At 42.1% G+C, this 132,027-nt stretch overlaps 2 protein-coding genes and 1 long non-coding RNA gene across 4 annotated transcripts; all 3 read right to left on the bottom strand.

The window, feature by feature from the left end:
• Positions 1-9,565: 9,565 nt before the first annotated feature.
• Positions 9,566-25,058, bottom strand: LOC117508233 (SID1 transmembrane family member 2-like). The gene is made up of 6 exons (XM_034167903.1): positions 24,958-25,058; positions 24,390-24,436; positions 24,162-24,267; positions 21,052-21,162; positions 20,838-20,950; positions 9,566-9,922 (listed from the first exon to the last, which is right to left on the bottom strand). Exons 1-6 carry the CDS (start codon positions 24,964-24,966, stop codon positions 9,913-9,915), a joined length of 396 nt encoding a protein of 131 aa, XP_034023794.1. The 5' UTR covers positions 24,967-25,058; the 3' UTR covers positions 9,566-9,912.
• Positions 25,059-37,800: 12,742 nt separating this feature from the next.
• On the bottom strand, positions 37,801-42,097 carry LOC117508234. Its single transcript, XR_004560021.1, has 3 exons — positions 41,790-42,097; positions 41,497-41,597; positions 37,801-38,047 (listed from the first exon to the last, which is right to left on the bottom strand). It is a non-coding gene; the product is annotated as an uncharacterized LOC117508234 (long non-coding RNA).
• A 4,835-nt stretch (positions 42,098-46,932) lies between these two features.
• On the bottom strand, positions 46,933-121,560 carry sidt2 (SID1 transmembrane family, member 2). 2 transcript variants are annotated; one of them, XM_034167901.1, is made up of 26 exons: positions 120,813-121,560; positions 120,539-120,660; positions 116,721-116,885; positions 111,328-111,373; positions 110,125-110,226; positions 109,899-109,982; positions 104,634-104,799; positions 104,113-104,206; positions 103,645-103,703; positions 100,153-100,179; positions 97,157-97,195; positions 87,206-87,283; positions 86,014-86,129; positions 85,022-85,095; positions 81,174-81,240; positions 79,172-79,245; positions 77,861-77,984; positions 72,869-72,986; positions 72,550-72,686; positions 72,365-72,473; positions 62,525-62,601; positions 61,954-62,000; positions 61,727-61,832; positions 58,618-58,728; positions 58,403-58,516; positions 46,933-47,485 (listed from the first exon to the last, which is right to left on the bottom strand). In XM_034167901.1, the coding sequence occupies exons 1-26, from the start codon at positions 121,044-121,046 to the stop codon at positions 47,423-47,425; spliced, it is 2,553 nt and encodes an 850-aa protein (XP_034023792.1). In that variant the 5' UTR covers positions 121,047-121,560; the 3' UTR covers positions 46,933-47,422. The 2 variants fall into 2 exon arrangements, with proteins under 2 accessions (XP_034023792.1, XP_034023793.1); XM_034167902.1 differs by lacking the exon at positions 100,153-100,179.
• Between the last annotated feature and the right edge of the window lie 10,467 nt (positions 121,561-132,027).

The following is a 132,027-nucleotide window of genomic DNA, read 5'->3' on the forward strand; positions in this document are numbered from 1 at the left end:
GTATTAGACCGAAGGGGCTGATAACTTATGCAACCCATCATCCTGGCTTTTATATTTTTAATTAATTTGTCAAGTTGTAGAGCTTTACTTTCAGTTTGAGTTTAAGGAAGATAATTTAGAAATTTTATATTGACAAGCCTAATTTACATTTTGTATTTGAAATGCCATAAACAAATTAAAATGTGTGAAATACCAAAGGGTGTGAATACTTTTGCAAGCCACTGTATGCGTTGTTTATCCTACTTGAATCTTCCAATCTTGCTCTTTATTCCCTCTGTACAAACTGCGGTCCATATGAGGTATTGCTCATTTTCAAAGGCTGAGAACATGAGACATGAATGTCCTGTAATGTCTCTACAAGGTCAACACAAAGTGTCACAGACAGAATTGGTTACTGTCCACCTCAAGTGAGGCTGAAGCCTGAAGTCTTCATTGAGGGGTTGCCTGTCGGGCCTATTACCCCCCCCCCCACCTCGATCCCGAGCACCTATGAGCCACTTAGACACGGCCTTCTCAACATCTTTACAGGTGATGTGGCTTGTCAAGGAGTTTTTCTTCAAGCCTCCTGCAAGGACAAATATAATGGTCACTTCATATGTGCTAACACCTTTCAACAAGGACTGTAAGGCAACTATGTTAAGAAAAGCACTATGGGCAATTCCATATCAATCAACCAAAACCTTGATTTTGACAATGGTCAATATTTTTGTCCAAACATTCCTCCATGTCTGGAATTTTCAGCATTTCATTCATATGCACATTTTTTCATATCCCTCTCCTCTCTTAATGCAACCACATTCTTTCCTAAAATTTGAACACTGGGGCAGTACCAGGGCTGTGAAATGAAAATTGCGAAATCAGAGGAAAATATGCAGGGGTCTGGCGGGCATAGGCCCCCAGGAGCCGGGGTCTCGGGCTCTGTGGGATCCCAGAAACCAAATTATTTGTTTTTTTTTTTATTTAATGATACATTTTCCGCATCTACTGGAACAAAAAGCCTCAAAATTGGTGCATATTTAAATGACCCTGTATTCAACCTTTCATTTGAACCGTCAATGATTATGTTGAAATAACAGATGACATGGAAGTTGGACCTGGAATGATTCATTTTAAACCAAATTATGCATTAACTCAGAACAATTAAACTACATGAAAATCATGAAGACGGAAAAGACTGTTAAAGCATTTCAAAAACCACAGCTAAAGATGGAGAATAGTCAAAAAATAACTTTATTGATCCCACAGAGGACAAATTCACGTTACGCCAGCTCTTAAGAAAACACACAAGGTAGGTTCAAGTAGAGGAAAATGTTCATCAAACAGTGTGTGCAAGATAAGCAATAATAATACAAGACATAAGAAATGAGGTAGAAATAGAATATGTATACACACACACACACAGAGTAGTGTTCAGAATAATATTAGTGCTATGTGACTAAAAAGATTAATCCAGGTTTTGAGTATATTTCTTATTGTTATATGGGAAACAAGGTACCAGTAGATTCTCACAAGCTACAATCCCTCAAATGTGGCTATTTGTTTTTTGTAAAAATGCCAATTTTATTGCCTTTTTCAATGACTAGAGGAAATGCAAACCCAACTTTTCTATTTCCTTGCAATAGTATGCCACTTTAATGTCCCCTCAGAACATGTCTGAAGTTAATGTCCCCTCAGAACATGTCTGAAGTAGGAAAAAATGGAAAACTGGTAGGTATTATTACCTTTGAATCATCTAAATAAATTAAAAGAAAAAAGGAACTGAGGACCATGGTGTCTGGTCCGTTTCAACTGATATGAAATTGCCCCTATACCACACACACACACACACCTTTGAACACACCAGTTAAGCATGCAAAAGACATGTGCAAACACACTACCTAGCCAGAACAACAAACGCTCCATACACAATATTTAAAATCAACATATTTGTAACAGGGTATTGTGACACCTTCTAGTATCACTAGAACTTAAAACATTGTTAACATATACACCTACCATATATGAGGGCTGTCAATAAAGTAACGGTCCTTTTTATTTTTTTTCAAAAAACTATATGGATTTCATTCATATGTTTTTACGTCAGACATGCTTGAACCCTCGTGCGCATGCGTGAGTTTTTCCACGCCTGTTGGTGACGTCATTCGCCTGTGAGCACTCCTTGTGGGAGGAGTCATCCAGCCCCTCGTCGGAATTCCTTTGTCTGAGAAGTTGCTGAGAGACTGGCGCGTTGTTTGATCAATTTTTTCTAAACCTGTGAGACACATCGAAGTGGACACGGTTCGAAAAATTAAGCTGGTTTTCAGTGAAAGGTTTAACAGCTGATGAGAGATTTTGAGGTGATACTGTCGCTTTAAGGACTTTTCACGGTGCGAGACGTCGCTCAGCGCTCTCAGGCGGCGTCATCAGCTTGTTCAAGCTGAAAATCTCCAAATTTCAGGCTCTATTGATCCAGGACGTCGTGAGAGAACAGAGAAGTTTCAGAAGAAGTCGGTTTCAGCATTTTATCCGGATATTCCACTGTTAAAGGAGATTTTTTTTAATGAAAGACGTGTGGACGGGTCTGCGCGTCGGGATGCAGCCGCCGCGACGCTCCGCCACAGGAAAAACACCTCTGTTGAAAGCCTTAAGGACAAGTTGGAACATGTCCTGCCTGTTAAACAATTTCTCATATACTCACTCCACTGAAAGCCATCAAAAGCCGCCTGGATTTTACAAATGGTTATCAACACGGAGGTGTTTTTCCTGTGCCGCCGCACCGCGTCGGCTGCGTCCCGACGCGCGGACCCGTCCGCACGTCTTTCATTAAAAAAATCTCCTTTAACAGTGGAATATCCGGATAAAATGCTGAAACCGACTTCTTCTGAAACTTCTCTGTTCTCTCACGACGTCCTGGATCAATAGAGCCTGAAATGTGGAGGTTTTCAGTGAAAATTTTAACGGCTGATGAGAGATTTTGAGGTGATTCTGTCGCTTTAAGGACTTTTCACGGTGCGAGACGTCGCTCAGCGCTCTCAGGCGGCGTCATCAGCCTGTTTCAAGCTGAAAACCTCCACATTTCAGGCTCTATTGATCCAGGACGTCGTGAGGAACAGAGAAGTTTCAGAAGAAGTCGGTTTCAGCATTTTATCCGGATATTCCACTGTTAAGGAGATTTTTTTTAATGAAAGACGTGCGGACGGGTCCGCGCGTCGGGACGCAGCCGACGCGGAGCGGCTGGCACAGGAAAAAACACCTCCGTGTTGATAACCATTTGTAAAATCCAGGCGGCTTTTGATGGCTTTCAGTGGAGTGGTATATGAGAAATTGTTTAACAGCTGGACAGTTCCAACTTTTCCTTAAGGCTTCCAACAGAGGTGTTTTTCCTGTGGCGGAGCGTCGCGGCGGCTGCGAGCCGACGCGCGGACCCGTCCGCACGTCTTTCATTAAAAAAATCTCCTTTAACAGTGGAATATCCGGATAAAATGCTGAAACCGACGACTTCTGAAACTTCTCTGTTCTCTCACGACGTCCTGGATCAATAGAGCCTGAAATGTGGAGGTTTTTCAGCTTGAACAGGCTGATGACGCCGCCTGAGAGCGCTGTGCGACGTCTCGCACTGTGTGAAGTCCTTAAAGCGACAGTGTCACCCTCAAAATCTCTCATCAGCCGTTAAAATTTTCACTGAAACCAGCTAATTTTTCGAACCATGTCCACTTCGATGTGTCTCACAGGTTTAGAAAAATTTTTGATCAAACAAAGCGCCAGTCTCTCAGCAACTTCTCAGACAAAGGAATTCCGAGACGGGCGGACGACTCCTCCACAAGGATGTGCTCACAGGCGAATGACATCACCGACAGGTGTGGAAAAAACTCACGCATGCACACGAGGGTTCAAGATGTCTGACGTAAAAACATATGAATGAAATCCATATAGTTTTTGAAAAAAATAAACGACCGTACTTTATGACAGCCTCGTATAACTTCAAACCGTTTCAAGGCATTGAACTCCGTCTTCCCATTCGACTCACAAAAGTTCTACTGCCTGGCTAGGCCATGGTCTAGGAGGAAGGTCATCATTCTTCTTGTGGCCTCGTCAACAGTTGCCCCCCCATGTCAGCCACAGCTGCAACCTGAGGGAAAACAAAGGCAATACAAAGCAAATTCAAAATTTATCTTTATTACTTACTGGAGTAAACTACTCAACATGAAGAATTGCCAGAAACATGCATGTGATCACACTTGGGAAGTTTCAGATCAAATTAACTGCGAGCCCCCAATAAAACTGAATTGAGTTACACTGCCCGAACTTAACATACATACCACTTCGGACATGAAATCTGGGTTTGCCAGCTTTTCTTCCATGATTTCAACATCACGAACTGCCTTTAGGGGGAACCCTTCTGGAATAGAAGAAACTGTAGTCCCAACGTTGCCATGCTGTTGTAGTAGTGTTTGTAGGATCCTCCCTTGGATTTTCTGAGTCTCTTTCACCTCCTCAATCAGCGTTTATGAGGCAAGCAAACATGCTGTCCTAATTTGTGTTTGATGGGTATGTGGTGAAATGGTGACATCATGACAGGCCGAAACAGTGGGCCATCTATAGTTATCCTGAGGCGGCGGAGGTGAAGACCCGAGGGTGGATGGAGGCGGCGGAGGTGAAGACCCGAGGGTGGATGGAGGCGGCGGAGGTGTCTGCATAACCCTGAGCGTGGATGGAGGTGGTGGTGGAGGTGACGATCCGAGGGTGGATGGAGGCGGCGGAGGTGTCTGCATAACCCTGAGCGTGGATGGAGGTGAAGACCCGAGGGTGGATGGAGGCGGCGGAGGTGTCTGCATAACCCTGAGCGTGGATGGAGGTGGTGGAGGTGAAGATCCGAGGGTGGATGGAGGTGTAGACCTGCTGCCGGACCAATCATCATCCTCATCCTCACTGGACAAAATCACTCGCGTAGAAATGTATAATATACAAGCACAATCAATGAGTTAAAGCATTTTTTAAAACATTTGGTAAGAAATACAGTGGTCCCTCGCTATAACGCGATTCACCTTTCGCAGCCTCGCAGTTTCACAGATTTTTTTTTTTAGTGCAATTTTGCATGCTTTTTTTTTTGTTCACAATGCATTGTGTTGTAAACGCGGCTTAACACTTCCGGTGGTTACACAAGGTTCGACTGAGGACAAGCGCCATCTTGTTTCTCCCACTTGGAATCCAACTCAGAGTACCATAGTAACAAAATGCATAACACAAAAGTAGCTTCCAGTACCAATAAAGGTACATTTTTCATCTTAATTAGCGCTTATGTGGAGCACTCCCACAACGAAAAAAAGAAGAAAAAAAAAACAAAAAAACGGACAACGAACAGGCCGGTGCTTCAATTAAACACGGAATTCAGTTTCAAAATTACCATAAAACATCTGCCACCACATTTCTACGAAATGACCAATATGTCAAAATATTTTTGGCATAAAACACAATGTTTACTCACCAAGTCCCGTTCAGCAATGTAGAAAATCTCACCAAACGCAGGACAATCCGAAAAAAAAAGACTCCTCAAAGAACAAAACCACTTTAAATATATGCCTTTTCCACTCGTTTTTCTCTTTAAAGCAGCAGCTCCAAAATGCTAAATAGACGCCTTTTCCGCTCGTTTTTCTTTTTAAAGCAGCAATTCTCTCGAACAGCAGCTCCAAAATGCCGCGGTTTCTCTCTGGTACTTGCAGGAGGGAAAAAAAAACAAACAAAAAACGATAGGCTGTGGCTAGTCACATGGGCTGCAATGTGACCTTTCAAAATAAGAGTCTATACTTTTTTTTTAGCCATTTTAAAAAATACAATAAAAGCAAGATTAATTTACAAATTTTTAACCATGTAATGTATTAACCCAAATTAAGTACTAATAATGTCTTTGTAATGTATATCTTACGGTTATTTTTATTGACATGGGCTTTGTATACATATTGCCCGTTTGACTGCCTTATTAAGGTGCACAACCACTCCAAATAAGCTCAAATTGATATTGACTTGCTAAATTAGACTCTGGTTAAGATTATGGACTAAAAAAAATAATAAAAAAATCAACACGTTTATAGTCCATATATCTCTGTGCATATCCCCCCCCCCCCCCCCCAAAAAAAAACTGCAGCAGTTAAACATGCAAAAAGAACAAAAGGTTTACACTGAGTGGACAGTGAAATTTACATCTTTTACCTTATCAATGAAATTTCTTATAGAACAGTCATTTTGTTGCAGATCAGAACATGCTGAAACTTTCTGTAAGGTAACCCCAAAATATTTCTGTTTGTCTTTTTGTTGTTACTAACTTGCCTCTTTAAAAAGTTGTTGAAGTTTGTTTGTGTTTGTAAAGCTTTCCTCTTTTCAAACTTCCTTTCTGGGTTCAGTTGTTTGTAAAGAAGTTAAATATTGTTATCTTAGCTTAATAGCCTTGCATTTGTGTAAAAAGTGTACGTGGCCTAGTGGCTATTAAAGTATAACAGAATTTCTCACATAATTTTTAGGAGCGGAGCCCAGCTATAGCCCACATATTGCCCAGTGGGCAATATGTGGGCTATAGCTGTAGTTGAGCCCATCTACTGCCCATGTGGGGCAGTTTTGTTGTGCCCAACAAAAAAAAAGCCCACTCTGAGCCCATGCCCAGCCGAAGCCCAACCTGCCCAAGTGAGACCCATGTGGGCCCCAACAGGATGTTTGCAGGGCTTGTACTTTCTCCATCCCTGGTGAGAATTTGCATTTTTGTCCACCTGTTATGAGCCACGCCGCCACCATGCCTGACAAATACTGGCGGAAATGGATTCATTGACCATAAAAACCTGTGGACAGACACCAGAAGTGTGGCCGTAGTCCTTCTAGAATAGGAGATATAACACTTTGAAGTTTAGGGGACCGTGCCCAACAGCCATCTTGGATTTGCACAATGGAAACGCCTGACTATGATTTTTAAGCCACTAATTGTTATTTCCTTCCTCAAAACTCACCAAATGATGCCAAAAAACCCCAGATCTTTAGACAAGTCCCTACCACTTAGGACCAACTTTATGTATCTTGGCAGCCATCTTGGATTCTGGACAAATTTCAAGATGGCACAAAATCTTATTTTGATTAGTATGGTCCGAAGGAGCGGAATCTGTTGAGAAAACCTTGACAGGAAAAAATGGCAGTTTTTACCTGGCTCGGCTCAGCTGTCTAATAACACGCCCTGACCACCGGACATACACTACCAGGGGCGACGTTTAGCTAAACATGACGCAGCTTGTTTTGTTGGCAAATGATGATTTGAAGGAGCTAATTGATGGCGCTAACTCTTCTCACACCCAAAAAAATGTTGACTGAGAAAAATTGACTCCTATTTAAAGTTTGTGTTGGACTGTTGACATCAAAGCATCAGAGATGAACACCAAAATCATGCAAGTCCCTTTTCTGTTGTTTATAACTTCATAAAATATCAAATGAAAAGGCTGTATTTGGGCTGTTTATATAACAAAAAAGCGTTTTTTTCTTTCAATGGAATGACTATTTCATGAGGTGAAAGATGGTATGTTCCATCTTTCACCTCATGAAATATTTGTACCATTGAACTCATAAAACATTATTTGTATAATGTCCATTAGGGGGCAATAGTCTTATATTAGTAGAAAAACCCTCTGTTGCAGCAGCAGCCTTTATACAAAGAAAAACAAACATCTGAAAATGACCTTTATTCTGTGATTGCAGATCTTCCAATCCTTCACATTAAAATAATTTTCCTGTACAATACAGTGAAAAAATATGTTCACTCAGACTGCAGGGCAGTTCAGAAAGAGTACAATCGTCAATAGTTTCACATAAGGAGTGCGTACAGTAAGTGACGTGTTTCGAACACTGAAGGCCACCGACAAACTTGACAGAATTCATGTCACATTTCTGTTTGAAAACACGCACGTACAATCACATAAGCATATAAAATATGGCAAGTCATTTTAATATTACGGGGACATTAACATCATAGACACCTAAAATTCATTGGACTAGTCAAAATTCTAATTTTGAGGCATCTGCAAGTTCATTTTAACTAAAGTTTAATAGTGTACAGTATAATTATATAATGCCCTATTATATGAATAGACATTCCATTTTTAAATGTAAATCAAGGACATCTCCATGTGAAATGTCGTCAAAATTCTAATTCAAGCTCTTTTTACTACCAATTTCTGCAAATCATACTGGGTGTCAAAATTGTGTTTAAGATACCAGAAAAAAGGGGGTCTGGATTTTTTTTTTTTTAAAGGTGAGCAATCACAAAAATCAGTAACTAGGAATTTTATGAAGGCATAACTTTTGAGTTATCTTCCACTTATTCTGACAAGACAAACTAAGATTTCTGACATACACGCAAGGTCACAATGCTAACTAAGCAATTATCATACTAGCTGCCATTAACTGTGTTGCTAAATTCATGGCTGACAGCTAATATGGCAGCGCAGTCTCATTTGAACCCTGCGTGATATCGCGGGTTTTGACCATTGATGGGGACAGCTGCTCCCATTGTGAAATATATACACAGCATAACTTCACATGGGAAAAAGGTGTACTGGTTTGTTTTCAGCTGCAATCACCTAAGCATTCGCGAAAAGTGCAGTTTTTCAGTTCCCAATGGAGAAGGGAAGACGTTTGTGTTAGCCTACACAGCTAACCAGAGCAGCTATGTTCTCTCGCCTGCACAATCACCCAGACACTTTTGAGCTCCAGGTCATAAACAAACCACATGTCCACTTTCTGCCACATCGCCGCTTTTTTTTTCTTCCATATTCTCACTTTGTTTGCGTGTAATTTGCCCAAAATTTCAGAGAAAGTGTCATGTTTCTCTCCCTGGAAGTACAGAAATGACGTCATGTGCATCATATTTGATCCCTTTGGTGCCCACCTTCAAATGAGACTGCGCTGCCCAATAAATATGAAAACTTAATAGTTATTTGTAGCGATGAGCTCACTTCACCTCCAATTCACTCATTACAAGACTTTTTGGTTGTGTTTTCACAATACTGTAATTTGATTAGTTGTAATTCTAATCCTGATAACTGGAACATTTTTAGTTGTTTAAATGTTTTATTTGAGTCAGACTTTAGTTAGAGCCTTCTGAAATGATCTTTCAGGATATGTGGCAAGTCAAATAGTTGTGACGTGATGACAGATGAATCAAAATATTTATTGGCCTTACACTATTTAATAATCAAATTGTGAATACGTTTACAACTGTTACAGTGATAGCCATGGCCTTATGAAACATTTAGTGGATTTTTTTGAACCAGAGATGTATTATAAAAAAAAAAAAAAAAAAAAAAAAAAAAAAAAACACACACACATTGAAGCTTTTTTAAAGACACTGCCATCTAGTGGGCACAGAAAAAAGAGCAAACACTTAATGAGGCCTCATTTGGCCATCACGAGTGATAGTGCAATTTTTTTAGATATCTAAGATGCAATTACAATCAATTATACATCAAAATGGCTTGCCATACAAATTCAAAAATGCCTTGTTGAATTGCAGGCAAAATGCAAAGCAGACTGTATAAAACAAGTTAATTCTGCAGAGGTATAACATCATCAATGATAAGTAAACATCAATTACAACAGTTATATCAACAGCAGCGAGAAGACAAGTTTCAGCATCAACAGAGCTTGACCCAACTTCTGCTTGGCACATTAGTGTCCATACTGGTAGAGGGAGGGACATCCAACTGCTGCCCTTTCTTTACTGCCTGCAAGTGGATGAAACTCACTCACTATCCAGCCTGGTAAACAGGCTGCTGGCTGTGCTTATTCAGGACGGAAAAAAAAAATAAGGCAGAGGAGACGAGCTGCTTTGATGACAGAAGATCTGGCACCTCTAGAAGACATAGATTTTGTCTCTCTGGACAGTGTCAAGGTCATCGTCCATGGTCAGGAGGACCTAAAGCAAAGATGACAGGTTGGTGCACACAGAAAGGTGTAAAATCTTATGTTTGCTTGACTAGTGAGAGCTTACAACCGAATTAAAAAAAATGCACAGGAATTCCTGCAGATGTAGCCCAAGCCTTTTTGACCCCATGACCTCTGTCCCCAAAACCATGTACTACTGTCAATATATACTGTGAAGCTGATACACCCATGATTAATTTGGTCAGTTGTAGCTGTGTGGGCAGACATATGAGGTCTGTTAGAAAAGTATCCGACCTATTTATTTTTTTCAAAAACCTGATGTTGTGTGGGCCGCCAGAAGAGGAGGTACTGCTGGCCCACCACCAGAGGGCGCCCTGCCTGAAGTGCGGGCTTCAGGCACGAGAGGGCGCTGCCGCCTACAGGAACAGCCGAGGTGACAGCTGTCACCCATCAACCATGGCGGCTGTCACTGATCATCTGCATCACACCAGGAATAAAAGCAGGAAGACACCTCCACCACATCGCAGAGATATCGACTTCAGTGAGAGGTAATATCCTCAGCCATTTGTGGTAATCTAATAATCTGTCTATTGTGAGTGTTTGCAGGAGTACCGGTCCTTAGTTTTGTGGAAGCTGAGTGAATGCAGGACGGCACTCTTTTCCTCTGAGGGATCACTGCATATACATATTGAGTGAGAGGTGGAGGTGGAATTCCCACCATTATTATTACAGGGTGTACACACACCCACACTTGACTGTCTTTGTTTTCCGCCAGCAGTACCAGATCCGACACGCTGAGACGGTGGCTACCTGGGGACTTCGGGACTTGGCGACTCCAGTATCCCTCGGGTTCGGTGGCGGTGGAAATCGTGTGGTTCCGGTTCGTCTCCAGACGGGCGTCTCCTATCGTCGAGCCTGCCCACACGACACCTTTATTGATTGACTTGTACCCATTCTGTAATCTGCTGTGTTTGGTTGTGGCATTCACAACAGTAAAGTGTTCTAATTTAACTCCTTCTATTGTCCGTTCATTTACGCCCCCTGTTGTGGGTCCGTGTCACTACACTTTCCCAACAGGATATCTCGGCCAGCGTCATGGACTCCGAGGGGCGTCACCCGGCTGTTGAACGACCAATGGGAGAGCAGGGAGCGCAGGCGTCTGCAGGAGGCGTGATTGGTGAGCTGCAGCACATTCTCACCGCCTTTACGGCTCGGTTGGATCAAATGACCGAGCAAAACATCCTCCTGAACCGCAGGGTGGAGGCTCTCTCCGCGCAGGTGGCGGCGAGCGCTCAGGGCGCTGCTGCAGCTCCTCTTCCTGACGACCCTGTGCAGGATATGAATGTTCCAGTGGTGGTTCAACAACCCCTCCCACCATCCCCTGAAGCATACATAAGCCCTCCTGAGTCGTACGGAGGTTGTGTGGAGACGTGCGCGGACTTTCTCATGCAGTGTTCGCTCCGTCATGTACGCGTCAGACGCTAGTAAAATAGCTTATGTGATTACTCTGATTCGGGGAGAGGCACGCGCTTGGGCTACGGCGCTTTGGGAGCAAAATTCACGGCTCCTTCACACGTACACTGGGTTTGTGAGGGAGTTCAGAACAGTGTTTGATCACCCTAACAGGGGAGAGACCGCTTCAGAGACAGGGACGCCGGAGCGCAGCCGCTTATGCAGTCGACTTCCGCGAGGTCCGGCTGGAATAACGCTGCGCTCCGCGCCGCCTTCGTAAACGGACTGTCATCGGTCCTGAAGGAGCACCTGGTGGCCAAGGATGAACCGCGGGAATTAGATGGGCTTATCGATCTTGTTATACGGTTAGACAATCGCTTGGAAGAACGCCGTCGGGAACGAGACGAAGGGCGTGGCCGGGCGCACGCCGTCCCTGTTCCTTCCGGGTCCGAAAAAGGACCGCCCTTCCCACGCTCCCTGGCCTCTACGTCCCGTGGGGCGACAGCTCCCCCTGCTGACGAAGCTATGGACACGAGCAGGGCCACATTCAGACCACCGAATAGACAGAGGAGGCTTCCCCGCGGGGCGTGTTTTGTTTGCGGCTCAATTGAGCACCAATTGAGTAATTGCCCCGAACGGTTAAACACCAACGCCGCCCTAGAAACTGGGCTTAGGGTGGGCCAAGAAATTCACGTGGGACACACACACACATTTCCACACGGCTCCCAGTTACAATCCTTAGCGGGGATTTAACCCTTCAGGCCCCAGCACTGGTAGACACAGGGTCAGAAGGGAATCTGCTAGACAGCAGATGGGCCAGGGAGGTAGGGCTCCCTCTGGTGGCGCTTCCTTCACCATTGCAGGTGCGAGCACTAGATGGCACCCTACTCCCTTTAATCACACACAGGACACTACCAGTAACTCTGGTAGTGTCAGGGAATCATAGGGAGGAGATTGAGTTTTTTGTGACTCCTTCTACCTCCCGTGTGATTCTGGGGTTCCCCTGGATGCTAAAACACAATCCCCGGATTGATTGGCCGTCCGGGGTGGTGGTACAGAGGAGCGAGACCTGCCATCGGGTGTTTGGGATCCTCGGTTCCTCCCGGTTCCCAGGCTAAGGAGCAGGTCAAAGTTCCCCCCAATCTGTCGGCGGTGCCGGTTAAGTACCACAATCTTGCTGACGTTTTTAGCAAGGATCAGGCAATCACCCTTCCCCTGCACCGTCCGTACGATTGTGCCATCGATTTGTTGCCAGGCGTGGAGTTCCCGTCCAGCAAGCTGTACAACCTCTCCCGACCTGAGCGCGAATCGATGGAGACCTACATCCGGGACTCCTTAGCTGCCAGGCTGATCCGTAACTCCACCTCTCCGATGGGAGCAGGTTTCTTTTTTGTGGGCAAAAAAGATGGCGGTCTTCGTCCATGCATTGATTACCGGGGGCTGAACGAGATCACGGTTCGCAACCGATACCCGTTGCCTTTGTTGGATTCGGTGTTCACCCCCCTGCATGGAGCCAAAATATTCACAAAGTTGGATCTTAGGAACGCATACCACCTAGTTCGGGTCCAGAAGGGAGACGAATGGAAGACGGCATTCAACACCCCGTTAGGTCATTTTGAGTACCTGGTCATGCCGTTCGGCCTCACAAACGCCCCCGCGACGTTCCAAGCTTTGGTTAATGACGTCTTGCGGGACTTCCTGCACTGATTCGTCTTCGTATATCTGGACGATATACTCATCTTTTCTCCGGATCCTGAGACCCATGTACGGCATGTACGTCAGGCCCTGCAGCGGTTGTTGGAGAACCGGCTGTTTGTGAAGGTTCACCGCACGTCTTTGTCCTTCCTGGGGTTTATCATCTCCTCTAACTCCGTCGCCCCTGATCCGGCCAAGGTTGCGGCGGTGAGAGATTGGCCCCAACCAACAAGCCGTAGGAAGCTGCAACAGTTCCTCGGCTTCGCTAATTTCTATAGGAGGTTCATTAAGGGCTACAGTCAGGTAGTTAGCCCCCTGACAGCCCTGACCTCTCCAAAAGTCCCCTTCACCTGGTCGGATCGGTGCAAAGCCGCGTTCAAGGAGTTGAAACGACGGTTCTCTACTGCGCCAGTTTTGGTGCAGCCCGACCCTAGCCGCCAGTTCGTGGTTGAAGTGGACGCCTCTGACTCAGGGATAGGAGCCGTGCTATCCCAGAGGGAGAGACTGATAAGGTTCTTCACCCGTGTGCCTACTTTTCACGCAGGATGACCCGGCTGAACGGAACTATGACGTCGGCAATCGAGAACTCCTTGCGGTGAAAGAGGCTCTTGAGGAGTGGAGACACCTGTTGGAGGGAGCGTCTGTGCCGTTCACGGTTTTCACTGACCATCGGAACCTGGAGTATATCAGGACCGCCAAGCGACTGAACCCCAGGCAAGCCCGTTGGTCACTGTTTTTCGGCCGTTTTGACTTCCGGATCACCTACCACCCCGGGACCAAAAACCAGAGGTCGGATGCCCTGTCCCGGGTGCACGAACAAGAAGTCAAGACCGAGCTGTCGGATCCACCAGAACCCATCTTACCGGAGTCCACTATCGTGGCTACCCTAACCTGGGACGTGGAGAAGACCGTCCGGGAGGCCCTGGCACGGAGCCCGGATCCCGGAACAGGACCGAAAAACAGAGTGTACGTCCCACCAGAGGCCAGAGCTGCCGTCCTGGACTTCTGTCACGGGTCCAAACTCTCCTGCCACCCAGGGGTGCGTAGGACCGTGGCAGTGGTCCGGCAGCACTTCTGGTGGGCGTCCCTGGAGGCTGACGTCCGGGCTTACATCCAGGCCTGCACCACCTGTGCCAGGGGCAAGGCGGACCACCAGAAGGCACAGGGACTCCTGCAGCCACTTCCTGTGCCTCATCGCCCCTGGTCCCACATCGGTCTGGATTTCATCACGGGCCTCCCGCCGTCCCGGGGGCACACCACCATCCTCACGATAGTGGACCGGTTCTCCAAGGCGGCCCACTTCGTGGCCCTCCCGAAGCTCTGGTCCACCATGTCGTCCGGCTGCATGGGATACCTACAGACATCGTTTCGGATCGCGGTCCCCAGTTCTCCTCGCAGGTGTGGAGAAGTTTCTGCCGGGAACTGGAGGCCACCGTGAGCCTCTTGTCTGGGTATCACCCTCAGACTAACGGACAGGCCGAACGGGCCAATCAAGAGTTGGAGCAGGCCCTACGTTGTACTACCTCCGCACACCCGACTGCTTGGAGTGAACACCTGGCTTGGATCGAGTACGCGCATAACAGCCAAGTGTCCTCTGCCACCGGCCTCTCCCCGTTTGAGGTGTGTCTGGGGTACCAACCCCCTTTGTTTCCTGTGGTGGAGGGAGAGGTCGGTGTGCCCTTGGTCCAGGCCCACCTGCGGAGATGCCGTCGGGTGTGGCGCACCGCCCGTTCGGCCTTGTTGAGGGCCCGGACGAGGGCAAAAGCCCATGCAGACCGTCGACGGTCCCCGGCCCCCGCATACCAGCCTGGGCAGGAGGTATGGCTTTCAACCAAGGACATACCGCTCCAGGTTGAGTCACCGAAACTGAAAGACCGCTACATCGGACCGTTCACCATCCTCAAGGTCCTCAGTCCCACCGCAGTGAGGCTCCAACTCCCGGCCTCACTGCGGATCCATCCGGTCTTTCACGTCTCCAGGGTAAAACCACATCACACCTCACCACTCTGTGCACCCGGTCCGGTGCCGCCTCCTGCACGTATCATCGACGGGGAGCCAGCTTGGACAGTACGCCGGCTCTTGGACGTCCGTCGAATGGGCCGGGGCTTTCAGTATTTGGTGGACTGGGAAGGGTATGGACCCGAAGAACGCTCCTGGGTGAAGAGGCGCTTCATCCTGGACCCGGCCCTCCTGGCCGATTTCCACCGTCGCCACCCGAACAAGCCTGGTTGGGCGCCAGGAGGCGCCCGTTGAGGGGGGGGTCCTGTTGTGTGGGCCGCCAGAAGAGGAGGTACTGCTGGCCCACCACCAGAGGGCGCCCTGCCTGAAGTGCGGGCTTCAGGCACGAGAGGGCGCTGCCGCCTACAGGAACAGCCGAGGTGACAGCTGTCACCCATCAACCATGACAGCTGTCACCGATCATCTGCATCACACCAGGAATAAAAGCAGGAAGACACCTCCACCACATCGCCGAGATATCGACTTCAGTGAGAGGTAATATCCTCAGCCATTTGTGGTAATCTAATAATCTGTCTATTGTGAGTGTTTGCAGGAGTACCGGTCCTTAGTTTTGTGGAAGCTGAGTGAGTGCAGGACGGCACTCTTTTCCTCTGAGGGATCACTGCATACACATATTGAGTGAGAGGTGGAGGTGGAATTCCCACCATTATTGTTACAGGGTGTACACACACCCACACTTGACTGTCTTTGTTTTCCGCCAGCAGTACCAGATCCAACACGCTGAGACGGTGGCCACCTGGGGACTCGGACATGGCGGCTCCAGTATCCCTCGGGTTCGGTGGCGGTGGAATCGTGTGGTTTCCGGTTCGTCTCCAGACGGGCGTCCCTATCGTCGAGCCTGCCCACACGACACCTTTATTGATTGACTTGTATCCATTCTGTAATCTGCTGTGTTTGGTTGTGGCATTCACAACAGTAAAGTGTTCTAATTTAACTCCTTCTATTGTCCATTCATTTACGCCCCCTGTTGTGGGTCCGTGTCACTACACTTTCCCAACACCTGATGGATTTGAATCACGTGTGCTTGCATGAGCCAACCTTGAACCTTCGTGCGCATGCGTGAATTTTTTTCACGCCTGTCGAGTGCGTCATTTGCTTGTAAGCAGCCTTTGTGTGAGGATGGGTGTAGTCTCTCGTCTGATTTTCTTTGCAAGGGAAATGGCGGAACGACTGGAGCAGCGCGACTGCATCAAATTTTGCCAGAAACTGGGCAACAGCCAGGTGGAAACCATTCGGATTATTCAGACGGCTTTCGGTGACAATCCTCTGGGCATCACACAGATTAAGGAGCAGTACAACCGGTTTAAAGACGGCCGCACAATGGTGGAGAGCGAGCCACGCTCCGGTCGGCCATCAACACGCTGAAATGACCAGATCATTTCCAAAGTGAACGCTGTGGTGATGTGGGACCGTCGTGTGACTATCTGAGAAACTGCGTAAGAGGTGGACATCAGCACTTTTTCGGCATATTCCACATGCTGTGACATGCCCAGCTCTTCCACAATTTCTCGGATAATCACACGACTGAAAAGCCACCGAAAGCCGTCTGAATCTCCGAATGGTGGAAGAGGTGGCATCATTTTTCGGAGTCCAGCATGTCCTGTGAGACTTCAACACGGTGGCACTTTTGCTCCGTCAGCAGCTTCGTGCCGAAGCCATCGGCATGAATTTCGCTGCAACTCTTTTCATGGCCAAATCTTCTGTCACAGTGGAATGTGCCGAAAAAGTGCTTCCGCAATTTCTCGGATAGTCACACGACGGTCCCGCATCACCACAGCGTTCACTTTGGAAATGATCTGGTCATTTCAGCGTGTTGATGGCCGACCAGAGCGTGGCTCGCTCTCCACCGTTGTGCGGCCGTCTTTAAACCGGTTGTACCGCTCCTTAATCTGTGTGATGCCCAGAGGATCGTCACCGAAAGCTGTCTGAATAATCCGAATGGTTTCCACCTGGCTGTCGCCCAGTTTCTGGCAAAATCTGATGCAGTCGTGCTGCTCCAGTTGTTCCGCCATTTTCCTTGCAAAGACAATCCGACGAGAGACTCCACCCATCCTCACACAAAGGCTGCTTACAAGCAAATGATGCAATCGACAGGCGTGAAAAAATTCACGCATGCGCATGAAGGTTCAAGGTTGGCTCATGCAAGCACACGTGATTCAAATCCATCAGGTTTTTGAAAAAAATAAAAAGGTCGGATACTTTTCTAACAGACATAGTGCATCTGGAAAAGATTCACAACGCTTCACTTTGTCCATATTTTGTTATGGTACAGCCTTTTTAAAAAATGTATAAAATTCTTTAAAAACTCAAAATTTGCAGATGTCTGACACAGGATTGTCTTGAGGCACAAATCTGGGGAAGGGTACAGAAACATTTCTGCTGCTTTGAAGATCCCAATAAGCACAGTGGCCTCCAACATCCATAAATAGGATATGTTCATATCCACCAGGACTCTTCCTAGAGCTGGCCACCTGCCTAAAATGAGCAATCAGGGTAGAAGAACCTTAGTCAGGGAGGTGACAAAGAACCCGATGGTGTGTCTGTCAGAGCTCCAGCATTCCTCTATGAAGAGAGGGGAACCTTCCAGAAGGACAACCATCTCTGTGGCAATATATCAACCAGGCCCGTATGGTAGAATGGGCAGACAGAAACCACTCTTTAGTAAAAGGCACATGGCAGCCCCACCTGGAGTTTGCCAGAAGTAACCTGAAGGACTCTCAGACATGAGAAACAAAATTCTCTGGTCTGATGAGCCAAAGACTGAACATTGTGGAGTGAATGCCAGGTGTCATTTTTGGAGGAAACCAGCCACCATCCCTGCAGTGAAGCATGGTGGTGACAGCATCATGCTGTGGGGATGTTTTTCAGCAGCAAGAACTGGGAGACTACTCAGGATTGAGGGAACGATGAATGGAGCAATGCACACAGACATTCCAAAATTAATTTCATTCATTTTGGAATAAGGCTGGAACATAAAATGTGGGAAAAGTGAAGCACTTACGGATGCACTGTTCGGTACGGGACCTGTGGTTCGGTACATAGCTGTGCACGGGTCAGTTCGCATTGCGTGTGTTTACCATGATTTCTGGACTATAGAGCGCACCTGAATATTAGCCGCACCCACCAACTTTAAAAAGAAAAAAACAACTGTACATAAATAAGCCACACTTGTCTATATGCCGCGGGTCTCCACGTTGTAACATGAAACATTTACACAGAAAGATGTTAGAAAGATTTTTCAACTTTTAATTAAGTGAAATTTCCCATCGATGGGATATAAGGCTGAGAAGGGGTTTTAACTTATTACCAGGCAGTACTTTGCAATTATTTTATTTCATGTTTGTATAATGTTACAATAAACTGTTGGTTTAAACAACAAGCAAATTTAGGGTTTGCATTTTGTTCCCATACTGTACCAAAAATTAACCGAACCATGGTACATATCAAACCGTGATTTTTGTGTATCATTACACCCCTAATACACACACTTTATATATATATATATATATATATATATATATATATATATATATATATACACACACACGAGATGTGGCCAGGAGGAGTTGCATAGTGTTTTGAGGCTTCCTGAGCAAGGATGCCAAAATCTGTTCCTGCAGGGCACCGCTTTGCCTGTTTTCAGGACCTGATCTATTCACACCAGAATATTTAATTCTGCTGTTTCCCCGTTCATTCCTCTTTGTCTGAGCATGAGTTACTTAACTGTGGGTGAAAAAAACAAATATGTAGTTCAGTTACAGTATTTCCTTGATTAAACACCTGACCTTAAGTAAGGGCCTGCCTCCTCATTTAACCTCCGTGTCAAAAGTCTGCCAGGAAAAAATAAGCACCAGTCTTGTTTAAAGGTCGGATCACTTATGTTAGCAGCCAGACATCTCTGCCTGGCTGATTGTCTGTGTGAGCAGTTGCAGAGGTATCTTCTTTAAATTAGGCTTTGTGGACATTATTAGGTTCCAGTTGTGAAGAAAAAATTTTGTGCTGTATGAGCATTAAAAAGGATCATATTTTTTCCTAAGTCCACTGCAAAGTGGTTCCTTAAAATCCTAAGATGAAACAGTTGCCACGGTGTCAGCTGCAGAGGAACGATGGTTAGTGGTGCACTTGTATGGTTTTGATTTAGCACTGCATTGATTTCTCACCATCCCATTATAAGATATTGAGAACATCTAGCTAGACGCTACCTGACAGGTGTAAAGCAGTTGTCTTTGGTTCACCACACCCAGGGACATGTGTGAAACTTGAAAATTAAAGTTCAGGCAGCAAGCAGGATTTTGTTAATACTCGCCCACCTTGAATAAGAGCCTGCTTTGTTTTGGCACCAGTGTCACCGACCGAACGGTCCCCCCTAAAAATCGGTCCACCCTGTCTTTACTGCGTGCTTCATTAGCCGCGGTTCACCGATTATCGCCTCGTTTCTGCTTAAAACTGCACTCCGGTCATCATCCATCTCAGCGACAGATATCTGAAGCTTTTGTACAACAATCATTTCCACATAAATTCAGCATCATTTCATAATAAAAGACGGGGGAAGTGATCAGAGCGCCGTAGCTACACAAGCTGCTAGCTGATGCGTTCACTGCGTGTCAGCCATTTCAAAGAGTCACAGAGTATTGCCTTGTTTCTGCTTAAAATGGCCTTGTTTCTGCTTAAAACTAACTTTGGAATGATTTAAGAGGTTTTATCTTGTCATCTGATGGTTAATAATCCCATTAATCCATTTGATCACTTTGGGTGAATAGACTCCGTCTCAGACAAGCTGCTGAGCTCCGAAATGCCGCATGCGCAGTGAAGGCAGGGCAGACTGTTCGGTCTGCGACACCGGGTCTGCGCACGGTTCTGACAAAAATAAATGTCCTGGCTATTAATCTATTCTGTAGTATTCTACAGATGTAGATTCGGGCATCTCTCCTTTAGGGCTAGTTCAAAAGTAATGAAGCCAAAGTGTGACATAACCATCAAAATTTAAAAGTGGTCTTTTTTGTGAAATGTTATTTTATCTATGGTTATATATCAGAGTTTCAATATTTCTATTGGTCTCGGTTCAGTCATTGCTGGAAATTATCAGTGCAGATATACTATAATGAGCGAGAGCGTAACGCTTGCGACAACAGATGGAGGTATCTTCTTTAGTCTGCAGAAGCCTGAAACAAAGACATTCTGTCCATTAGTTCCTGGTATTATTGAACAAGCAATATAATTATTCTATTGAAGCACAGTAGCAGATACAGCTAAGGTTTTGACACAAATAAATAAAGGACTTATTCTCAGCGTTACGCTTGTGACAGTTTTAACTTGCTTTAGAAAGATGATGTTTTTTCTAGGAAATGACATTTCTACCTTTACAAAAATGTATTACTGTGTGTTAGTATGAAGCACAAACAAACTGACAAAATACAAGGTTATTTCTTTAACATTCAACTTGAAATAGTAATGCTAAATATCAATGTCACACAAAATTTATGAAAAAAAGTGCTATTTTTGGAGAAACTTTCGTGCATATCTCTGGAACCGTGTGGAATTTTTCCATGAAATTTTCAGTACCTGTCAAAGAGACTATAGGCAACTCAGATAAATCTGGATGGTGCTAAATAAAATAATGGCTTGTTCATGACAAATGCAATGCAAATCAGCAGTCAGGCTTCATTATTTTTGAACTAGGCCTTTAGAAAACACTGACAGGGTTCCCAGTGAGGAACTGTGGGATTATATAACTTTAATTATGCTCCGGTGTACTCGCTGCCTGCACAGAAACATCATACCAGGAAGGATCCAAACATGGCAATGGAGGAGAGGAATGCCAAATGTCATGGTCGTCAAAGAATGACAGCAGAATACAGTCCCTGTTGTGCTCACGAGACTCAGCTGGAGTTTTCTGTGTTAGGAAAGACACGTGCATCCTGTGAGAATGAATTTAAGATGAAAAGTGGAAAATAAAAACTAATCATTTTCTAAGCATTACTGGATGATACTGACCTGCCAGGTGCTGAGACCCTGGAAGAAAAAATAAAGTGCAAATCCCCACACCACAGCTGTGAAGATGATACACACCAGTGCCAGACACTGGATCCGTTCACCACTCCGCAGCTAAACACACACAAACGAAAAATCACATGGTACACACATTTCTCAAATATAGTTGCTCAGTTTTTTTTTTCCTGACTTTATTCAAATTAATCACTTAAAATCATGCACATTAGGGTCCGCTCCTTTCTCTACCCCTGACTAAGGCAGCATCTCTACATCTGGAGTTGGTCAATTGGTGCCAGACTGTGGTTGCCCACTGCTCCTAGTGGTTAGACTGTGACAAACTAATGAGGACAGACTAAATGCAGAAGGAAAATTTCACTGTGTGCATCCATGTATATACAATGACAATAACAGCCCTTGTTCTTAAGCTGGACCGCTCGGTAACAGTAAGCAAATTCTTTGTCTCTTCATTTTCTTTCAGTCAGGTACTTAAGTATTTGGACAGTGACCCTTAAAAAAAAACAAAAAAAACAACACACTTTAATTTCTGTACACCACAACAGACTTAAAATGAAACAATCCAGGGCCCGGTTTCATAAAGCAGTCTAATCTTTCAGTCTACTAAACTTACTAAGTTGACTACGGTTAGTCGGCCAACATTATCCATCTAATCACCGTTTCACATCGATGGCTCAACTTGTAGATTAGCCATTTTACGTTAGTCAATAGTTTTCACTGGCATAACAGTCTCGCGAGTGCCACTGCCATTCTACGGCTCCAATGCAGGACAGTTTGTTTACTTCCGGCTTGGGTGTTGTCATGAACTATCCAGCCTTTGTTTCGTTAACTGGCTTTATTAACATTTACAGACGCATACAAATGCAGAATTACATACTTAGCACTTAACCTCGCAGTTTTGCTCTACAGTTTCTTCTTCTACACTTCTGTCAAGTCTTTTTGTGCACACAACGCTGCTCAGTGTAACAGCTAATGTGGCTAATGTGAGAACTGCCACAAAGACATCTCACATAACGGTTGTCTGCTACAACCATAGTTAAAAGCGGAGGAAGCTCTCCTTTTGGAGGAATACGAGTGATGTAGGGGTGCTCATGAGTGTTCCATCAAGTGGTGGTACATGATAGCTGCCATTTTTTTTTTGAGGTAAGACACTGAAGTTTTATCCACTATAATAAGATTAAACTCCTCTGGACCAGGCTAAAAACATTAGTCGGGTAGTGCAAACTTTAGCTAACTATGCGCTTTGTGCAACGACGAACGTCAAAAAATTAGTCAACTAAGTGAGTTTAAGGTTAGGTTAAACTTTATTGTCCCCACAGGGGAAATTTGTCTTGGGCTCACAGTGTTGTTTAACACATAAACAACATTCACAACATTTAACATCCGAACACACAGACAACATTACAACAGTCAGCTGGTCTGCACAATTTCAACAAAAGGAATATGACCATGTCATGATATTGCACAATCCCAAGTAAAGTGCATTTGCAAATAAAGTGACTTCAGTATATTGCACATGCCCAATAAATAACATAATTACAATTCAACAATTAAAAAAAACCACATTCCTACTGTCTTGTCTTATTTAACAAAACCACTGACATGGGAACAAAAGAGAGTTTAAACCTATTATTGCGGTGCTTGATCGCTCGATAGCGCCTCCCAGAAGGTGGCAGAGTGTATTCACTGTGCAGTGGAAGGGAGGGTTCTCTGGTTATGGCTTTGGCTTGTGCCAGGACACAGGTTTCAAAAATTGTCTGGAGAGAAGGAAACTCCTCCTGTCCTATGATTTTCATTGCATTTTTTACAAGCTGTCCTATTTTGGTTTTACCCTGCACTATGAGTGAGCCAAACCAGGCCACTATTCCATACCTAATGAGGCTCTCCAGCACCACCTTATAAAACAAACCATGATTCGGGTGCTCACACCAAACAGTCTCAGTCTTCTGAGAAGTGGAGTCTTTGGGAAAATTTCTTACATAAGAAATCCACATGCACATTCCACCTCAGAAGATTATCCACATAGACGCCCAGATATTTCACTGACTCCACCTGAACTATCTCCCTGTCTCCGATGATTACTGGATCATGGGACAGGAGTCTTTTTGGAATCAAATACCATTTCTTTGGTTTTTAACCCCATTTAGAGTCAAGTGGTGCTCCTCACACCAAGACTGAAAGGAGTCGATTTCATCAAAATAAACTGATGGACTTTCACCAACTGAAAGTAAGCTCACAATAATTGTGTCGTCTGAGAATTTCAAGATTTTATTACTTGGATTTATGCTCCTACAGCCATTGGTGTATAGGGTGAAAAGAATAGGCGAGCTTACAGTTAGTTTAATCGACTAAACAAGATTAGACTGCTTCATGAAACTGGGCCCAGATATGCTTGTAGTGTGAACTTTCATCTTTAAATCAAGGGGTTTCATAAAAATATCACAACAAACATTTAGTAACAGCTATGATTATACACAAGCTGTGTACAGACCCAGACTTGACTATCACCATACAATCACTTCATTTTATTATGTTTAACACCAAAGTGGGCAAATGAAGTGAAAAAGTTGGTGATGTAATGAAGCCCCATTTAGTCTTCCTTTTAATTCAGACTCAGAGCAATGCTCCAAAACATGGGTGTTTCTGGAACAGTGTTTGGAGTTTGCCGTCACTAATATGCAGTAGAGACAACAAGTTTTGTTATCATTCCAAACCACACCTTCTATTTTTTTAAGAATTCTGGTTTTACATTTGCATTCAGTTGTATATTTTGTCCCATATTTGCCCATGTAGAGGACAACATGTTCATTCCTGTGGTTAATTTATGTTGTTAGCTGATACTAACATGACGGCGGGTGCTGTGGGTGGAGTGCATCAACAAGCACATGACATGCCCAAAGTTCAGCAGGCAGGGCAGAATAACTGTATGTACAACCTCAGCTGTTTGTAAATTTCCGTAATCCATATATATAGGAGCCCTACACTGTTACAGGCACAGGGAGTAGTCCCTTGGGCTCATTCCCACAGGCTTAGAAAATAAAACACACAGGCTCCCAAGGAACAAGAGTTGAAATTGGCTTTGTATACAAAACACACACCTTCATAATGATATAGAAGGCAAAGTAAAGCAGCAAGTTGCAGATGGCAATGGCCAGCAGGTAGGAGGCAAAGTCGTTGGGTCTCTCTATGAGACCGTAAGCAGCCCTACAAAAAAAACATGGTGACAGACAACTTTATTTTGCCACCTGTACTTGGTGACAGACAACTTTATTTTGCCACCTGTACTTAGTAACACTTTAAAAAGAAACCATACTATGTTTACTTACAGAGACCAGTTGACAATGTTACCCATTACAAGCAGCACCATCCGGTCCTAAGAGATGGACGGGGAAAAAAGACTTATAAATGTGCAAGTTTAATATGTCACTCATTATGGTGTGGACCAGGTGACTATGTACAAATTCATACTACACGCCTCAGTACTCAACATAGTTAGAAAATGTGTTTACAGTATCATATGCTCTTGAAAATCAGATTTGACATTTAACAATGACTAATTGGATAAATTTATATTTTGACTTTTACTTTGAGAATTTTTACATAAATGTGGAGGAACTGATGTCACATCCTACTTCATTCTCTTAAAAGTGCTTTAAAAGGCTCCAAGAGGAAACTGTTTAATCAGTAATGTTTTTTTTTCCCCAATGGAAGTTGGCACCACTAATAACATAGTAACATTCAGGTGTTACAAATAAAACTGTATTTTGAAAAGAGCACACACGATTGTGAAAGTGGTTGGATAAACCAACTCAAAGACCACTCATTGCAAACAAGGTATAAATACATTTGCAGTACTTCAGTGTACTCATGTATTCTTTTCTGCTTATTACTCACAATGTACATTGGTCCACTGCATTGTCTAATGCAGTCTGTGTAGATGACATATATTATCCTGCGTAGAATCCCGGAGTCTGAGACAAAGCATACAGATATGAAAATCATAATGTGCGAATATAAGTCAATGGAAAAAAAAAAAAGGAACCAACATCTTCAAATCCATTACAAAAAATCTAACTTCTCTGGACTTGTGTTATAACATGTTAAACTATCGCTTTACTTTCACAAATAACATTAGTGTAATGTACCATTTTATTCCATAAATTAGACAAAATTCCCTAATACTGATTTTACATTTTCAATGTTCTGGAACAGTGATTCCCAAAGTGTGGGCCAAGATACTGCAGGAGAGGGTTCATTTTGTGTGTGTATAAATTATTTGGGTGTAACAATTAACTGGCATGAATCAAAAAGCAATTTTAAAATAATAGATACGACTCCTTAATCCATGGACCGTAAATGTGCTATGAACCTTTCGATGGCTTGATTTTAACGTTATGCATTAGTTCAGTTATTCTGGTTTTGCTACATCTGCATATTCTGTCAAGGTTCAACGCGTGATGCAAGGCTCTCATGAGACTGATCACTGGAAGATTAACTTCGTGAGGTAAACCAAAATTAACATGTCTGATAGTGGTGGATAAAAGCATGGATGATTAGGAGAAAAAAAAGATAGCAATGTGATTCATCTATAATATTCAAGACAGCAAAAGTTACTCCTCAGAGCTTGGCTCTCCACGTTTCGGTGGCGCATTGTGCGCAATCCAGGAATGAACTGAAGCCAATGTAAAAAGCAAGTAAATCTACAGGTCTAAAGCATGTAAACCACCTCAAAAACAAAACAATTCTAAAATGGAATAACCATATCAACACCTCTTACCACCACCACCACCTGTTAATATATATTACTAAACATATTACCTGAAAAAAAAAAAAGAAAAAAAAAAAAGCTGTAACCCAAAATTACCCCCCAACACCACCTGCACAAAACTTTTGAATTCTAGAAGCTCTGAAATGCAATCTGGGACTATTCCAGACAATAAACTGCAGTGAGTGCAGCATCCATTTTGGTCGAGAAAAAAAAAAAAAACAACTTTCCTTATTCAAATTCATTCCAGTAGTAATTCTGCTCTTACTAGGATGCAGCAGTTTTCTAGCTTGGCAGATAGTTCTGGAGGAAATCACTGAAATTAAAATTGAAAATATGGTTTGACAAATTGTCATTTAAACTTAAATAAAACAGGGATGAAGTGGAGGTGTAAGAGTCACTAGGTGTTCACAGAAAACATTTATTTCTATATTTATTTATTTTCATTGTTAGTTGGTTTTACATTTTCTGTTGTGTTATTTTTCTCAGGTTCTTTGTCTCTTTCTCTAAAACTGTATTGTAGCATTATTAATCTCTAAAAACTGTATTGTAGCATTATTAGTATTATTACTACTATTATTGTTGTTGCTACAGTCACTTGCCCAGTTACGGATCATTGCCAGTTCTGGATCACTGCTGTAGTATTTGCGCCACCATTTCTAGTAATCAGCGCGAATAAGCTAGTACTTGGTGCCAATGGAAAGACTGATGTTTTGTCTACAAATGACCACCAAGCTCGACCAGAATCCAGCCATCCTTGTGATCAGCAGAGGAATCAAAACCATCTGGTGTCTGCGGTGTGCACGCTTTTTTCTCACTCACTCATTCCTGCAAGTTTGAAAGTAACCAATCTCTAAGACGTAGCAAAGGTGAGTTAGCCATTTGGTTGTTTTTGGTTAAGTGGGAAAATACTTATTTACTTGGGTAGAAAATGTCAGTGTGTTATGTCTTGCTGTTTAATTGCTGCACACATTTATCTCTGACGCGGAAAATTTGCCTGTTGTGGATCACTGAAGCAGCAGCCTCGTATCAGTACTTGTGAGCCATGTGTACTTTGGGGGTCATCTCAACATCACGAATGGGCATGAATGTGGGGGGCTTTACTTTCTAATTCAGGAGAAATCTCACCTCCACACTTCATTTTTTTGCTCGTAAAACGTATAACAGTGCCTTTCGAAACTAAGTAAATTCTCATTTAATAAGTATAATTTATATCATTTGTGTTCAAAACACATTCTCGGGCAGAGTGTGTATCATTCTGCATTAGAAGGGCTCCAGCCAGATGCCAGGAATGTCCCCAAAGTGACACAGAGTGTCGTGATCCAGAACCAGGCAAAGTGATCCATTTCCGGCAAATATTTGCACCACAATAATGTAGCTTCACACTTTAAGTAGAAGGGCTACACCATCCAGACTTTTTTCAGCTAGATAACATCCAAATACCCAATACAACAATATGCAATTAAAGGACATTCAGTTGCATTATGGCTCCGTATAGCGGGACTTTAAAAAAGGTGATCTGGAACTGGGCAACTGTCTGTATTATTATTATTAATATCTAAACAAAAATTATTTTAAAAAAATATTACAATTTGTAATATATTTGACTCTTTTACGACAACAAATGCTTAGCCATTAACTATTATACAGAAAACAAATGGACACAAACGTACTGAGATGTGAACACATTAATGCTAACTTTAACATTGAAAATGCCATAGACATGCTAACGCATTAGCATCAGTGCCATTTTTAAGTTACAAAATACATCAACTGTTTCAGAAACCATAACAGGTCAGTCTAACATAAAAAAGGTAAATATTACTCACAGACATGTGCTCTTTGGGGTTTTAGCGGGGACAAATTGAGATAAAGCGAAATTAAACCAACGAAGCAACGGGTTCGGATCAATGCTTCATTGCTTCAAGCTTCAAAGAAGAGTCGCGCTGCAGAAAACGGTTGATTACAGACCCTGCATGGGTTCTGTAATCAATGTAGAGACATGATCATTTTCCCGACAAACATCCCCAAAAACAACGACCCACTCTGAAGGACCGATAAGGGGACCGTTAAGCAAAAAGGCTATTAACTATCGGTGGAATCGAATAATTTCTTAATGATACCGAAGAGAACCAGGTTTCGATACCCAACCTTACTAAGCATTACATTTATCATACAACAATACGAAAAAAATATCACAGAATTTACTTGTTTAAATGATATCAGCATTAAATTATTGCCATACCTATATTTATCTTGTGTAATACTGGAAGTAAACGATGAGAAACTGACGAGGTAGAAATTTTGTTGACCGATTGCTGAGATTTGGCACAGGAAGCAGGTAGGAAATTGTCTAGAACATCGAGACGTTGCGCATTTACTGCCTTCACAATCGCGTTCTTTCAGACACCAAGAATTTACAAAAAGACGGAAAACCGTCCAAAGACGGCAAATAAGCGCCCTTGTAAAAGCACCCGTCTGAAGTTAATGCTCAGTTTACTATTTGTTCATATTGTCATACTGGTTAAGAACGGGAAAGTTATGTTTTGTTTTGTTTTAAGGACTTGTGCCTTTGTTTAAAGCTGAGAGCAGTCAAACAAAATGTTATGTGTATGAATAATGACAATAAAGAATTCTGATTCTTATGCTATTTATGCCACCAATAGTTGCTTCTTCTTCTGGACTCCTTCTATGCTGCACTTTCTGCTGTTGTATGTGATGCTGCCCTCAAGGAGACTGTGCGGGAAGACACTGAAGATGGGAGAATTTAAAATAAAAATAAAAGCACATTTCTAAGAAAAGTAAGGTGTGGGATTTGGAGAGGATGTTCATGAAGATGGCAGCAGTGCTGATTATGTTCTGAGCACTAACTGTGATGGGATGTTGCAGGTGGGCATCAGTTTTTTTTTTTAGTGTTGAATTGAAGCATGAGGCAAGTTTGGGCCGCTCGTAAATGGACCCACGTGCATTGGTGGACCCAAACACCAACTTTTTTTAACTAGAAGTTTGCTCAAAGCAATGGGACTTGTTGTCAAGACATTTCATCACTCATCCAATATTTGCGAGGTCAGAAAAAAACAAAACGTTTTCTGGCTAGTAGGCAGCACCAGAAGGGATGGTTGTGAAGCAGCTGTATGGGAGGGCAAAAGGTTTGAACCCACCAAAGAAGCATCGGAGGTACCTACTTACTTCACAAAATTCCACATGCTGAGATGCACTCTGCCAGAGTTTCTGATCAACATAAAGTTAGAAATTACACCAAAAGCGATATGAAACATTATTACTACTTCTTCGACCCTCATCATGTTTGGTGTTGCCAGAAACTTTCAAGATGGCCAGCAGTGGCATCTGGTGGATATTCCGTAGTCGTGTCCATAAAAATCATAGAGGGATATGCTTTCCAAACTTAATACCCATTACTACGAGGTCTGTCCGTAAACTATAGGTCCTTTTATTTTTTGCAAAAACCATATGGATTTGAATCCCGTGTGATTGCATCAGCCAAGGTTGAACCCTCGTGCGCATGCGTGAGTTTCCCCACGCCTGTCGGTGACGTCATTCGCCTGTGGGCACAGCTTGGGAGGAGCGCTCCACCCCCCTCGTCGGATTTTTTTGTTGTGAGAAAATGGCCGAAGGCGTGGAGCAGCGTTACTGCATTAAATTCTGCCAGAAACTTGGCGACAGCAGGCAGGCAGAAACTATTCGAAAAATCCAAACAGCTTTCGGAGATGAAGCCATGAGCAGCACACGGATTAAGGAGTGGTACAACCGGTTTAAAGACGGGCGCGTAACGGTGGAGAGCGAGCCGCGCTCCGGTCGGCCATCAACGAGCCGAAATGACGAGATCGTTTCCAAAGTGCACGCTGTGGTTATGCGGGATCGTCGCTTGACTGTCCGAGAAATTGCTGAGGAAGTGGACATTGGCAAGACTTCGGCACATTCCATCATAATGGACGATTTGGGCATGAAACGAGTGGCGGCGAAGTTCGTGCCGAGGTTGCTGACGGCGGAGCAAAAGCACCTCCATGTGGAAGTCTCACAGGACATGCTGGACTCCATTGACATTGATCCCAGCTTTATGGACACCATAATCACCGGAGATGAGTCCTGGGTGTACGGGTATGACCCGGAAACCAAATTTCAGTCGTCACAGTGGAAGCATTCCACATCGCCAAGACCGAAGAAGGCGCGCCAAGTGCGCAGCAACATCAAGGTAATGCTGACTGTTTTTTTTTACTCCCGTGGTGTGGTACACCATGAGTACGCACCACAGGGTCAAACAGTAACAAAGGAGTATTACAGGGATGTCCTCCGTCGTCTACGTGATAGTGTGCGGCGCAAGAGACCGGAGTTGTGGGCCGGAGGAAATTGGCGCCTCCACCACGACAACGCGCCAGCTCATTCCTCTCATTTAATTCAGACTTATTTGACCAAAAACCAGACTCCGGTGGTTCAACAGGCGCCTTACTCCCCTGACATGGCCCCTTGTGACTTTTGGCTCTTCCCAAAACTTAAAATACCATTAAAAGGAACCCGATTTGAGCCAAGAGAGGACATTATGGCTGCGACGACGGCGGAGCTGCGCGCCATCCCGAAAAAGGCATTTTTGGAATGCTTCCAACAGTGGCGACAACGCTGGGAGAAGTGTGTGGAGTCCCAAGGACTTCGAGGGTGATTAGGTTTCCAACCCTCCAGGTAAGCCAATTTTTTTTTCCCAGCCAATGGTCCGATACTTTTCGGACAGACCTCGTATATTGGATGATGTTGAAATTGAGGATGGCCCAGTGGTTGTTCCAGCAATAGCAAAGATTTCGTGTCTGCTACCTACAACGCGTGTGGAATGTCTTAAACCTAAACCTACTTCTAGGCATCTTATATATGCTACTCTGGAACCACCCCTAAACCCAAACAGTTCAACTGTCAACCCCACTGAGGTCCTTAGACTGGGTCTTAAACATAAGATCACTGTCCCCAAAATCATTGTTGATCAATGATCTAATTATTGATCATCACTTAGATATAATTGGGCTATGTGAAACCTGGCTTAAACCTACAGCTGTCCTCCCCTTAAATGACGCCTGCCCACCAGCATATACATTTAGTCACGTCCCTCGTGATGCGAAGCAGGGCGGGGGTGTTGCTCTTATTTATAAAGCTAGGTTTAGTTTATTAGCTGTTGGGGGTTACAACTATCACTCGTTTGAGCATCTGATTCTCCGCTCTGCTCAGGATATTACACATTGCCAAAGTCAGAAGAATAAAAATCAATCGTATTACTTTGTCACTGTATATAGGCCTCCTGGCCCATATTCTGAACTCTTAGATGAATTTGGTGCGTTCATCTCTAACTTGTCAACTAGTGTAGATAACATTCTGATCATTGGTGACTTTAACATTCATATAAATAAGCCTTCTGATCCCCTCTGCAAATCATTTATGGAAATTGTGGATGCATTAGGATTTCGGCAATGCATTCGGGATTCGATGCACATTAGTGGAAATACCCTGTATCTGGTTCTCGCACGTGGTATTGCTGTCATGAATACTGACATCATGCCACTTACATCAGTGGTGTCTCATCACTCACTTATTAGGTTTACAGTTTCGCTGCCGTGTTAGTGGTACAACAACCTTATATATTATTACGGCGATGCATCAACTCCTCAACTAAGACTGAACTTGAAGCTAGACTGCCTGATGTCTTTGCTTCACATTTGACAAATGCACAGTTAGTAGACAGACTTGTGGATAGGTTAAACTCAGTGCTCAAAACTACACTCGACATGACTGCACCACCTGTGTTAAAACCACGCTCCCCCAAATCACAGTCACTTTGGTTCAATGATTATCTGTATGACCTCAAGCATAAAGCAAGAGGTCTAGAATGGAAATGGCGTCGTTCAAAATGAGAAGTATTTCACCTTGCGTGGAGTGATGCTATCTTAGACTATAAGCATGCATTATTGACTACAAAGTGGACTTACTACTCTGATTTGATCAACAAAAACAAACATAACTCAAAGTTCTTGTTCTTGGCAACACGTTTTCATGGACAACCACCTGTAGTTCACTCTCCTTTTACAGCACAAGATTTCCTGGATTACTTTGGGAAGAAAATAGAAGACGTCAGGTTAAACATATCCCGGCATGCCTTAATCCAGCCACTACACCCTGCTACTGATGTGGGCGCCACTACTGAGGTATTACCTAGATTTACAGAATTTGACAGTATCTCACTAGGCATGCTGACAAAACTTGTAATGTCAACAAAAAGAACAACCTGTTTATTTGATCCTATACCAACAAAACTGTTTAAGGACCTGTGGTCCACTCTTGAGCCGACTGTGCTGGAAATGATTAATCTTTCTTTAACTTCTGGATCTGTTCCTAAATGTTTCAAATCTGCAGTGATTAAACCATTACTTAAGAAACCTAATCTTGACCCTAGTGTACGGACAAACTTTCGGCCGATATCAAATCTATCATTTTTCTCTAAAATTCTGGAAAAAGTGGTGTCACGGCAGCTCGTAGACCAGGGGTGGGCATCGAGGGCTGAGACACTGCAGGTTTCCCATGCAACCATTCACCTCAGCAGGTGGGTTGCTGATGAGCTTCTCCTCTGAACATAAACACCTGGTTGTCAATGAAATCACCTGCTGAGACACCTGATCATTAATGAAATCACCTGCTGAGGTGACTGGTTGCACAGAAAACCTGCAGTGTCTCGGCCCTTTATGGCACATGATTGCCCACCCCTGTCGTAGACTATCTTACTGAGAATAATCTCTTTGAGCCACTGCAGTCTGCTTTTAGAAAATATCATTCCACAGAGATGGCTCTCACTAAAGTGGTGAATGATCTTCTGCTTACACTGGATTCGGACACCACTACGGTTCTGTTGCTGTTAGATCTCAGTGCTGCATTTGATACAGTGGATCATCATATTCTACTTGATAGGCTGGAAAATCATTTTGGGATTACTGGGAGTGCCCTTGCATGACTGATGTAATACCTGATCAGTTGTTCTGTGTTTTGTACAGTAACACTACCTCTAACCTTAGTGACATGAAATTTGGGGTTCCACAGGGGTCTGTCTTAGCCCCCCTGCTTTTCTCCCTTTATATAGCACCCCTTGGGCACATATTGCGGCGTTTTGGGATTACTTTTCACTGCTATGCAGATGATACTCAGTTATACATGCCGATAACTGCTGGTAATCTCGTTCACATAAAATCCTTAGAAGATTGCCTTGCAGCAGTGAGAAGTCTATAAACTTCCTACTTTTAAACTCTGATAAGACTGAAATGATGGTTCTTGATCCAGTGAGACATCGGTATCAATTTGACCAGTTAACTCTCAGCCTCGGCTCGTGTGTCATACATCACACTGACAAAGTGAGGAACCAGGGGTAATTTTTGATCCTTCGTTGTCCTTTGGCCTCCACATTACAAATATTACTAGGACTGCTTCTTCCACCTGCGAATATAGCAAAGATTCGTCCCATCCTGTCTATGGCTGATGCTGAGACCCTGATCCATGCATTTATCTCTTCTAGATTGGACTACTGCAATGTTCTATTTTCTGGTTTACCGCAGTCTAGCATTAGGGGCCTCCAACTGGTTCAAAATGCTGCAGCCAGACTTTTGACACACAGCAGAAAGTTTGACCACATTACACCCATTTTGGCATCCCTTCACTGGCTTCCTGTCCCAGTGAGATCAGATTTAAGGTTCTGCTACTAACCTAAAATTATTCATGAACTGGCACCTCCCTACCTAGCTGACCTAATTAAACCTTACGTACCGGCCCGGGCTTTACGTTCTCAGGGTACAGGACTACTTTGTGTCCCTAAGGTAAATAAGAAGTCTGCGGGTCACAAAGATATCCTAGCTTTACGGAGGGCTTTTTTATAGAGCAATAGACTCTTTTTCCAGGCTAAGTAAAGATCTTCTAAATTAGTGAGACGCCATTTCCTCTCCAACTTACGGGTTATCTGCTTTAAGCTGCGAGTTTGTGAGTTATACCACGGACTCAGGCACTTCTGATTTAAAGCTCTCTTTTTCAGAGGAGCTACAGCATCCAAAGTTGTCTTCAATGAGGATAAACTATTGACGAGATACTCTATCTCACTTACAGAGTTTAGGTAGCTACTCTGCACTGTGTTGGTATATGGCATTAGAGAACATAAAGAAGGAATCATATCCTTAAACCTAGTTACAGCGCTTTCTGAAAGACTTCTAGTGTAATGAAACTTATTCCCCACTGCTGGGTAGTCCATCAGAGTAAATGTAAATGTTATTAAGAAATGATCAGACAGTTAAGTCTTCAATTTCCATACCATAAGTCAGAACAAGATCTAAGATATGATTAAAGTGGTAGGTGGACTCATTTACATTTTGAGCAAAGCCAATTGAGTCTAATAACAGATTAAATGCAGTGTTGAGGCTGTCATTCTCAGCATCTGTGTGGATGTTAAAATCGCCCACTATAATTATCTTATCTGAGCTAAGCACTAAGTCAGACAAAAGTTCTGAAAATTCACAGAGAAACTCACAGTAACGACCAGGAGGATGATAGATAACAACAAATAAACTGGTTTTTGGGACTTCCAATTTGGATGGACAAGACTAAGAGTCAAGCTTTCAAATGAATTAAAGCTCTGTCTGGGTTTTTGATTAATATAAGCTGGAATGGAAGATTGCTGCTAATCCTCCGCCTCGGCCCGTGCTACGAGCATTCTGGCAGTTAGTGTGACTCTGGGTGTTGACTCATTTAAACTAACATATTCATCCTGCTGTAACCAGGTTTCTGTAAGGCAGAATAAATCAGTATGTTGATCAATTATTATCATTTACTAACAGGGACTTAGAAGAGAGAGACCTAATGTTTAATAGACCACATTTAACTGTTTTAGTCTGTGGTGCAGTTGAAGGTGCTATTTTTTTTCTTTTTGAATTTTTATGCTTAAATAGATTTTTACTGGTTGGTGGTCTGGGAGCAGGCACCGTCTCTATGGGGATGGGGTAATGAGGGGATGGCAGGGGGAGAGAGCTGCAGAGAGGTGTCTAAGACTACAACTGCTTCCTGGTCCCAACCCTGGATAGTCACGGTTTGGAGGATTTATGAAAATTGGCCAGATTTCTAGAAATGAGAGCTGCTCCATCCAAAGTGGGATGGATGCCGTCTCTCCTAACAAGACCAGGTTTTCCCCAGAAGCTTTGCCAATTATCTATGAAGCCCACCTCATTTTTGGACACCACTCAGACAGCCAGCAATTCAAGGAGAACATGCGGCTAAACATGTCACTCCCGGTCCGATTGTGGAGGGGCCCAGAGAAAACTACAGAGTCCGACATTGTTTTTGCAAAGTTACACACCGATTCAATGTTAATTTTAGTGACCTCCGATTGGCGTAACCGGGTGTCATTACTGCCGACGTGAATTACAATCTTACCAAATTTACGCTTAGCCTTAGCCAGCAGTTTCAAATTTCCTTCAATGGCGCCTGCTCTCGCCCACGGAAGACAATTGACTATGGTTGCTGGTGTCGCTAACTTCACATTTCTCAAAACAGAGTCGCCAATAACCAGAGTTTGATCCTCGGTGGATCGGCTAGTTCTAAAACTAGCAATAAAATAAACATACTAACCTAAACAGTAATCAGAGTTATACGATTTAAACCACCCTAATACTGCTCTAAAATAACACAACCTAATCCCTAATCTAAATTAAGGCTTCTTCAAGTTATTATACATGCAAACACACACTCACACCACTACTGACGCACCGACAAAACACTCAAAGCTCACACCAACACAAAAGAACGTTAAGCAAAGTTGAAGTTTTGGTTCAATATTAGATCTAACCAACCAAAATTCAGTACTCACATACAGCACAGATCTCAGTACTAATTAGTGTAGACAACTTTTTAGCATCAGACAGTTTAGCAATAACCATGCCGCTGGTTTCCTCTGGTGAGCAGATAAGTCGCCCGATCCCGAGTCCAGCTGGCTGTCAACTTGTCTTATATTTCCTGCATAGCTCATCCAATAATTTTCCTCGCTTCGCCGTTAGGCTTTCCCAGATGTGTATCTTAGGTGTGTTCCTTGAGCCTTTTTTTCGCCTTATAACCAAATCCCTGATGTTATAATGAGCGAATTTGATAATTCCTCAAAGGGTATCCTTCCTGTTAGATTTGGGTCCAAGGCGATGGCTCCTATCGATGTCCTCTAGCCTCACATCGATGTTGAGATTGTTTTTAATAATGCAATCACTACATGATTTGTGTTTTCACGGTCATTCTCTAGAACACCGTAGACAAGGCGTTTCGTCTAGAATAATGCTCTTGTTCATCTAACATGTCCTCAATGTCATTATACTTGTTTTGAAGTTCGTTTACTTTGTCAACCATGTCCTTTCCATTCATGTTCAATGAGTCTTCTACTTCCGCTATGGAATCTGTGATAGCACGCTTTATGGGCTGAGTGTCAACCAAAAGTTGACTAATTTACGGATAAACCCGCAATCCTGAAATAATGCATCGATTTGTTTGCTTACCAGTGGTTGTAATCCTACCACTAGGTCGTGTTTTCCTGTACTTTTGTCCTGTTGCATCTTATGTTGTTTGACCATCCACTGCCACGCCGCTCCATTAGGAAGATAAAACGTCCTGGCCGAACGGTAAATCCAAATCAGCTATACAGCGGGCGAATAGTAGAGTCAACAATATATTCTCTCTTGGGACACAGCAGAGGCAAAAAAAATAGCCCAGGTTTATTAATAAACCATACTATTGTTGGTCGATCTGAACCAAAGTTTGCTACACGAGCTCTCATGTTGATGACATCACCTCTGTTCCTTATTAAGCCCATAATTATAAAAATTATGGGCTTAAATCCATTTTTGTCACATACAGTTCTTTAAACAAGCTTGGGCTGTGCTCAGAACGCAACAACCTCTGCCAACAGAGTAGTCACATTTTTCAATGTCATACTGGTGCAGTACAAAATTATATTGACCTTTTGTTAAACACACGTTATGGGGTGTTTGCTACAAGCTCATTTGCAAATACCAGGTCAAGGTCATTTAGAGTTTCCACTTGAAAATTTCAAATTAATGTTGACAAATATGTTATACTGAGATGGAAACAATTACATTATAACAAATGGACTATTAACTTAGCAGTCAATGGTATTCTTATTAAGCCAAGGCATCTCCAAGCAGTGGAATTTGAAAAGGTTTAATTTTAGGTCAACTTTGAGCCAAATGCACTTAAATCTCCCACAATACTTATCACACATTAAACACCTATGAGGAGCAATATGGGCCAAGTTGGAAGGCCCTATAATCACAGTTCCAAAGTTATGGCCAGTTATGTTTTTGTAATCTTGTTCACAGACAGATGAAAAAACAAACCAAATACTTTTGAAAACATTTCTTCTGCATACACTATTTAATAATAAACAACCAACAGGGATAGTACCATTTGAACATGTTCATTTTTCAGAAGTGCAACAAAAATTACATTTGTTTTGCGTGGGAATAAAGAACAAGATTGGACGATTCAAGTAGGAAAAAACAGAACACATACAGTGGCTTCCTAAAGTTCATGCATCTATCCCCTGACTTGTCTGAAAAAACTGGCAATTAAAATGATTTACAAGTATTAGACCGAAGGGGCTGATAACTTATGCAACCCATCATCCTGGCTTTTATATTTTTAATTAATTTGTCAAGTTGTAGAGCTTACTTTCAGTTGAGTTTAAGGAAGATAATTTAGAAATTTTATATTGACAAGCCTAATTTACATTTTGTATTTGAAATGCCATAAACAAATTAAAATGTGTGAAATACCAAGGGTGTGAATACTTTTGCAAGCCACTGTATGCGTTGTTTATCCTACTGAATCTTCCAATCTTGCTCTTTATTCCCTCTGTACAAACTGCGGTCCATATGAGGTATTGCTCATTTCAAAGGCTGAGAACATGAGACATGAATGTCCTGTAATGTCTCTACAAGGTCAACACAAAGTGTCACAGACAGAATTGGTTACTGTCCACCTCAAGTGAGGCTGAAGCCTGAAGTCTTCATTGAGGGGTTGCCTGTCGGGCCTATTACCCCCCCCCCCACCTCGATCCGAGCACCTATGAGCCACTTAGACACGGCCTTCTCAACATCTTTACAGGTGATGTGGCTTGTCAAGGAGTTTTCTTCAAGCCTCCTGCAAGGACAAATATAATGGTCACTTCATATGTGCTAACACCTTTCAACAAGGACTGTAAGGCAACTATGTTAAGAAAAGCACTATGGGCAATTCCATATCAATCAACCAAAACCTTGATTTTGACAATGGTCAATATTTTTGTCCAAACATTCCTCCATGTCTGGAATTTCAGCATTTCATTCATATGCACATTTTTCATATCCCTCTCCTCTCTTAATGCAACCACATTCTTTCCTAAAATTTGAACACTGGGGCAGTACCAGGGCTGTGAAATGAAAATTGCGAAATCAGAGGAAAATATGCAGGGGTCTGGCGGGCATAGGCCCCCAGGAGCCGGGGTCTCGGGCTCTGTGGGATCCCAGAAACCAAATTATTTGTTTGTTTTTTTTATTTAATGATACATTTTCCGCATCTACTGGAACAAAAAGCCTCAAAATTGGTGCATATTTAAATGACCCTGTATTCAACCTTTCATTTGAACCGTCAATGATTATGTTGAAATAACAGATGACATGGAAGTTGGACCTGGAATGATTTCATTTTAAACCAAATTATGCATTAACTCAGAACAATTAAACTACATGAAAATCATGAAGACGGAAAAGACTGTTAAAGCATTTCAAAAACCACAGCTAAAGATGGAGAATAGTCAAAAAATAACTTTATTGATCCCACAGAGGACAAATTCACGTTACGCCAGCTCTTAAGAAAACACACAAGGTAGGTTCAAGTAGAGGAAAATGTTCATCAAACAGTGTGTGCAAGATAAGCAATAATAATACAAGACATAAGAAATGAGGTAGAAATAGAATATGTATACACACACACACACAGAGTAGTGTTCAGAATAATATTAGTGCTATGTGACTAAAAAGATTAATCCAGGTTTTGAGTATATTTCTTATTGTTATATGGGAAACAAGGTACCAGTAGATTCTCACAAGCTACAATCCCTCAAATGTGGCTATTGTTTTTTGTAAAAATGCCAATTTTATTGCCTTTTTCAATGACTAGAGGAAATGCAAACCCAACTTTTCTATTTCCTTGCAATAGTATGCCACTTTTAATGTCCCCTCAGAACATGTCTGAAGTTAATGTCCCCTCAGAACATGTCTGAAGTTAGGAAAAAATGGAAAACTGGTAGGTATTATTACCTTTGAATCATCTAAATAAATTAAAAGAAAAAAGGAACTGAGGACCATGGTGTCTGGTCCGTTTCAACTGATATGAAATTGCCCCTATACCACACACACACACACACCTTTGAACACACCAGTTAAGCATGCAAAAGACATGTGCAAACACACTACCTAGCCAGAACAACAAACGCTCCATACACAATATTTAAAATCAACATATTTGTAACAGGGTATTGTGACACCTTCTAGTATCACTAGAACTTAAAACATTGTTAACATATACACCTACCATATATGAGGGTTGTCAATAAAGTAACGGTCCTTTTTATTTTTTTCAAAAACTATATGGATTTCATTCATATGTTTTTACGTCAGACATGCTTGAACCCTCGTGCGCATGCGTGAGTTTTTCCACGCCTGTTGGTGACGTCATTCGCCTGTGAGCACTCCTTGTGGGAGGAGTACTCCAGCCCCTCGTCGGAATTCCTTGTCTGAGAAGTTGCTGAGAGACTGGCGCGTTGTTTGATCAATTTTTTCTAAACCTGTGAGACACATCGAAGTGGACACGGTTCGAAAATTAAGCTGGTTTCAGTGAAAGGTTTAACAGCTGATGAGAGATTTTGAGGTGATACTGTCGCTTTAAGGACTTTTCACGGTGCGAGACGTCGCTCAGCGCTCTCAGGCGGCGTCATCAGCTTGTTCAAGCTGAAAATCTCCAAATTTCAGGCTCTATTGATCCAGGACGTCGTGAGAGAACAGAGAAGTTCAGAAGAAGTCGGTTTCAGCATTTTATCCGGATATTCCACTGTTAAAGGAGATTTTTTTTAATGAAAGACGTGTGGACGGGTCTGCGCGTCGGGATGCAGCCGCCGCGACGCTCCGCCACAGGAAAAACACCTCTGTTGAAAGCCTTAAGGACAAGTTGGAACATGTCCTGCCTGTTAAACAATTTCTCATATACTCACTCCACTGAAAGCCATCAAAAGCCGCCTGGATTTTACAAATGGTTATCAACACGGAGGTGTTTTTCCTGTGCCGCCGCACCGCGTCGGCTGCGTCCCGACGCGCGGACCCGTCCACACGTCTTTCATTAAAAAAAAAATCTCCTTTAACAGTGGAATATCCGGATAAAATGCTGAAACCAACTTCTTCTGAAACTTCTCTGTTCTCTCACAATGTCCTGGATCAATAGAGCCTGAAATGTGGAGGTTTTCAGTGAAAATTTTAACGGCTGATGAGAAATTTTGAGGTGATTCTGTCGCTTTAAGGACTTTTCACGGTGCGAGACGTCGCGCTGCGCTCTCAGGCGGCGTCATCAGCCTGTTTCAAGCTGAAAACCTCCACATTTCAGGCTCTATTGATCCAGGACGTCGTGAGAGAACAGAGAAGTTTCAGAAGAAGTCGGTTTCAGCATTTTATCCGGATATTCCACTGTTAAAGGAGATTTTTTTTAATGAAAGACGTGCGGACGGGTCCGCGCGTCGGGACGCAGCCGACGCGGAGCGGCGGCACAGGAAAAACACCTCCGTGTTGATAACCATTTGTAAAATCCAGGCGGCTTTTGATGGCTTTCAGTGGAGTGAGTATATGAGAAATTGTTTAACAGCTGGACATGTTCCAACTTTTCCTTAAGGCTTCCAACAGAGGTGTTTTTCCTGTGGCGGAGCGTCGCGGCGGCTGCGAGCCGACGCGCGGACCCGTCCGCACGTCTTTCATTAAAAAAAATCTCCTTTAACAGTGGAATATCCGGATAAAATGCTGAAACCGACGACTTCTGAAACTTCTCTGTTCTCTCACGACGTCCTGGATCAATAGAGCCTGAAATGTGGAGGTTTTCAGCTTGAACAGGCTGATGACGCCGCCTGAGAGCGCTGTGCGACGTCTCGCACTGTGTGAAGTCCTTAAAGCGACAGTGTCACCTCAAAATCTCTCATCAGCCGTTAAAATTTTCACTGAAACCAGCTTAATTTTTCGAACCATGTCCACTTCGATGTGTCTCACAGGTTTAGAAAAAATTTTGATCAAACAAAGCGCCAGTCTCTCAGCAACTTCTCAGACAAAGGAATTCCGACGACGGGCTGGACGACTCCTCCCACAAGGAGTGCTCACAGGCGAATGACATCACCGACAGGTGTGGAAAAACTCACGCATGCACACGAGGGTTCAAGCATGTCTGACGTAAAAACATATGAATGAAATCCATATAGTTTTTGAAAAAAATAAAAACGACCGTTACTTTATTGACAGCCCTCGTATAACTTCAAACAGTTTCAAGGCATTGAACTCCGTCTTCCCATTTCGACTCACAAAGTTATACTGCCTGGCTAGGCCATGGTCTAGGAGGAAGGTCATCATTCTTCTTGTGGCCTCGTCAACAGTTGCCCCCCCATGTCAGCCACAGCTGCAACCTGAGGGAAAACAAAGGCAATACAAAGCAAATTCAAAATTTATCTTTATTACTTACTGGAGTAAACTACTCAACATGAAAGAATTGCCAGAAACATGCATGTGATCACACTTGGGAAGTTTCAGATCAAATTAACTGCGAGCCCCCAATAAAACTGAATTGAGTTACACTGCCCCGAACTTAACATACATACCACTTCGGACATGAAATCTGGGTTTGCCAGCTTTTCTTCCATGATTTCAACATCACGAACTGCCTTTAGGGGGAACCCTTCTGGAATAGAAGAAACTGTAGTCCCAACGTTGCCATGCTGTTGTAGTAGTGTTTGTAGGATCCTCCCTTGGATTTTCTGAGTCTCTTTCACCTCCTCAATCAGCGTTATGAGGCAAGCAAACATGCTGTCCTAATTTGTGTTTGATGGGTATGTGGTGAAATGGTGACATCATGACAGGCCGAAACAGTGGGCCATCTATAGTTATCCTGAGGCGGCGGAGGTGAAGACCCGAGGGTGGATGGAGGCGGCGGAGGTGAAGACCCGAGGGTGGATGGAGGCGGCGGAGGTGAAGACCCGAGGGTGGATGGAGGCGGCGGAGGTGTCTGCATAACCCTGAGCGTGGATGGAGGTGGTGGAGGTGACGATCCGAGGGTGGATGGAGGCGGCGGAGGTGTCTGCATAACCCTGAGCGTGGATGGAGGTGAAGACCCGAGGGTGGATGGAGGCGGCGGAGGTGTCTGCATAACCCTGAGCGTGGATGGAGGTGGTGGAGGTGAAGATCCGAGGGTGGATGAGGTGTAGACCTGCTGCCGGACCAATCATCATCCTCATCCTCACTGGACAAAATCACTCGCGTAGAAATGTATAATATACAAGCACAATCAATGAGTTAAAGCATTTTTTAAAACATTTGGTAAGAAATACAGTGGTCCCTCGCTATAAACGCGATTCACCTTTCGCAGCCTCGCAGTTTCACAGATTTTTTTTTTTAGTGCAATTTTGCATGCTTTTTTTTTTTGTTCACAATGCATTGTGTTGTAAACGCGGCTTAACACTTCCGGTGGTTACACAAGGTTCGACTGAGGACAAGCGCCATCTTGTTTCTCCCACTTGGAATCCAACTCAGAGTACCATAGTAACAAAATGCATAACACAAAAGTAGCTTCCAGTACCAATAAAGGTACATTTTTCATCTTAATTAGCGCTTATGTGGAGCACTCCCACAACGAAAAAAAGAAGAAAAAAAAAAACAAAAAAAAACGGACAACGAACAGGCCGGTGCTTCAATTAAACACGGAATTCAGTTTCAAAATTACCATAAAACATCTGCCACCACATTTCTACGAAATGACCAATATGTCAAAATATTTTTGGCATAAAACACAATGTTTACTCACCAAGTCCCGTTCAGCAATGTAGAAAATCTCACCAAACGCAGGACAATCCGAAAAAAAAAAGACTCCTCAAAGAACAAAACCACTTTAAATATATGCCTTTTCCACTCGTTTTTCTCTTTAAAGCAGCAGCTCCAAAATGCTAAATAGACGCCTTTTCCGCTCGTTTTTCTTTTAAAGCAGCAATTCTCTCGAACAGCAGCTCCAAAATGCCGCGGTTTCTCTCTGGTACTTGCAGGAGGGAAAAAAAAAACAAACAAAAAACGATAGGCTGTGGCTAGTCACATGGGCTGCAATGTGACCTTTCAAAATAAGAGTCTATACTTTTTTTTTAGCCATTTTAAAAAATACAATAAAAGCAAGATTAATTTACAAATTTTTAACCATGTAATGTATTAACCCAAATTAAGTACTAATAATGTCTTTGTAATGTATATCTTACGGTTATTTTTATTGACATGGGCTTTGTATACATATTGCCCGTTTGACTGCCTTATTAAGGTGCACAACCACTCCAAATAAGCTCAAATTGATATTGACTTGCTAAATTAGACTCTGGTTAAGATTATGGACTAAAAAAAAATAATAAAAAAATCAACACGTTTATAGTCCATATATCTCTGTGCATATCCCCCCCCCCCCCCCCCCCCCCCAAAAAAAAACTGCAGCAGTTAAACATGCAAAAAGAACAAAAGGTTTACACTGAGTGGACAGTGAAATTTACATCTGTTTTACCTTATCAATGAAATTTCTTATAGAACAGTCATTTTGTTGCAGATCAGAACATGCTGAAACTTTCTGTAAGGTAACCCCAAAATATTTCTGTTTGTCTTTTTGTTGTTACTAACTTGCCTCTTTAAAAAAGTTGTTGAAGTTTGTTTGTGTTTGTAAAGCTTTCCTCTTTTCAAACTTCCTTTCTGGGTTCAGTTGTTTGTAAAGAAGTTAAATATTGTTATCTTAGCTTAATAGCCTTGCATTTGTGTAAAAAGTGTACGTGGCCTAGTGGCTATTAAAGTATAACAGAATTTCTCACATAATTTTTAGGAGCGGAGCCCAGCTATAGCCCACATATTGCCCAGTGGGCAATATGTGGGCTATAGCTGTAGTTGAGCCCATCTACTGCCCATGTGGGGCAGTTTTTGTTGTGCCCAACAAAAAAAAAAGCCCACTCTGAGCCCATGCCCAGCCGAAGCCCAACCTGCCCAAGTGAGACCCATGTGGGCCCCAACAGGATGTTTGCAGGGCTTGTACTTTCTCCATCCCTGGTGAGAATTTGCATTTTTGTCCACCTGTTATGAGCCACGCCGCCACCATGCCTGACAAATACTGGCGGAAATGGATTCATTGACCATAAAAACCTGTGGACAGACACCAGAAGTGTGGCCGTAGTCCTTCTAGAATAGGAGATATAACACTTTGAAGTTTAGGGGACCGTGCCCAACAGCCATCTTGGATTTGCACAATGGAAACCGCCTGACTATGATTTTTAAGCCACTAATTGTTATTTCCTTCCTCAAAACTCACCAAATGATGCCAAAAAACCCCAGATCTTTAGACAAGTCCCTACCACTTAGGACCAACTTTATGTATCTTGGCAGCCATCTTGGATTCTGGACAAATTTCAAGATGGCACAAAATCTTATTTTGATTAGTATGGTCCGAAGGAGCGGAATCTGTTGAGAAAACCTTGACAGGAAAAAATGGCAGTTTTTACCTGGCTCGGCTCAGCTGTCTAATAACACGCCCTGACCACCGGACATACACTACCAGGGGCGACGTTTAGCTAAACATGACGCAGCTTGTTTTGTTGGCAAATGATGATTTGAAGGAGCTAATTGATGGCGCTAACTCTTCTCACACCCAAAAAAAATGTTGACTGAGAAAAATTGACTCCTATTTAAAGTTTGTGTTGGACTGTTGACATCAAAGCATCAGAGATGAACACCAAAATCATGCAAGTCCCTTTTCTGTTGTTTATAACTTCATAAAATATCAAATGAAAAGGCTGTATTTGGGCTGTTTTATATAACAAAAAAGCGTTTTTTTTCTTTCAATGGAATGACTATTTCATGAGGTGAAAGATGGTATGTTCCATCTTTCACCTCATGAAATATTTGTACCATTGAACTCATATTAAACATTATTTGTATAATGTCCATTAGGGGCAATAGTCTTATATTAGTAGATAACCAACCCTCTGTTGCAGCAGCAGCCTTTTATACAAAGAAAAACAAACATCTGAAAATGACCTTTATTCTGTGATTGCAGATCTTCCAATCCTTCACATTAAAATAATTTTCCTGTACAATACAGTGAAAAAATATGTTCACTCAGACTGCAGGGCAGTTCAGAAAGAGTACAATCGTCAATAGTTTCACATAAGGAGTGCGTACAGTAAGTGACGTGTTTCGAACACTGAAGGCCACCGACAAACTTGACAGAATTCATGTCACATTTCTGTTTGAAAACACGCACGTACAATCACATAAGCATATAAAATATGGCAAGTCATTTTAATATTACGGGGACATTAACATCATAGACACCTAAAATTCATTGGACTAGTCAAAATTCTAATTTTGAGGCATCTGCAAGTTCATTTTAACTAAAGTTTAATAGTGTACAGTATAATTATATCAAATGCCCTATTATATGAATAGACATTCCATTTTTAAATGTAAATCAAGGACATCTCCATGTGAAATGTCGTCAAAATTCTAATTCAAGCTCTTTTTACTACCAATTTCTGCAAATCATACTGGGTGTCAAAATTGTGTTTAAGATACCAGAAAAAAGGGGGTCTGGATTTTTTTTTTTTTTTTTTTTAAAGGTGAGCAATCACAAAAATCAGTAACTAGGAATTTTATGAAGGCATAACTTTTGAGTTATCTTCCACTTATTCTGACAAGACAAACTAAGATTTCTGACATACACGCAAGGTCACAATGCTAACTAAGCAATTATCATACTAGCTGCCATTAACTGTGTTGCTAAATTCATGGCTGACAGCTAATATGGCAGCGCAGTCTCATTTGAACCCTGCGTGATATCGCGGGTTTTGACCATTGATGGGGACAGCTGCTCCCATTGTGAAATATATACACAGCATAACTTCACATGGGAAAAAGGTGTACTGGTTTGTTTTTCAGCTGCAATCACCTAAGCATTCGCGAAAAGTGCAGTTTTTCAGTTCCCAATGGAGAAGGGAAGACGTTTGTGTTAGCCTACACAGCTAACCAGAGCAGCTATGTTCTCTCGCCTGCACAATCACCCAGACACTTTTGAGCTCCAGGTCATAAACAAACCACATGTCCACTTTCTGCCACATCGCCAGCTTTTTTTTTCTTCCATATTCTCACTTTGTTGCGTGTAATTTGCCCAAAATTTCAGAGAAAGTGTCATGTTTCTCTCCCTGGAAGTACAGAAATGACGTCATGTGCATCATATTTGATCCCTTTGGTGCCCACCTTCAAATGAGACTGCGCTGCCCAATAAATATGAAAACTTAATAGTTATTTGTAGCGATGAGCTCACTTCACCTCCAATTCACTCATTACAAGACTTTTTGGTTGTGTTTTCACAATACTGTAATTTGATTAGTTGTAATTCTAATCCTGATAACTGGAACATTTTTAGTTGTTTAAATGTTTTATTTGAGTCAGACTTTAGTTAGAGCCTTCTGAAATGATCTTTCAGGATATGTGACAAGTCAAATAGTTGTGACGTGATGACAGATGAATCAAAATATTTATTGGCCTTACACTATTTAATAATCAAATTGTGAATACGTTTACAACTGTTACAGTGATAGCCATGGCCTTATGAAACATTTAGTGGATTTTTTTGAACCAGAGATGTATTATAAAAAAAAAAAAAAAAAAAAAAAAAAAAAAAAAAAAAACACACACACATTGAAGCTTTTTTAAAGACACTGCCATCTAGTGGGCACAGAAAAAAGAGCAAACACTTAATGAGGCCTCATTTGGCCATCACGAGTGATAGTGCAATTTTTTTTAGATATCTAAGATGCAATTACAATCAATTATACATCAAAATGGCTTGCCATACAAATTCAAAAATGCCTTGTTGAATTGCAGGCAAAATGCAAAGCAGACTGTATAAAACAAGTTAATTCTGCAGAGGTATAACATCATCAATGATAAGTAAACATCAATTACAACAGTTATATCAACAGCAGCGAGAAGACAAGTTTCAGCATCAACAGAGCTTGACCCAACTTCTGCTTGGCACATTAGTGTCCATACTGGTAGAGGGAGGGACATCCAACTGCTGCCCTTTCTTTACTGCCTGCAAGTGGATGAAACTCACTCACTATCCAGCCTGGTAAACAGGCTGCTGGCTGTGCTTATTCAGGACGGAAAAAAAAAAATAAGGCAGAGGAGACGAGCTGCTTTGATGACAGAAGATCTGGCACCTCTAGAAGACATAGATTTTGTCTCTCTGGACAGTGTCAAGGTCATCGTCCATGGTCAGGAGGACCTAAAGCAAAGATGACAGGTTGGTGCACACAGAAAGGTGTAAAATCTTATGTTTGCTTGACTAGTGAGAGCTTACAACCGAATTAAAAAAAAATGCACAGGAATTCCTGCAGATGTAGCCCAAGCCTTTTTGACCCCATGACCTCTGTCCCCAAAACCATGTACTACTGTCAATATATACTGTGAAGCTGATACACCCATGATTAATTTGGTCAGTTGTAGCTGTGTGGGCAGACATAGAGGTCTGTTAGAAAAGTATCCGACCTATTATTTTTTTCAAAAACCTGATGTTGTGTGGGCCGCCAGAAGAGGAGGTACTGCTGGCCCACCACCAGAGGGCGCCCTGCCTGAAGTGCGGGCTTCAGGCACGAGAGGGCGCTGCCGCCTACAGGAACAGCCGAGGTGACAGCTGTCACCCATCAACCATGGCGGCTGTCACTGATCATCTGCATCACACCAGGAATAAAAGCAGGAAGACACCTCCACCACATCGCAGAGATATCGACTTCAGTGAGAGGTAATATCCTCAGCCATTTGTGGTAATCTAATAATCTGTCTATTGTGAGTGTTTGCAGGAGTACCGGTCCTTAGTTTTGTGGAAGCTGAGTGAATGCAGGACGGCACTCTTTTCCTCTGAGGGATCACTGCATATACATATTGAGTGAGAGGTGGAGGTGGAATTCCCACCATTATTATTACAGGGTGTACACACACCCACACTTGACTGTCTTTGTTTTCCGCCAGCAGTACCAGATCCGACACGCTGAGACGGTGGCTACCTGGGGACTTCGGGACCTTGGCGACTCCAGTATCCTCGGGTTCGGTGGCGGTGGAAATCGTGTGGTTCCGGTTCGTCTCCAGACGGGCGTCTCCTATCGTCGAGCCTGCCCACACGACACCTTTATTGATTGACTTGTACCCATTCTGTAATCTGCTGTGTTTGGTTGTGGCATTCACAACAGTAAAGTGTTCTAATTTAACTCCTTCTATTGTCCGTTCATTTACGCCCCCTGTTGTGGGTCCGTGTCACTACACTTTCCCAACAGGATATCTCGGCCAGCGTCATGGACTCCGAGGGGCGTCACCCGGCTGTTTGAACGACCCAATGGGAGAGCAGGGAGCGCAGGCGTCTGCAGGAGGCGTGATTGGTGAGCTGCAGCACATTCTCACCGCCTTACGGCTCGGTTGGATCAAATGACCGAGCAAAACATCCTCCTGAACCGCAGGGTGGAGGCTCTCTCCGCGCAGGTGGCGGCGAGCGCTCAGGGCGCTGCTGCAGCTCCTCCTCCTGACGACCCTGTGCAGGATATGAATGTTCCAGTGGTGGTTCAACAACCCCTCCCACCATCCCCTGAAGCATACATAAGCCCTCCTGAGTCGTACGGAGGTTGTGTGGAGACGTGCGCGGACTTCTCATGCAGTGTTCGCTCCGTCATGTACGCGTCAGACGCTAGTAAAATAGCTTATGTGATACTCTGATTCGGGGAGAGGCACGCGCTTGGGCTACGGCGCTTTGGGAGCAAAATTCACGGCTCCTTCACACGTACACTGGGTTTGTGAGGGAGTTCAGAACAGTGTTTGATCACCCTAACAGGGGAGAGACCGCTTCAGAGACAGGGACGCCGGAGCGCAGACCGCTTATGCAGTCGACTTCCGCGAGGTCCGGCTGGAATAACGCTGCGCTCCGCGCCGCCTTCGTAAACGGACTGTCATCGGTCCTGAAGGAGCACCTGGTGGCCAAGGATGAACCGCGGGAATTAGATGGGCTTATCGATCTTGTATACGGTTAGACAATCGCTTGGAAGAACGCCGTCGGGAACGAGACGAAGGGCGTGGCCGGGCGCACGCCGTCCCTGTTCCTTCCGGGTCCGAAAAAGGACCGCCCTTCCCACGCTCCCTGGCCTCTACGTCCCGTGGGGCGACAGCTCCCCTGCTGACGAAGCTATGGACACGAGCAGGGCCACATTCAGACCACCGAATAGACAGAGGAGGCTTCCCCGCGGGGCGTGTTTTGTTTGCGGCTCAATGAGCACCAATTGAGTAATTGCCCGACACGGTTTAAACACCAACGCCCGCCCCTAGAAACTGGGCTTAGGGTGGGCCAAGAAATTCACGTGGGACACACACACACATTTCCACACGGCTCCCAGTTACAATCCTTAGCGGGGATTTAACCCTTCAGGCCCCAGCACTGGTTAGACACAGGGTCAGAAGGGAATCTGCTAGACAGCAGATGGGCCAGGGAGGTAGGGCTCCCTCTGGTGGCGCTTCCTTCACCATTGCAGGTGCGAGCACTAGATGGCACCCTACTCCCTTTAATCACACACAGGACACTACAGTAACTCTGGTAGTGTCAGGGAATCATAGGGAGGAGATTGAGTTTTTTGTGACTCCTTCTACCTCCCGTGTGATTCTGGGGTTCCCCTGGATGCTAAAACACAATCCCCGGATTGATTGGCCGTCCGGGGTGGTGGTACAGAGGAGCGAGACCTGCCATCGGGTGTGTTTGGGATCCTCGGTTCCTCCCGGTTCCCAGGCTAAGGAGCAGGTCAAAGTTCCCCCCAATCTGTCGGCGGTGCCGGTTAAGTACCACAATCTTGCTGACATTTTTAGCAAGGATCAGGCAATCACCCTTCCCCTGCACCGTCCGTACGATTGTGCCATCGATTTGTTGCCAGGCGTGGAGTTCCCGTCCAGCAAGCTGTACAACCTCTCCCGACCTGAGCGCGAATCGATGGAGACCTACATCGGGACTCCTTAGCTGCCAGGCTGATCCGTAACTCCACCTCTCCGATGGGAGCAGGTTTCTTTTTGTGGGCAAAAAAGATGGCGGTCTCGTCCATGCATTGATTAACCGGGGGCTGAACGAGATCACGGTTCGCAACCGATACCCGTTGCCTTTGTTGGATTCGGTGTTCACCCCCCTGCATGGAGCCAAAATATTCACAAAGTTGGATCTTAGGAACGCATACCACCTAGTTCGGGTCCAGAAGGGAGACGAATGGAAGACGGCATTCAACACCCCGTTAGGTCATTTTGAGTACCTGGTCATGCCGTTCGGCCTCACAAACGCCCCCGCGACGTTCCAAGCTTGGTTAATGACGTCTTGCGGGACTTCCTGCACTGATTCGTCTTCGTATATCTGGACGATATACTCATCTTTTCTCGGATCCTGAGACCCATGTACGGCATGTACGTCAGGCCCTGCAGCGGTTGTTGGAGAACCGGCTGTTTGTGAAGGTTCACGCACGTCTTTGTCCTTCCTGGGGTTTATCATCTCCTCTAACTCCGTCGCCCCTGATCCGGCCAAGGTTGCGGCGGTGAGAGATTGGCCCCAACCAACAAGCCGTAGGAAGCTGCAACAGTTCCTCGGCTTCGCTAATTTCTATAGGAGGTTCATTAAGGGCTACAGTCAGGTAGTTAGCCCCCTGACAGCCCTGACCTCTCCAAAAGTCCCCTTCACCTGGTCGGATCGGTGCAAAGCCGCGTTCAAGGAGTTGAAACGACGGTTCTCTACTGCGCCAGTTTTGGTGCAGCCCGACCCTAGCCGCCAGTTCGTGGTTGAAGTGGACGCCTCTGACTCAGGGATAGGAGCCGTGCTATCCCAGAGCGGAGAGACTGATAAGGTTCTTCACCCGTGTGCCTACTTTTCACGCAGGATGACCCCGGCTGAACGGAACTATGACGTCGGCAATCGAGAACTCCTTGCGGTGAAAGAGGCTCTTGAGGAGTGGAGACACCTGTTGGAGGGAGCGTCTGTGCCGTTCACGGTTTTCACTGACCATCGGAACCTGGAGTATATCAGGACCGCCAAGCGACTGAACCCCAGGCAAGCCCGTTGGTCACTGTTTTTTCGGCCGTTTTGACTTCCGGATCACCTACCACCCCGGACCAAAAACCAGAGGTCGGATGCCCTGTCCCGGGTGGCACGAACAAGAAGTCAAGACCGAGCTGTCGGATCCACCAGAACCCATCTTACCGGAGTCCACTATCGTGGCTACCCTAACCTGGGACGTGGAGAAGACCGTCGGGAGGCCCTGGCACGGAGCCCGGATCCCGGAACAGGACCGAAAAACAGAGTGTACGTCCCACCAGAGGCCAGAGCTGCCGTCCTGGACTTCTGTCACGGGTCCAAACTCTCCTGCCACACCAGGGGTGCGTAGGACCGTGGCAGTGGTCCGGCAGCACTTCTGGTGGGCGTCCCTGGAGGCTGACGTCCGGGCTTACATCAGGCCTGCACCACCTGTGCCAGGGGCAAGGCGGACCACCAGAAGGCACAGGGACTCCTGCAGCCACTTCCTGTGCCTCATCGCCCCTGGTCCCACATCGGTCTGGATTTCATCACGGGCCTCCCGCCGTCCCGGGGGCACACCACCATCCTCACGATAGTGGACCGGTTCTCCAAGGCGGCCCACTTCGTGGCCCTCCCGAAGCTCTGGTCCACCATGTCGTCCGGCTGCATGGGATACCTACAGACATCGTTCGGATCGCGGTCCCCAGTTCTCCTCGCAGGTGTGGAGAAGTTTCTGCCGGGAACTGGAGGCCACCGTGAGCCTCTTGTCTGGGTATCACCCTCAGACTAACGGACAGGCCGAACGGGCCAATCAAGAGTTGGAGCAGGCCCTACGTTGTACTACCTCCGCACACCCGACTGCTTGGAGTGAACACCTGGCTTGGATCGAGTACGCGCATAACAGCCAAGTGTCCTCTGCCACCGGCCTCTCCCCGTTTGAGGTGTGTCTGGGGTACCAACCCCCTTTGTTTCCTGTGGTGGAGGGAGAGGTCGGTGTGCCCTTGGTCCAGGCCCACCTGCGGAGATGCCGTCGGGTGTGGCGCACCGCCCGTTCGGCCTTGTTGAGGGCCCGGACGAGGGCAAAAGCCCATGCAGACCGTCGACGGTCCCCCGGCCCCCGCATACCAGCCTGGGCAGGAGGTATGGCTTTCAACCAAGGACATACCGCTCCAGGTTGAGTCACCGAAACTGAAAGACCGCTACATCGGACCGTTCACCATCCTCAAGGTCCTCAGTCCCACCGCAGTGAGGCTCCAACTCCCGGCCTCACTGCGGATCCATCCGGTCTTTCACGTCTCAGGGTAAAAACCACCATCACACCTCACCACTCTGTGCACCCGGTCCGGTGCCGCCTCCTGCACGTATCATCGACGGGGAGCCAGCTTGGACAGTACGCCGGCTCTTGGACGTCCGTCGAATGGGCCGGGGCTTTCAGTATTTGGTGGACTGGGAAGGGTATGGACCCGAAGAACGCTCCTGGGTGAAGAGGCGCTTCATCCTGGACCCGGCCCTCCTGGCCGATTTCCACCGTCGCCACCCGAACAAGCCTGGTTGGGCGCCAGGAGGCGCCCGTTGAGGGGGGGGTCCTGTTGTGTGGGCCGCCAGAAGAGGAGGTACTGCTGGCCCACCACCAGAGGGCGCCCTGCCTGAAGTGCGGGCTTCAGGCACGAGAGGGCGCTGCCGCCTACAGGAACAGCCGAGGTGACAGCTGTCACCCATCAACCATGACAGCTGTCACCGATCATCTGCATCACACCAGGAATAAAAGCAGGAAGACACCTCCACCACATCGCCGAGATATCGACTTCAGTGAGAGGTAATATCCTCAGCCATTTGTGGTAATCTAATAATCTGTCTATTGTGAGTGTTTGCAAGAGTACCGGTCCTAAGTTTTGTGGAAGCTGAGTGAGTGCAGGACGGCACTCTTTCCTCTGAGGGATCACTGCATACACATATTGAGTGAGAGGTGGAGGTGGAATTCCCACCATTATTGTTACAGGGTGTACACACACCCACACTTGACTGTCTTTGTTTTCCGCCAGCAGTACCAGATCCAACACGCTGAGACGGTGGCCACCTGGGGACTTCGGGACATGGCGGCTCCAGTATCCCTCGGGTTCGGTGGCGGTGGAAATCGTGTGGTTCCGGTTCGTCTCCAGACGGGCGTCTCCTATCGTCGAGCCTGCCCACACGACACCTTTATTGATTGACTTGTATCCATTCTGTAATCTGCTGTGTTTGGTTGTGGCATTCACAACAGTAAAGTGTTCTAATTTAACTCCTTCTATTGTCCATTCATTTACGCCCCCTGTTGTGGGTCCGTGTCACTACACTTTCCCAACACCTGATGGATTTGAATCACGTGTGCTTGCATGAGCCAACCTTGAACCTTCGTGCGCATGCGTGAATTTTTTTCACGCCTGTCGAGTGCGTCATTTGCTTGTAAGCAGCCTTTGTGTGAGGATGGGTGTAGTCTCTCGTCTGATTTTCTTTGCAAGGGAAATGGCGGAACGACTGGAGCAGCGCGACTGCATCAAATTTTGCCAGAAACTGGGCAACAGCCAGGTGGAAACCATTCGGATTATTCAGACGGCTTTCGGTGACAATCCTCTGGGCATCACACAGATTAAGGAGCAGTACAACCGGTTTAAAGACGGCCGCACAATGGTGGAGAGCGAGCCACGCTCCGGTCGGCCATCAACACGCTGAAATGACCAGATCATTTCCAAAGTGAACGCTGTGGTGATGTGGGACCGTCGTGTGACTATCTGAGAAACTGCGTAAGAGGTGGACATCAGCACTTTTTCGGCATATTCCACATGCTGTGACATGCCCAGCTCTTCCACAATTTCTCGGATAATCACACGACTGAAAAGCCACCGAAAGCCGTCTGAATCTTCCGAATGGTGGAAGAGGTGGGCATCATTTTTCGGAGTCCAGCATGTCCTGTGAGACTTCAACACGGTGGCACTTTTGCTCCGTCAGCAGCTTCGTGCCGAAGCCATCGGCATGAATTTCGCTGCAACTCTTTTCATGGCCAAATCTTCTGTCACAGTGGAATGTGCCGAAAAAGTGCTTCCGCAATTTCTCGGATAGTCACACGACGGTCCCGCATCACCACAGCGTTCACTTTGGAAATGATCTGGTCATTTCAGCGTGTTGATGGCCGACCAGAGCGTGGCTCGCTCTCCACCGTTGTGCGGCCGTCTTTAAACCGGTTGTACCGCTCCTTAATCTGTGTGATGCCCAGAGGATCGTCACCGAAAGCTGTCTGAATAATCCGAATGGTTTCCACCTGGCTGTCGCCCAGTTTCTGGCAAAATCTGATGCAGTCGTGCTGCTCCAGTTGTTCCGCCATTTTCCTTGCAAAGACAATCCGACGAGAGACTCCACCCATCCTCACACAAAGGCTGCTTACAAGCAAATGATGCAATCGACAGGCGTGAAAAAATTCACGCATGCGCATGAAGGTTCAAGGTTGGCTCATGCAAGCACACGTGATTCAAATCCATCAGGTTTTGAAAAAAATAAAAAGGTCGGATACTTTTCTAACAGACATAGTGCATCTGGAAAAGATTCACAACGCTTCACTTTGTCCATATTTTGTTATGGTACAGCCTTTTTAAAAAATGTATAAAATTCTTTAAAAACTCAAAATTTGCAGATGTCTGACACAGGATTGTCTTGAGGCACAAATCTGGGGAAGGGTACAGAAACATTTCTGCTGCTTTGAAGATCCCAATAAGCACAGTGGCCTCCAACATCCATAAATAGGATATGTTCATATCCACCAGGACTCTTCCTAGAGCTGGCCACCTGCCTAAAATGAGCAATCAGGGTAGAAGAACCTTAGTCAGGGAGGTGACAAAGAACCCGATGGTGTGTCTGTCAGAGCTCCAGCATTCCTCTATGAAGAGAGGGGAACCTTCCAGAAGGACAACCATCTCTGTGGCAATATATCAACCAGGCCCGTATGGTAGAATGGGCAGACAGAAACCACTCTTTAGTAAAAGGCACATGGCAGCCCACCTGGAGTTTGCCAGAAGTAACCTGAAGGACTCTCAGACCATGAGAAACAAAATTCTCTGGTCTGATGAGCCAAAGACTGAACATTGTGGAGTGAATGCCAGGTGTCATTTTTGGAGGAAACCAGCCACCATCCCTGCAGTGAAGCATGGTGGTGACAGCATCATGCTGTGGGGATGTTTTTCAGCAGCAAGAACTGGGAGACTACTCAGGATTGAGGGAACGATGAATGGAGCAATGCACACAGACATTCCAAAATTAATTTCATTCATTTTGGAATAAGGCTGGAACATAAAATGTGGGAAAAGTGAAGCACTTTACGGATGCACTGTTTCGGTACGGGACCTGTGGTTCGGTACATAGCTGTGCACGGGTCAGTTCGCATTGCGTGTGTTTACCATGATTTCTGGACTATAGAGCGCACCTGAATATTAGCCGCACCCACCAACTTTAAAAAGAAAAAACAAACTGTACATAAATAAGCCACACTTGTCTATATGCCGCGGGTCTCCACGTTGTAACATGAAACATTTACACAGAAAGATGTTAGAAAGATTTTTCAACTTTTAATTAAGTGAAATTTCCCATCGATGGGATATACAGGCTGAGAAGGGGTTTTAACTTATTACCAGGCAGTACTTTGCAATTATTTTATTTTCATGTTTGTATAATGTTACAATAAACTGTTGGTTTAAACAACAAGCAAATTTAGGGTTTGCATTTTGTTCCCATACTGTACCAAAATTAACCGAACCATGGTACATATCAAACCGTGATTTTTGTGTATCATTACACCCCTAATACACACACTTTATATATATATATATATATATATATATATATATATATATATATATACACACACACGAGATGTGGCCAGGAGGAGTTGCATAGTGTTTGAGGCTTCTGAGCAAGGATGCCAAAATCTGTTCCTGCAGGGCACCTGCTTTGCCTGTTTTCATGACCTGATCTATTCACACCAGAATATTTAATTCTGCTGTTTCCCCGTTCATTCCTCTTTGTCTGAGCATGAGTTACTTAACTGTGGGTGAAAAAAACAAATATGTAGTTCAGTTACAGTATTTCCTTGATTAAACACCTGACCTTAAGTAAGGGCCTGCCTCCTCATTTAACCTCCGTGTCAAAAGTCTGCCAGGAAAAAATAAGCACCAGTCTTGTTTAAAGGTCGGATCACTTATGTTAGCAGCCAGACATCTCTGCCTGGCTGATTGTCTGTGTGAGCAGTTGCAGAGGTATCTTCTTTAAATTAGGCTTTGTGGACATTATTAGGTTCCAGTGTGAAGAAAAAATTTTGTGCTGTATGAGCATTAAAAAGGATCATATTTTTTCCTAAGTCCACTGCAAAGTGGTTCCTTAAAATCCTAAGATGAAACAGTTGCCACGGTGTCAGCTGCAGAGGAACGATGGTTAGTGGTGCACTTGTATGGTTTTGATTTAGCACTGCATTGATTTCTCACCATCCCATTATAAGATATTGAGAACATCTAGCTAGACGCTACCTGACAGGTGTAAAGCAGTTGTCTTTGGTTCACCACACCCAGGGACATGTGTGAAACTTGAAAATTAAAGTTCAGGCAGCAAGCAGGATTTTGTTAATACTCGCCCACCTTGAATAAGAGCCTGCTTTGTTTTGGCACCAGTGTCACCGACCGAACGGTCCCCCCTAAAAATCGGTCCACCCTGTCTTTACTGCGTGCTTCATTAGCCGCGGTTCACCGATTATCGCCTCGTTTCTGCTTAAAACTGCACTCCGGTCATCATCCATCTCAGCGACAGATATCTGAAGCTTTTGTACAACAATCATTTCCACATAAATTCAGCATCATTTCATAATAAAAGACGGGGGAAGTGATCAGAGCGCCGTAGCTACACAAGCTGCTAGCTGATGCGTTCACTGCGTGTCAGCCATTTCAAAGAGTCACAGAGTATTGCCTTGTTTCTGCTTAAAACGGCCTTGTTTCTGCTTAAAACTAACTTTGGAATGATTTAAGAGGTTTTATCTTGTCATCTGATGGTTAATAATCCCATTAATCCATTTGATCACTTTGGGTGAATAGACTCCGTCTCAGACAAGCTGCTGAGCTCCGAAATGCCGCATGCGCAGTGAAGGCAGGGCAGACTGTTCGGTCTGCGACACCGGGTCTGCGCACGGTTCTGACAAAAATAAATGTCCTGGCTATTAATCTATTCTGTAGTATTCTACAGATGTAGATTCGGGCATCTCTCCTTTAGGGCTAGTTCAAAAGTAATGAAGCCAAAGTGTGACATAACCATCAAAATTTAAAAGTGGTCTTTTTTGTGAAATGTTATTTTATCTATGGTTATATATCAGAGTTTCAATATTTCTATTGGTCTCGGTTCAGTCATTGCTGGAAATTATCAGTGCAGATATACTATAATGAGCGAGAGCGTAACGCTTGCGACAACAGATGGAGGTATCTTCTTTAGTCTGCAGAAGCCTGAAACAAAGACATTCTGTCCATTAGTTCCTGGTATTATTGAACAAGCAATATAATTATTCTATTGAAGCACAGTAGCAGATACAGCTAAGGTTTTGACACAAATAAATAAAGGACTTATTCTCAGCGTTACGCTTGTGACAGTTTTAACTTGCTTTAGAAAGATGATGTTTTTTCTAGGAAATGACATTTCTACCTTTACAAAAATGTATTACTGTGTGTTAGTATGAAGCACAAACAAACTGACAAAATACAAGGTTATTTCTTTAACATTCAACTTGAAATAGTAATGCTAAATATCAATGTCACACAAAATTTATGAAAAAAAAGTGCTATTTTTGGAGAAACTTTCGTGCATATCTCTGGAACCGTGTGGAATTTTTCCATGAAATTTTCAGTACCTGTCAAAGAGACTATAGGCAACTCAGATAAATCTGGATGGTGCTAAATAAAATAATGGCTTGTTCATGACAAATGCAATGCAAATCAGCAGTCAGGCTTCATTATTTTTGAACTAGGCCTTTAGAAAACACTGACAGGGTTCCCAGTGAGGAACTGTGGGATTATATAACTTTAATTATGCTCCGGTGTACTCGCTGCCTGCACAGAAACATCATACCAGGAAGGATCCAAACATGGCAATGGAGGAGAGGAAATGCCAAATGTCATGGTCGTCAAAGAATGACAGCAGAATACAGTCCCTGTTGTGCTCACGAGACTCAGCTGGAGTTTTCTGTGTTAGGAAAGACACGTGCATCCTGTGAGAATGAATTTAAGATGAAAAGTGGAAAATAAAAACTAATCATTTTCTAAGCATTACTGGATGATACTGACCTGCCAGGTGCTGAGACCCTGGAAGAAAAAATAAAGTGCAAATCCCCACACCACAGCTGTGAAGATGATACACACCAGTGCCAGACACTGGATCCGTTCACCACTCCGCAGCTAAACACACACAAACGAAAAATCACATGGTACACACATTTCTCAAATATAGTTGCTCAGTTTTTTTTTTTCCTGACTTTATTCAAATTAATCACTTAAAATCATGCACATTAGGGTCCGCTCCTTTCTCTACCCCTGACTAAGGCAGCATCTCTACATCTGGAGTTGGTCAATTGGTGCCAGACTGTGGTTGCCCACTGCTCCTAGTGGTTAGACTGTGACAAACTAATGAGGACAGACTAAATGCAGAAGGAAAATTTCACTGTGTGCATCCATGTATATACAATGACAATAACAGCCCTTGTTCTTAAGCTGGACCGCTCGGTAACAGTAAGCAAATTCTTTGTCTCTTCATTTTCTTTCAGTCAGGTACTTAAGTATTTGGACAGTGACCCTTAAAAAAAAACAAAAAAAACAACACACTTTAATTTCTGTACACCACAACAGACTTAAAATGAAACAATCCAGGGCCCGGTTTCATAAAGCAGTCTAATCTTTCAGTCTACTAAACTTACTAAGTTGACTACGGTTAGTCGGCCAACATTATCCATCTAATCACCGTTTCACATCGATGGCTCAACTTGTAGATTAGCCATTTTACGTTAGTCAATAGTTTTCACTGGCATAACAGTCTCGCGAGTGCCACTGCCATTCTACGGCTCCAATGCAGGACAGTTTGTTTACTTCCGGCTTGGGTGTTGTCATGAACTATCCAGCCTTTGTTTCGTTAACTGGCTTTATTAACATTTACAGACGCATACAAAATGCAGAATTACATACTTAGCACTTAACCTCGCAGTTTTGCTCTACAGTTTCTTCTTCTACACTTCTGTCAAGTCTTTTTGTGCACACAACGCTGCTCAGTGTAACAGCTAATGTGGCTAATGTGAGAACTGCCACAAAGACATCTCACATAACGGTTGTCTGCTACAACCATAGTTAAAAGCGGAGGAAGCTCTCCTTTTGGAGGAATACGAGTGATGTAGGGGTGCTCATGAGTGTTCCATCAAGTGGTGGTACATGATAGCTGCCATTTTTTTTTTGAGGTAAGACACTGAAGTTTTATCCACTATAATAAGATTAAACTCCTCTGGACCAGGCTAAAAACATTAGTCGGGTAGTGCAAAACTTTAGCTAACTATGCGCTTTGTGCAACGACGAACGTCAAAAAATTAGTCAACTAAGTGAGTTTAAGGTTAGGTTAAACTTTATTGTCCCCACAGGGGAAATTTGTCTTGGGCTCACAGTGTTGTTTAACACATAAACAACATTCACAACATTTAACATCCGAACACACAGACAACATTACAACAGTCAGCTGGTCTGCACAATTTCAACAAAAGGAATATGACCATGTCATGATATTGCACAATCCCAAGTAAAGTGCATTTGCAAATAAAGTGACTTCAGTATATTGCACATGCCCAATAAATAACATAATTACAATTCAACAATTAAAAAAAACCACATTCCTACTGTCTTGTCTTATTTAACAAAACCACTGACATGGGAACAAAAGAGAGTTTAAACCTATTATTGCGGTGCTTGATCGCTCGATAGCGCCTCCCAGAAGGTGGCAGAGTGTATTCACTGTGCAGTGGAAGGGAGGGTTCTCTGGTTATGGCTTTGGCTTGTGCCAGGACACAGGTTTCAAAAATTGTCTGGAGAGAAGGAAACTCCTCCTGTCCTATGATTTTCATTGCATTTTTTACAAGCTGTCCTATTTTGGTTTTACCCTGCACTATGAGTGAGCCAAACCAGGCCACTATTCCATACCTAATGAGGCTCTCCAGCACCACCTTATAAAAACAAACCATGATTCGGGTGCTCACACCAAACAGTCTCAGTCTTCTGAGGAAGTGGAGTCTTTGGGAAAATTTCTTACATAAGAAATCCACATGCACATTCCACCTCAGAAGATTATCCACATAGACGCCCAGATATTTCACTGACTCCACCTGAACTATCTCCCTGTCTCCGATGATTACTGGATCATGGGACAGGAGTCTTTTTGGATCAAATACCATTTCTTTGGTTTTAACCCCATTTAGAGTCAAGTGGTGCTCCTCACACCAAGACTGAAAGGAGTCGATTTCATCAAAATAAACTGATGGACTTTCACCAACTGAAAGTAAGCTCACAATAATTGTGTCGTCTGAGAATTTCAAGATTTTATTACTTGGATTTATGCTCCTACAGCCATTGGTGTATAGGGTGAAAAGAATAGGCGAGCTTACAGTTAGTTTAATCGACTAAACAAGATTAGACTGCTTCATGAAACTGGGCCCAGATATGCTTGTAGTGTGAACTTTCATCTTTAAATCAAGGGGTTTCATAAAAATATCACAACAAACATTTAGTAACAGCTATGATTATACACAAGCTGTGTACAGACCCAGACTTGACTATCACCATACAATCACTTCATTTTATTATGTTTAACACCAAAGTGGGCAAATGAAGTGAAAAAGTTGGTGATGTAATGAAGCCCCATTTAGTCTTCCTTTTAATTCAGACTCAGAGCAATGCTCCAAAACATGGGTGTTTCTGGAACAGTGTTTGGAGTTTGCCGTCACTAATATGCAGTAGAGACAAGTTTTGTTATCATTCCAAACCACACCTTCTATTTTTTTAAGAATTCTGGTTTTACATTTGCATTCAGTTGTATATTTTGTCCCATATTTGCCCATGTAGAGGACAACATGTTCATTCCTGTGGTTAATTTATGTTGTTAGCTGATACTAACATGACGGCGGGTGCTGTGGGTGGAGTGCATCAACAAGCACATGACATGCCCAAAGTTCAGCAGGCAGGGCAGAATAACTGTATGTACAACCTCAGCTGTTTGTAAATTTCCGTAATCCATATATATAGGAGCCCTACACTGTTACAGGCACAGGGAGTAGTCCCTTGGGCTCATTCCCACAGGCTTAGAAAATAAAACACACAGGCTCCCAAGGAACAAGAGTTGAAATTGGCTTTGTATACAAACACACACCTTCATAATGATATAGAAGGCAAAGTAAAGCAGCAAGTTGCAGATGGCAATGGCCAGCAGGTAGGAGGCAAAGTCGTTGGGTCTCTCTATGAGACCGTAAGCAGCCCTACAAAAAAACATGGTGACAGACAACTTTATTTTGCCACCTGTACTTGGTGACAGACAACTTTATTTTGCCACCTGTACTTAGTAACACTTTAAAAAGAAACCATACTATGTTTACTTACAGAGACCAGTTGACAATGTTACCCATTACAAGCAGCACCATCCGGTCCTAAGAGATGGACGGGGAAAAAAGACTTATAAATGTGCAAGTTTAATATGTCACTCATTATGGTGTGGACCAGGTGACTATGTACAAATTCATACTACACGCCTCAGTACTCAACATAGTTAGAAAATGTGTTTACAGTATCATATGCTCTTGAAAATCAGATTTGACATTTAACAATGACTAATTGGATAAATTTATATTTTGACTTTTACTTTGAGAATTTTTACATAAATGTGGAGGAACTGATGTCACATCCTACTTCATTCTCTTAAAAGTGCTTTAAAAGGCTCCAAGAGGAAACTGTTTAATCAGTAATGTTTTTTTTTTCCCCAATGGAAGTTGGCACCACTAATAACATAGTAACATTCAGGTGTTACAAATAAAACTGTATTTTGAAAAGAGCACACACGATTGTGAAAGTGGTTGGATAAACCAACTCAAAGACCAACTCATTGCAAACAAGGTATAAAATACATTTGCAGTACTTCAGTGTACTCATGTATTCTTTTCTGCTTATTACTCACAATGTACATTGGTCCACTGCATTGTCTAATGCAGTCTGTGTAGATGACATATATTATCCTGCGTAGAATCCCGGAGTCTGAGACAAAAGCATACAGATATGAAAATCATAATGTGCGAATATAAGTCAATGGAAAAAAAAAGGAACCAACATCTTCAAATCCATTACAAAAAAATCTAACTTCTCTGGACTTGTGTTATAACATGTTAAACTATCGCTTTACTTTCACAAATAACATTAGTGTAATGTACCATTTTATTCCATAAAATTAGACAAAATTCCCTAATACTGATTTTACATTTTCAATGTTCTGGAACAGTGATTCCCAAAGTGTGGGCCAAGATACTGCAGGAGAGGTTCATTTTGTGTGTGTATATAAATTATTTGGGTGTAACAATTAACTGGCATGAATCAAAAAGCAATTTTAAAATAATAGATACGACTCCTTAATCCATGGACCGTAAATGTGCTATGAACCTTTCGATGGCTTGATTTTAACGTTATGCATTAGTTCAGTTATTCTGGTTTTGCTACATCTGCATATTCTGTCAAGGTTCAACGCGTGATGCAAGGCTCTCATGAGACTGATCACTGGAAGATTAACTTCGTGAGGTAAAACCAAAATTAACATGTCTGATAGTGGTGGATAAAAGCATGGATGATTAGGAGAAAAAAAAGATAGCAATGTGATTCATCTATAATATTCAAGACAGCAAAAGTTACTCCTCAGAGCTTGGCTCTCCACGTTTCAGGTGGCGCATTGTGCGCAATCCAGGAATGAACTGAAAGCCAAGTTAAAAAGCAAGTAAATCTACAGGTCTAAAGCATGTAAACCACCTCAAAAACAAAAACAATTCTAAAATGGAATAACCATATCAACACCTCTTACCACCACCACCACCTGTTAATATATATTACTAAACATATTTACCTGAAAAAAAAAAAAGAAAAAAAAAAGCTGTAACCCAAAATTACCCCCCAACACCACCTGCACAAAAACTTTTGAATTCTAGAAGCTCTGAAATGCAATCTGGGACTATTCCAGACAATAAACTGCAGTGAGTGCAGCATCCATTTTGGTGAGAAAAAAAAAAAAAAAACAACTTTCCTTATTCAAATTCATTCCAGTAGTATTCTGCTCTTACTAGGATGCAGCAGTTTTCTAGCTTGGCAGATAGTTCTGGAGGAAATCACTGAAATTAACAAATTGAAAATATGGTTTGACAAATTGTCATTAAACTTAAATAAAACAGGGATGAAGTGGAGGTGTAAGAGTCACTAGGTGTTCACAGAAAACATTTATTTCTATATTTATTTATTTTCATTGTTAGTTGGTTTTACATTTTCTGTTGTGTTATTTTTATCAGGTTCTTTGTCTCTTTCTCTAAAACTGTATTGTAGCATTATTAATCTCTAAAACTGTATTGTAGCATTATTAATTATTATTACTACTATTATTGTTGTTGCTACAGTCACTTGCCCAGTTCCGGATCATTGCCAGTTCTGGATCACTGCTGTAGTATTTGCGCCACCATTTCTAGTAATCAGCGCGAATAAGCTAGTACTTGGTGCCAATGGAAAGACTGATGTTTTGTCTACAAATGACCACAAGCTCGACCAGATCCAGCCATCCTTGTGATCAGCAGAGGAATCAAAACATCTGGTGTCTGCGGTGTGCACGCTTTTTCTCACTCACTCATTCCTGCAAGTTTGAAAGTAACAATCTCTAAGACGTAGCAAAGGTGAGTTAGCCATTTGGTGTTTTTGGTTAAGTGGGAAAATACTTATTTACTTGGGTAGAAAATGTCAGTGTGTTATGTCTTGCTGTTTAATTGCTGCACACATTTATCTCTGACGCGAAAATTTGCCTGTTGTGGATCACTGAAGCAGCAGCCTCGTATCAGTACTTGTGAGCCATGTGTACTTTGGGGGTCATCTCAACATCACGAATGGGCATGAATGTGGGGGCTTTTACTTTCTAATTCAGGAGAAATCTCACCTCCACACTTCATTTTTTGCTCGTAAAAACGTATAACAGTGCCTTTCGAAACTAAGTAAATTCTCATTTAATAAGTATAATTTATATCATTTTGTGTTCAAAACACATTCTCGGGCAGAGTGTGTATCATTCTGCATTAGAAGGGCTCCAGCCAGATGCCAGGAATGTCCCCAAAGTGACACAGAGTGTCGTGATCCAGAACCAGGCAAAGTGATCCATTTCCGGCAAATATTTGCACCACACATAATGTAGCTTCACACTTTAAGTAGAAGGGCTACACCATCCAGACTTTTTCAGCTAGATAACATCCAAATACCCAATACAACAATATGCAATTAAAGGACATTCAGTTGCATTATGGCTCCGTATAGCGGGACTTTAAAAAAGGTGATCTGGAACTGGGCAACTGTCTGTATTATTATTATTAATATCTAAACAAAAATTATTTTAAAAAAATATTACAATTTGTAATATATTTGACTCTTTTACGACAACAAATGCTTAGCCATTAACTATTATACAGAAAACAAATGGACACAAACGTACTGAGATGTGAACACATTAATGCTAACTTTAACATTGAAAATGCCATAGACATGCTAACGCATTAGCATCAGTGCCATTTTTAAGTTACAAAATACATCAACTGTTTCAGAAACCATAACAGGTCAGTCTAACATAAAAAAGGTAAATATTACTCACAGACATGTGCTCTTTGGGGTTTTAGCGGGGACAAATTGAGATAAAGCGAAATTAAACCAACGAAGCAACGGGTCGGATCAATGCTTCATTGCTTCAAGCTTCAAAGAAGAGTCGCGCTGCAGAAACGGTTGATTACAGACCCTGCATGGGTTCTGTAATCAATGTAGAGACATGATCATTTTCCCGACAAACATCCCCAAAAACAACGACCACTCTGAAGGACCGATAAGGGGACCGTTAAGCAAAAAGGCTATTAATATCGGTGGATCGAATAATTTCTTAATGATACCCGAAGAGAACCAGGTTTCGATACCCAACCTTACTAAGCATTACATTTATCATACAACAATACGAAAAAATATCACAGAATTTACTTGTTTAAATGATATCAGCATTAAATTATTGCCATACCTATATTTATCTTGTGTAATACTGGAAGTAAACGATGAGAAACTGACGAGGTAGAAATTTTGTTGAACGATGCTGAGATTTGGCACAGGAAGCAGGTAGGAAATTGTCTAGAACATCGAGACGTTGCGCATTTACTGCCTTCACAATCGCGTTCTTTCAGACACCAAGAATTTACAAAAAGACGGAAAACCGTCCAAAGACGGCAAATAAGCGCCCTTGTAAAAGCACCCGTCTGAAGTTAATGCTCAGTTTACTATTTGTTCATATTGTCATACTGGTTAAGAATGGGAAAGTTATGTTTTGTTTTGTTTTAAGGACTTGTGCCTTTGTTTAAAGCTGAGAGCAGTCAAACAAAATGTTATGTGTATGAATAATGACAATAAAGAATTCTTGATTCTTATGCTATTTATGCCACCAATAGTTGCTTCTTCTTCTGGACTCCTTCTATGCTGCACTTTCTGCTGTTGTATGTGATGCTGCCCTCAAGGAGACTGTGCGGAAGACACTGAAGATGGGAGAATTTAAAATAAAAATAAAAAGCACATTTCTAAGAAAAGTAAGGTGTGGGATTTGGAGAGGATGTTCATGAAGATGGCAGCAGTGCTGATTATGTTCTGAGCACTAACTGTGATGGGATGTTGCAGGTGGGCATCAGTTTTTTTTTTAGTGTTGAATTGAAGCATGAGGCAAGTTTGGGCCGCTTGTAAATGGACCCACGTGCATTGGTGGACCCAAACACAACTTTTTTTAACTAGAAGTTTGCTCAAAAGCAATGGGACTTGTTGTCAAGACATTTCATCACTCATCCAATATTTGCGAGGTCAGAAAAAAACAAAACGTTTTCTGGCTAGTAGGCAGCACCAGAAGGGATGGTTGTGAAGCAGCTGTATGGGAGGGCAAAAGGTTTGAACCCACCAAAGAAGCATCGGAGGTACCTACTTACTTCACAAAATTCCACATGCTGAGATGCACTCTGCCAGAGTTTCTGATCAACATAAAGTTAGAAATTACACCAAAAGCGATATGAAACATTATTACTACTTCTTCGACCCTCATCATGTTTGGTGTTGCCAGAAACTTTCAAGATGGCCAGCAGTGGCATCTGGTGGATATTCCGTAGTCGTGTCCATAAAAATCATAGAGGGATATGCTTTCCAAACTTAATACCCATTACTACGAGGTCTGTCCGTAAACTATAGGTCCTTTTTATTTTTTGCAAAAACCATATGGATTTGAATCCCGTGTGATTGCATCAGCCAAGGTTGAACCCTCGTGCGCATGCGTGAGTTTCCCCACGCCTGTCGGTGACGTCATTCGCCTGTGGGCACAGCTTGTGGGAGGAGCGCTCCACCCCCCTCGTCGGATTTTTTTGTTGTGAGAAAATGGCCGAAGGCGTGGAGCAGCGTTACTGCATTAAATTCTGCCAGAAACTTGGCGACAGCCAGGCAGAAACTATTCGAAAAATCCAAACAGCTTTCGGAGATGAAGCCATGAGCAGCACACGGATTAAGGAGTGGTACAACCGGTTTAAAGACGGGCGCGTAACGGTGGAGAGCGAGCCGCGCTCCGGTCGGCCATCAACGAGCCGAAATGACGAGATCGTTTCCAAAGTGCACGCTGTGGTTATGCGGGATCGTCGCTTGACTGTCCGAGAAATTGCTGAGGAAGTGGACATTGGCAAGACTTCGGCACATTCCATCATAATGGACGATTTGGGCATGAAACGAGTGGCGGCGAAGTTCGTGCCGAGGTTGCTGACGGCGGAGCAAAAGCACCTCCATGTGGAAGTCTCACAGGACATGCTGGACTCCATTGACATTGATCCCAGCTTTATGGACACCATAATCACCGGAGATGAGTCCTGGGTGTACGGGTATGACCCGGAAACCAAATTTCAGTCGTCACAGTGGAAGCATTCCACATCGCCAAGACCGAAGAAGGCGCGCCAAGTGCGCAGCAACATCAAGGTAATGCTGACTGTTTTTTTTTACTCCCGTGGTGTGGTACACCATGAGTACGCACCACAGGGTCAAACAGTAACAAAGGAGTATTACAGGGATGTCCTCCGTCGTCTACGTGATAGTGTGCGGCGCAAGAGACCGGAGTTGTGGGCCGGAGGAAATTGGCGCCTCCACCACGACAACGCGCCAGCTCATTCCTCTCATTTAATTCAGACTTATTTGACCAAAAACCAGACTCCGGTGGTTCAACAGGCGCCTTACTCCCCTGACATGGCCCCTTGTGACTTTTGGCTCTTCCCAAAACTTAAAATACCATTAAAAGGAACCCGATTTGAGCCAAGAGAGGACATTATGGCTGCGACGACGGCGGAGCTGCGCGCCATCCCGAAAAAGGCATTTTTGGAATGCTTCCAACAGTGGCGACAACGCTGGGAGAAGTGTGTGGAGTCCCAAGGACTTCGAGGGTGATTAGGTTTCCAACCCTCCAGGTAAGCCAATTTTTTTTTCCCAGCCAATGGTCCGATACTTTTCGGACAGACCTCGTATATTGGATGATGTTGAAATTGAGGATGGCCCAGTGGTTGTTCCAGCAATAGCAAAGATTTCGTGTCTGCTACCTACAACGCGTGTGGAATGTCTTAAACCTAAACCTACTTCTAGGCATCTTATATATGCTACTCTGGAACCACCCCTAAACCCAAACAGTTCAACTGTCAACCCCACTGAGGTCCTTAGACTGGGTCTTATTAACATAAGATCACTGTCCCCAAAATCATTGTTGATCAATGATCTAATTATTGATCATCACTTAGATATAATTGGGCTATGTGAAACCTGGCTTAAACCTACAGCTGTCCTCCCCTTAAATGACGCCTGCCCACCAGCATATACATTTAGTCACGTCCCTCGTGATGCGAAGCAGGGCGGGGGTGTTGCTCTTATTTATAAAGCTAGGTTTAGTTTATTAGCTGTTGGGGGTTACAACTATCACTCGTTTGAGCATCTGATTCTCCGCTCTGCTCAGGATATTACACATTGCCAAAGTCAGAAGAATAAAAATCAATCGTATTACTTTGTCACTGTATATAGGCCTCCTGGCCCATATTCTGAACTCTTAGATGAATTTGGTGCGTTCATCTCTAACTTGTCAACTAGTGTAGATAACATTCTGATCATTGGTGACTTTAACATTCATATAAATAAGCCTTCTGATCCCCTCTGCAAATCATTTATGGAAATTGTGGATGCATTAGGATTTCGGCAATGCATTCGGGATTCGATGCACATTAGTGGAAATACCCTGTATCTGGTTCTCGCACGTGGTATTGCTGTCATGAATACTGACATCATGCCACTTACATCAGTGGTGTCTCATCACTCACTTATTAGGTTTACAGTTTCGCTGCCGTGTTTAGTGGTACAACAACCTTATATATTATTACGGCGATGCATCAACTCCTCAACTAAGACTGAACTTGAAGCTAGACTGCCTGATGTCTTTGCTTCACATTTGACAAATGCACAGTTAGTAGACAGACTTGTGGATAGGTTAAACTCAGTGCTCAAAACTACACTCGACATGACTGCACCACCTGTGTTAAAACCACGCTCCCCCAAATCACAGTCACTTTGGTTCAATGATTATCTGTATGACCTCAAGCATAAAGCAAGAGGTCTAGAATGGAAATGGCGTCGTTCAAAATGAGAAGTATTTCACCTTGCGTGGAGTGATGCTATCTTAGACTATAAGCATGCATTATTGACTACAAAGTGGACTTACTACTCTGATTTGATCAACAAAAACAAACATAACTCAAAGTTCTTGTTCTTGGCAACACGTTTTCATGGACAACCACCTGTAGTTCACTCTCCTTTTACAGCACAAGATTTCCTGGATTACTTTGGGAAGAAAATAGAAGACGTCAGGTTAAACATATCCCGGCATGCCTTAATCCAGCCACTACACCCTGCTACTGATGTGGGCGCCACTACTGAGGTATTACCTAGATTTACAGAATTTGACAGTATCTCACTAGGCATGCTGACAAAACTTGTAATGTCAACAAAAAGAACAACCTGTTTATTTGATCCTATACCAACAAAACTGTTTAAGGACCTGTGGTCCACTCTTGAGCCGACTGTGCTGGAAATGATTAATCTTTCTTTAACTTCTGGATCTGTTCCTAAATGTTTCAAATCTGCAGTGATTAAACCATTACTTAAGAAACCTAATCTTGACCCTAGTGTACGGACAAACTTTCGGCCGATATCAAATCTATCATTTTTCTCTAAAATTCTGGAAAAAGTGGTGTCACGGCAGCTCGTAGACCAGGGGTGGGCATCGAGGGCTGAGACACTGCAGGTTTCCCATGCAACCATTCACCTCAGCAGGTGGGTTGCTGATGAGCTTCTCCTCTGAACATAAACACCTGGTTGTCAATGAAATCACCTGCTGAGACACCTGATCATTAATGAAATCACCTGCTGAGGTGACTGGTTGCACAGAAAACCTGCAGTGTCTCGGCCCTTTATGGCACATGATTGCCCACCCCTGTCGTAGACTATCTTACTGAGAATAATCTCTTTGAGCCACTGCAGTCTGCTTTTAGAAAATATCATTCCACAGAGATGGCTCTCACTAAAGTGGTGAATGATCTTCTGCTTACACTGGATTCGGACACCACTACGGTTCTGTTGCTGTTAGATCTCAGTGCTGCATTTGATACAGTGGATCATCATATTCTACTTGATAGGCTGGAAAATCATTTTGGGATTACTGGGAGTGCCCTTGCATGACTGATGTAATACCTGATCAGTTGTTCTGTGTTTTGTACAGTAACACTACCTCTAACCTTAGTGACATGAAATTTGGGGTTCCACAGGGGTCTGTCTTAGCCCCCCTGCTTTTCTCCCTTTATATAGCACCCCTTGGGCACATATTGCGGCGTTTTGGGATTACTTTTCACTGCTATGCAGATGATACTCAGTTATACATGCCGATAACTGCTGGTAATCTCGTTCACATAAAATCCTTAGAAGATTGCCTTGCAGCAGTGAGAAGTCTATAAACTTCCTACTTTTAAACTCTGATAAGACTGAAATGATGGTTCTTGATCCAGTGAGACATCGGTATCAATTTGACCAGTTAACTCTCAGCCTCGGCTCGTGTGTCATACATCACACTGACAAAGTGAGGAACCATGGGGTAATTTTTGATCCTTCGTTGTCCTTTGGCCTCCACATTACAAATATTACTAGGACTGCTTTCTTCCACCTGCGAAATATAGCAAAGATTCGTCCCATCCTGTCTATGGCTGATGCTGAGACCCTGATCCATGCATTTATCTCTTCTAGATTGGACTACTGCAATGTTCTATTTTCTGGTTTACCGCAGTCTAGCATTAGGGGCCTCCAACTGGTTCAAAATGCTGCAGCCAGACTTTTGACACACAGCAGAAAGTTTGACCACATTACACCCATTTTGGCATCCCTTCACTGGCTTCCTGTCCCAGTGAGATCAGATTTAAGGTTCTGCTACTAACCTATAAAATTATTCATGAACTGGCACCTCCCTACCTAGCTGACCTAATTAAACCTTACGTACCGGCCCGGGCTTTACGTTCTCAGGGTACAGGACTACTTTGTGTCCCTAAGGTAAATAAGAAGTCTGCGGGTCACAGAGCTTTCTCTTGTCATGCCCCTGTTCTGTGGAATGATCTCCCTGCGTCAATAAAACAGTCAGATTCTGTGAAGATTTTCAAGTCCAGACTAAGACGCACTTATTTCCCTTTCATATGGCTAGCATACTGGTACAGTTTTGTTTTACGCTTTTTACTCTTTTAATTCATTTATTAGTAATTGGAGCGGGCCGCGGCCTCAACTTTACCTAAATTCTGGGTCTTTTAGTGAAGTTTAGGGCTAGTGGCTGGCGATCACCTTAGTATTTCTCTGTTTTTCTTGTTGTTTAATGCTGGCAAATTCATTCATCCATTCATCTTCTACTGCTTAGTCCAATTAAGGGTCGCGGGGGGCTGGAGCCTATCCCAGCAGTCATAGGGCGCGAGGCGGGGTACACCCAGGACAGGACGCCAGTCTGTCGCAGGGCCACAAATAGACAAACAAACACAGACACACCCACACCTATGGACAATTTTAAAGATGCCTGCTGGCAAATTATACAGTATATGTTTTGTCTTTCTGATGCCTGATTCTGTTTTTTCTCTGTTTAAGGTGCAGCTCCATACAGAGATGGGAGTTGTGTTTGTGTTGGCGACCCTCCTGTCCTGTGCACCAACAGCAATTCTTGTATATTTGTCTGTGAATTGTTCTGTGAATTATTTCTGTAATTTATGTTTGTAGCATGGCCCAAGCAGAGGGTCACCCCTTTGAGTCTGGTCTGCTTGAGGTTTATTCCTCAGAGGAAGTTTTTCCTTACCACTGTTGCTCTGGGGGTTGGTAAGGTTAGACCTTACCTGTGTGAAGCGCTTTGAGGCAACTCTGTTGTGATTTGGCGCTATATAAATGAAAATAAATTGAAAATTGAAATTGAAAATTGAAATATTTTGTTTTAACAACATAAAGGACAAGTGGAAGTCAGTGGACAGCTTCAGTAGCCTAACGCAATACATCAAGAATAAGAAGTAACTTCAAATAATATCCCACCTGGATGACTGAGAACGACACAAAATCTGTGACAGAACTACCTAATATTCAACCATGAAGTCTCCAACATTACTTTTAAAGGTTTTGGTTTGTGTTGTGACCTTACCGAGCCTCCATCGACCCATGTAGTAGAGCTGTGTGCTGAGGAGGAGGGTGGCCAAAATGTGGATCACTGAAAAAATGATCCAAAACACAGTGTTTCCTCTTCCAAATACCTGCAAACAAACCACAAACGGCGTGTTGAAGGTAATCGAACCGAGCCTAGTTTTGTGCACGTGTGTGTATGCGTACCACTCCCAGCACAGAGAAGAAGATAACAGCAGCCAGACAGGCGTAGGCGGTATAAGCACTGGCATTGATGTCTGGGTGTCTCTTCTGGTACAACTTCAGCATACAAAGTCCAGCTATCATGTACATGAAGGAGGTGTCTGCAAAGACACAAACGTTAAGCAGCAGACAGTCAGCACTTTGAACAACTGAAAATCTAAACAAAATCTCTGAGGATGATGCCACATAGATGACACTTTATTCCTCAGTGCTCAACATCTGTTATGGTTCACAGAAGAAGAGGGAAAAAACTCATTGGAGAATACAAAAAAAGTATTTTTACCAAACTGGAAGTTGGTGTAGTTGGGACAAACATGGTAGCAGGCACTGAGTAAGCCCTCCATCATCAGCGCCGTTCCCATTGCATAGAACAGACCAAAATGCTTTGGAATTCCACATTCCTGAAGGAGGAAACACAGAAGCAACACAGGAGGTCCACACACACACACAAACACACACACACACAGTTATATATAAATGCATCAAATCCACACTGTGCTTCTATTAAAAATGTGCAGAGCTCCCTGCACAAGAGGGAATAGCAGGCCATACTCAGTATGTCCCTTAACGCTTCAAATGTAATGCTGCGTTTACACATAACGACGACAAGTCACGAATGCCACGAAGTACACATTCTTGGCCGCTGATCACGAATGTGATGATTCGGGGCAGAGGCATCAGGTGTCCTCAGGAACTGCAGCAACCTGTTACCACACGTTACGATTAATGGCACGTGTTGCTGGAGAATTATCAGGAACCATTACGCACTGTCAAGAATAATGTTCCGCGTTGTTGCGCACTATTGCGCGTAACAGCACATCGTTAAGTTCTGTCACGTTGTGAACGAGGTGAACTGTCTCCACACACACACCCATATTCATCCAACTGAATTCAGATCGCTCCAGTTTTTCAGAAGAACTTTGTGACTGCATGCGTAGTTGGGCTCTGTGCCATGGAGTGGCGCAGAGAGTAGGAGGAGCAGACGGACAGAGCCAGATGTGTGGCTTCATGCGGCTCTCGTCTCGCACGTTTTCTCAAACATCAGGCACATGCAGCAGGTGGAACACCTGCAGGAGCGCGCTGAAGAGCACTGAAATGAGACTTTTAGCCAACTTGGTATCAGCAATCAAACTGAATGCGGTGCAGCAGGGTTTAATTGTGTGCGCGCGCTTCTTCCTCTGCCGGACTGGAGGAGGTGCAGAGATGTCTGGCTGCACGTGAGTCTCCTCTGGTTCCTCTGGTTGCTCAGACTCGTTCTCCCGCTCATCGGTTACAACAGCAGGTAGAACACCTGCGGGAGCATCCTGAGGAGCTTCAGCAGGAACCGTGGAACGACATTTGGCTCACTTCGCGTCACTGTTCCTCTTCGACATCCTGCATCAAACTGAACGCTGTGGAGCCGAATTTAATTGTGCGCACATGACAGAAAACTGATTCATCGTGGTGCACAGTTAAATGTGACGCCGCGTTACAAGTCGTGTCGAAACTTGACAGTTTCCGTGTCACTTCGTAATAACGCGTGACAGTTTGGGCTCCAAAAACCATCAAAGGAACCACTACGAACGTTGTCACATTCTATTAAGGATCACTACTCATCAAGACGGATCAACACGCTCAGTTGCGACCTCCATGTTGTGAGACGAAATGAGGGTGGCGTGTGACATTCGTGGAAGATTTTGACAGGCAAAAACATGCTCCACGAATATCAAGAATATCACGCACCAACACGCACCTAAGGAACCTATTCAGATGCGTTAAGTCACATTAAGAATGTCAGGAATGTGTCATGAATGACAGAAAAATGACATTCGTAATGCGTCTTGTTTATGTACAACCCCTGGCAAAAATTATGGAATCACCGGCCTCGGAGGATGTTCATTCAGTTGTTTAATTTTGTAGAAAAAAAGCAGATCACAGACATGACACAAAACTAAAGTCATTTCAAATGGCAACTTTCTGGCTTTAAGAAACACTATAAGAAATCAGGAAAAAAAAATTGTGGCAGTCAGTAACGGTTACTTTTTTAGACCAAGCAGAGGGAAAAAAATATGGAATCACTCAATTCTGAGGGAAAAAATTATGGAATCATGAAAAACAAACGAATGCGCCAACACATCGCTAGTATTTTGTTGCACCACCTCTGGCTTTTATAACAGCTTGCAGTCTCTGAGGCATGGACTTAATGAGTGACACACAGTACTCTTCATCAATCTGGCTCCAACTTTCACTGATTGCTGTTGCCAGATCAACTTTGCAGGTTGGAGCCTTGTCATGGACCATTTTCTTCAACTTCCACCAAAGATTTTCAATTGGATTAAGATCCGGACTATTTGCAGGCCATGACATTGACCCTATGTGTCTTTTTGCATGGAATGTTTTCACAGTTTTTGCTCTATGGCAAGATGCATTATCATCTTGAAAAATGATATCATCCCCAAACATCCTTTCAATTGATGGGATAAGAAAAGTGTCCAAAATATCAACGTAAACTTGTGCATTTATTGATGATGTAATAACAGCCAACTCCCCAGTGCCTTTACCTGACATGCAGCCCCATATCATCAATGACTGGAAATTTACATGTTCTCTTCAGGCAATCATTTTTATAAATCTCATTGGAACGGCATCAAACAAAAGTTCCAGCATCATCACCTTGCCCAATGCAGATTCGAGATTCATCGCTGAATATGACTTTCATCCAGTCATCCAAAGTCCACGATTGCTTTTCCTTAGCCCATTATAACCTTGTTTTTTTCTGTTTAGGTGTTAATGATGGCTTTCGTTTAGCTTTTCTGTATGTAAATCCCATTTCCTTTAGGCGGTTTCTTACAGTTCGGTCACAGACGTTGACTCCAGTTTCCTCCCAGTCGTTCCTCATTTGTTTTGTTGTGCATTTTCGATTTTTGAGACATATTGCTTTAAGTTTTCTGTCTTGATGCTTTGATGTCTTTCTTGGTGTACCAGTATGTTTGCCTTTAACAACTTTCCCATGTTGTTTGTATTTGGTCCAGAGTTTAGACACAGCTGACTGTGAACAACCAACATCTTTTCCAACATTGCATGATGATTTACCCTCTTTTAAGAGTTTGATAATTCTCTCCTTTGTTTCAATTGACATCTCTCCTGTTGGAGCCATGATTCATGTCAGTCCACTTGGTGCAACAGCTCTCCAAGGTGTGATCACTCCTTTTTAGATGCAGACTAACGAGCAGATCTGATTTGATGCAGGTGTTAGTTTTGGGGATGAAAATTTACAGGGTTATTCCATAATTTATTCCTCAGAATTGAGTGAGTCCATATTTTTTTTTCCCTCTGCTTGGTCTAAAAAATTAACCGTTACTGACTGCCACAATTTTTTTTCCTGATTTCTTCTAGTGTTTCTTAAAGCCAGAAAGTTGCCATTTGAAATGACTTTAGTCTTGTGTCATGTCTGTGATCTGCTTTTTTTCTACAAAATTAAACAACTGAATGAACATCCTCCGAGGCCGGTGATTCCATAATTATTGCCAGGGGTTGTATAAACGCACCTTAAGCTCTTTTCAACAACAAACACACCATAATCACTTCTCTGATCATGTTCACACACTGCACATGTGTATGTCTCTTCAATACATTTAATATTTGATTTATACAACAAACAACCTGAAAAGAAATCCAAAGGTTGATGTAGAAGCCAAGGCAATACACCAACCAGTAACTGAAGATGTCTTTGCTGTTTAGAAAAAAATGGACAGACTAAGACATATTCATGGCAATGATTAATAAAACACCACTTAATGAACCCAAAATAAATATAACAATGTGCATATATAATCTAAAAAGAAAAACATCACCTTACGTTAAGATTAATAAACATTAAAAAAACTTTTCATATTTGAAATTTGTCAGACAAAACAGAAAAACAACTATTTTTAGAACTTAATGTTATTGTAGAGTAAAAAATAATTGTCATTTCATTTCATCCTCTTGAAATGACACAAAAATTTATCAATATCAGTGTAATGTTTTTAAAATGTGGTGTTTTTATGTTTGGTATCGGAAAGCTCTTTGAAATGTATTTATCCCGAAAGTGATATATAAATAAAGTCATGAAGATTAATATTTCCAAATTTGAATGAATGGGTACAAATAGGAATAAAAAAAAACCCTGTAATTTAATTATTAAGGAAGAAAACTGCATTTTCGCTGTTCCCAGTACTACCTTTAATGTGCAGTGATGATAAAGTAAATGTTGTGTGCTGGGGTGTTTGGCTGGCTTGGTTTTTGTTTCTCCCACCAGGTGGTATGCATTCAGGACTGAGTGGCTGAGTATTAGGACCTCACCCTGAACACCTGAGGCTTGTTTTCACGTGCAGGTCATCAGGGCTCACAGCTGTGGTGTATTCTGTCTTGATCAGAGATTGCTGCACTTAAACCTTGAATGCACAGTGTGTGACTGCCAGAGACTCGACCTTGTGAGCAGACGTGTGAGATCGACGTCAGGAGAACAATCTCACCATTACGGACGCAGAGACCGCTCCAGGTTTGGCGCCACAGTCTGTGAAGGAGGATTGGGTGAGGTCTCACGCTCTTCAGCACACTTCCTGAGGTAATTTGGTTTTGGTGACTTTTATGAAGTAATGACAGTGGATTTGGTGTCCCTCACACCTTGTGTTATTGAGCTGTCACGTTATACTAATTGTCTAATCAGCTTCTGTTGCAGTGGAGATTTGAACTGAGTTGTTCCGTGCCTGCAGGGTGAGAAGCTGATATATATATTTAAGCCAGGAAGTGTTTGCTGATTGTGTGCATCTTTTGAGCTGTGTCTCTCTGGGTGGAGAGTGTTGGACTCACCTCATGTTTTCTTTCTTCACAGACTCGGTTTGTCGCGGCCACCTGGGGGGTGTCGGCGGGGTCCCTGGGTCCGAACTGCTGTGGCTCCGGACCGTTTGCGCTGCTGAGAGCGCGCCATGTTTTCACCTCACCAGACCGCGGACATTTTTTGTTGTTTATCACTGCACTCATTATGATTATTAAATTCTGTTATCTTTTGAACCGTGCTCTGCTTATTTCGTGCTGGGTCCTGTCAAACGCTGGGTCGGTGCTCTGACCGCGTCCGACACATAACAGTAAAGAGTTAAAAAAACAAACAACAACAAAAAAAACAGGTTTTAAATAAAATAAAAACCCAGAAATGACCATTTATTTAAAATTTTAATGCTTTGTAACAGTAAATTCACATCACTTCAAATGCTCAGTGAGGTCACTGATCAGTGTCTGTGTGTGCTGGTTTTACCACTGCATTGAGATCGTTGCGGACCAGGGCTCGTTTGTGGATAATCTCTCTCTTGAGGACGATAAGAAGGAAGAGGAGTCCCAGCATGACATAACCCAGGTTACTCACAATGTTGTTGAAAGCACTGAACAGGCAACAATGAAGTGACATCATTATGACATATTTAAACAGCCATAATAACATACACAGGACATTTAAAGATACAGTGTACTTTCTGCAGGACTTGGTTCATTCTGGCTGAATAGAAAAGTTTCCCAGTGAAACAATCACAATTTATGGGCTTAGTAGCTCTTATTAACTTGTACATACTGTTTTCTTTCTGTGTGTGAGTAACCACAGTCCATGTGTATCTGTTTACAGCATAGATGTCAAACTGATTCCAGAAAGGGCCAAGAGGGTGCAGGTTTTCTTTGTAACCACCCACTGCACCAGGTGATTTCACTGATGAACTGATTCCATCTGCTCAAAGTGATGGTGCAGTGGGTGGTTACAAAGAAAACCTGCACCCTCTTGGCCCTTTCTGGAATCAGGTTGACACCTGTGGTTTACAGTAACAGATCTTGATCATTCGTGAAAACTTTGAACCAGCAAGACATTCTGTAGCAAGACAACTACAGTGGAATATGCGTGTCGTGTGCACTGAAGATGGAGCTGAAGTTGTGTAACCATTCAAATTTCACTGGCAAGCTCATGGAAGTTTGAGTACACAATAAATGCACATATTAGATTTATTTATTAGTTGTGGTTTTGAAAGGCTCATGAAGAATGACTGCACTATGATGTATATAATTTTTACAGGGTTAACTATGCAAGGAAATGTTACCAGTACAAATAGATATGCTAATGAGGGTAACCAGAAGTTTATTATTATTATTATTATTATATTGTATAGATCATGTGGTGTATTCACTGAACCACCCAAAAACGACACTGCCTTGGAAAACACTCTTCCAATGTACCCATGATTATAAATTTGTTGTAGTGTAATTATAAATATTCTACCAAGTATAAATATTACAAAATGCATACATCTATGCTTGTAGTTATTTACATTATAAACACAAAGTATAATGAACCTTCAATTAATATTTACTTTTTATTGCTTATCAAATAAAATATAATCTGTGTATGGGTATAGTGGTGTGTGCTATGTGTACACTGTTGAATGTACACTTTTAAAGTTTTTATGCAGTGGTCTGCATAACTAATGAAAAGGTTTCTGAATTATATCTTGACTATGAGGAGAAACCACAGCATTTCATGTGCAATTAATATCCCTATAATGGAATGGGCACCTGTAAACACACACACCTGAGAGCTCCCAGTGGATGTGCACACAAAAAGTTGTAATAACAGATGTCCTGGTTTCCTGTAACATTGACAACCTGAGGAACAAAAAAGTCAGAGGTGATCTACATTACACAGCTGTGAGACAACCACTGCTATCATTCATTTTTCATCTTTTTTTTTTAATACTGTATTTTCCGGAGTATAACTGGCACCAGAGTATAAGTTGCATTGGTCCAAAAATGCCTCTTTAAGAGGAAAAAAAATGTATAAGTTGCACCAGTGTATAAGTCACATTTATCACTTCAGGCAAGAAAAAGCAAAATGTATTAAATTGCTATATTATTAATTTATAGGACACAGATGGTGTTAAGGAGTGCAGCTAAAAAGCTAAATCACGTGAGCAAGTTGTGATCTAATATATAAAGCTGTGTGTGTGTGTGTGTGTGTGTGTGTGTGTGTGTGTGTGTGTTCACTATGCACAGCCACAGTAATTAAGCAATCGACATGAAATTTGCCCTGGTGGTGACTGGTGGCACCAAGAGGGAGGACACCGAGGCCCTTAGGTTGAAAGCATACAGGCACGCGCGCATGCGCGCACACACACACACACACACACACACACACACACACACACACACACACACACACACACACACACACACACACACACACACACACACACACACACACACACACACACACAGTCGGCCTTATATATTAGATCACAACCTGCTCACTGGAGCCCTTATTTTCGTAGTTCACGTGGTACTCAGGTCAGGTGACAAGCATCACAATTTGCTTAGTACATAGTAGTGGCTGGCTAGGGTGCACTTTAATTACAATCCGAGAGGACAGCGAGCACCGTTTGCCAGTTAAAGTGCACATTTTTCCAATTAAAATGTACTTGCTGTGTACGGCATGCCAGAGCATTGCTGTGATATGACATGATATCACCATTTATCATCATCAGTCTTATGAATGTCACAAACTGCTCTATGAAAATTAATGACAACATACACACAATGCAATGTAACTTACTACACCTTAATTACAGTGACATGAAATATACAATAATATTGCTAACATGCATCCCTATTACCTGTGCGTAGAACGGGTAACTCGGCTAGTCATTTATATATTTACAACGCAAACAGTGTTTCAGCCACGAGCCAATTAATGTTTTTGTTACAGGCGCAAAGTGCTTCTTTAAGTCACTGAACAGACAATTGATCATATGCAAGATGAACGTACAACACATTCTCAACTCCTTTTTAGTACATTTATAAAATAAACTCACCATTCATTTTCTTCTTGTTAAAATAGCTGTCCTTGTACTTTCAAATAAATCCATATAAGGATTCTTCCAATTGGGCAGTGCAGTGTTGTTTGAGGGTGGGTGCTAAAGGGTTAAAATACGACACACATGACGCATCAATCCTACATCCAGGGACAGCCCTCGCATGTCCACATCAGAAACACGGCACTTTCTCTGAGTTGTTGAGCAAATTACACAGCAAACAAAGTGAAAATACAAAGAAAAAGTGACGATGCAGTGGAAAGTGGACATGTGTTGCGGTTTGTTTATGACCCAGAGCTCAAACATTTCGAGGCAGTTGTGCAGGTGCAAGAATGCAGCTACTCTGGCTAGGTGTGTAGTCAGTGATTGCAGTCGAAAACAAAACAATACACCATTTCTCCATTAAAAGTGATGCTGTGTTTGTACTGGCTGTACCCGGATGTGGTCAAATACCACGATATCACACAGGGGTCAAACGAGACTGCACTGCCCTATTAGAAAAAAAAAAAACAGAAACAGTCTTCCATTAAAAAAAAACAAAAAAAACAAAATACCTCGCAGTATTTCTTCAAAACAATGAAGGATTTTTTTTTTTGCATACAAGTCACACCGGACTATAAGTCACAGGGCCTCTAAAACTCATTAAAAAAAAAATGCAACTTATACTCCGGAAACTATGGTAGAATGTGTTGTAGGTCAAACCCAGATCACTTCTCATCAACCTACTGTCTGATAGGTGATGACCAGCTGGATGACTGGGAGGGCGTAGAACACAGCAATAGTGGCAATATTCCTGGGGTAAAGAAAGAATCAATTAGTTGTGGCTATGATGACAGTTTGGTTCCAAGATTCTGTACTTTATTATATCACAGCTCTGTGAAATACACTCTGCCCGCTTACTTCTCTGGAACATCAACCAGAGTTTTACTGCAGTGTGACTCATTCATTCAGAAAATATTCACTTTCAGATATTCACTTCACAAATTCACAAATATTCACTGTCAGACAGAGCTTTTTAATGTCCATCCACCTGTGCAATATGCATAATTTAAGGACAGAATTCAACAAACATCATGTTCAGGCCACTCCACACATAACACGAAAGAGGCAGAAACTGGAAGAAAATAAGCGAAACAAACACAAAATGGGGAACCACGAAACATTCCACCTGCTGTCATGAGGGACGCACGGTCACACAGGCGTGCATGACACACCGGCAACAGTTTCGTGCATGCTGTGCGCGTGCATGAACCCAGTGCGAGTAGCTGGAACATGTTGCACCACATCGCGCGATGTTGTGGAGAAACAAAAAAATAAAAAAAAATACATGCCACCTGCAGGATTCGAACCTGCAATTTACAAAAACTCTGATTAACAGACGGAAACGCTACCATCGCTGCGCTACCATCTCTGTCCTATAATAGGATCACAAAATGCCTAAAATCAACAAGGAGATAAACATATTTAAAGAAAAAGAGAAATCAGATGATGCAGACGAAGAGGAAGTCTTCAATTTTCATCGTAATAACTGACCAAACAGTGTTTGTTACAGCGTATTTTTGTCTGTATTGTAATGTAACACCTTGCATGCACGGTCATGACCAGCTGTCAGTCAGTCGGCGGTCAGCTGACATGCGCTAGTGTCCACAGCATCACACAAGAATGAGTTTGTGCCTTAGTCACCCTTATTTGTTTGATTTAATTTCCAATCTTTTTGTCTGTCATGTAAACTGCAATTTACGTGGTGGACATGAAATCAGCTGGCCAGGCGGCTTCATATCATGCTGTGCGCTCAGACGCTGGCCGGTCCTCATGAGAGCACGAGTGCCCGCACACACATGTACAATGCGTGTTCTCTGGCTAAGGTGCAGCACACAGCGGTCAGCTGGTCCAGCAGTGGACGCCGGGACCTCCCGGCACAGTTACACCCATGTCTGTTGCGAGGTTACGCCACTTTCGTGTTGCACTTAGACACTTTTCACAGACAGGCTGAATGTGATCGCCTGCTCTCGGCTATCGTACCAGGTGCGCAAATATCGCCACCTTTTCTAAGTGTGCAGCGAGTGGTGTTAGATGTTCCTGTGTGACACCTGGAATTTGGCCAACACCTGCCGAGAAGGGGATCAAATGAGCATGCACAGGGCATTCACTGTCTTTCGGCCGCTTGTGTGCGCGAATGTTGTAGCGACAGGTGTACGAGGCGTTCGAGGCAGCTCTGATTTTTCACGAATGACATGCAATTCCTCCTTCGTGCGCAAGTCGGCTTCAATTGTGTTACGTGTGAAGGGGCCCTTATATTGCTAGTCCAACATTAGAATGTTTAAGCTCCATTATGCATCCTGGAAGGTCACTGTTTACACTTTAACAACACTGTTGTTAAGGTATGTTCATGTTCACAATCACTGCCCTAAATGTTTACATACACTTTATGTAAACCTAATATGTTTACATTCATATATCAGTATACCATACATATTTTATATTTAAGCAATTTTTGTGGTGTATAAAATGTCTTGTTACAGTAACTCTGTGGAAGCACCCCCAATTTCATCGTCCCCCCAATATAATGACAAAGACTATTCTTCTATTCTTGTTTAAACCTCATCCATATCTTGGAAAACCACAATTGTACTATGACCTTGTTTTAACTGTGGTAGGATTCTCAAGGCATTCAACAATTCCTTTTTCCTGTCAAGGACTTTGATAGACTTTAGTAATCCCTTGCATTTCCATGGAACATATAACTTTGTGATAAATGCCACAACACCACTGTTTTCTAGAAGTGCCAAGTCTGTACTAAAGTACACTGTACTACAGGTACGGTGCATCAGGAAAGTATTCACAGCGCTTCACTTTTTCCTCATTTTATGTTATTCTTCTACTCTTATATTTTTATTTTATTCTTTCCAAATTAATTAAAAATAAAAAAAAACTAAGAAATCACATGTACATAAGTGTTCACACACTTTGCTCAATACTTTGATGATGCACCTTTTGGCAGCAATTACAGCCTCAAGTCTTCTTGAATATGATGCCACAAGCTTGGCACACCCATTGCTGGTCAGTTTTGCCCATTCCTCTTTGCAGCACCTCCAATGCCCCATCAGGTTGGACGGGGAGTGTCAGTGCACACCCATTTTCAGATCTCTCCAGAGATGTTCAATCGGATTCAGGTCTGGGCTCTGGCTGGGCCACTCAAGCACATTCACAGAGTTGTCCTGAAGCCACTCCTTTGATATTTTGACTGTGTGCTTAGGGTCATTGTCCTGCTGAAAGATGAACCGTCTCCCCAGTCTGAAGTCAAGAGTGCTCTGGAACAGGTTTTCATCCAGGGTGTCTCTGTGCATTGCTGCATTCATATTTCCCCTCAATCCTGACTCATCTCCCAGTTCCTACCACTGAAAAACATCCCCACAGCATGACGCTGCCACCACAATGCTTCACTGTAGGGATGGTGCCTTGTTTTCTCCAAACATGATGCCTGGCATTCACGCCAAAGACTTCAATCTTTGTCTCATCAGACCAGAGAATTGTGTTTCTCATGGTCTGTGAGTCCTTCAGGTGCCTTTTGGCAAACTCCAGGTGGGCTGCCATGTACCTTTTACCAAGGAGTGGCTTCCGTCTGGCCACTCTGCCATACAGGCCTGATTGGTGGATTGCTGCAGAGATGGTTGTCCTTCTGGAAGGTTCTCCTCTCTCCACAGAATGTTGGAGCTTTGACAGCGTGACCATTGGGTTCTTGGTCACCTCCCTGACTAAGGCCCTTCTCCCCTGATTGCCCAGTTTAGATGGGCGGCCAGCTCTAGGACAAGTTCTGCTGCATCTGAACTCCTGCAATTTACAGATGATGGAGGCCAATGTGCTTAATGGGATCTTCAGAGCAGCAGAAATGTTTCTGTATCCTTCCCCAGATTTGTGCCTCGAGACAATCCCATCTCGGAGGTCTACAGGCAATTCCTTTGACTTCATGCTTGGTTTGTGCTCTGACATGCACTGTCAACCGTGGGATCTTATATGAAGACAGGTGTGTTTCCAAATCATGTGCAATCCACTGACTTTACCCTAGGTGGACTTGAATTAAGCTGTAGAAGCATCTCAAGGATGATCAGTGGAAACAGGATGCACCTGAGTTCAATTTTGAGCTTCATGGCAAAGGTTGTGAATACTTATGTACATGTGATTTCTTTTTTTTTTATTTTTAACAAATTTGCAAAAATCTAAAAAAAAAAGTTTTCACAGATGTCATTATGGGGTGCTGTGTGTAGAATTTTGGGGGGAAAAATGAATTTCATCCATTTTGGAATGAGGCTATAACATAAATTGTGGAAAAAGTGAAGTGCTGTGAATACTGTCTGGATGCGCTGTATGCTATGGCTGTTTTTGGACAGCTCACATTGTATATGTTTCGTGTTATATCATTAAATGGGTGTTAGATCACATTTTGCGTACCCAGTATCTTTACACAGTTAAAGAATGAACGCTTCCAAGATGCATATCTGTGAAAGTGAGAATGAAGTTTTAGTAAACTTTGTTCTCTTTATATTTGTCAGTCTCCAACAACCCAATATTCTCACCAGAAGTAGATTTGGTATTTTTTGCTGAGGACCCGCTTGTCTTTACGGGCCAGGTCAGATACACAGAGAAATTTCTGTAACGAAAAGAAAGCACCATCACTGGTAGTTATAATATCAAATGGTCAGTATTTGACATAAGATTGCAAAATATTCAAGTTTTTCCTCAACCATCCAGGCAGACAACCAGTCCATCCCCACTTCTTCAAAGTAACCATCCATCTGCTGCAGCCAGGTGAAATGTGAACAGCCACTTGGCTTTTTCCAGCCATTGAGGATATCAACAATGAGGCACCCGCATGCTAAATCATGCCCAAGAAAATGTGCCACATGCCCAAAATGTTGTACCTGACATTCTCTCATAATGCAACTTATACTACTCATGTGAGTCTCCCTTTACAAACTGTTTGTTTGACTTAAATTTATTCCAGCAGATCCTCGGAAAAGACATTGTACCAAAGACATCTTGCCATCCCCTTAGGTCACTTTTTAGCATTAAAGTCACAACCATACAGTAAGACTGGGAGCACCAAGACCTTAAAGAGTTTGTTCTCCTGCAACACCTTTGTTCAGCAGCCTCATCACTCCCTAAGCACTTCCTAGGGTTCTCCAGATTGAAAAGGCTGAGGGATCCAGATATGTGAATGCTGCTGCTAAGCTGAGTTCATGTCTCTACAACTTCAACACTTTCACCACATACAGATACACTTCCGATGGCCGAGTCCTGGAAGTTACTGAAAACCTGTATCTTAGTCTTGATTGAGGACAATCATAAACATAGAAACTCCAACTCCTCACTGGGCTTCACATGTACTGCAATCGAGCCACCATTTATTTCCACAAAGGTCACAGCATCAGCCATGAAGTTAAAATGCCTTTTCCACAAGCCTACCAAGCATCTAGTCCCTGCAAGCACTGAATAGTGTAAGAGCCACAACACATCCCTGAAGAATGCCAGCATGTAATATATGTAGAGATGGTGTAGTGGTTTTTACCTTGGTGCGTACAATGTTTTTGTCCGAGTTGATGTCATCCAGAGTGTCATAGTCGTCTTCTTCCACAGAACTCAAAGATTCCTGCCTGCTTCTCCCAACACTCTCCAGTGATCGCTCTGTTGAGTGGAAAAGAGGGACATGATGGAATCGATAAGACACGTTTACGTCACTGGAGAATCACTGGGGTATTGTAAGGACGACTGGATATAGAATAATTTTTTCATAGACACAATTGTGTTCAAACAAATCAATTTCAAATCTTTTGAATTCATTAAAACACAATTATAATGATTGTTAATGCTTTGATCTGGGTGTCACTGTTTTCCATTATTAATGTCATTTGATTCAGAATTTTTAATTCACTGGGCTCACCCAGCTGCACAAAACGTCAGCTTGAATCAGTCTTCTCAAACCCTGTCTCACTGACACATGATTATGATTAATACTGTGCTGATTTGTTTAGCGAATTAGGAGGCAGCGTGTCACCAATGCGGATGGCTATGTGGTGGAGGTGATTGAAGATTGGTCGACGTTTGAAAGGCTCCTGTCCTGACAAATAAAAGCACACAGAAAACTGTGAGAGGCCAAAGCAGCTTGTAGCTCACCAACCGCAAGCTACTGAAAGTGACAGCAGCATGTGGAAACATAATGAAGAACTAGACAATCAAGTGGCACACCAGTAATAATAGGCCTTATTCACGGAACATTTACATCGAAAGTTTGGATCTAACATGTTGAATGACCAAAATAGTAAAATTTAACACTGGTTTGGCACCAGTCATGATCTTATAAAATAAATACTGTGTTACTTGTAACATTTTCATGGCCCTGAACAGGAAGTGAGACAACTGCAATCAGGAAAGTACTACATATATAAAATCTATGAGGTAAAGTGAGAGACTGGAGTTTAGTCAGCAGAGTGGGCTGTCTGATAACCAAACGGTTGATGGGTTTGTTTGGCTGAGTATCAAACTGTCCTTGAACAAGACTGTGAACCCTGAAAATTGTTCCACTTCAGATCATATAGTCCTGTTTGACCCAACAGTAATGTAGGACAAAGATATACATACACATGGGCAGGATGCACATGGGTCTCCCTCATAAACATCAGTCATTCAGAAAGTGTATGTACTGTATATGCAAAGGCCTGATGTTCACACACATGTTTTTGCCATGACATGTTTGTTCATACCCATATATCCATAGTTGTTATCAGCAGATGTCGCACTCTCTGTGATTGCCTCTGAACTGAGTGTGCTGCCGTTGTCAGCTGCAGAAAATAAAGAGGACAAAAACATAAAGTTGTGGTCTGAGAATTACATCCACTCACAACAGACATAAATCTTAATATTGGGCTTTCTGTGATTTCCTTAAATTGATCCTTTGTTTAACACTTGTACTTGTTGCGATGTATGACATGTACTTGCAATGTGAAACTTTTTTGTTGTTATTATTTTTGACATTTATATTTGTTGTGTGAGGGCCTCACTGAAAAGTAGCCTGTGGCTAATGTGAGCTACCCTGTATAAATTAAGATATCCATCTGTCTATGTTCTGGTTCAAACCAGTCACCTCATCACAGCAACAAATTCAACCAATCAGTTTCTTTGGACATGCAGCAGAGACAACAGCTGTCACGGATGTTCACTGCCTAAAAACGGCGGCTAAAACCAGAGCTACTGCTGGTAACTGACTTGCTAGTAGTGAACAAATGAGATTCTGAACGATGGCACCGAGAAGATCAGGGCTTGAAGATGAACTGGAAGAAATTAAGAAGTCTCTGAATTTCATCACAGATGAGCTCTCAAAAGTGGTGAAAAATCAAGAACAATTTCAAAATCTTGTGAAGGAGATGAGGGATCTGAAGAATATGATCATGAAAAAAGACAAAAAAATTGAATACTTGGAGAGGAGAGTTGATGATCTTGAACAGTATTCAAGAATGAATGATTTGGTAATTCAAGGATTGGACACAAGACATCGAACGTATGCCCGAACTGTAACAGCTGACAGGGATGGGGAGGATATTTCTGCCAAAGAATTAGAAACTTTAGAAAAACAAGTTGTGAAGATTTTTGAAAGTAAGAATATGAGCATTCAGAGCAGTTTCATTGAGGCTTGCCATACACTTCCTAGGAAAGATGTGATAGCCAAACCATCGGTAATTATCAAATTCTGGAACAGAAAACAGAAAATTGAGGTGCTCAGACAAGCAAAAAAACTTAAAGGGTTAGGAGTGTTCCTGAATGAGCACCTGACACAGAGAAATGTTGAAATTGCAAGACCAGCTCGAATGTTGAAAAAACAAAACAAAATTAATGCGACCTGGATCAGAAATTGTAAAATAATGCTGAGACAAAGTGAAGAGTCCAGAGTGATGGTCATCAGTGAACTAAAAGATTTAGACAAATACAGATGAATCAGAAGATGACCTCATAGGACTTTAAAAGAAAAATCAGGTCAGTAAAATAAAATCATGCTAATGCTAAACAATATTTCACAAAAATGTTAAAAATAGCTCATATCAATATATGTAGTTTAAGAAACAAGGTGATTGAAATTGAAAATTTAAGTGCTGAACAAAATTTTCAAATACTGGCAGAGTCAGAAACTCACTTAGATTCGACTTTGGAAGATAGTTCAGTTACAGTCAATGGGTACAATATATTCCGTCGAGACAGAGATGCACATGGAGGTGGAGTGGCAATTTATGTTCAAAGTCACTTGCCAGTAAAAGTGAGATATGATCTAATGCCGAATTCTATTGAATCCATTTGGATACAGGTATATTTAAAACAATCTCAAGCCAATTCTCATAGGATGTTGTTATAGACCTCCAAATTCATGTAAAGATTATTTAGATAAAATTGATCAGATGCTTGATCATGTCACTAGTACAGATTCTGAGGTGTTTTTGCTCGGTGACCTCAACACTGACTGGACTATGAATTGTCCAATGAAATCTAGACTGATGACACTGGCAACGGCATATGGTCTGACACAAATGATATCTGAACTGACCAGAGTGAGTCTCAAAATTGATGGAACTGAGGTGGCAACATGTATTGACCATATATTTACAAACAGACCAAATCTCTGTTTGAATGCCTCTTCTACATCTGTAGGATTTACTGATCACAACCTAATAGGCATTGTCAGGAGAACAAAAGTTCCCAAAGCTGGTCCTAAAATTATAAGGAAGAGATTTTTAAAATATTTTAATCTTGACAAGTATGTGGATGAAATCATACATGAAAATTGGTCTGACGTAATGACTGAAAAAGATCCAGAGAAAGCTTTTCAAATATTTGACGGTCTATTAACAAGAATTGTCAACAAATATGCACCTATTAAGAAATGTATTGTATCCAACTCAAACAGTCAGGATGTCAACTTGAAAGCACAAATGAAGGAAAGAGATAAAGCGAAGCAGACTGCAATATCTGGAAGGGAGTTTGACTGGAAAGTATATCGTAAACTTAGAAACTTTGCGGTGAAAGAAAACAAGAAAAAGAAAAGATTATACTATTATGAGAAATTTAAAACTTTTACGGACAGTAAACAGTTATGGAAAAGTCTCAATTCCCTCCTGTATGGTAATACATCAACTCCACTGGTCTTGGAAACAAATGAGGGATTTTTAACTAAATCTGATGAAATTGCAAATTATTTAAATAATTATTTTATAGAAAAGATAGACGCATTCAGAAATAAGTTAAAATCAAAAAATGAAAATCAGTCATTTGAGATCATAAAAGAAAATATGAAATCAAAAAAGTGTCATTTTTGCCTTAAGGTTCTAAGTATAAATGAAGTTGAACAATATTTGAAGACACTAAAAGACAAACCTCCAGGAGTAGATGAACTAGATGGGCGCCTCCTAAAACCTGTAGCCTCAATAATTGCACCAGCCATAACCCATATAATTAATCAATGTTTCAATGAAAATAAATTTTTGTCGGCTTGGAAAATATCAAAAATTATAGCATTGCCAAAAAATAAAAAAGTGTCATTTTCTGCAACGAATAGTAGACCTATCAGTTTACTTCCGGTATTGAGTAAATTAATGGAAAAAATTATGTATGATCAGATGAATGCTTATTTTTGAGAGAATAATTTAATAACAAATTATCAGCATGCTTATAGAGAAAAGCATTCAACAGCGACTGCACTGACCCAAATGACTGATGACTGGTTATGGGAAATGGACAAAGGTAACATTATTGGGACAGTATTATTGGACTTCTCCGCTGCTTTTGATCTCATTGATCACAAAATTCTTCTAAAAAAAAAACCTTGAATGTTATGGCTTTTCCAAATCTGCTGTGCAATTTATTAGTGATTATTTATGTGACAGAAAACAATTAGTGTATTATAATGGATGTTTTTCAAATGTTTTAACTGTGAAACATGGTGTGCCACAGGGCAGTTGTCTTGGTCCGCTTTTATATTCTATCTTCACAAATGATCTACCATTAGTGCTTGATACAGCAAGCATTTCAATGTTTGCAGATGACACAACAGTCTATATGGCTGGGAAATCAATTGAGGAAGTTAAAACAAAACTTGAGCAGGAAATTAAAAAGATTGAAAATTGGATTGAAGGCAACAAACTAATTCTGAATGTAGGAAAAACAGTAAGCATTGTTACTGGAACTAAACATTCCTTAAGAGGCGAACCACAACTAAATCTTGTTTAACAACTGTATTTTTCATTACAAGTGGAAGAAGTCAAACTCCTTGGAGTCTGTATTGACAGCCAACTGTCCTGGGACAAACAAATAAATAATGTAGTCTCTAAAATGGGATGGACTTTGGCAGTGATAAAAAGATGTTCAAGATATTTAACTAAACCAGTGATACCATATGTCATTCAAAGTTTGGTGTTGTCTCAGTTGGATTATTGTGCAGTTGTCTGGTCAAATACTTCAGTAAATAATGTAAAAAAATTACAGAGCTGCGTGTCGTCAGAGTGAGCTACAAAAAGTTTGTACCTGAGTTTTCAGAGGTGGTGTTTGTAGTTGCCATCTGCCACGCCGGTGTTTGCCAACCCGGACAGTGGGAATACCACCTCAACCGGCAACTTAGCCCCGCGACTGGACAGCAACAACGTCCGAGGCCCAACGTGGTGAATTCACTGAGGCCGCGCGCTGCGTCATTAGAGCCGCGCGTCACGAGTGCCGCTTCCCCGAGGCCTCGTGCAGCCACCGCGGATCCATCAGCGCGGAAACACCGAGGCCGCGCGGCACCAGCGCAGTGCAGATCCATCCCGGTGATAAACAACACAGGCTGTTAACATCGGCGATCGACAAGCTGCTCATAAACCGACCATGGGGCCTAAGAAGGTTCTGACAGCGGAGGAAGGTGACGATATTAAAAAATCTCTGGACTTTTTATCAGAGGAGATTTCTGTTGTGAAGCAGCAACAGAAATCAATCATGGATCTGGTGGAGGAGGTGAAGGCATTACGGCTCCAGAATGCCGAGAAAGACCGGCATCTGGTGCAGCTGGAAAATAGAGTGGCTGAATTGGAGCAGTACACCAGAATTAATGACGTCATCATCACAGGTCTTCATATCAAACCACGGTCCTACGCACGGGCGGTAACAGATGAGAGCGGAGGGGAGCCCAGTGAACAGGAGGTCAGCTCTGTGGAAAAACAGGTTGCTGATTTCCTCCTATCTAAAGGTATAGAAATGGATTTAAATAACATTGAAGCGTGCCACCCTCTGCCCCGGAGAAATGACGGTGATAAACGAACCGTCATCATGAGATTCATCAACAGAAAACACAAAACAGCACTGTTAAAACAAGGAAGAAAACTGAAAGGGACAAACGTATTCATCAATGAACATCTCACCAAACGGAATGCCGACATCGCCAGGAAAGCACGCTTCTTGAAGAAACAGGGAAAAATCCAGCACACATGGACTTCAAACTGTAAAATATTCATCAAACTGAACGGATCACCAGAACAAGCAAAAGTCATGGCAATAAGGAACATCGAGGAGCTGGACAAATATGAACAATAGTGTTTCTTAAAGCTAGGATCTGGACAAATATGACCAATAAGGTATGAGGACACAAACACATCACAACACCATGACACAGACCAGAGGAACCTATTCATCTACTACCTATTCATCTACATCTGGAGACAAGAAGGATATAACTCAAAGGATTGCTGATCATGGAAAAGTAGAACTGAGAACATTTAAATACACAGACCACAATGTACTGGACTTGGAGCACGATATAGACCCGGACAATAATTTCTTCTCAAATATCAATGACAGTTGTTGCTATTATACAGATGAACAGTTTAATCGGATCATTAAAACGGATAACAAATTATCAATAATCCATTTCAACAGCAGAAGTCTATATGCAAACTTTAACAACATTAAAGAATATTTAAGTCAGTTTAAAAAAATATTTAACATAATTGCTATATCAGAAACATGGATCAATGAAGATAAAGGAATGGATTTTGAACTGGATGGATATGAATTTAATTGTGTAAACAGAAAGAATAAGAGTGGAGGAGGAGTGGCTGTGTATGTGGATAAGAACATGGATTATAAAATAGTAGACAATATGACAACTGTGATTGATAACTTATTAGAATGTATAACTATTGAAATATGTGAAGAAAAAAGCAAAAATGTATTAGTCAGCTGTATATATAGAGCACCAGGATCTAGTATTGAAACATTCACTGACTGTATGGGAAAAATGTTCTCAAAAACTAATCAAAAAACTGTGTTCATTTGTGGTGACTTAAATATTGATCTGATCAATCCAAATAAGCATAAAATAACAGATGAATTTATCAGTATAATGTACAGTATGAGTTTATATCCAAAAATCACCAGGCCAAGCAGAATTACATCCCATAGTGCCACCTTAATTGATAATATATTCAGCAATGATATTGAGAATAACACTGTGAGTGGATTATTAATCAATGACATTAGTGATCATCTACCAGTTTTCATCGTTTATAATAGAAACCATTGGCGGAATCAGCCAGAGGAGAAAATAAAATACAGGCGAGTGCGGACAGAGGAAAACATGAACACACTAAAGAAGGATTTACAGGAGCAAAACTGGGAAAAGGTATACAGTGAAAGTGATGTTGATAGTGCATATGAAACTTTTTTACAAATATTTACATCATTATATGATAAAAATTGTCCAATTAAACAAGACTACAGAAAACAAAAAATCCAAGCTCGACCATGGATGACGAAAGGGTTACGAAATGCATGTAATAAGAAAAATACACTGTATAGAGAATTCATAAAACTAAAGACTAAAGAGGCAGAAAATAGATATAAGAAATACAAAAATAGATTAACTAATATTATACGGGTATGTAGGAAGGAATATTATAGTAACATATTATATAATAACAAAAACAATATTAAAGGAATATGGGATATATTAAATAGCATTATCAAAAATGGTAATAAAAAACAGAGTTACCCTCAGTATTTCATTGATAATAATGTCAAGAAGGAAAATAAGGATGAGGTAGTCAACGGTTTTAATAATTTTTTTGTAAATATTGGACCAAGCTTGGCAGAAAAAATTCCCGATTCCCAACCTGAGGATTGGGATAATAATCTCATAGAAAGAAATCCCTGTTCAATGTTCCTCACAGCAGTGGATGGAAATGAAATTATAGACATTGTGAATAATTGTAAATATAAAACATCTACCGATTTAAATGAAATTGATATGGTGGTGGTAAAACAGGTCATTGAATGGATTGTAGAACCATTAACATACATCTGTAACTTATCATTTCAAACCGGTAAATTTCCCAATCAAATGAAAATAGCTAAGGTTGTGCCGCTGTATAAGACTGGGGATAGACACCACTTCACAAATTATAGACCTGTTTCTTTGCTTCCACAATTTTCCAAATTATTAGAAAAGTTATTCAATAATAGATTAGACAAATTCATAAATAAACATAAATTACTTACTGATAGTCAATATGGATTCAGAGCACATAGTTCAACATCACTTGCATTAATAGAATCAGTTGAGGAGATTACAAACGCCATAGACCACAAATTACATTCAGTTGGAATATTTATAGATCTTAAAAAGGCTTTTGATACAATTAATCATGACATATTAATCAATAAACTTGAACAGTATGGGATTAGGGGGTTGGTGTTGCACTGGGTGAGAAGCTACTTAAGTAACAGAAAACAGTTTGTGAAGTTGGGGGAATATACATCATCATGCTTGGACAATGCTTGTGGCGTCCCACAGGGGTCAGTATTGGGTCCAAAACTGTTTCTAATTTATATAAATGATATTGTCAATGTTTCCAAAATATTAAAATTAGTATTATTTGCAGATGACACAAGCATTTTTTGTTCAGGGGGGGATTTGCAGGAGTTACTGAGGAGGATCAGTATAGAAATGGGAAAATTGAAAATATGGTTTGACAGAAATAAATTATCATTAAACTTAAGTAAAACAAAATACATGTTATTTGGCTATTGTAATACAGATATACAGGTTCAGTTACAAGTCGAGGGGGTAGATATTGAAAGGGTACATGAAAATAAGTTTCTGGGGGTGATAATAGATGATAAGATAAACTGGAAGACTCATATAAAACATATTCAAAGTAAACTGTCAAGAAGCATTTCAGTTCTAAACAAAGCGAAACATATTCTGGACCACAACTCACTCCGCATTCTTTACTGCTCACTGGTTTTACCATATTTACAGTACTGTGCAGAGGTATGGGGTAATACTTATAAAGGTACAACACAATCACTGTCAGTAATGCAGAAAAGAGCTATAAGAATTATTCATAATACTGGCTATAGAGATCATACAAATCCACTATTTTTACAATCCAAATTCTTAAAATTCACAGACTTGGTTCATTTTCAAACAGTACAAATTGTGTATAAAGCAATAAACAATTTACTTCCAGCAAATATTAAAAATATGTTTTTTAACAGATCAGGGGATTACAGTCTGAGGGGGAAATTTAATTTAAAGCATCAGTGGGCACGAACAACATTAAAAGGTTTCTGTATTTCTGTCTGTGGGGTGAGGATGTGGAACAGATTGGGAGTGGGGCTCAAGCAATGTCCAAGCATGAACCAGTTCAAACAGCGGTACAAAAATATGGTTTTTTCTGGGTATAGGGAGGAGGAAGGGTAATGAGGGTTAGGGTGTTTTTGTTGTTTGCTTCGGCTTGTAAATATATAGTATTTTGTATGTAAGTAGGTATGTGTAGGTGTATATTTATGTTTGTGTATATATGTATATGTGTATATATGTGTATGTTGATGTGTATATGTATGTGTGTGTATATATATGTATATATATATATATTGATATCGGTTTAGGTGTGTAGGAATTTATGTGTATATGTGGCAAAGGGTATTACTGGTTGTGGGGAAGAAGGGGTAGGGATAAATAAGCTGATGCTTCACCCTACCCCTTTTCGGACATGTTGGGTACACAGTAGGAACTTTTTTGTTGTTGTCTTTACTGATCTATCTTGTAATTGTTGTTGTATCAAATGTTCGAAATAAACAGTTTTCATTCATTCATTTTCATTCATTCATTCATTCACAGCTTGTGCAAAATAAAGCTGCACATGTGGTGTTAAAATGTGGCTTTAGGACAAGTGTGGATACAATGCATAAGCGCCTCTCTTGGCTTTTGGTGAGGGACAGGTGGCTATATGCAAAAGCAAACTTTTTAAGAAATATTATTACAACTCAGATACCGTCTGTCCTTTACCAACAACTGCCTTTTAGTAAGGATACTCATTTTTATCCAACCAGGCATGTCAATGGACTGTTTCATTTTGCCTAAATGTAAAACAAACCAGAGCCAACGGACAGTGATGTTTCGAGCCATGAGAGAATGGAATCATTTACCACTAAAGTTAAGGGAATTGAGCAGTGGACTGGGTTTTAAAAAGGAACTTAAAAAATATTATTTGAGGCAAATGGTTGAAGTATTGTGATGTATTATGAATTGATTATGAATGAATTTATTCTGAATGTATTATGAATTTCCATTATGATTTACAGGCCTTAATGGAAATCTATTATGTTATTGTACTGAAACTGTGATTAAAACATGAATGGACCCCAGGAAGAGCAGCTGATGCAGTTATACTGCAGATGCTAATGGGGATCCAAATAAATAAACAAATAAACTGGCTCATCGGAAAACTTTTGTTCATTTTATTACCTACAATTCTCATTAATGCTTAGGCTAGGCGCCAGAGAGATATACAGCAGCGCAGAATTAAAAACCAGCATTCAGTCACAACACACAGACTAATACAGATATCTGTCTGGCAAAGAACAATCAAAACACCTAGATTCAATGTAAAATAAGCCTTAGCCATGCAGCTATTTAACTGGCAACACTAGAGTTCACATGGTAAAGCATTATCTTTTCCTTGTCTCAACAAATTAGTAGACTTTTTGAATTTATCTGTATATTAATTACATAGTTTGAAACTAAGAATGGTCATCACTGTGGAAATAAAGTTCAATGAACAGGTTATTAAGACACAAGTCTGTTCTCAGGTAAGGCAGTACAGTTTGGGGCCCGTGGGTTACATCTCACCCATACACCCTTTGTTTTGTCTCACCATGACAACTGACAAGCTCTCTACAAATTAATGAATTACAGTCCAGCAGATTAACCTCCTAAGATCTGAACTTGAACAGAAAAGATGTATTCAGAGGGGACGGAGATGCCCCCATATGTGGATGCAGGGTTTCAAAGTAAAGAGGTCCTCATTCTGTATGGGCCCTGAGACCCACTGGTGCTTATCCCCAAACACCAAAGTAGATGAGAGTCTACAGCTCCTCTTGGATGGGACACCAGCCCCATGTAGGTTACTTCACCAGCCAAGGCCAGTACCAAATTATAGTGAGGTGGACTAAGACAAAGCTTTAGGAAGCGTCTTGTCCAAGGATATAGACAGATAATGTGACGGGGAATCGAACCCAGGTCTACATATTGATAGCACCACTGAGCTGCTTGGTCTACATTCTGTCCAATCTGTACAAAGACAAAAAATAAAAAATTGCTCTCACTTTAACAGAAAAAGTCAGAAATCACCAAAACTCACCAATGGAGCCATAGTCATGTGGGGAGGTGGGGGTCTTACCTGTGGACATATGCATGAAAATAGTTTAAATCCCCAATCCACTATACTTAATAACAAAGCACATGTATGAGCAACACTTGCATGTTATTGCTGCATACTACACAAGCAATGAAGGTGCACTGTTAGTATATTACAGTATCACCAAGTTCAGGGAAGCACAAACACATGCAAGGAGTTAATCAGAAGACTGATGCCATATGTTTTATTAAAACAAAATTACTAATGAGGCTTTTTCCAGGTTAAAACATAACAAATACAGATACTTTTTCTGAGAGACTGACAGAAACCGAATAATAAACATTTACCTCCACATTTATATTTTGATGAAAAGTGTCAATACAATAATTTAGCATATGGGTGACAAACAACCCACCACTCAAATCAAGGATCTATTAGGTGTCATATGACATGCTGTCAATATGACACGCTTTCCAACATTTCTGCTTCCAGCAGGGCAAGAGAGCAGTGTTGTTACAGTTAGGTCCTTAAGTAATTGGGCATGACGGTGTTGAAATAATAAAGTGTCAACGGAACCAACAAAATATGATGATTTTGAATACAAATCATGACTTTTACAGTCAGTTGTCTTCAGACAAGTCAGGGAATGGATACATAAACATTTCCAAATACTGAATGTGTCTTGGACTTAATTTTCATTAATATTTCAGAAATATAAACAGTGTGGTACTGTATGGGAAAACTTTCTGGAATGGTTCTCAAAGATGGAGTGACTATGCAAGAAGGAAACTAATAAAGGAAGTCACCAAGACAGCTCTGAAAGAGTTATAGGCTTCTTTGGTTGAGTAGATAAACTGTGTGCATTGCACAGCATTTGTATTGTTGCATAACCAGATATACAGATTCATAGCAGATTGACACAGAGGAGGAATTTCTTAAAAAGAAGAACTGAAATTTCAGCTACATTGTTAGAACACACATGGGAGACACAAGCCTACTTTGATCTGTTTTCTAGAAGAAAATCCTTATCTGTTCCACTCCACCCTGAAACTGTGAGTTATGGTGCAACAGTCAAAAGTAGCATTATATACAGTTTCTCCAGTCCTGGCCATAGAGGCTTACTACTCTACCAGAAATGCCTGGTGTCTTGGTGGCTTCCCTCATGAGTTTCTTTCTTGCATGGTCACTCAGTTTTGAAGAACTACGAGGTCTGTCCATAAAGTATAGGTCCCTTTTATTTTTTTCAAAAACTATATGGATTTCATTCATATGTTTTTACGTCAGACATGCTTGAACCCTCGTGCGCATGCGTGAGTTTTTCCACACCTGTCGGTGACGTCATTCGCCTGTGAGCATTCCTTGTGGGAGGAGTCGTCCAGCCCGTCGTCGGAATTCCTTTGTCTGAGAAGTTGCTGAGAGACTGGCGCTTTGTTTGATCAAAATTTTTTCTAAACCTGTGAGACATATCGAAGTGGACATGGTTCGAAAAATTAAGCTGGTTTTCAGTGAAAATTTTAACGGCTGATGAGAGATTTTGAGGTGACACTGTCGCTTTAAGGACTTCCCACAGTGCGAGACGTCGCACAGCGCTCTCAGGCGGCGTCATCAGCCTGTTCAAGCTGAAAACCTCCACATTTCAGGCTCTATTGATCCAGGACGTCGTGAGAGAACAGAGAAGTTTCAGAAGTCGTCGGTTTCAGCATTTTATCCGGATATTCCACTGTTAAAGGAGATTTTTTTAATGAAAGACATGCGGACGGGTCCGCGCGGCGGCTGCGCTCCGCCACAGGAAAAACACCTCTGTTAGAAGCCTTAAGGACAAGTTGGAACATGTCCAGCTGTTAAACAATTTCTCATATACTCACTCCACTGAAAGCCATCAAAAGCCGCCTGGATTTTACAAATGGTTATCAACACGGAGGTGTTTTTCCTGTGCCGCCGCTCCGCGTCGGCTGCGTCCCGACGCGCGGACCCGTCCGCACGTCTTTCATTAAAAAAAATCTCCTTTAACAGTGGAATATCCGGATAAAATGCTGAAACCGACTTCTTCTGAAACTTCTCTGTTCTCTCACGACGTCCTGGATCAATAGAGCCTGAAATGTGGAGGTTTTCAGCTTGAAACAGGCTGATGACGCCGCCTGAGAGCGCAGCGCGACGTCTCGCACCGTGGGAAGTCCTTAAAGCGACAGTGTCACCTCAAAATCTCTCATCAGCCGTTAAAATTTTCACTGAAAACCAGCTTAATTTTTCGAACCATGTCCACTTCGATGTGTCTCACAGGTTTAGAAAAAATTTTGATCAAACAAAGCGCCAGTCTCTCAGCAACTTCTCAGACAAAGGAATTCCGACGACGGGCTGGACGACTCCTCCCACAAGGAGTGCTCACAGGCGAATGACGTCACCGACAGGCGTGGAAAAACTCACGCATGCGCACGAGGGTTCATGCATGTCTGACATAAAAACATATGAATGAAATCCATATAGTTTTTGAAAAAAATAAAAAGGACCTATACTTTATGGACAGCCCTCGTACATACTCTGGACAGAGCTACCATACATTCCCTTATTGTTTGTATTCCTTAATGATTTCTGTTAATACCAGATATATTCAGTGGCTTAGAAATGTTCATGTGTCCATCCTCTGACTTCTTTAAAGTAAACTAGCTGCAAAATCTATGACTTGTATTAAAAATAAACATTATATTTAGTTTAGTCAATTCCTTATGGGCTCTGAAAATGAAGGCACTGTGTAAAAAAAATGTCTGTAATTCCTAAATGGTCAATGTGATACTTGAGATAAATCTACTGTACTGAAGTTGAAAATGTACACTGCAAACACATCTTAACTGTTTCATTTGGTGCTGTACAGAGGCAAATTACGAAAATGTCATTGTCCAGTTACTTATGGCCCTGAATGAACATACAGTGCATGTGCAGACCAGTAATGCAACGGGCAATAGCAGTATGTGCACAAAAATGAGATGACAGTATTATTATACCATCTCCATTCTTCCCAAGCAGAGATGCTGAACCACACATTAGCATGAGGGAGAGAAGAGCATAAGAATCATTCAGTATACAGATGGGAATGATGGATTCCACATAAAATGTTCAACCTTCAAAACAGCAGAATGCGAGGTCTGTTTCAGTTTATGATGGACTTCCGAACAGAATCCATTACACCCCTGCAGCCAACAATGAATCAAATACTCGCAGGATGAATGCAAACAATATCACCTTGATTTCAGTCCTGGTCAGTACTGTGAAAGGTATATTAGAATAGGTTAGTCCACCCCCCAAAATATATTTAAAATAACTTTTTGATACTGAGATACTAATCCATACTAAAACTTAGTACTGGATTAGTTATTCATTTGCAACAGTATTGTACCAACAATGCCGGCTTTGCTTCCTCTAGTGAACACACCACACAGTGCCTCCTCAACAATATGGATACACGCAGTAACATAATTGAGCTTGGTTGTCTTTACAAGGAAGACATAAATAAGTTGCTGTCCCTCATTGCCCTGACGGAGGGACATATAAATGCTGTTCCTCTGTTCCTGATAACCTTTCATAAATTTGAGACAGGCTTATCAAATTTGCAGCAGAAATGCATCCCTTGAATGTCTAGCTCAAGTTCAGTGATGAGTGATCTTGACCAAATACTGAAGATCACACAGCCAAAACTAGTGTCTGTGTGATGAAGAATGTACTCCCAATAACTGTCCAAAGATTCATCAAATTTACAGAAAACATGCATCCCTTCAGGGTTTAGAGCTAGGCCAACTTCAAAGATGATTAACCTTGACCTAATTTTGACCAAAAATATCCACAATGCTGTACTCCCAATAGCTTTTCAAAAAAAATAACAGGTTTACCAAATTGGGAACAAGGATACATCTCCTGAAGGTCTCGGTCAAGTTCAATGATGAATGGCTTTCATCTAGTTTTGAAGGTCACAAAGCAAAATATTGTGTCCATGCTCAAACAAAACTGGACTCTCTATAAATTTCTAGGGATTTAATTTGCAGCATCCCTTGAAGATCCAGGTCAAGTTCCTACTCCCACACTCTAGCCTTCATGCCTGCTTCTGCTGCGTTTACACATAACAACGACAAGTCAAATGCCACGAAATACACATTCTTGGCTGCTGATCACGAATGTGATGATTCGGGGCAGAGGCGTCAGGTGTCCTCAGGAACTGCTGCAACCTGTTACCACACGTTACGATTAATGGCACGTGTTGCTGGAGAATTATCAGGAACCATTACGCACGGTCAAGAATAGTGTTCCGCGTTGTTGCGTGCTATTGCGTGTAACAGCGCATCGTTAAGTTCTGTCAAGTTGTGAACGAGGTGAATTGTCTCTACACACACCCATATTCATCGAACCGAATTCAGATCACTCCAGTTTTTCAGAAGAACTTTGTGACTGGATGCATATCTGGGCTCTGTGCCATGGAGTGGTGCAGAGAGGAGGAAGAGGACAGAGCCAGATGTGTGGCTTCATGCGGCTGTCATCTTGCGCATTTTCCCAAACATCAGGCACATGCAGCAGGTGGAACACCTGCAGGAGCGCGCTGAAGAGCACTGAAATTAGACTTTTAGCCAACTTGGTGTCAGCAATCAAACTGAATGCGGTGCAGCAGGGTTTAATTGTGCGCGCGCTTCTTCCTCCGCCGGACTGGAGGAGGTGCAGAGATGTCTGGCTGCACGTGTCTCCTCTCGCTCCTATGGCTCAGACTTGTTCTCCCGCTCATCGGTTACAACAGCAGGTGGAACACCTGCAGGAGCATCCTGAGGAGCTTCAGCAGGAACTGTGGAACGACACTTGGAGCCGAGTTTAATTGTGCGCACGTGACAGAAACTGATTTGTCGTGGTGCACAGTGAAATGTGACGCTGTGTTACAAGTCGTGTCAAAACTTGACAGTTTCCGTGTCACTTCGTAATAACGCGTGACAGTTTGGGCTCCAAGAACCATCACAGGAACCACTACGAACGTTGTCACGCTCTATTAAGGATCACTACTCATCAAGATGGATCAATACGCTCAAAAACATGCTCCACGAATATCAAGAATATCACGCACCAACACGCACTATTAAGAAACCTATTCAGATGCGTTAAGTCACGTTAAGAATGTCAGGAATGTGTCACGAATGACACAAAAATGACATTCGTAACGCATCTTGGTTATGTGTAAACGCACCTTTCACTCAAACTTACACATCTTTTCCAGAATTTTCCCAAACCAATAACACACACACACACACACACTTTTGTTTTGTACTACTCTTGACACCTTAAAATTGGTGTTCTCATTAATGTTATTGTTTGTACTTCTCAAATAATCAGGTTCCTTATCGAATGATTCATGGCTTCATTAAAATTGGTTGTCATGGCTGACATCTTGGAGTTCCAAAATTTGCAACCTTTGTAAATACTCATGTTCCTTGTGTCATTTCATTAGCTTTTTTTTTTTTTTTTTTTTTTTTTGGATTTGGTAAACTATACATTTTAGACAGCATTTTAAACATGTTTCCATTTTTTTTCCAAACGTTGTTATGTCGGACATCTTGGATTTCTACAAATGGAAGTGTTCAAAAACTAACTTTTCCCTTTTTGCACATCTGGTTAACCTAGGACAATAGAAGTGAATAAATAAGAATTTTGGAGGGCAAGGATCCAGAGATGTAAATTACTGAAGCTGATGAATATTAATAGTGTGTGCTGCCATTTTGGATTTTTATTGCAAATAGCTGCTGTTAATGACTTATGGGACATAGGAACCAGATGCATGTGGATGTTTTTTACTTCCTAATCAGATACAGATATTTGTAACTGTCTATTTTTTTAAAAAAAACATGTATTCAATTCTTCTTGGCATTTATAATAAAGGTTATGAACCCTTAAGCCAATACGTTTGCTGTTATTTGTTAACTGCACACCACAAAGCTGACCCACAAATAGCCAGAAGCTCAGGGTCTTGTTCATGAGTGGGGGAAGAAATTCAGGGTTTATAGAGAGAAAAAAAAAAAAAAAAAAAAAAAAACATACTCCTGACCAGGTTAGGGCCACAGACTAAATTACCACAATAATCAACTCTGAGGTTAACGTAACTCCATTTTGGAAATGGGCTTGAGCCCTCTTACTTTGCTGAAACAAAACTCAAGAGTTTCCCCTCATTCTAGGGTTAAACTCAAGTGTTTTCACTCAACCTGCTTTCTGAAACATTCTCCAGATATCAGGGACTTCAGCAGCAAATGTAGGTGCACTTTTTCAAAAATCTTTCTCCACCATGATTCCTAGAAAAATGCACAACCAAAACTTTAAACTCCTTCCTTGGGACAACACAAACAAAAGTTAAATTTAGTCCACCATTCTATTCAGTTGTATTATGTCATCTGATTTACACTGCAGGTTTTATTTTTTAAAGACATAGTGCACTGTACATACACTGTGGTAACAACGTATGATAACTGCATTACCTGTCTCTGCAGGCGACATGTCAGCAGGATTCTGAAACAACTCTCTTTTCTTTGTCATTCTGCAGAAAGCATGAGAAAAATATATGAAATGCTAATTTACACAATTACTGATGATAAATATATTCTTATAAAGCAGATCTAAACCTAAATTATTACAGAGCCAATACACATTATTAATTGAAAGTTTTATTTCTTTAGCCTTGCATGTGCTACAAACACAAAGGAGCATGATACTATCACCAAGAATGAAAAAAAAAAAAAAGTACCAAGAAGTACCCTGCACACCAATGTACGAGGGTAGGCTGAAAAGTTTTAAGGCTCCCCATGAAGGAGTAATGCATTAACTGCATTATAGTGAGCCTTAGAACTTTTCAGCCTACCCTCGTAATTATGAAACATTCAGATAGCAGTGAGCCAAATGTGTGGCTGGAGTGAATTCACTGACTTAAGAAGGTTGATGAGCCTTACCGCTTGTTTTCCAGACAGGTGATAAGCAAGGTAAGCAGGTAAAAGAACAGGAAGATACCCAAACAGAACAACATGCCCATCACATACACCTCCACTGTGGAGTAGAGAGACAGGTATAAACCAATTCACGTGCCAATAGTGCTGCAATAAATGCATAAATCCAGTAACAGAATACAGCTACCAACAGCACACAGGGAGAGGAACAACCAGTACAGCTGCAAACATTATGACACTTTTAGAAATATGTCCAATAACATGAAACCAAAGTCAAATTGTCACATTGTGGACAATAAAGTTCTCATAACGTAATGCCAACAGACACACAGACCAGAAGGCACTTCCCTATTTAACCTTTCTCAAAATTACAATGGAACTTTATCAAGTGCCACATGGTTAAATTTGTACAATTTTAACTATTTGGGGGGGGGGGGGGGGGGGGGGGGGGTAATCAATTTTATCTGAGAAACTGTGGTTTGAGTTTTGAATGATGTGAGAATGCTACTTCTAAAAATGGGACTTACAGTTGATGGCAGGAGAGACCATCACATCGAGAATCTTGGTGCGGTTGCCAGCATTGATCAACTCATCTGGATGGAGAGGATAGAAGCGCAGTGGACCACCGCATGCTTCATCTTCCGTTTTCACCACTACCACCACGTAGAAACTGTTGCTCGGAAAATCCTTTTTCTGGGTGTCAGGGAGAGATGAGAGAAGACTCAATGGATAGTCTGACCAAACACATTCAAACATATGGAAACAGGGTTACATCCTATACTACGTTATGGTAAATGTAACTAAACTGCATTCATGTTGCACGTTAATGGTCAAAGCACTTTACAGTGAGAATTTTACTATGTACTCTAGGTAAGGATATGGATCGGTTGGAGTTACATTGAGATGGGTTTTTATTCTTTTAAAGAATTACTGATGTCACTGCTTGTCTCATACTTTCAGGTAGACTGTTAAGGATTTCTTGAAGACTGACAAAGGTGCACTGTTGGTGCACTGATTTAAAGGGGAACTATGCAACATTTTTACCTTAATTTTACAGTTACAGAAAATTGTAATTGCAAAATGACCTGTAGTGTCTTGTAGCGGAAAACCATCGTTGCAACTTCAGGGACGCCAACTCTGTGTCCTTTGAATGAGAGCCTTGGGTCTCGGAAGACACACAAACTGCTTTACGGCACTCCAACACATACACGTCCCCTATCAATACACTGGCAAGCTAGCCAACAAAGGCTTTATTTCTTACATGTTCATCGTCATGTTCATCGTCTTCCTCTGTCAGAGGAAGAGAAAAAGAGCGTGTGACCACGCGAGGGGTCTCACACACACACGCACACTAGTCAGTCGGGCTAGCGTGTGAAAACCAAGAAAGCTCCCTCAGTTGGGCTTTCTTGGAATGTCGAGAGCTGAAAGATAAAGAAGCGTGCAAAACAGATGCAGACCTGGTCTTCTTGCAGCTACACTTGTAAGTATACTGACATAAACTCTGTTCTGTGTCTTGTCGCTTTCTTGACATGGCTCCATGGGTTTGCCAGCTCCGTTGAAAACAAATACACATGGACAGCAGGGAAAGCAGGAAGAGGAGAGGGCAGGCAGTGACTTTTCACAAAAGCTTTGTGACATATGTACTCCAAACTGTAGGGGGAGCTCCAGAGAGAAAAAAAGGGGGAAACAAAATAGAAAACTGACCAGAGTTGTATACTGCTGCTTTAACTGCAAAACTCAGTTCCTCCTCAATAAAGCCTTCTTCTGACTTAGCAGCAGCCTGTTCATCTAATGTGTGAAGGATCAAATCTTGAAAGAATGAATCCATTAGCATTACAACATTATACGACTCAGAAGTGTATAGTTTGCTGTAGAACAACTAAAACACATAATGATTTAGATAATCTGTCTGTAGCATGCTGAATTGATCTTTCATTTCATACATACTTATTAAGGTTTTACTGTTCTTTGTCACAGTTGATAAATAAGTATTTTCCCTACTTTTTCCTCATGTTTATATGCTTTATGTCTAGTTTTGTTCAGAACATTTCCAATCTGATGAGTTGACAAAATATTAAATTCTGATTTCAAAGTCATTCGATGCTTGAGAAAGGCAGGTAAAGAAGAGTGAGCGATTCGGCTAATTTCTGAATAGCTTACAAACGGATCTTTTGGAGCTGGGCAGAGTAAGAATTTGTCCTCTTAAATATGCCTTCAATGCCTCTCAAACTATTAAAAAGCGACATCCCAGGTGTTTGATTTTCTCTTTTAAAATTTTGATTTTGGAAGATCTAAATCTCTCTTTGGATAACATTAAAGCACCGGAGATGGTAGACTATTTAACTGAGACATACAGGGATAAAAAAACAAAAAAAAAAACAATCAATCAACTTCTGACTTAAATTTCAAATCATAAGCTGTTTCACCATGTACATTTTTACAGAAACCCTTTTGCGATCATGTCCTAGAGTTTAAAGTAAAACAAGGTGGAGACAGCTAAGAAAACAGCAAATTGTTCTCCTGCTGAACAAGATTATATTTCACTGGACTTTCGTTGGCATCGTTCAACCTTCGCGCAGCTTCATTCCTGCTGCTGGCGCTTCGTCAGGGTTTCCAAAACTGTTGAAAAATTTGAACAAATGCCACCAAAAACCTCAATTCGCCCGTATTTGGCTTTGCTGTCGTTATGGATGTTTTTTTTTATCATTTGCTTAGTTTTTGTAATGTTAGCATTTAGTATGACTTCATCTGACCAGCTGAATGTTTTCACACAGTACAGAAGCCGTTTGTGAGTGCTGCTGCCACTGCTTTCATGTATTATCAGAAAGTACAGGGCAAACTCAGCCAGTCTGCTTATTTTTTGTTTGTTTTTTTATCTGGGTGGGAGGTTGGCTTCACTGGATTCAGGCAACTTATATAGGCCAGAATTAATCTTTTATGTGGATACAATTCATTATTTTGGCACAAGAAACTGCTGAATTTGAAACAATAAAAAAGTTGTGTAATTTCCGACGGTACTTGAACGCAGCGTTAGCGGCAGTAGCAGCAATCGCCTCCTGCGTGCACTTGTTATTTTTTATTAAATATAAAAATATGTGGGTAGGAATGACAATCCAGCACTTATGTGCACGTGGCAACAGGTAGATGATTCAGATGATTATACAAGAGCTGGATCAGTGGCAGCTTGTGGAATAACTGCACATAGGGAGTCGATGCGTTCACACGGACTGATCAATTTACTGCTCTGATATATTCAATCATCTTTACACTTATTCCCCCTTTTGAGTTTTCTGTTATAAATCAATATATATGGCTTAGCAACGTAATACAGTGATACAGCAGTGACCATGGCACACCAGGGTTTTTGTTTTGTTGTTTTTTTAAATTGGAGCAAGACGGAGTGTGCAGCGTGTCTTCAGACAGTGAGGATACTGATGATGAAGGAGATGATCCCTCTTTTGTTCTGGACAAGGAACCAGAGCAGGTGGACCAACTGACGTGTGCACAGACCTCCACAGTGGGTCGGATCATGCGCTTCTGTTTGCAGTTTCTCCAGGACTCAGGCGCAATGAGCTCCGTCCCAGCGTTGAGTCCTGGAACTCAGAGATGCAGACACACACTGCTCCAGCAGTGGCTCCAGGTGCATTTTGTTTAAAGTGTCGAGATCAACGTTAGCTTCAGTTTACTTTTGTTCCTCTTTGGTCCCTTTTGCGCTCTTGGTTGACAGGCTATTCTGTGATAAAGCTTGCTCGCCCACCTTTTCTCAACGAATTGTGATTTTTTTTTTAAATTTCCCTTCGTTCAGGAATCGTCATATGCTGTGTGACCGGGCCATCAGTTATGCAGAAAAGTTAAATTAGGTAAACTTATTTTTATATGGCTCATCAATTAAACTTAGTCCAGAACTATAGTAAAACTTAGGCCCAGATTAATACTGATTTAAAACATTTTAGCTAAAATTATTATTATTACTACAAGTAGTAGTAGCAGTAGCAGTATGAAAAACATCTTTAAAAGTGGTCCTTTAATCAAGAGATGTTGTGGACGGCACGTTGTCCGCCCCCCACCAAGCGAGACATGATTGAGAGCTAAGAAGGTTTTATCAGTGTATTTATGTTATACCATCCTCAGCAAGAGATTTTAATCATATTTTGGAAGGGAAAAAAGGTTAGTGTTTGTTGTTAATATATCGCGGGTCGTATTTTTAGTTCAACCACAGTGAGGACACTCACAGACTTTGACTCAGGGCAGACTTTGAAGGAAAAATTAAAAATATGTTTGTAAAACTGCTCTTTGCTCGCTGAGTGCACCCCACTCCACGTACAGACAGGATATGACTCGCTGACAGGAGTAAAAAACAAAACAGTAGGTTTGGGTAGTGAGAACCGGATTTTTGAGAATCGTTAAGAACTGATTCAATCCACTGACATCAATAGCCTTTTTGCTTAACAATTCCCTTATCGGTCCTTTAGACTGGCTGTTGTTTTTGAGGGTGTTTGTTGGGAAAATTATGATTTCTCAATGTTGATTGCAGACCCTGCAGCGGCTCTGTAATCAACCGCTTCTGTAATGGCTCCACTTTGAAGCTTGAACCAAAGAAACGGAGCTTCCAACTACTGCTTCGTTAGTTCTCTGCTTCACTGCTTTTCAGAAACGGAAAGTCCGCTTCTTAACCCCTCTCAAAGCCATTTAAAGATATCAATCATGAGTCACTTTTGTGTGGATTAAAATCGCTAACTGGGACTCTTGTCTTGTTGCAGGCAAGAAACAAGAATTGTCCTCCTTTCCATTCGCACAGCTCCAAACGCTGTGCCGCTCTCTGCCTGACACCTCTTTTCTAAACGTTGTAATACAAACAAACTACAATCGACCAAAACATTTTTTCCTCCCAAAATGAGATGTCCTGCGTTCTTTATGAATTATGATGCTGACGTGCAGCGCAGCCAGCTGAGCTCAGCTCAGAGGCTGTAGAGTGACATTTATGCCATTAATGTCTGAATTGAAATGCTTTGGCAGATTGTTTATTTCTATTTATGTCCAGAGAATCAATAATGTCATTGATATTGATAAAATCTTATCAGTACCCATCCCTACAAAATAGAGACGTTATTCTAAAAATCGATTTTTGAACGTTTTGAATGCGGTAAATTTTATATTTTGCGTCCAAGCTTGATTCTGTGTCAGGAGGGTGTCAGCGTGTACTCTGCCTTTTGGCAACCCATTTGACGGAAATCCATCATAGCGATGGAGGACTAAATCCCTGGACATACCGTCACCAAAACAGGTGTCTGTTCTGAAATCACTAATTTCTTAATCAATGGCAGTAGTCTTTTGTTTGTAAAAAGTAATTAATATAGGAATAACTGTTATGAATTGAAGGAAGGAGTATCTTCTTGATGGTGGGTTCCATTTACACCAGACATCCGTTATTTCATGTGTGTCTAAAAAGACCTGGATTGTTTGAGCTTCTTTCGAATTGGCTGTACTTTGTGTGGTTTAAAGACTGAAAATGTGTCCATATTATGGCACAAGAACACTGGATGGTGGTAATATCTGCAATGAAAAGAGGGAACTGTTGGAGAGAATGGTGAAATTCTGTGGTCTTTCATCTTTCCTCATCCTCTTTGAATTTGAATCTATCAGCCATGTGACGCACAACTGCTCAGACAAAAGTAATGGTAGGAGCAGGCCTCAAATTATTACACCGATATGACATTTAATAAATCAGTTTACTATAAGAAGTAACTTGCATGAAAATATACCCATGCGAGTGACTGTATGTGAGACACTACCTGCACAGTAATGGCACCTTTTTTGGTCATTGTCTGATACATCCCAATGAAGGCCACATTGTTGTCAAGGTCATACACAGGGCACTAAAAAGAAATGGAGGGAGAAAGGATATAGATGAGGGAGTGTGACATACAGAAACAAAGAAACAAGATAGACAAAAGAATGAAGGGAAGACATCTGGTAAAAAAAAAACAAAAAAAAAAACATTGAAAATGTCGACTGTACCAGGATATCTTGGATGGACATGACAGAGCATGGAAAGTTCATCTCCGAGTTGACTTTGACAATCACAGTGTCCACCCCATCTGGAAAGATATACTTAAAGTACTGGGGGAAAAAGACAGAAGAAGGAAACCAGTCAATAGAAAGCACTTTGGGGAGTGGACAGCTGTGACAGAGAGCTGTTCTAGGACAAATATTTGCCTAGAATACAATATACCATTGTCACTTTTTCATGTCTTTTTTTTACTATGTCATGCTTTGCTAAAAAAAATAAAAAACAGAATACAGAATAAAAGAAAATGCTAAATTGAAGCAAATATTAAAACACTATTTTTGAACCTTAAAGCCCAGTGTCCACATGTTCCTGTCAGTTTCCAGGTGGGTTCCACACAGAAATAGGAACGCAAACGGCACCCGAAGCTGCAAAAAGGGTAAGAGGTGAAGCTGGCAGTGACCTTGCCACGCATGATACCTAGTCACAGGATGGAATATTCTGCCACCTGCTCACTGCACTGCACTTTAGGATAACAGATCGGGTACAGATCTGCGTCAATGTTTGGTACAAATCGGATGCCGTCAGCTTGCAGCAGGATTCCTGGGACGTTGCAGACGCCCAGCTAAGTTGCCACGAGCCTGCCAGTGAGCCGGTCGGGTTCCCGATGATTTCTATCTGCGTCGAAATTTTGAACCATCCAAAATTTTGTTCCCAATGATCCCAACAGTCCAGATGGTGAGCAATGTGCTCTGGGACGACCATGTACGCTTGCAGATGGATTGCGGCAGGGTTGGTGGTTATCTTATGATTTTGCCATTTTGCAATTTTTTTCTTTCAGGAAGCCAACCACAACCTAACAGGATGCATGTGGACAGGGGGTTTTAACGACTAGATGGAATAAAGGAAACAAAGTGCTATGAAAGGCTGAAAAAAACAGAAGCTCTTCTCTTTAGTTTGTGTTGAAAAGCAGAACTTAGCAAGTGACAAAAAGAAAGTTACCACATAATGCCAAAATTTGCAACAAAACCCTTTCCGTTTGTGTACTTTGTGATTTCCCGTCATGCCTCTCCATTCCTTAACCTGTCTGTCTTGCCATCTACAAATTAGTATTCTTAACATTACATATTTTATGACTTAGGTTCATTGGTGTAAAATATCACTTATTCCCTCACAAAAAAAAAAAAACCTAGTAAAGTTTTTGCACTGTGTACCTGAGGCTGGGACGGTGATGCAGTGAAGCTGAATTTCTTGTCTGTCCTGCAAACAAATGTGAAAATAAAACTTCAGATACACCAGCCATTCTGAGTCTGCTATGACAAATGTGTTCAGCTTTGTCGTCAGGCAACTGCACAGTATATGGGTCACACCACCAGGGTGGCACACACACAATTAGTGGTTAACAAAAATAAATTCACAAAATATGGCCATTTTGGCTGGTGATGTGCTATTATGTATAGCTGTATGAACTACTTACAATCAAGTTAACAGTTACATCATTTTCTGTGGAATTTGTCAGTAATTAGATCCCCCCCCCCCCCCCCCCTCCGAATCAGATCTGTGTGTGTAACACTGATCAGAAAACCAAGATAATGAAGGGTGAAATAATTCAGATTTGCTACAAGAAGAATGTTTTTTTTACACCTTGAAACAAATAGATTATCTCATGTAAAAAAGGTTATATTCTGTACCTAATTTTATGGTATGATCTCACGGGGGTTAGCGTGGTGACATCACTTCCTGGTGTCACTAGTTGCTAACTACGCTTCATTTTTGGCTAGAAATAACACCCTTCTCATATATTATGTAAAAGCTAGTGAGACAAACACAACTGAAAATGTTTTTGTAACCTGATAACACCTCTGGAAGGATTTACAAAACATTTAGCAGATGTTAGCATGGTGACATTACTTCCTGGTTTCACGAGCTGCTAACTTTGCTTCATTTTTGGCTAGAAATAACACCTCTCTCATGTATTATGTAAAAGCGAGTGACAAATAAGCACTTCCAAAACTGAAAACGCTGTTTTTGGAACCTAATAACACCTCTGAACTGTTTTACAAGACAATTTGCAGTCGTGAGCGTGCACGCTAACTTCTGCTAACGCAAAGGTAACTTCCTGTGGAGTTAAATTTGTGTCATTAATACTGCAAATGCACAGAGGGTGATCTACAAATATTCCTTGATTTGCACAACTTCTACTCTTCTCAAAAGCTCATAGATGAGCACACGCAAGGCCTCCTGCAGACGCCGTTATAACGGAAATATTGTTTTTGATTGAATGACTGATAGAGGGGCTTTACTGAACAAGTACACATTGTACGTAAGACAATAGGATCGTAATAATTAATTAAACTACTGCAAATTATAAAGAACACAATTCTCATACAGCCGAGTGTATTTTAGCATTGTGTTATATTTAAAACTTACTTTTCAAGGAAATGCCTATTTACATTAGATTATCCACTTGTTTCAAGGTGTAGAAAAACACTCTTCTGGTAGACAACCTGAATTTCTACCAGAAATACTTATTTTCCTCACTGTTAGTGAGGAAAATAAGTATTTGAACACACTGCGATTTTGAAAGTTCTCCCACTTAGAAATCATGGAGGGGTCTGAAATTTTCATCTTAGGTACATGTCCACTGTGACAGACATAATCTAAAAAAAAAACAAGAAATCCGGAAATCACAATGTATTATTTTTTAAATAATTTATTTGTATGTTACTGCTGCAAATAAGTATTTGACCCCCTACCAACCAGCAAGAATTCTGGCTCACACAGACCTGTTAATTTTTCTTTAAGAAGCCCTCTTATTCTGCACTCTTTACCTGTATTAATTGCACCTGTTTGAACTTGTTACCTGTATAAAAGACACCTGTTCACACACTCAATCAATCACACTCCAACCTGTCCACCATAGCCAAGACCAAAGAGCTGTCTAAGGACACCAGGGACAAAACTGTAGACCTGCACAAGGCTGGGATGGACTACAGGACAACAGGCAAGCAGCTTGGTAGAAGACAACAACTGTTATGATTATTTATTAGAAAGTGGAAGAAACACAAGATGACTGTCAATCTCCCTCGGTCTGGGATTCCATGCAAGATCTCACTTTGTGGGGTAAGGATGATTCTGAGAAAGCTCAGAACTACACAGGAGGACCTGGTCAATGACCTGAAGAGAGCTGGGACCACAGTCACAAAGATTACATTAGTAACACATGATGCTGTCATGGTTTATAATCCTGCAGGGCAGCAAGGTCCCCCTGCTCAAGCCAGCACATGTCCAGGCCCATTTGAAGTTCACAGTGACCATCTGGATGATCCAGAGGAGGCATGGGAGAAGGTCATGTGGTCAGATGAGACCAGAACAGAGCTTTTTGGAATCAACTCCACTTACCATGTTTAGAGGATGAAAACAACCCCAAGAAAACCATCCAAACTGTGAAGCATGGTGGTGGAAACATCATACTCTGGGGGTGCTCTTCTGCAAAGGGGACAAGATGACTACACCGTATTGAAGGGAGGATGGATGGAGTCATGTATTGCAAGATTTTGGCAAACAACATCCTTCCTTCAGTAACAGCATTGAAGATGGGTCATGGCTGGGTCTTCCAGCATGACAATGACCCCAAACACACAGCCAGGACAACTAAGGAAGGGCTCCGTAAGAAGCATTTCAAGGTCCTGGAGTGGCCTGGCCAGTCTCCAGACCTGAACAGACCTGAAAATCTTTGGAGGGAGCTGAAACTCCAAATCTGAAAGATATGGAGAAGATCTGTATGGAGGAGTGGACCAAAATCCCTGCTGTAGTGTGTGCAAACCTGGTGAAAAAGTACAGGAAATGTTTGACCTCTGTAATTGCAAACAAAGGCTACTGTACAAAATATTAACATTGATTTTCACAGGTGTTGAAATACTTATTTGCAACAGTAACATAAATAAATGATTAAAAAGAAATCATACATTGTGATTTCCGGATTTTTTTATTTTATTTTTTTAGATTATGTCTCTCACAGTGGACATGCACCTACGATGAAAATTTCAGACCCCTCCATGATTTCTAAGTGGCAGAACTTGTAAAATCACAGGGTGTTCAAATGCTTATTTTCCTCACTGTGTGTATACGAGGTCTGTTAGAAAACTATCCGACCTTTTTATTTTTTTTAAAAACTATATGGATTTGAATCATGTGCGCTTGCATCAGCCAAGCTTGAACCTTCGTGCGCATGCGTTGAGTTTTTTCAAGCCTGTAGGTTGCGTCATTCGCCTGTGGGCAGGCTTTGCGTGAGCACTGGTCCACCCCCCTCGTCGGATTTTCATTGTCAGGGAAATGGCTGAGCAATTGGAGCAGCGCTGAATCAAATTTTTCCAGAAACTGTGAGAGACAGCCAGGTGGAAACCATTTGGAAGATTCAGACGATTTTTGGTGAGGATACTCTGGGTGTCACACAGATTAAGGACCATTACAACCGAATTAAAGACGGCCCACAGCGGCAGAGGGCGCGCCGTGCTCCGAGCGGCCATCGACAGGCTGAAACGACCAGATCATTTCCAAAGTGAAGGCTGTGTTGATCAGGGACGTCGTCTGACTACCAGAGAAATTGCAGAAGAGGTGTACATCAGCACTTTTGCGGCACATTCCACTGTTACAGGAGATTTTGTAATGAAAGACGTGTGGAGGAATTCGCACGTCGGGACGGAGCCGCAATGGCGCACAACAAAAAGCACGTCCGTGTTGGAAGTCTCACAGGACAAGTTGTGACATGCCCAGCTGTTACACAATTTCTCGGATACTCACTCGACTGAAAAGCCACCGAACGCCGTCTGAATCTTCTGAATGGTTTCCAACACGGACGTGCTTTTTGTTGTGCGCCATTGCGGCTCCGTCCCAACGCGCAAATTCTTCTGCACGTCTTTCATTACAAAATCTCCTGTAACAGTGAAATGTGCTGCAAAAGTGCTGATGTCCAACTCTTCTGCAATTTCTCTGGTAGTCAGACAAAGTCCCGGATCAACACAGCCTTCACTTTGGAAATGATCTGGTCGTTTCAGCCTGTCGATGGCCGCTTGGAGCGCAGCGCGCCCTCCGCCGCTGTGGGCCGTCTTTAATCTGGTTGTAATGGTCCTTAATCTGTGTGACGCCCAGAGTATCCTCACCGAAAGCTGTCTGAATCTTCCGAATGGTTTCCACCTGGCTGTCTCTCACAGTTTCTGGAAAAATTTGATTCAGCGCTGCTCCAATCGCTCAGCCATTTCCCTGACAATGAAAATCCGATGAGGGTGGTGGACCAGTGCTCACTCAAAGCCTGCCCACAGGCGAATGACGCAACCGACAGGCGTGAAAAAACTCACGCATGTGCACGAAGGTTCAAGCTTTGCTGATGCAAGCGCACGAAGGTTCAAGCTTTGCTGATGCAAGCGCACGATTCAAATCCATATAGTTTTTTAAAAAAATAAAAAGGTCGGATAGTTTTCTAACAGACCTCATATATATATATATATATATATATATATATATATATATATATATATATATATATATATATATATATATATATATATATATATATATATATATATATATATATATATATATATATATACATACACACATACACACACACACACACACACACACACACACGTACATATACGAGGTCTGTTAGAAAAGTATCCGACCTTTTTATTTTTTGCAAAAACCTGATGGATTTGAATCACGTGTGCTTGCACGAGCCAACCTTGAACCTTCGTGCGCATGCGTAAATTTTTTCATGCCTGTCGATTGCGTCATTTGCTTGTAAGCAGCCTTTGTGTGAGGATGGGTGTAGTCTCTCTTCGGATTTTCTTTGCAAAGAAAATGGCGGAACGACTGGAGCAGCGCGACTGCATCAAATTTTGCCAGAAACTGGGCGACAGCCAGGTGGAAACCATTCAGATTATTCAGATGGTTTTCGGTGACGGTCCTATGGGCATCACAAAGATTAAGGAACGGTACAACCAGTTTAAAGACGTCCGCACAACGGTGGAGAGTGAGTCACGCTCCGGTCGGCCATCAATATGCTGAAATGACCAGATCATTTCCAAAGTGAACGCTGTGGTGATGCGGGACCGTCGTTTCGGCACATTCCACTGTGACAGAAGATTTGGCTATGAAAAGAGTTGCAGCGAAATTCGTGCCGCGAAGCAAAAGCGCCTTCGTGTTGAAGTCTCACAATAATCCGAATGGTTTCCACCTGGCTGTTGCCCATTTTCTGGCAAAATTTGATGCAGTCGTGCTGCTCCAGTTGTTCCGGCATTTTCCTTGCAAAGAAAATCCGAGAGACTCCACCCACCCTCACACAAAGGCTGCTTACAAGCAAATGACGCAATCGACAGGTGTGAAAAACTTTATGCATGCGCACGAAGGTTCAAGGTTGGCTCATGCAAGCACACGTGATTCAAATCCATCAGGTTTTTGCAAAAAATAAAAAGGTCGGATTCTTTTCTAACAGACCTCGTATATATATGTGTGTGTGTGTGTGAACCACTAATTTTAACATGGCACCTTGGTGGAGTGACCTGTAATGTGTTGAAATCGTAACCCGTAATGAAATCAAACTCACTGGAGGGTGAAGCTGTCTACACGGCTGACCCTGAGCTGGTAGTTTGTACCCAGACTAGACAGGGTAGACACATCCACAAAGAAGTACTGGGTCTCAGAAAAAGCCAGTGTCAGAGGTTGGCACAACGTCCGCCCCACGTGGGCATATAGGTATTTCCTTTGGTAGCTAGAGACAAAATGGAGGGGAATCAAATGGGGACGGAAAAAAAGAACAGAAATGTGAATGTTCTCATTCAAACTTTCTGTGTTTCGTACTTTAAAATTACATCTGCACTATCATGAACCTGACAAATGTTAAGTTTAATGATATTTATCAAAATATGTTTTCAGTTGAATAAAAGTAATATGAGCAAAGTGATGTGCAGCGGCTCGAAGCTCGCTCATGGTACAGGGAGTCCCAAACAGAAAGTGCCAAATTTTGAGTCCACAGTGAAACAGGAAATGTCAAATGTTGAACACTTCCTGGCATGTGTGGAGCTTGAGGGGAGGCCAGGGTTGCACTGGACTCCCCTGAAATCTGATTGGACATAGATGATTGATGTGATGGCCCCCTGCAGCCGTCCTAATGCGTTTGTTGTGTTTGTTGTTCATTCGGCTGCTCCCGGTTTTGTTTGAGGTCGCCACAGCGGACACAGCCAGATCCGCATTGGTAATTGGCACACGTTTTACACCGGATGCCCTTCCTGATGCAACTCCAGTTTTAAATGAAGAAACACACACAACCGCTGGTGTTCCAAAGAGGTCTCCCATCCAAGTACTAACCAGATCCTGCTCTGCTTAGCTTCTGAGGTCCTGGCCACCAGGAGGCGCTGGTGTTGTCTTCTGCCTTGGGCTATAAAAGGAGGGGCTTTCCTCTTCTCTGGGCGCTCTGCTTCTTCCTCCTCCGGATCATGGCTTGGAGAGTGGCCGTGGGCATTTGATCCTGGTTTGGTCTTTTGGCTGGTTCATCTCACTACGCCTTCCTTTTTCTTTTCTTTTGTACTTTTAATAATAAATATTTGTTATACGTTTTAAAAGCCTGTCTGCTCTCGTGTGTGCCTCACTTTTTGTTGCGGCTTTTGAGCCGGGTCGTGACATTGATATGTCACAGCACTACACATCCGGTAGAAAAGAGTTGCATTTTGAAATCAGTGAGTCACATTGACAGGTTGGTTCCTCCTGTCTAGTAGTTGGTGCTGTGTACCACAAAAACATCTAATCCACCTTAGTATAAGAAAAAAAATGCTTGCCTCAGATTTGAACTAAACGCGTCGTTTGAACCATGGACTAGTAATGACACCAAAGTTATATTGGTGAGTAAACGGCTGTATTTTATGCCAGAAATGAGGTCCAGGTTGTTAAAAGCGGCATTTCTCCTTCAATTCGGGTATATATATATATATATATATGTGTGTGTGTGTGTGTGTGTGTGTGTGTGATTTTTAAACGAGCAGGCAGCTGTTGATTAAATAACGTCTTAATTTTGCTGTCTGACTGACACACCAGTGACATGACTTTAGATAAATAAGTCTAAAGTTATCTTCCTTAAACTCAAACTGAAAGCAAATCTCTACAACTTGAAATAAATTAATTAAAAATATAAAATCCAGCTTCCTGATGAAGTCTTGGAGAGGAGGATTTTCATTAAAAAAAAAAAAAGACACCCGATAGTTCAGCTACAATTTGCCAGAAAATACATCCAAGATGCAAGCCTTGACTTGATGTTTTGGTGAAAGAAACCTTTGTATTTCTTCATAATTGATGTAAATAAAGTGCAAGACATATTCAGTGACTTGGAAATGTTCATGTTTCCATCCCCTGACTTGTCTGAAGAAAACTGACAATAAAACTAATTACTATTTACAGGTATTATCAAGTTTTAGAGATCTACTTAGAGTTTAAGGAAGATAATTTTAGAATTTTTTATTCCTTATATTTTTTGTATTTCTTGTATTTAAAATGGCATAAACAAATTAAAATGTGTGAAATACCAAGTGTTCCAATACTTTTGGAGGGCACAGTATCTGAACCTTATAATGAGTGTGAAATTATTACTGTTTTGTTTAATTTTCACTGTTGCTGCACTTTGTGTGAAATCATAGTCATATTGTATATCATACTGATATGACAATATTGAGATATGATAATTTGGCCATATTGTACAGCCCTACTAACTAGCTGAAAACTTTGAATATTAATTTACATCTACATTCTGTCTGGGGGAGCGGAGTCCCCACAGAAACTGAAAGGCAAAAAATGTTTAAAAAGTAGGAGGGTCTGGGTGGGCGGAGCACCCAGAAGCTGAAAGGCAAACAATCTTTAAAAAGGCAGGGGGTCTGGGTGGCCGGAGCCCCCCAGAAGCTGAAAGGCAAAAAATGTTTATAAAGGCGAAGGGTCTGGGTGGCCAGAGCCCCCCAAGAAGCTGAAAGGCAAAAAAAGAAAAATGCTTAAAAGATGGGGGAGCTATGCCCCCCAGAAGCTGAATGGTTTCAGCCATGCTAATGTGCCCCTGACACATTTGCTCAAAAAAAAAAAACTGTCTGAAGGACCCCAACGACATGGTGATATGCTGAAGAGCTTTACTCGTTCATGTCTGCGACTGCGACATATACATATTAGGTGATCTGGAATGGTAATTTTAAAAAGAAATGAGATGACCAAAGCAGAAAATGTACTTCCAACATGTGAATAAAATTAATTTTGCTCTCAAGAGTCTTGTTAAACTCTCGCTCACATGGAAATACAGTATTTTAACAAAGCATGTAACAAGGGCATAAGAAAAAAAAAGTTTTATAGCAGATTTCCTCATTTACAATAAGTGTGGCTTTTCCCAAAGGACTATGAGGAAGTCAAGAAAAAGGATGTGAGAGGCCAAAGTTCTTTAGTCATCTGCCGAGTCAAGGTTTGCAAAGGGACTTCAGAATCAAGACTGACCACATCACTGCAGTATTGCATAACCAAAGAAAGTACCTCAGAATGAGAGAGACAAAGGTCACACCACAAGCAGGCTATTCGCCACAAGCTAATAAACAGATGAACCACCTGATTAAATCAGGTTATAAAATATGTGCTTCTTACAGTCACTAAAATTAATGCCACAACATATGAAATCCAGAAAATGTTAGCATTTCTTCTGTCCAATATACTCAGGTCCATGAGTATTGAGATCGTGATAGTTTTTGTAAATAAAGCTGAAAGTCTACATGACATGCACATCTTGATTGCTTCATTTCAACTGCACTCCAGTAATGGACAGAGGCAGAACATTGCAAACACTGTCACTAACTGTCCAATTACTGATAGACCTGACTGTAAAAGACACATGTGACTTTGTTCTGTAAAGGGTGGCTGCAACCAACTTTATTTTCATAATTGATTAATTGATAGATTGCTTTCTTGAATAGTCAGTTACTTGTTAGGTGCATAAAATAAAAAAGGTGAAAAATGTCAATCAATGTTATCCAGAAGACAAGATGATGCCTTCACATGTCTTGTTTTGTCCACAACCCAAAATACTCAGTTTACTGCCAGGAAAGAGTAAATCAACTCGTAAAATAAAACAGAAAATATTCACACTTAAGAAATTGAAACAAAAAAATTTGGATATTTTGATTACCAGAAGTTATTGATTAATAGTCTAACAACTGCCAATTAATCACTGGAGCTCGAAAGTTTATTCAGACTGCCCCATAGCCAGGAAGGAGTTCAGAAGTGTTGTAAGGGAAAGAATCATAAGGCAGGACCGAAGCTGAGGAAGTGGGGAAAAAAAATGATAGAGCGATCAACCCAGTTTACATGAATTTCTTTGACGCTGGCTTTAATAATTGTAGGGCTACTTACAGGCCTCTGAGGATCAGCGGGACTTGGAAAGACAATACAGCTTGCTTCTGCCGTACCACAAACAGGATAGGACTCTCCAAGCCCTGGGTCATGACATCCACAGTAACACGCACGCCTTCTGTCTGAGAGCCAAAGAAAGGAAAGACGAGAAGAAAGGTCACATTTCATTATCATTATAACCTACAGGTTGTCAGAGTTTATAAGGAAACACAGATTGAACAATCCTGTATGTACCTTGTGAGAACATGTCTGAGATTCATAGAATTAAGCTCACCTTATTTCTGGAAACGGTATGATTGAAAGCATAGATGGTCTGGTTGTCACTTGTAACCTTGTCATTGTAGGTGACATCAAACTCAGCATCTTTCTGGACCACAGTTTTTCTCTCCCCCACCAGTCCACTGCCACATCCAAACTGACTCACACAGAACCAAAGCAGGGCTGCGAATCCTAACCGGGTCCAACAGCCGCCCTTGTACCGAGATTTCCAACAGCTTCTTAGAAACATTTTGTGTGACGTCTTCCAAACGGACGAGGGATATCACAATTATCCTGTATGAAAACTCCTCCCCATTCAACAACAGATAAGGAGCTGGCAACCTGTCCAACAGCAGGTGCTGACAAACATCAACGACAAGCTAAAGGCAACAGAGTGACGGCTTCCACGTCGTACCAGCAGCACCCATAACAAAGCCAAAGTGATATTTAGGAAATAAGACGACAATGGGGAGAAAGAGAGAGAGGAAAAAAAAAAATCTCAGTTTCGCTTCCCTTTTCCAACAGCAAAGGCTAGCAGCCGCTAACTAGCCACCGATCGTTAGCACTATCGGCGTCAAAGTTCGGTTCCAGTGAAGCAGTCCGCGTTTAAAAATACACCACCGTGTCGTTATTTTGTCGTCTGTCCGAGAAACACAATTGTTCCGACCTGTAGTCGCAGTCCTGAGGGATTTTTCAAGTATTTTCAAGTGCGGGGAGGTTGTGTTTACAATATGAAGAAACCTGTGACTTTAACGCCCCCACCACGCTCAGACAGCAAACACTAACCAGAGGGACGTCGTGACGTCAGGACGTACTGCGCGCTCCTCCAGCCAATGCTCCATATCAGAATGTAAATGCAGAACCAAATGCACATTTTGCAGATCTCATTTACCCTTTTTTTGCAAAATTCGAAACACATTCTCAGGCAATAAAGAACATTTTGCACTGTGATGCAGCATCTTTAAAGCATATTATTCATCACACAAGGCCAGTGGCAGCACCAAGGGGGGGCTTAAGCCCCCCCAACAATTTCGCCAATAATGTGAATAGCGACTGACATATTTGTGGATCTCAACTGCAGTTTTGCGCTTGGGCTAGATTGTACACAAACTTCATAAAGAATCACTTTTTTGTATATTGTTTACAACTAAGTTTCTCAAGCTATACCTTTTACTTACTTTTATCGAATGGTTATGACCGCTGTGTAAAATTGGCAATAAATTTTTGATACAGACGATTTGTGTAAGGTTGATTCCATGCATTGTCTTGAGCACCATTTCAATGAATTCAGTTTGCATACCTATGTGCAAGTTTACTGAATTTGCAATCATTCTAAGTGATGTGTGTGCATTGATACCACATTTTAGAGGAGCACGGGTGACTAAAACATATACCTTGGTATTTATAAAGCAATTTACTATATATTGTTCATTTCGATGACATTTTGTGGAGCCCCTCCAACTTTTACCCCAGCCCCCCCCCCCCCCCCCCCCAGCTCCCCAACAAAAATTTCCTGGCACCGCCACTGCACAAGGCAACAGGTAGACAGTGACACAGATGTCACAAATTAAGCACGACTCAAAATTGCTAACACTATTTGATAACACTTGTGTCCAATGATGTGACAACTAAAACCATACAGTTCAAAGTACAAAGAGGGTGATTAGCGACTCATATTAACAATGGACAGAAATCATCTGTGTGTGTTAGAGGTGGGGTACAAGGAGTAAGAAGAGGGGGCAGAGGAAGACAAAGAGTATGAAGAGATGTAATTTCTGATGAAATTAAGGCAATAATCATTGACCATGTTCAAGTCCATGGAATGATGATGAGAGAAGCATACGAGTGCAACCCAAGCTCAGCATTTGGAAAGACCCCTAGTATGTATCCGGAAAGTATTCGCATCGCTTCACTTTTTCCACATTTTGCTATGTTACAGCTTTATTCCAAAATGAAGTAAATTCATTTTTTTTTTCCCTCAAAATTCTACTCACAACACCCCATAATGACAACACGGAAAATGTTTTTTTTCTTTTCACATTTTTGCAAATTTATTAAAAATAAAAAAACTAAGAAATCACATGTACATTAGTATTCACACCCTTTGCTCAGTACTTTGTTGATGCACCTTTGGAAACCATTACAGCCTAAAGTCTTTTTAAATATGATGCCACAAGCTCAGCATGCCTGTCCTTGGGCAGTTTTTCCCATTCCTCTTTGCAGCACCTCTCAAGCTCCATCAGGTTGGATGAGGCTTGTCGGTGCACGGCCATTTTCAAATTTCTCCAGAGATGTTCATTCGGATTCAGAGAGTTGTCCTGAAGTCACTCCGACAACAATCTCACTCCAGAGATGTATCTCACCTTGATTGCTCTGTTTCATCCAGGATCTCTCTCTATATATTGCTGCAATCATCTTTCCCTCAATCCTGACTAGTCTCTCAGTTCTTGCTGCTGAAAAACATCCCCACAGCTGCCACCATCACGTTTCACTGTAGGGATGGTGCCTGGTTTCCTCCAAACATGACGTCTGGCATTCACGCCAGTCAATTCAAGTCATTTCAGTCTTTGTCTCATCAGACCAGAGAATTTTGTTTCTCATGGTCTGAGGGTCCTTCAGGTGCCTTTTGAAAAGTCCAGGTGGGCTGCCAGGTGCCTTTTACTAAGGAGTGGCTTCTGTCTGGCCACTCTATCAGAGATGGTTGTCCTTCTGGAAGTTTCTACTCTCTTCACAGAGGAATGCTGGAGCTCTGACAGAGTGACTGTTGGGTTCTTGGTCACCTCCCTGACTAAGGCCCTTCTCCCCTAATCGTTCAGTTTACATGGGCGGCCAGCTGTCCTGGTGGATCCGAACTTCTTCCATTTACAGATGATGAAGGCCACTGTGTTCATTGAGTCCTTCAAACCAGCAGAAATGTTTCTGTGCCCTTCTCCACATTTGTGCCTCAAGATAATCCTGTGACTATATTTTTGTGGATGAAGCAGGGTTCAGTCTAACAAAGAGAAGGACAGGCTGGAACATAATTGGACAGCAAGCCATTGTTTGACGTCCCTGGCCAGCGTGGTGGTAATGTGACGACATGATGTTAGGTTGTCTGCCATATACTCCATGGGCCATGGAGTTGATCTGTGGTGACATAAGTGATGAAATATGTCAAGTCTGGATACGGATACACCAGAATTTTCTTTCCACCGTTGCCTGGAAAGGGAGAATATTTCATGTGAAGTTGATGAATTAACTATAGGCCAGTATCTTTACTTTCTCAATTTTCCAAAATTGTGGAAAAAGTTTTTCCTAAAAAATTGATTATTTTTTTGAAAAACATTCTTTAATTTATGATAATCACTTCAGCTTCAGAATCAATCAATCAATTCAATCAATTTTATTTATATAGCGCCAAATCACAACAAACAGTTGCCCCAAGGCACTTAATATTGTAAGGCAAGGCCATACAATAATTACGTAAAAACCCCAACGGTCAAAACGACCCCCTGTGAGCAAGCACTTGGCGACAGTGGGAAGGAAAAACTCCCTTTTAACAGGAAGAAACCTCCAGCAGAACCAGGCTCAGGGAGGGGCAGTCTTCTGCTGGGACTGGTTGGGGCTGAGGGAGAGAACCAGGAAAAAGACATGCTGAGGAGGGGAGCAGAGATCAATCACTAATGATTAAATGCAGAGTGGTGCATACACAGCAAAAGGAGAAAGAAACACTCAGTGCATCATAGGAACCCCCCCCAGCAGTCTAAGTCTATAGCAGCATAACTAAGGGATGGTTCAGGGTCACCTGATCCAGCCCTAACTATAAGCTTTAGCAAAAAGGAAAGTTTTAAGCCTAATCTTAAAAGTAGAGAGGGTATCTGTCTCCCTGATCTGAATTGGGAGCTGGTTCCACAGGAGAGGAGCCTGAAAGCTGAAGGCTCTGCCTCCCATTCTACTCTTACAAACCCTAGGAACTACAAGTAAGCCTGCAGTCTGAGAGCGAAGCGCTGTATTGGGGTGATATGGTACTATGAGGTCCCTAAGATAAGATGGGACCTGATTATTCAAAACCTTATAAGTAAGAAGAAGAATTTTAAATTCTATTCTAGAATTAACAGGAAGCCAATGAAAAGAGGCCAATATGGGTGAGATATGCTCTCTCCTTCTAGTCCCCGCTAGTACTCTAGCTGCAGCATTTTGAATTAACTGAAGGCTTTTCAGGGAACTTTTAGGACAACCTGATAATAATGAATTACAATAGTCCAGCCTAGAGGAAATAAATGCATGAATTAGTTTTCAGCATCACTCTGAGACAAGACCTTTCTAATTTTAGACATATTGCGTAAATGCAAAAAAGCAGTCCTACATATTTGTTTAATATGCGCATTGAATGACATATCCTGATCAAAAATGACTCCAAGATTTCTCACAGTATTACTAGAGGTCAGGGTAATGCCATCCAGAGTAAGGATCTGGTTAGACACCATGTTTCTAAGATTTGTGGGGCCAAGTACAATAACTTCAGTTTTATCTGAGTTTAAAAGCAGGAAATTAGAGGTCATCCATGTCTTTATGTCTGTAAGACAACCCTGCAGTTTAGCTAATTGGTGTGTGTCCTCTGGCTTCATGGATAGATAAAGCTGGGTATCATCTGCGTAACAATGAAAATTTAAACAATGCCGTCTAATAATACTGCCTAAGGGAAGCATGTATAAAGTGAATAAAATTGGTCCTAGCACAGAACCTTGTGGAACTCCATAATTAACCTTAGTCTGTGAAGAAGATTCCCCATTTACATGAACAATCTATTAGACAAATATGATTCAAACCACCGCAGCACAGTGCCTTTAATACCTATGGCATGCTCTAATCTCTGTAATAAAATTTTATGGTCAACAGTATCAAAAGCAGCACTGAGGTCTAACAGAACAAGCACAGAGATGAGTCCACTGTCTGAGGCCATAAGAAGATCATTTGTAACCTTCACTAATGCTGTTTCTGTACTATGATGAATTCTAAAACCTGACTGAAACTCTTCAAATAGACCATTCCTCTGCAGATGATCAGTTAGCTGTTTTACAACTACCCTTTCTAATAAAGCTAACTAATAAAGATAGATTGATCATATTTAAGATCGAAGCATTAAATAATGGTAGGGCTTCCTTGAGCAGCCTGGTAGGAATGGGGTCTAATAGACATGTTGATAGTTTGGATGAAGTAACTAATGAAAATAACTCAGACAGAACAATCGGAGAGAAAGAGTCTAACCAAATACCGGCATCACTGAAAGCAGCCAAAGATAACGATACGTCTTTGGGATGGTTATGAGTAATTTTTTCTCTAATAGTTAAAATTTTATTAGCAAAGAAAGTCATGAAGTCATTACTAGTTAAAGTTAAAGGAATACTCGGCTCAATAGAGCTCTGACTCTTTGTCAGCCTGGCTACAGTGCTGAAAAGAAACCTGGGGTTGTTCTTATTTTCTTCAATTAGTGATGAGTAGTAAGATGTCCTAGCTTTATGGAGGGCTTTTTTATAGAGCAACAGATTCTTTTTCCAGGCTAAATGAAGATCTTCTAAATTAGTGAGACGCCATTTCCTCTCCAACGTACGGGTTATCTGCTTTAAGCTGCGAGTTTGTGAGTTATACCACGGAGTCAGGCACTTCTGATTTAAGGCTCTCTTTTTCAGAGGAGCTACAGCATCCAAAGTTGTCTTCAATGAGGATGTAAAACTATTGACGAGATACTCTATCTCACTCAGAGTTTAGGCAGCTACTCTGCACCGCGTTGGTATATGGCATTAGGGAACATAAAGAAGGAATCATATCCTTAAACCTAGTTACAGCGCTTTCTGAAAGACTTCTAGTGTAATGAAACTTATTCCCCACTGCTGGGTAGTCCATCAGAGTAAATGTAAATGTTATTAAGAAATGATCAGACAGAAGGGAGTTTTCAGGGAATACTGTTAAGTCTTCTATTTCCATACCATAAGTCAGAACAAGATCAAAGATATGATTAAAGTGGTGGGTGGACTCATTTACATTTTGAGCAAAGCCAATTGAGTCTAATAATAGATTAAATGCAGTGTTGAGGCTGTCATTCTCAGCATCTGTGTGGATGTTAAAATCGCCCACTATAATTAACTTATCTGAGCCAAGCAATAAGTCAGACAAAAGGTCTGAAAATTCACAGAGAAACTCACAGTAACGACCAGGTGGACGATAGATAATAACAAATAAAACTGGTTTTTGGGACTTCCAATTTGGATGGACAAGACTAAGAGTCAAGCTTTCAAATGAATTAAAACTCTGTCTGGGTTTTTGATTAATTAATAAGCTGGAATGGAAGATTGCTGCTAATCCTCCGCCTCGGCCCGTGCTACGAGCATTCTGACAGTTAGTGTGACTCGGGGGTGGTGACTCATTTAAACTAACATATTCATCCTGCTGTAACCAGGTTTCTGTAAGGCAGAATAAATCAATATGTTGATCAATTATTATATCATTTACTAACAGGGACTTAGAAGAGAGAGATCTAATGTTTAATAGACCACATTTAACTGTTTTAGTCTGTGGTGCAGTTGAAGGTGCTATATTATTTTTTTCTTTTTGAATTTTTATGCTTAAATATCTTTTTACTGGTTATTGGTGGTCTGGGAGCAGGCACCGTCTCTACGGGGATGGGGTAATGAGGCGATGGCAGGGGGAGAGAAGCTGCAGAGAGGTGTGTAAGACTACAACTCTGCTTCCTGGTCCCAACCCTGGATAGTCACGGTTTGGAGGATTTAAGAAAATTGGCCAGATTTCTAGAAATGAGAGCTGCTCCATCCAAAGTGGGATGGATGCCGTCTCTCCTAACAAGACCAGGTTTTCCCCAGAAGCTTTGCCAATTATCTATGAAGCCCACCTCATTTTTTGGACACCACTCAGACAGCCAGCAATTCAAGGAGAACATGCGGCTAAACATGAGACTAGACTTTCTTGAGACTAATTGAACTTCTATGTGTGCTGCCTCCTGACTCGCCCAGAATTAAAATGGCAACCACGCCTCCTTGCCGGGACACAGCTCAGTGCAAGTGTGGCCTCTCGTACTCATATATATAACCTGTTTGGTTGGTCCACAGGTGGCCTTTAGTTCTCTTACTCTGCACCAGGAGGGAGCACGGCTTGGGCTTTGGACTGGAAGGGGTGGGCTTCATGCTGGCATTTACAACCCTAGACCCTGGCACTAGACTCTACAGAGTTGAAGACATCTGTTCTACTTCTACACTGATGATGGTCATCACACTTTCGAGTAAATTTCATCATCAATTTTTTTTCTTGGCCTTTGGAATATTTTTTTAGACAAACATATTTTCCTTAACATGGCCCATGCCCGAATTTCCCAGCCCATCTGCCCGAATTTGAGCATTTTGCCAAGCCCGGGGGGAGGGGGGGAAACCCAGCCATTTACACAAAAATTTGCTGCACAGCCTCTCCATCTCTTCCACTCGTGACATGGGAATGGCTATTGCAGTCTGGGTACAATGCCATACTGAAAGAACCACAACTTGAAGCGTCCAAGCATTTGACATTAGCACATTACTGTACAAAATTCTGTTTATATCTATAAGTCAGATGATTTTATTTTCTGGGTTACATTTTCAAATGGCATTCAATTTTTACTTACCACCTCGTAAGATCAAATGAGAAGGAGGGCCACAACCTTTGGAAAACAGAGGAATGTGAATTGGAGAAAGTCATGACATAAACCACAGACAAGAATTTTCTTGGGGACTCCTTACTGGGGTCAGGAACCATAAAATAAAATTATACACAAAAAAATTATTGGAAGTGACAGCTAACCGATAACTTTCAGTATTGTCTCCGGTACACTTGCAACTACTAACAAGCCGATAGCTTCTGGTAGCGTCAAAGGTGATCACAAACCCAAACAATAAGTCAGCACGTCTGTCCCAGTGTGCCCTGACCACTGCTGGAAGCTTGTTTACTATGTATTTTGCAGCAGTGAAGCAGTTGAGAGAAGCTACGCTCAACTCTACACAAAAAACAAAAAAGTCATTATTCCGTAACAGCTATTGCAGTCCCACTGTGAGGCAGAGGTCTTGGAAAATAAAGCAGTTTTGACTTATGGTTTTGATATATAAATCCAATTAATCTGGATAGAATAACTCCATTAATGTCAATTCTGTCATTTGTACAAAGTTAAAATACAACACATATCTTTTAATTCTGACATTTTGTAACAAACACAGACAGATGCCAAAGGGATGACGGGTAAAATGAGACTCTGCTAACATTGATTGGTTGACTCATTCATTCTATGTAAAAAAAAAAACAAGACGTTAATGCGAGATGTTTGCTGGTGTTTACATATAAATGTGCTTTTGTAAAATATGCCATTTTTTATTTGTTAAAAAAAGCCATTTGCAAAAGCCAAAGGTCAAATTGGCCAGATTTCTAGAAATGAGAGCTGCTCCATCCTAACAAGACCAGGTTTTCCCCAGAAGCTTTGCCAATTATCTATGAAGTCCACCTCATTTTTTGGACACCACTCAGACAGCCAGCAATTCAAGGAGAACATGCGGCTAAACATGTCACTCCCGGTCCGATTGGGAGGGGCCCAGAGAAAACTACAGGAGTCTCCGACATTGTTTTTGCAAAGTTACACACCGATTCAATATTATTTTAGTGACCTCCGATTGGCGTAACCGGGTGTCATTACTGCCGACGTGAATTACAATCTTACCAAATTTACGCTTAGCCTTAGCCAGCAGTTTCAAATTCCTTCAATGGTCGCCTGCTCTGGCCCCCGGAAGACAATTGACTATGCTGGTTTCGCTAACTTCACATTTCTCAAAACAGAGTCGCCAATAACAAGAGTTTGTTCCTCGGCGGGTGTGTCGCCGAGTGGGGAAAAACGGCTAGAAATGTGAACGGGTTGGCGGTGTACACAGGGCTTCTGTTTAGGACTACGGTTCCTCCTCACAGTCACCCAGTCGGCCTGCTTTCCCGGTTGCTCGGGATCTGCCAGAGGGAAACTAACGGCGGCTAAGCTACCTGGTCCGCAACCGACTACAGAAGGCCTGGCTGTAGAAGTTTCTACGGTGCGGAGCTGAGTCTCCAATTCGCCCAGCCTGGCCTCCAAAGCTACGAATAAGCTACACTTATTACAAGTACCATTACTGACCCCATTCCTACCAGGCTGCTCAAGGAAGCCCTACCATTAGTTATGCTTCGATCTTAAATATGATCAATCTATCTTTGTTAGTTGGCTATGTACCACAGGCTTTTAAGGTGGCAGTAATTAAACCATTACTTAAAAAGCCATCACTTGACCCAGCTATCTTAGCTAATTATAGGCCAATCTCCAACCTTCCTTTTCTCTCAAAAATTCTTGAAAGGGTAGTTGTAAAACAGCTAACTGATCATCTGCAGAGGAATGGTCTATTTGAAGAGTTTCAGTCAGGTTTTAGAATTCAATCATAGTACAGAAACAGCATTAGTGAAGGTTACAAATGATCTTCTTATGGCCTCGGACAGTGGACTCATCTCTGTGCTTGTTCTGTTAGACCTCAGTGCTGCTTTTGATACTGTTGACCATAAAAATTTTATTACAGAGATTAGAGCATGCCATAGGTATTAAAGGCACTGCGCTGCGGTGGTTTGAATCATATTTGTCTAATAGATTACAATTTGTTCATGTAAATGGGGAATCTTCTTCACAGACTAAGGTTAATTATGGAGTTCCACAAGGTTCTGTGCTAGGACCAATTTTATTCACTTTATACATGCTTCCCTTAGGCAGTATTATTAGACGGTATTGCTTAAATTTTCATTGTTACGCAGATGATACCCAGCTTTATCTATCCATGAAGCCAGAGGACACACACCAATTAGCTAAACTGCAGGATTGTCTTACAGACATAAAGACATGGATGACCTCTAATTTCCTGCTTTTAAACTCAGATAAAACTGAAGTTATTGTACTTGGCCCCACAATCTTAGAAACATGGTGTCTAACCAGATCCTTACTCTGGATGGCATTACCCTGACCTCTAGTAATACTGTGAGAAATGTTGGAGTCATTTTTGATCAGGATATGTCATTCAAAGCGCATATTAAACAAATATGTAGGACTGCTTTTTTTGCATTTACGCAATATCTCTAAAAATCAGAAAGGTCTTGGTCTCAGAGTGATGCTGAAAAACTAATTCATGCATTTATTTCCTCTAGGCTGGACTATTGTAATTCATTATATCAGGTTGTCCTAAAAAGTTCCCTAAAAAGCCTTCAGTTAATTCAAAATGCTGCAGCTAGAGTACTGACGGGGACTAGAAGGAGAGATCATATCTCACCCATATTGGCCTCTCTTCATTGGCTTCCTGTTAATTCTAGAATAGAATTTAAAATTCTTCTTCTTACTTATAAGGTTTTGAATAATCAGGTCCCATCTTATCTTAGGGACCTCGTAGTACCATATCACCCCAATAGAGCGCTTCGCTCTCAGACTGCAGGCTTACTTGTAGTTCCTAGGGTTTGTAAGAGTAGAATGGGAGGCAGAGCCTTCAGCTTTCAATCAATCAATCAATTTTTTATATAGCGCCAATCACAACAAACAGTTGCCCCAAGGCGCTTATATTGTAAGGCAAGGCCATACAATAATTATGTAAAACCCCAACGGTCAAAACGACCCCCTGTGAGCAAGCACTTGGCTGCAGTGGGAAGGAAAAACTCCCTTTTAACAGGAAGAAACCTCCAGCAGAACCAGGCTCAGGGAGGGGCAGTCTTCTGCTGGGACTGGTTGGGGCTGAGGGAGAGAACCAGGAAAAAGACATGCTGTGGAGGGGAGCAGAGATCGATCACTAATGATTAAATGCAGAGTGGTGCATACAGAGCAAAAAGAGGAAAGAAACAGGCATCATGGGAACCCCCAGCAGTCTACGTCTATAGCAGCATAACTAAGGGATGGTTCAGGGTCACCTGATCCAGCCCTAACTATAAGCTTTAGCAAAAAGGAAAGTTTTAAGCCTAATCTTAAAAGTAGAGAGGGTGTCTGTCTCCCTGATCTGAATTGGGAGCTGGTTCCACAGGAGAGGAGCCTGAAAGCTGAAGGCTCTGCCTCCCATTCTACTCTTACAAACCCTAGGAACTACAAGTAAGCCTGCAGTCTGAGAGCGAAGCGCTCTATTGGGGTGATATGGTACTACGAGGTCCCTAAGATAAGATGGGACCTGATTATTCAAAACCTT

This window comes from Thalassophryne amazonica, chromosome 4, assembly GCF_902500255.1.
Source record: "Thalassophryne amazonica chromosome 4, fThaAma1.1, whole genome shotgun sequence".
NCBI lineage: Eukaryota > Metazoa > Chordata > Actinopteri > Batrachoidiformes > Batrachoididae > Thalassophryne > Thalassophryne amazonica.

Bases quoted from the DNA above. Each gene is read 5' to 3' on its own strand.
- LOC117508233 (XM_034167903.1), bottom strand. The intron at 24,268-24,389 runs GTAAGTAAACAT...TTTTTTTTGTAG, and splicing joins AACATTGTCAACTGGTCTCT to GGCTGCTTACGGTCTCATAG. The intron at 20,951-21,051 runs GTCAGTATCATC...TTCCTAACACAG, and splicing joins AGGGTCTCAGCACCTGGCAG to AAAACTCCAGCTGAGTCTCG.
- sidt2 (XM_034167901.1), bottom strand. From the start codon at position 121,046: ATGTTTCTAAGAAGCTGTTGGAAATCTCGGTACAAGGGCGGCTGTTGG. The intron at 86,130-87,205 runs GTATGAACAAAC...TCCACTCAACAG, and splicing joins TAACAACTATGGATATATGG to AGCGATCACTGGAGAGTGTT. The intron at 79,246-81,173 runs GTAGGTTGATGA...TTTGTTCCTCAG, and splicing joins TGGTCATCACCTATCAGACA to GTTGTCAATGTTACAGGAAA.